Source organism: Pinus tabuliformis, chromosome 5_1 (genome assembly GCF_031772625.1).
Source record: "Pinus tabuliformis cultivar Carrire ecotype Pingquan chromosome 5_1, CPIR1, whole genome shotgun sequence".
Classification (NCBI taxonomy): Eukaryota; Viridiplantae; Streptophyta; class Pinopsida; order Pinales; family Pinaceae; genus Pinus; species Pinus tabuliformis.
The window spans coordinates 823,481,476-823,625,654 of NC_142305.1; the positions used below are offsets into that span (position 1 = coordinate 823,481,476).

The 144,179-nt window shown below is 37.5% G+C and overlaps 1 protein-coding gene across 1 annotated transcript; it reads left to right on the top strand.

Moving 5' to 3' along the window:
* Positions 1 to 35,353: 35,353 nt before the first annotated feature.
* On the top strand, positions 35,354 to 110,273 carry REP (Rab escort protein). Its single transcript, XM_089432990.1, has 9 exons — positions 35,354 to 36,230; positions 36,888 to 37,013; positions 61,476 to 61,575; positions 83,203 to 83,241; positions 85,010 to 85,349; positions 96,344 to 96,419; positions 108,997 to 109,198; positions 109,346 to 109,432; positions 109,555 to 110,273. Exons 1-9 carry the CDS (start codon positions 35,530 to 35,532, stop codon positions 109,663 to 109,665), a joined length of 1,782 nt encoding a protein of 593 aa, XP_089289116.1. The 5' UTR covers positions 35,354 to 35,529; the 3' UTR covers positions 109,666 to 110,273.
* Positions 110,274 to 144,179: the final 33,906 nt, after the last annotated feature.

The following is a 144,179-nucleotide window of genomic DNA, read 5'->3' on the forward strand; positions in this document are numbered from 1 at the left end:
GGTCCTTCAAGTTGTCCTAACTGTCAATCTGACGAAGAATCTATACAACATCTTTTTATTGTCTACACTTTTGCTAAAGTCTGCTGGAGAAGTATATCCCATAACAATCACATCCCTTGGAGTGATCAGGACTCCGTAGGAGAGGTTATTCAACAATGGAGGAAAAATTACCCTTGGAAACAAAGAAAACAAAACACAGTAAAAAGGGTCTGGGACACCCTTCCCCTCACTATTTTATGGTCTATTTGGCTCGCCAGAAACCGTAAAGTTTTTAAGGACAAGGACATAATCACTAGGAATCTATGAAACAAAGCAAGGAGTCTTGCTTTGGAAATTATTTCAGTCAAAAACTGCAGAATCATAGACATCACCGATCTTAATGTGGAAGAGCGAATTTTCATTGGCTATATACTGAACAGAAATAATAGTAATCAGGTTGAGGCCACCACCAGTAGCAGGCAAAGTAAAATGTATTACAGTTAGAAAATCCGTCTTAAGGAGGAAGAATTTGCTACATGGCTTAAAAACTACAACACTTATTATCTTTTTTTCGACAGTGCCTCGAAATCAAATTCTAGGATTGCTGGAGCAGGTGGAGTGATTTGAAATTCCAATGGAGATTGTATGGTCTCATATGAATGGGGGCTCGGGCACCTTTCCAACAACAAGGCTGAGGCTTTAGCCCTGTATCAAGGTCTCATTCAGCTCAGCAAGCTCGGTATAGACACAGCTCACATCTTTGGAGATTCAGCAGTTGTTATTGGCCTCATGGCCCAAAACAAAGATTTGCCCAACGTCCTTCTCCATCAGTCCATCAGCAGGTGCAAATATTTGAGCCAGTCCTTCATCACTCTGACCTTCCGTCACATCCTTCATACATTCAACAAGGAGGCCAACCTTCTTGCCAACAGGGCATGCAATAGAGCACTGGGTAGCCTACGTTCCAATAATGAGGAATCTCATCAATATCTACCATGACACCGAACCTCCTCTGTTCTTTCCAAGTCCTCAAATCAGAAATCCCTGACACTTGGAACTGGTTCAAGATCCTCATGATCCATGTCCAAGACTCTATCTGCTCGATGATCCGCCTTCTCTCAGAAAATACATTCCCCTCTTTTGCAAACATGAAACCCGCCGGCTTATCTCATTTCATGACTCCTGTTCCGCACTCGTTGTCTCCCTCCCGTGACTCCTCCTCCCTGCTTAATCCTCTGCGCCTCCCATCTTATTTATTCACACTCCTCTCATCCCCTTCTCATTCTGTCCTCAGGTCTTCTAGAGCTTTCCTCCCGTTGGTTTTTTTATTTTTCTGATCTAAAGGAACAACACCTATGGTTTCTGTTGTTCCCCTTTCCCGAAAGAACGGCAGAAAAGGAATAGCAAAAAAAACAGAATAGCAGAAAAGGAACAGCAGAAATTACAGCAAAAAAAACGGAACAACAAAAAAGAAAAACGCAGCTTCAACAAGTTCGTCAAGCTTGAAGCAAGTTGGCGCCAACGACAAACCTGAAGAGTCCACTGATCGACACATCAGCCACAGTAATATAGATTGATATGCTTTGTAAATGTTGTTATTTGTTACTGCAGTTTGTTAGGATTTACCTTTGGTCTTTGGTTTTTAGAAGCCCAAAAGGCAGGATTAAGGAGGTATTTTGCTTAAGCTGTAACTCCTTCTTCCCTAGCTTTTCTGGCACCTCAGCATGTATTTCAGGAGCTCAGTCTCCCTCTTTTTTTCAGATTTATAATAGCAACCGAATTTGTCAAAAAAAAAAAAAAAACATAGTTAATAATTCTTATTATTAACTTTATAGATTAATAATGATTATAATTAATAAAGTTAATAATATTTATTGCTATAAGAATCAATTATTAATGTTGATAGTAAAGTTTTATTATAAGAATTAATAATGTTAAATTTTGCGTTAATTATTAATTTGCAAGTTGTTATGTTAAAAAGGGTTCTACAATATTGTTGATTAGCAATTAGTTAAGGAGATATAAGGATGGAATGGAAGAAATAAGGTGAGAGCAATTAAAAGAATGTTGGTGGGGCAGAGGAATGAATGTGAGGTAGAGGGCAGGGGGGAGAGGATTTATGGAGTAAAAGGGAAGAGGACGAGGGAAAGCGGTATAGCTAAGGTTGTAAGTTAAGAAGGTCTTGAGTGAGTAAAGGGAACCAACTCTTGCTTACTTCCAAACCCCCATCCCTATTAAGATTGTGTGGGTGCTTTATAATTTCGAGGGCTTCACGTATCTTTCGCTTATACTAATGCTTCTCTTTAGCAATTATCTTAGTGTCTTCAAGGCAAACATGGTGACATGTTTTTGCTGAGTGCTCTGCAAGTGCTGAAGACCGAGTTCTACCATTTTTTATGTTCACGTCATGTTCTTTAAGTCTTATTCTGAAGGATCTTCTTGTCTCTCCAATATAACATTCCCCACATGAATATTTGACTTTATAAACACCCTTGTGTTGGAGGTGACCCGTATTGTCTTTAATTGATCTCATCTTCTACCTTATGGTTGACAAGGGCTTGAAAGAGGTGTCAATATCTTTCTTTCTGAGAACCTTGGCTAGTTTATCTGTGACTCCTTGAATGTATGGTAGATATGCCTTCCTGTTAGTAGTCTGGGAGCTTGATGAAGGGGGTCTTATTCCATTCCAGGTTCTAGCTTTATTGATGGTATTGATGATGTCCTTATTTTTATATCCAATGCTAGTAAAGACTTTTCTCAAATACTCCATTTCCTCTTCAACATGCTTCGAGTCTGATATTCTTAAGGCTCTAGAGAAAAGGGTTTTGAGCACTCCCATATTTTGTGTCGGGTGATTATGTGATTCTGCATGAAGAGATTTATTGTGTGTGCCTTCTTTCTGAACACCTTGTGTCCAAGTGATCCGTCTTCATTCCTAAGGAGGAGAATGTCGAGGAAAGGGAGGTTATTGTTTTCTTCAACCTCCATTGCGAACTGGATGTCCTTAGATAAACTGTTAAGGTGGTCTATAAAGTTTCTTAACTCATTATCCCCATGTGGCCAATTTACACTAGTGTCATCAACGAACTTAATCCATAATTTTGGTTTCAGTGGAAAGGTTTCAAGGGCTTTCTTTTCAAATTTATAGCGTCGATGTTGGCTTCATACGAGCAGTCAATACATTGGTCAATCTTTGCGATTTCTGAGTTACCTACGCCCTCACCTTTCTGACAGCCTCTATTATGAGCTACAATGGAATGCTCTCCTCCTAAGCTAGCTACACTGTTAATGTCGAATGACGTGGAGATACCATACCTCCAGGGTGCCATACTGTTCACATTTACGCAGTGATATGAATCGAACCTGCGTCCATTCTCCGCAGTTTCTGAGATTTATGCGCTCTCTACCTTTCGAGAACCTTTCATATGAGATTCTAGCCTCTCGATTTTCATGTATTATCTATCTCTAACCATACGTCCTTCACTTTCAGCTTTTAGAGTTGTCGCAACATCAATGATTTTCCATAGGTCGTATCTAATTTTCTGTGCAAGTTCCATATGCTTTTTGAATGCCAAAGTTGACAAACAATCTAAGGAGAATATAGTTCTTTAGATTTCATAACGGATTAGGGGTTTTCTTAGTCGGTCGAATGATTTGAAGTTAAATTGGCTAAGTAGTCTATGCTCAATGCAGGCGAAGGGGGGAATTAAATTAAAATCACGACAGTGTTTGAGGAAGTATATATCAACTTCTCTTCTCTGAATTTTTACCCTAATATTTTCGAGAGTATGAACCTCAGTCCATATGTCCCTTTTGTACAAGGTAGTTATGAGAGTTTGAATATTTATGTGGTGAGAATCTTGAGCTTGAAAATATGAAATATAATCCACAGTAGTCATTTTTGAGTCAGCATGTCGAGTCTATAACAAGACTCATCATCAGTACAAATCCACACATAAGAGAAAGGTTTAAGGATATTAAATAGGGGATGGAATGATAAGAAAAGTGAAAGAGTCGACAAGCTAACCCTAAAATTAATAACATGGAGAAAATCACAACAGTGATTTAGGAAGTATAGATCAGTTGTTATTCTCTAAATTTTTACCCTAATCTTTTTGAGAGTACGAACCTCAGTCCATATGTCCCTTTCGTACATGGTACTTATGAGAGTCTGAAATTTTTTATGGTGAGAATCTTAATCTTAGATATCTAGAATATGATTCACAATAGTCATTTTTTTGTCGACGTTTCGAGTCGATAATAAGACTCATGTCAAGACAAATCCACATAGAAGATCAAGGTTTAAGGATAATAAATAGGGGATGGAATGATAGGAAAAGTGAAAGACCCTAAAAGCAAACCCTAAAATTAATAACATGGAGAAAATCATTACAGTGCTTTAGGAAGTATAAATTCAGCTGCTCTTCTCTGAATTTTTACCCTAATATTTTCGAGAGTACTAACCTTGGTCCATATGTCCCTTTCGTATAGGGTACTTATGAGAGTTTAAAGATTTATGTGGTGAGAATCTTGAGCTTGAATATCTAAAATATAATCCACAGTAGTCATTTTTGGGTCGACGTTTCGAGCCTATAACAAGACTCGTCGTTAGGACAAATCCACACAAAATAGCAAGGTTTAATGATAATAAATTGGGGATGGAATGATAAGAAAAGTGAAAGAGACTACAAGCTAACCCTAAAAGTAATAACATGGATAAAATCACGATATTGCTTTAGGAAGTATAGATCAACTGCTCTTCTCTAAATTTTTACCCTAATCTTTTTTAGAGTACGAACCTCTGTCCACATGTCCCTTCCATACATGGTACTTATGAGAGTTTGAAGATTTTTGTGGTAAGAATATTGAGCTTGAATATCCAGACTATAATCCAAAGTATTAATTTTTTAGTCGATGTTTTGATTATATAACAAGACTCGTCATCAGGACAAATCCACACAAAAGAGAAAGGTTTAAGGATAATAAATAGGGGATGGAATGATAAGAAAAGTGAAAGAGCCGACAAGCTAATCCTAAAATTAATAACCTGGAGAAAGTCACAATAATGCTTTAGGAAGTATAGATCAGCTGCTCTTCTTTGAATTTTTACCCTAATCTTTTCGAGAGTAGGAAACTCGATCCATATGTCCTTCCGTACAAGGTACTTATGAGAGTTTGAAGATTTATGTGGTGAGAATCTTAAGCTTGAATATCCATAATATAATCCACAATAGTCATTTTTGAGTTGACGTTTTGAGTCTATAACAAAACTCATCGCTAGGACAAATCCACACATAAGAGAAAGGTTTAAGGATAATAAATAGGGGATGGAATGATAAGAAAAGTAAAAGAGCCAACAAGCTAGCCCTAAAATCAATACATGGAGAAAATCATGATAGTGCTTTAGGAAGTATAGATCAGTTGCTCTTCTCTAAATTTGTACCCTAATCTTTTTTAGAGTACGAACTTTAGTCCATATGTCCCTTTCATATAGGGTACTTATGAGAGTTTGAAGATTTATGTGGTGAGAATCTTGGGCTTGAATATCTGGAATATAATCCACAATAGTCATTTTTGAGTCGACGTTTCAAGTCTATAACAAGACTCATCGTCAAGACAAATCCACATAGAAGAGCAAGGTTTAAGAATAATAAATAGGGGACGGAATGATAAGAAAAATGAAAGATCGGACAAGCTAACCCGAAAATTAATAAGATGGATAAAATCACGACATTGCTTTAGGAAGTATAGATCAGATGCTCTTCTCTTAATTTTTACCCTAATCTTTTCGAGAGTACGAACCTCAGTCCATAAGTCCCTTCCGTACAGGGTACTTATGAGAGTTTGAAGATTTATGTGGTGAGAATCTTGAGCTTGAATATCCAGAATATAATCCATAATACTCATTTTTTAGTCGACGTTTAGAGTCCATAACAAGACTCATCATCAGGACAAATCCACATAGAATATCAAGGTTTAAGGATAATAAATAGGCAATGGAATGATAAGAAGAGTGAAAGAGCTAAAAAGCTAACCCTAAAATTAATACCATGGAGAAAATTACGACAATGCTTTAGGAAATATAGATGAGTAGCTCTTCTCTCAATTTTTACCCTAATATTTTCGAGAGTACGAAGCTCATTCCATATGTCCCTTTCGTACATGGTACTTATGAGAGTTTGAAGATTTTTGTGGTGAGAATCTTGAGCTTGAATATCCATAATATAATCCATAGTAGTTATTTTTGAGTCGACGTTTCGAGTCTATAAGAAGACTCATCGTTAGGACAAATCCACACAGAAGAGCAAGGTTTAAAGATAATAAATTGGGGATGGAATCATAAGAAGAGTGAAAGAGCCGACAAGATAACCCTAAAATTAATAACATGGAGAAAATCATGACAGTGCTTAGGAAGTATAGATCAACTACTCTTCTTTGAATTTTTACACTAATATTTTCGAGAGTACGAACCCAAGTCCATATGCCCTTCTGTACAAGGTACTTATGAGAGTTTGAATATTTTTGTGGTGATAATCTTGAGCTTGAATATCCATAATATAATCCACAGTAGTCATTTTTGAGTCGACATTTCGAGTCTATTACAAGAATCATCGTCAGGACAAATCCACACATAAGAGCAAGGTTTAAGGATAATAAATAGGGGATGGAATGATAAGAAAAGTGAATGACCCGACAATCTAACCCTAAAACTAATAATATGGAGAAAATCACGATAGTGCTTTAGGAAGTATTAATCAAATGCTCTTCAACTAACCTAATTTACAAGCAATTTGGTCATTTAGCTAGCCACAAAGTGGTTTTCAAGCTAACCCATGTCCCTAGCGCTTCAAAGATGTTTTCACTAGGAACATGCCAATGCTATTAAGATATGTACTTCTTAAGTTGGCCACTGTTAACAAATTACTTGAACAAGTTCCCTTGTAATGTCTTCAATTGTACAACTCCCGAAGTGTGTATATATTCGATAGTACAAGGTCCAAGCCATGTAATCTCTATTTTTCTTTTGTTTTCTCTTCATTTGATTGTCATATAATAATACCAAATCCTTGACTTTTAAATTATTTGTTTGTAAGTTCCTATCGTGCCAAACCTTTTGTTGACCTTTGTTGGCTTGCTGATGATGGAGTGCGTGAAGTCAATCTTCTTCTAAATGTTGTAGTTGTTGAAGTCGTTCTTTTTGCATTTTTGTGTTTTCAATACAATTGACACATTTGTTGCATTTGTTGAAAATTGAAGTGGGATAACTGCTTCCTAACCATAGACCAAATTAAAAGGAGTAGATCCAGTCGATTGTTTGTAGGTACTATGATATGCCTAGAGAATGACTGGTACTTTGTCATCCTAGTTATCTCTGTCTAGATTTTAGATTTTTGTTAACCCTTTATGTAATGATTTATTGAATGATTCCATGGTGCCATTTGCTTGTGGATGGTAAGTAATGGTCTTTCTATGCTCAATCATAAAATTCTACATCAATGTTTGAATTGTAGCATTTACAAAATGTGTTCCCCTATCACTGATAACGACCATAGGATAGCCGAATCAAGTTATTATATTTTCATAAACAAATTTTGGTGCAACTTCCTTGGTGCAAGATTTGACTGGTTCTACTTTCACCCACTTTTTCAAATATTCCACTATTGCTATGATATACTTTGCTCATAAATGTTTAAATCGTTTGGAAAAGGGACCGATAAATGTGATTTCTTGAATCTCAAAAGGTAACAACAAAACAATGAAATGTAGTGACATATGGTTTTTTGGTAATGGTCGCTTGGACCTTTGACATATATCACACTTTTGTACTTGTATTTGGAAATCTTGAAATAATGTTGGCCAACATAGTCTAGCTTGTAAAATATTCCTTGTAGTTGTATCACCTTGATAATGTCCTCCAACTCCTCCTTTATAAGCTTCATTAATGATATATTCCCTTTCTTGCTCCAGAAGACATCATCGAAGTACCTTTTGAATGCCAAACTTGTATAATTAACCATTTATCAATGTAAATGGTGTTGCTTTAACAGTGAGAACTTTTTTCAGGCGCCTTTATTGTGTGTAAGAATTATGAAATATCAACGAGCTTTGCGAGAACTGTTCAACACTAAAAAATGGTGCATCTGAAAGTGTTGAAGAATGTAACTAGTGTCGGTCTTCATAATTATACTTAAAATGTATTTGTCAAAAGAAAGAAAAAGGAATTTTATTATTAAATAAATTGTCTTATTAAAGCATGGGTTTCATCCTTGGGTCAATTATTTTTAGGTTAAAGCCTCCATTGTAGGATTCTAGAGTTTATGTCAAGTGTATTTGTCCTTGTCATAATGTAAAGAACCCTTCTTGGGATTTATTTGTCAAAGAAGAAAATTATTTTATTCTAAAATAGGTCAATTATGCCTCCTCCATCAAGTCGGTCTCAAAACAGGACAAGTTGTCCTAAACTGGGCAGTAAAACCACTATATAAAGGCAAAAACTCAACCTCATTTATCACTCACACACAACAAGTTCAATTAGCACTTTCCGGGCTAAGAAAAAGTGTGAATTTCAAGGAAGAAGAGGAAAAAGGATAACAAAGAAGAAGGAGGTCTCTCACAAGCATAAGAAGTCGAAATTTTCTCTATTTCTCTCACACGTGTGAAGTTGTGAATCTGCTAGAAGGGACGAAATTCTGCAGTTGTTGGGAAGGCCAAAATTCTGAAGTTGTTGGTGAAGTCGGGGCTGAAATATTTGGGTTGATGTTGGGCTATAGTTGCTGGACAAGAAGAGACTATTGAAGGTTGCAATATCCCATTGGAAGCTTGACTTGGTGGACGAGGAAGGTCTGTTGGTCTAGGGTCTTGGTCCATCTCAATTTGAATCACTGAAGAAAGAGTTTTTGACTAGGTTTTTCCCTACATAGGGGTTTTATCCCAAGTTGTCTGCCTACATCTAGTATCCCTAATCTTCATGTTTTTGTTTTGATAGTTGCTTGATGAAACAAAGATAAAAAGAAGAACATAAGAAAGTTAATAAGAATATAAGAGCATCATAAGTAATTATCAACATAAGGAAATCTTTATGCCTTTCTGATTTTCTAACAAGAAGGTCGTCTTCAATGTTTATCGATTCTTCTCTTATTTATAGTCGGGATAAGTGGTCAGGTCTGACATTATTTTTAATAGGTGAAATAATCACTTCAAATTCAAACTCTTGGAATAGTAGCAACCATCAATAGATGCATCCTTGATGTACTGGTTTATTAACAAGTTACTTCAACGCTTGATGATCTGTATAAAATATGAATGGATTCACAAGGAGGTAGTGTCAGAATTTCTGCAATGCAAATACCATGACTAAAGCTTCCCTCTTAGTCATCAAATAGTTTCTTTCAGCTTTGTTAAGTTTTGGACTGGCATACGCATTGGGATGGTCTATCGACTAATCATTTGAATGTTTAAGGACTGCACCAACTGCCATGTTTGATGCATTGATATGCATAGGGCATTGCTTCAACCAGTTGAGGAACTTAAGTATAGGTGACTTGACTAGTTTCTTTTTTAATAGCTAGAATGACTCATCACACTCCTTTGAAAAGTTGAATGGAACATCCTTTTTCAAAAGTTCATCTATAGGAAATGTTATATCAAAGTAATGCCTTATGAATCTTTTTGTAGTAACCTGTATGCCCCAAAAATATTTTAATCTACTTCTAGTTCAATAAGGGTTTTAAATCTAAGATTATTTTGATCTTTGCCATGTCGATTTTTATTCCTTATTTTGATACTACTTGTCCCAACAATATTCCTATAGGTATTGCAAAGATACATTTTTTAATACTGAATGATAAATAAGTTTGTTTGCATCTCTCTAACATCAGCCTAAGCCATTGTATATAATCCTTAAGCAACATATAGTCTGTCCAATCATCAAAGTAGACTACCATTGTTTTGTAGATGTATTCCTAAAAATATTTTATGACAATCCTTGAGAAGAATGTTGGTGCATTTTTTAATCCAAAAGGCATTACTCGATATGCAAAAGATCCAAATTCAGTGACAAACGTGGTTTTATCCCAATCTTCTTCTACAATTGATACTTGATTGTATCCTGAGAAGTCACCTGTAAAAGTATAACATTCATGACCTATAACTTTATTTATAATTTTGTCTGCAAATGGAGTGGGAAATGGATTAATTACTATTAAATTATTCAATCCGTGATAATCTACACATATGCGCAATTTGGTCAGGTTGTGTTTTTTTGGGTTGCACGATCATAGGACTTGCCCATTTTGATGTTTCAATTGGGTAGATGATGCCAGCGATGAACATCCCCTCTATTTCTTTTTGGACAATGGGTTTATATTTATGAGCAAGCATATGATGTCTCTTTTTTATTAGTTTGCACCTAGAATGACGTTTATCTTCATCTCCCCCATTTCTTTTTACAAGTCATTCCAAATATTTGTAGTCATAGGTGAACACATCTTGATATTCTGTTATGAAACCAACTCACAAAAAGATAGAAAATATAGATCAACGCCTTAGAAATAAGCCTCTTCGGGGGGCAACCTCCTTTACATTACACAAATGAACAATTATTGGATGATACAAATGAAAAGACCTCCTTTCCATATATAGGAGTCTAAGGGGTCATAATCTAATGAGAGCCGACATAACAATAATAATCTAAGGGCACACTAATAACAATAGTGGGCTTCTATGGGGCACAATAATAACAATATGGGGACTGCATGGGCACAACAATATAATAAGGGGGTTGTACTTGTAGAAATTTTGAATAATATGACACTTATTCACAGAGATTATCCTGATTATACACTATTGCGGAATACATGCATAATACATAACCTCCTCTACGTTGATCATCAATTTTGCGGAATTAAAAACAATGAAACATCAATCGCATGCGCACATTAACACAGTATGTAACCCGGGGAAAGCATACAGCTGAAAACCCCACACTATCTGTATATTATAATGATTGAGAACATGTAACAATACATAGTACAATACTCCTCACAAGTACTCAGTACTATCTCCACCTGTTACACACAAAACTAGCTCAGATCTGAATCAATCACAGGTTCAAATCTCCTCCACTGTCTACCTGCCTCCACTACGCAATCCTGCACGAGAATAGATGAGAATGGCTGATCCAAACTCCTATTTCCTTGGCTAAACCACGCAATCCTCATTGGCATTACTCAATCCATTGATTGTGCAAGATCTCATGCACAACTATAGTCACAACTAATAGCAATCTCAACCTCTAACACCTGTCTCCACTGAACTGTCCATGCACTGAGTTAACTAATGTATTATTTAGTTGATTTATGAGTTAATAATTAGTGAATTAATTAACAATTAATTCACATCACTCATCACTAGTGTATTTGCAGTTAAACTAAATACAACTAGTTCAACCAAGTCAAACTGAACACAACTCCATCAACTCCTCAATCAACTCCACCAAACTCAACCACTTGAGTTCTAACTGAAGTTCATCATGCAATAGCTCAACTGACCCACAAGAAAAGTGTATTTCCTTCTGACGGCTACATGTGCCACATCTGTAGCTCAAACTGAAGTGCTCCAAGAGGATAAGATAATGTTTATAGTCCAAATATTATTATGAGCCAATAATATTCGACTGTTCTATTTTTAGCCTAGCAGTCTAAAAATAGAAACCGCCCATATGTCTAAAAATAGAAGTCCATCTATTTTTACCAACATGACCAATCATCCACAAATAGCATCCTGCAACTCATAGACCATGATCCATACGTCTAAAAATAGACTTTGCGCCAAAAATAGCCTGCGGGCCCGCTTAGTGAAGGCAACTCCTTTCCACTAAGCTCCATCATCTTGTTGCACTTTCAACACTCCCTCTCAAAAAGATATGGATTATCTGCAACCCCTATCCTGCAACTCTGGATTGTTCTGCATGCAACACATTTGCCCGATCCACTTGCTCCATCAACACTTGGAACAAAAACACTCCCAACTGACCACTCTGTTGGGCTAGGAACATACTCTGATGTTGAAGCTCTACCTGCTACTGACAAGTGCTCCCTCTCTGACATCTGCGCTACTGCAACATCTCCATGCATCTCGCACCACTGCACACTTCTCTATGCCACCTAGCAGTGTGCAAAACAATTGTGCCTCTCGCATTGCTGCAGCCTGCTAGCTATGCGCTGTCCTGGGATTCCCTACATTGTCGCTCTCTCTGCCACTCCATCTGCATCTGTCTCTTCCCAATCATTCAATTCCTGCTACTCCACATCGGGGCTCCCGTAGCAAGGTCTCATCCAAGAGGTTGGGTACCTCAAGGATCCTGCCCCTCCTCCTTGGGACGATCACTCTATATCGCCCCACCTCCTACTTGGAGGTATGGCTGCATGTGATCCCTCAGCCCACCTGACTCGAAGTTTCCCCCTACTGGAGGTCTCTGCATGAGTAGATGTCTCTACTCTATCTCCTCTCAGCTTTCCTTGTTGTGGTTGCTCCACAACCTCCTGAAGCTGCTGCACCAATCGTGGCTCCTCCACAATCGTCTGAGACTTCTTCTGGCTCTGCATGTTGAGAGGTAATATACGCTCCCTCTCAACCACCAAGTCTCCATCAGTTGCCTCACTGCTCAAGGCTTTACATGCATCTTGAACCTCAAGAGCATACAGGTTCTTGACCCGTGAACCAATCTGCTTCACTTGTCTAGTGATGATGTGTCTAAGGAAAACCTTTCCCTTACTGAAGACTACATCACAGCCTCTGTCTTCCAGCATCGCGATCGACACCAAGTTTCTCTTCAGTCCTGGTACATACTTGACATCGGTCAAAGTAAGGCGAGCTCCATGCTCCCTCTGAAAAATAACCGTGCCTACACCTCAGACACTATACTTCTCATCATTACCCATCGCTATGAGTATCTGGAGATCTTTCTCCTCCAAAGTACTGAACAAACCCTTGTCACCGGTCATGTGGAAAGAAGCTCCACTGTCAAGAAACCAACCACTTCCCACCATGGATGAAACCATGCATGCGAAGAGTGTGATGTCCAAATCAAACTGTGAAGCAAGTGTCTCACCTTCAAATCCTTCCCCGGATCCCTTCTTGGACTTCTTCTTTGGGCAATTAGTAGCATAATGGCCCAACTCATGACAATGAAAGCATCTCACTTTCGATTTGTCAACCTTCTTCCCATCATTGGAAGAACTGGATTCGGAAAGAGAACCCTTCTCCTTCCCATTCTTTTCTTTGGCAGCCAAAGCACAATCTTCTTCATCAGATGCCTTTGATGAAGATCCGTCCCTGGTATTCTGCCTGATCTCCTCTTGCACAAGATCCGACCAAAGTCTCTCCCATCCTGGCTATTTCTCCCAACCATTGACAGGGTCCTGATAGGAATGCCAACTCTTTGGAAGACCAAGAAGAGCCAAGCTCACCAAGTCCTCATCATCGACAGTCACCCCCACACTTCCCAACTCATCCCGGCACTGGGTGAACTTCGTGAGATACCTGGGCATACTATCTCCATTCTCACACTTAATGTTTTTGAGTTTATCCTTGAGCGCCAACTTCCTCTGGTCGCTCTTGCTTTGGAATAGATCTGTCAACGCTTTCCACATCAAGTATGGAGAAGCCTTTCCATTTAGGTTGGACACAATGTGATCCTTCACGCCCTCCAACAGAATCCTTCGACACTTTGCTGTCTTCTTTTGCCAAGCCTCAACTTGAGCAGTATCAATAGGCTTTGGGACCTCAGCCTCTATGAACTCCTTCAACCCATTATCATCTAACATCGCCTCCATCCTGTCTTTCCATGCAATATAATTCGAGCTGCCCTCAAGAGCATACTCCAATCGCAATCCGTTGAAAGACATTTCAACTTTGACACCAAGAAAACACTCCTGCAAATTCGAATTCCACCAGCTCAAAACTCAACCGCTTCTGATCTAAAATTCGTGAGAACAAAGTATTTCTCATACAGAGATTGATTGTATGGGCTTTTACCGGATATCTCACCTTCCAAAGGAAGGATGAATCCAGAGACTACCTGACCCGATTACAGACTCTGCCTGAAGAAATAAAATGTAAACACTTTCTGAATAATAGATCTGATGATCAACTATGCTCTGATACCATGTAGAAACTTTGAATAATATGACACTTATTCACAGAGATTACCCCGATTATACACTCTTGCGGAATACATGCATAATACATAACCTCCTCTACGTTGATCATCAATTTTGCGGAATTAAAAACATGAAACATCAATTGCATGAGCACATTAACACAGTATGTAACCTGGGGAAAGCATACAGCTGAAAACCCCACACTATCTGTATATTATAATGATTGAGAACATGTAACAATACATAGTACAATACTTCTCACAAGTACTCAGTACTATCTCCACCTGTTACACACAAAACTAGCTCAGATCTGAATCAATCACAGGTTCAAATCTCCTCCACTGTCTGCCTGCCTCCATTGTGCAATCCTGCATGAGAATAGATGAGAATGGTTGATCCAAACTCGTATTTCCTTGGCTGAAGCACACAATCCTCATTGGCATTACTCAATCCATTGATTGTGCAAGATCTCATGCACAACTATAGTCACAACTGATAGCAATCTCAACCTCTAACACCTGTCTCCACTAAATTGTACATGCACCGAGTTAACTGATGTATTCTTTAGTTGCTTTATGAGTTAATAATTAGTGAATTAATTAACAATTAATTCACATCATTCATCACTAGTGTATTTGCAGTTAAACTAAATACAACTAGTTCAACCAAGTCAAACTAAACACAACTCCATCAACTCCTTAATCAACTCCACCAAACTCAACCACTTGAGTTCTAACTGAAGTCCATCATGCAATAGCTCAACTGACCCACAAGAAAAGCGTATTTCCTTCTGACAGCTGCATGTGCCACATCTGTAGCTCAAATTGAAGTGCTCCAAGAGGATAAGATAATGTTTATAGTCCAAATATTATTATGAGCTAATAATATTCGTCTGTTCTATTTTTAGCCTGGTAGTCTAAAAATAGAAACCGCCCATATGTCTAAAAATAGAAGTCCATCTATTTTTACCAACATGACCAATCATCCACAAATAGCATCCTGCAACTCATAGACCATGATCCATATGTCTAAAAATAGACATAGTCTAAAAATAGACTTTGCGCCAAAAATATCCTGCGGGCCCACTTAGTGAAGGTGACTCCTTTCCACTAAGCTCCATTATCTTGTTGCACTTTCAACAGTACTAATAATAATAAGGGGTTACACTAGTAGTATAGGGACCTAACATGCCCCTCTCCTTCAACAAGTGTTGTCCTCAACTCTTGAGTAGTTCTTGATGCTTTTGTATAAAATTCTTGTCCTCCCATGTGGAATCTTCAACGAGTAATTTCTTCCACTTGCTGAGATACTCTGAAATTGATCAATTTCGTAGCTGTTGGGTTATTGTTTCTGTGACTGCTCCAGGTTCCAATATGATTTTTCCTTCCTCATCAAGTTCTGGCAATATTGTTTGAACTGGGATCTTTTGCAACTTTTGAATGAGTGGCGACACTTCTTCATCCTTCTTCCATTTAGCCCTTGCTTCGTTTATCCAACCTGGTTGGATAATAGAAATAACACAAAACAATGCTTCCACATCCTCATCCCTTCTTGAGAGTGCATTTGCAACAACATTTGGCTTCCCGTTTTTGTAGATGATTTCAAAATCATAACCCAACATATTTGTGACCCATTTTTTCTTTCCTTCTAAAGATAATCTTTGTTCTAAAAAGTATTTCAAACTATCATGATCCAGTTTTACCTTGAAGTGTCTTCCCATTAGGTAAGGTCGCCATTTCTTAAGTGCATGTAGTATTGCCAACGTTTTCTTCTCATCAATATCTTGCTTGAGATGTAGCCATAAAAATACCCAATCACCTACATCAAAACTTCTTTCACTGCGATGTTGATCTCTCTCTTGTTTCATTTGATTCTGCACCAAAGTGGCGTTATCCTTTAAAAGTTGGAGAACTTGTTGTTGATGCTTGATTTGATCTTTCACTGCTTGAACCTTTTCTTCTTGATATGTCCTTCTATCTTGAGAGTTTGAGTGGTAATTTCTTCCAATGCATTACAAGATATGGTCAGATTCATTTCTTGATGCTCGATGTGATCTTTCACTTCTTGAACATTTTTCTTCTTGATATGTCCTTCTATCTTGATAGTTTGAGGAGTGGTAATTCCAACCAATGCATTACAAGATATGCTAGGATTCATTTCTTCTTTCTTGATGTGATATTCCACTTCTTGAACCTTTTTCTTCTTGATATGTCCTTCTATCTTGAGAGTTTAAGGAGTGGTAATTATTTCCAATTCTTTACAAGATATGGTCGGATTCATTTCTTCTTTCTCTGGGGTTGGTTCCTGGTGTATATCCTCTTCTTTTGATGTTTCTTGATCATTTTCTTCCTCCTCTTCATAATCTATGTAAAATAATTTCTTCTCAGCACACTTATGACCTTTAGTGTATTTTCTATCACAATTGTAACAAAGCCCTTTTTCTCTTTTTTCTTCCAATTGTTGCAGTGTAAACCTTGTAGGTTGTGGAAGGCTAGGAGAAAAAACACTTCCATAATTATAGTCATGAGTGGTGGGATTCCTTGTTTCCATAATTTCGCTTTCAATTTTTCTTGCCAACCTGAATGCCTTCTCCAATGAATCAGGTTCCCAAAGACGAACCTCATGTTGAATGTTATCCTTTAAAGTCCCTATGAAGACATCAATCCTTTTCTTCTCTGGAATATCATTTACCCTTATATTCAATTTTTTGAAATCCTCAATGTGCTCTGCCATTGAACCCTTTTGTTTGAGATTTATCAATTGTCTAAAGAAGGTGTTACTCTTTGTATCCTCATAATGTGCTATCATTTCTTCCGTGAAAATTGACCAAGTGACAAGTACTCTACAAGAACACAACCCTTTATACCATAAAAATTGATCCGGTTCTAAATATGAAGATGCAATACATACCTTTTGTAACAGTTTCACCTCATGTAGATCAAAATATTGCTCCATCTGTAGTATCTAATTTATTGGATCCTTGCAATCAAACTTCCTCATGTCTCCTTTTCTTGATTTTAGGAGCTTGATATTGAAACAACTGTAACTCTGTAATTTTAGATCTTTAAGTTCTGAAATTTCAGCCTGTAATATCACTCTGAGTCCTCTTTCTAACTCCACAATTCTGATCGCAATTTGATTCTCCAAGAAAGAGTTATGCCCAATCTCCTAAGATGACCTGATTATATAATGTCTCAATAGAGCGAACTTGTACGATGTGCCACATGTCACCATTTCAACCTTCGGATCTGAAAAATATACACACCAAACTACAGTCTGTCCTCTTTTTGTAACTTCTGACGAAATTTCAATTTCTTTCTCAGAGAGAAAGTTATGACAATTTTCCAAAGGTCACATGTTTAGAATGTAATTCGGGAGTATGCAAAAACCATAACTTCCTTAGATCATATATCCGAAAATATAGCGAGCCAGAATCTGAAATTTGGACCCAAGGTTTAGACCGATTTCTTCTCAAATGGGTTTTGTTTTTAGCTTCTGTCACGTCGTAGAAAAAATGTTATAGCGAGCATTCCACGATGACTTGTTTTAGATGAAATTCTAGAGCTTGCAAAAATCGTAACTTTCTCAGTTCATATCTCCAAAAATATAGCGAGACAAGATCTGAAATTTGGACCCGAGGTTCAAACCAATTCCTTCTCAAATGAATTTTGTTTTTAGCTTTTGAAACTTTGTAGCGAAAATTCCACAATGACCTCTTCGGAGCAATGAAACCCTAGAATCCAAAGCTATGATTGCCCCCGAGCTTCTTCTAATTTGTACCACTTGTTAGGCAAGTCATCTAAAATATTTGGAAACATATGGGGCCAAACCCTTTCACCTTTGTATCAAAGTATGTGCCAGTCTGATTCACAATTGTGTATGTGAAGGGTCGGGTATTGTCTAGGACTAAAAATTGGCATGTTTACTTGCGCTAAATGTTTGTGACCTCCAAACCATTCAATAAAGTATGTCGTTGTTATTGTCCAAGTTTTGAGTCAAGATGAGTGGGTATCCCACGATCTCTGCTGGTCCTATAAAAAATTGTAGCAGACTTTGCATCCTTCCCTGTTCTCCAATGGATATAGTTACTTGTTTAACATGGTTAACAACAGAACCTCTTTCCTTGAATTTAACCATACTGCTAGAATCTTGTTTTAAGTCAGTCAGTAGCAGTGATGGCGTTTATCTACAATTTATTTCTCTAAGTATAGTCACTTCTTTAATAGAGTAGTAAGATCATACTTTTGTTGTTGATATTGCTTCAATTGTCCGACAATCGTTTGCCTTTGACTCGTAATTTTTTAATTTCCATTCACAAAGCTCTGTATCATAATTATGACCAATGGAAAGAGGGGAACCTGTTAAAAATTCTTTGAATGCAATAGGTTCCACATTGTCCCTATCTTCATGTAATACTTGATACAACCTTCTTGTTTCTAACTCTTCTTCAGATGGTTTGACCCATGGTTTTCCTTCTTGGGGGTCAAAATGAATGATGATATTCTCATCGTTTCCTTTTAATTCGATACGATCTTTTTCTAGTGAAATAGTCACTTTCGTTCTTCGACCCCAGGGTTCGCCAACTACTGCTGGATATGCTGATACCTCAAAATCAACTGTTGACAAAATTCTCGTGATTGTTGTTTTTACTTGTCTTAATGTGCCAATGGGTTCAATGAATCTTTGGCCAACATGATTGAGATAGTTGGTCATTATGTGTAGATTCGACCTTCCCATACTAATCCATGTTTCACAAAGGAGGATATTAAATTTTGACATAAAGTCGGCGACAACTTGTCTTACCATATACTAATTTATCTTCAGACCGACTTATGGATCATGATCTTCCATTTGTTTCCCTTGTGAAAGATGACAAATTTTTTCATTTCTCCTTACTTTCGTTGCAGTCTTTTAACATGTTTAAAAGCTCCAACATATGACCAATCTAGTGTTCTTATTTTAACAACTCCAAAAATTCTTCTAGAATAATATCCTTTGACAGTCTCTGTTTATCAACTTCCTTCGTAAAGAATTCGGCCGCTCTGGCCATTGTGTCATTTTGCACCTACATATCTAGATGTTTAGTCGTGTTCCTTGTTAGTCAGATGATTTCTTGATTATGAACAATGGTATCTCATCCTGCCCCCGACCTTGTGACAACATGAATGTTTTTTGAATTTAGAATATCTTGCTTGGGGACAGTTTGAAGTAAATTTACAGTTCTTTTGTTTAATACTTTTTCAATGATTTTGGGGCTATCCTCTAAAGAGTGCTGCCCCATTCCACACAAATTACAAAAGCAAAAGTCGGTTTTATCTTTTAAAGGGAAATTAGGGGCTATATGACCCTCCTGCCAACAAGTGAAGCAGTAAAATCTTCCTTGACCCCAACCTCATCCTTGACCTCTGTCGTTGTATCCTCTTCTTCGGCCACCATATCCTCCTCGACCATTTCCTCTTCCACCGTGCATTGGTGGATCATTATATTGATCTGTTGCTTGCGTATGATAGACAACGTGATAGTTGGTTTATTTTTCCCATTGAGCTGATGGTGGGCCCCAGTATTGTAGCAATAATGCTACAACTCCTGGAACTCCCTTCTTTAATTTTATCAACCCGGTAGTTCGTAACAAACTTGGAAGCGACGGTGTTGTATGCACAAGTACTAGCTCTTGCCGCATCTGTCACTTGGTCAGTTGGCACAAGTCCGCCAGGGGCTCAAGCCAACTTCTATGAGCTCTTAGAAGAAGCTTTTTAACTGATGGACGAAAGCTAACTCAAAGGAAGTTAATCTACTTGCGGAAAGAAACTGAAAGCCAAAAAGAAATACAAACCCTAGCAAACCCTAGCAAACCCTAATTCTACCAACTAGTCCTACTGATGCAAAAATGAGAATGCAAACTACGAGAAGAGATGCCATTACTTCTAGGAAGGTAAAATGCATGTGTCTAAGTTATCACTATCTGAAGAAAACATCTTTTTGTATTTTTGATTAAGTTATTAGAATTATCATGCATGTGCTTTTAACTGGCTTTTCACTGTGCAGGGATGGATCAAGGAGGAGAAATGCTTGGAAAAGGTTGGGAAGACTCGGAGAGGGTCTAAGGGATCCCTATCATCCTTTCAGAGAGTTTCACAAAGTTGGGATGCCATGCAACCGTGTTTATGAACTTCTACAGGAAGTCTGCAGGGGTTTCTACAGGAAGTTCAGTAATTCTTCTACAGGATGTTTCGTGATTGGGTTTTTGACTGATAGGTGAGTGGGAGAGAATGCATGAATGGGTAGGGAGGTAGGGTAGGGGCCTGGAATGACCCAATGACTGAGGGATGAGGTGATGAGAGGGTGTGGAAGTCTAGCTTGCATCAAAGAAGGTTTAGGCAATGGAAAGGCAAGAAGGTAGGGTTACGTGGCAAAAGAGCAGATGGGAGATGAGGAAACAGACTTGGTGATGGAGGAGCTGATCTGGATGAGGCTCAGATGAACGAGGAGGTGATGAAGGTGCCCTGCATAGTGTTTACCTGATCAAACCAACTACGTCTTGCATACAATCAAAATAGTAGATGATCTATCTAACAGTTTAATGAGATCAGTGAACAGCAACCTTATTCATGACAAGAATCACGTACAACATGTGAACAAAACATTATCAAAGAGATATAAACGCATGACTAACTCCTACCAATCCATCCTAAACATAAAAAGCTACTTCAACCATCAAAAGCAACCTAAGTAACAAAGCACGAATTAAATCTAAAGAGCAGACTTTATTTTAAGAATGCAGCGAACACACATAAAGATAAACAAGGGATGTACTGGGCGCTTGAGATGGGCCCAACCCCAAGAGCTACAGCCTCCCAAGAGAGATTTAGAGCTGGTGCAAAGCTGGATTCATCTTTATTAATCAAGAATGAAGAGTTACATCAAAACTGTCCACAAGGAGAGCTTGAGAATGAGCTGAAAGCAAAGCTAATCTATTGCCTACAAATCGAATTACAAAATGACTACCACAAGGCTATGAAATGACTAACTACTAGCTACTATCTACTGGCTAACTAGCTAACATCCATTGGCTACCCAAAATGAGGCCCTAAGCCTTCTTATTTATACAAATTGAGGACCCAACAGTCCTCCTAAACTTTAGGGACTCGGCTGCCCAAAACTTGGAGTTAATAGCAGTCCTACTTGACTTGCTTGGTTGCCCTTGTGCTGATTGATTCGGTGGCCCTTGAACTCCGAGCTGATGGTGGAGAATTCGAGGTAAGGGCCCATAAATGAAGGGGACACCTTCCTACAAATCCTCTCCCTTGTCTTCCCACGAATTTGGCTGCCAAGTGCTCATTAAGACCTTCAATTTTGTCTCCAAATTGACCAAAAAGGCTACACAAAGCACCCATTAGACTTGTTGGCATAATGACTAACCAAATTCACTCTATTAACATAAATATAATCAAAAACATGTAATAAACTAATGAGAATGGTGGATTAAGTCAAATTAGGAGGTTGAATGAGCCCAAATAATTGCCCATTTTTGGGGCTCATCAGCTAACATTATTAGGTTGAATGGTTGTTATCTTCACAGATGGCACACCATTTTCGTTTAAAGATATGAATATTATATTGATAATACTTAGTAGTGTGGTTCTATGTTATTTGGTATATGTCATATTATATATCAGATTCTACTCGTCGAATATCTTGATCAAAGTAATCGACAAATTTGCAATTATCCTTTACGTTCCCCACAGTTCGAAAATTAGTGCACCATAGATTATTCCTCTAAAATTTTAATGCCACTAATGCATCTTGTAAGTACTCAATTTTGTGTTCAATCTTATTATCAGTTGATGAGTTAGTCAACTAACCTTCGTCGTCAATTTCAATTGGTTGGGCCAATTTAAGGGCTTCTTCACAGGTCTTAACTTCATGCATCCTCGAAGGCCCACAAATCTTTTGGAGCAGTCCAACCACATAGCACTGGAATAGTAGATTTTCGTCGATAATATATGGGATTTGACTTAATAAATCTTTAAATCTTTTATCATATTCATGTACTATTTCATTGGGTCGCTGCTTAATTTTTTATAATTTTTGGGCTGCCAAATGTTTTACATCTTGTGCCTTGAAGAAAGTATAGAAATTGGTTTTGATTTCATTTTTTGATTTTGTTTGATTTTCAATAGGATTCATAAACTAGGTGAGTGCATGTTTCCTTAAAGACCCTGCAAATTGTGCCATATGTTTATCTTCATCGGTGATATTGTTCATAGACCAAAACTTCTCGCAGATGAACCAATGCTTCTTAGGGTATTCGTCTCTCTCATAGAGGGGTATGTTATTTAATCCCAATTTATTTTTGGAGGCTTAGCTATTCTAGATATTCCAAGATTACTTGACTAGTCGATGTCTACAGGATTGAAAATCGTTCAATTGCTTGAAGGCGTGCTACTTCCTTGTTTGTCGATGTTATCTTCAAGAAATGACTCGTTGGTTTAGCACGCTCTATTTATATACTTGGTAAACTGACTTACTCCAGGTCGCGACTCTTCGTCGATGAAGTTTGTATTTTAAACTTCCTCGACAAATACTAAATGCGGTAGGGGGTACGATCGTGATATTTCTAAGCTAGAGAAGCATTTATTCATCTTCTCTATTCTCGACGTTTTTTTGGTTCACAACAGAACTTTAAGTTTCTGGCTAATTTATTCATTCATCCTCCTTGTGCCAAAAAATGGGTGTTCCTAAATAAATATGTGATCTTGTTGAAGGAATTATTTAATGGTGGGACTTGATATTGATACAACTGGTATTCATGGTATTGCAAGATGACAATCATCAATTTCCATTTCAACTACTTGCTTTCTAGGACTTATTTGTAGACCATTGCTCTTTGTCGAAAAGGATGGTACTACACCTCTCAATTCATTCATGGATTCACGTGCATCTTCACTCTCATGCTCCCAAGATTGCATTTTCTTCCTCTAGTACTCATCTGCACGTCGTTTTCTGTCTTTTGTCCCATGCTATTTTTTGAATATTGGTCAACTGCTTATATTGTAAAATATTGTCTATATTCTTCCATCAACTACTTTCTCCTTGTTATTTCTTTGCAGACGACCTCCTCCCTTCCATTTTCACTGTTTATAATTTATTTTATACTTCTCCAATTTTACTTCTTCTCTGTTTCTTTCTCTTCTTTATTTCTCATGAATTACTACCCCCCCATGACGTCCCAACCTATTGTTGGGTGAGGAGGGAATACCCAACAACCATATTTATTTACTTAGAAAGTAGTCCCACACTTCTTTCGTACCCTTACACTGTGCATCAAGAAAGTTTTTCTAGTTAGTTTGCCTTTGTTGGCAGTCGATGTTTATTGGATTTTGCAAGGGTGGTTGGTATTTAACGATATGTCCAGCACCCTTGTCGAGGAGGAACTTATGCGATAGGGTAGGGATCATACAAAAAAAATGTCGTGAAGGTCGTCAAAGAAATTTGCTTTAATATGCTTAATGGAGGTTCTTTCTTCAATTGTTCATTCCTCGCAGAAGTCATTCATAATCGTCTCGATCCACTCGTGCAAATTTGTTCAACTACCATTTCACAATTTTAGTATTAGTCGGACATCGGTTTCTAGTTTTCTCATGAGCAATCTAGTCGAGGAATTTTTTGATATTTGGTGGAGCTCCTCTAATTTAATGTTCATGTGCTTCTGTAAAAAAAGTTAGCCCTCGCTTCCTCTAATGACAATCTGTTTCTTCTTGCATAGTTCTTCAAGTAATTGTTAATTTTTATCTCCCACCACTGTTGTATCTCTTCCAACGTTAACATTTATGCTTGCATATTCTTTGAGACTCGAGTCCAATACTACTGACAATGGAACCAATGTGTTAATTTAGGGAAATGTATGCATAGTTACCGGTAGTAAGGATATCAAGCAATTACATAACAGAACACATAAGTAAATAGAGAAGAGAAGAGACACAAAGAGTGAAGAACCAACGAAAGCACACTTCTATTCTATATCTCTTAAAGTCGAATGGAATTGATACATTGATACATTGATACACACACACACACACACACACACACACACACCCACACACATACACACACCCACACACACACACACACACACACATATAATTACAACAATTTAACTATCTAACCTCACTTAGCTTAGATCTCTCTTTGTCGTCGAGTTGACACAACTGTTGACCGACTTACATTTTTCTTTTCCAAATCGACTAGGCTAGTTGACTAAGTCGACTAACCCCTCCAACAAAAATCATCTAAGTAATTTGTGAAATCCCTGGTCTATGGGTAAAGAGTCATTACCATTTTCACTTTGTGAAGGAGAGTGACTTTCATAGTTGAAAAATCCCCATTGAGAACCTAAGTTAATTTCTCCAGTGGTATCATGGCTTAGCTCAAGGGTGGCTACCTATAAAAAAGAGTGCAATGTAGTTAAGCCTAAGTTTGGGTGGAGAGTAGCTCACCCTTCTTCAATTTCCAACAAATTAAGTATATGAGATAAGTGTATATACCTCTTATGAATAAAATGACACTATTGTTCAAGGCCCATGAATATTATTGTGTTGGTTGTTATGCTTGTTAGTGAAAATGGATTGACATGTACGTTGTGAACATTTGATAAGTGTGTATGAATTAAATTATGTTTAATACTCCATGATCATGACATTCTAGTTTCTTGTGTATGATGTAACAATGAGATGAGCAAAGATGTACCATGCTTGGTCTCTAGTTGTTATTTCCTTTTATCAATAAATTATGTGCATGAAAGTATGCCTTTGGGGCATGCTGTCCATAAAGAATATAAAATGTATGATTGGAAATAATAATGCAAAGATAGTGGCAAATGATGATCATCATGAAAAATGAGCCCTGCCAATATGAGGCGCAAACCCTAGGGTTCGAAAACCTGCAAGAAACCTGACATTACAGAGGAACGACCACATTGTCGACAACCAACTGAAGGCAAGGACATGCAAACATCAGAAGGGGGGGGGGGAGATCCCCTCCTACCAGAATGTAGCAGCTGGTGATTCAAGTGGGAAATCCAGCAAGCAACCGAGTTCCCAGGAAGAGGTAGCCCCCAATAATGGCCCTGTCCTAGAAGCTAGATGGCAGGCCCGAAGCAGAGGACAGTGCTTGCCGTGTGCAATAGAGAAACCCAGATTTATAATACCCATTAACAAACTGGAGAGATATCACAACTACATGAAGGACCACGCGATGATTTGCAAATTCATTGGTGTTTGGCCAATAGAGAAGGACTTGATCAAATGGATCCAACATAAATGACAACCAAAAGGACATGTAGAACTCAAGCTGGGAGCCAAAGGGTTTTTTACGGTAATCTTCTCAAACCTGCAAGATAAGGAAAGAGTCTTCGAAAATGGTCCATATTTTCATTATAATGCAGGATTGTTTATGAGGTACTGGGAGGAATGCTATAATCCTGATAAAGAGAAATTCCTAGCAGCCCCTATCTGGGTGAGACTCTTTGGCCTCCCAATGGATTTTTGGGATCCAGAAATACTGGAAGGAATCGAAAACTCAATAGGACGATTTGTTAAAATCACAAAAACCACGCGAAGGGGCCACTACACTTCCTATGCTAGGATCTACATGTACATGAATATCTCAGAGCCTATCCCTGAATCAATAGAACTGGAATATCATGAAGAAATCTGGCAACAGACCTTGGACTATGAGCATATACCGTTCTGATGCCGCTGATGCCATGAATATGGACACTTATTCAAAGAATGTTTGTTGAACCAAGAAGTCAGACCAGATTTAAAAGAAAAACAAATGAAACCCCCACAGGAGATAGATGAGGGATTCAAAGAAGTCAAGCACAAAAGGAAGGCCCTGAAAGAACAACAAAACCCATGAAACAATCAAACACAAATGAATAACAAGAACATATATGAGGTATTATAGGAAGAAGAGGAAGGAATGGAAAACGAGACATAAACAATGGACTACCAGGACAGAGAGAAGTAGTCAGAGTAAAATAAAAATAACCCCAAAGAGGAAAGCCCAAATGGATCCAACAGAAAAAGAAGAACATGAACAAACAGATCTCACCATAATGGAAGTGGATGCAGTGAGGGGAGAGGAGTTAAGCACAAAAGAGGAAGTTTTGAAAAGACTGTTAAATGAATGGAGGCATCTGGATGAAAGATTCATCCCAGAGGACCAAAAGAAATTATACAAGGAAACCTTCCAGCAATATAAGGCTAACCAAGGACAAAGACAAGTAGAGATAGCAGAGCAACTAGGCATGCAACAAGAAGAAAACTCACAAGAACAACAAAACAAAAGTAAAGGAGGCAAGAAAAGAGGGAGAAGAAATTTGCAAGAGTCAATCCAAATAATGGGAGAGATGCTGGTAAAACAGGAAGGGTAGTACCGCTCTCAGCGGTATTCCAACAACTAAACAAAGTTAACCAATGATAGTACTATCATGGAATATAAGGGGCCTTAACAATCGGGGAAAACAGAGATATCTATAGGAGAGACTAAGAAAGGAAAAGCCTCAAATAGTTCTTCTCTAAGAAACAAAGATAATAGGTGAAAAACTAGAGGAGATTCTACAGAAAATGAAACCAAGATATGAAGCAGTTGCACTGGATGCAAAAGGGAGTGCAGGAGGAATAACTATGCTCTGGAACCCAGCAGAGGTTATGGTAGACTACTGGATAGGAATGCCACGAATTCTTACTGGCCATTTCCGGAACATAGGAACTAAAGAATGGATTATAATCTCAGCAGTGTATGGACCGCACATCCCTGCAGAGAAAGAAAACTTTATACAATTCATTAGGAAATTAAGCCACCTGCATGCAGACAAGCTCTGGTTAGTAGCAGGGGATTTCAATTTAATAACTTCTTTGGAGGAAAGAAAAGGAGGGATCAGAAGAGAAGAACCTAAAATGGAGCAGTTTAGGGATATGCAAGAAGAGCTCCACCTAGTAGATATCCCCACCAATAATGGAACATATACCTGGAATAACTGAAGAGGAGGAAACTGTCAAATTGCATCAAGGCTAGACATATTCCTGGCAACTAAAAATTTAATAAGTAGAGATGTTTATTATGAAGCATCAATCCTGCCATGCATGGGATTTGACCAATCGCCAATAAGGCTGGAAGTAGATATGAAACAAGGGAAAAATAAGCGACTATTCCGGTTTGAAGCCTTCTGGCTGCAGGATCCAACTTTCTTAGAAAAAATAAAGGAATGGTGGAGATCAAGCACAAAACAAGGGGGGAACAAAATACATACATTCTAGTTACGCCTCAAAGAGCTCAAAAAAAAATGGAACAAAGAAGAATTTGGGAATATTCATCAAGATCAGGAATTACTTCAGTCAAGGATGAATAGGAGGCAACAACAAATAATAACAAATGGTCGATCAGAAACCCTAGTGGAGGAAGAAGGACAATTGTTGACGAGGATGGAGGAAAGGAGGCAACAAGAAGAAATCTTGTGGAAACAAAAATTAAGAGTCCAGTGGCTAAGCGAGGGAGAAAATAACATAAGATTCTTCCATAAAGCAATGATACAACACCGACAATATAACATAATATTTTCTTTATTAGATCAGGGAGGAAACCTACTAATACAAATTGAAGAGATGGAGAACTTGCCAGTTCATCATTTCCAAGAAATAATGACAGAACCAACCAAAATAGAACATAGGAGATAGGTAAGATAACTAGGCATATCCCACAACTGGTCAGCAGGGATCAAAACCTAGCTCTAATGAGAATAATAACCATGGAAGAAGTGGAATAGGTAGTCAAAGGATTACCAAATAATAAAGCTCTAAGACCAAATGGATTTACTGCAGAATTCTTCCAAGCAACATGGCCTATTCTAGGAGAGGATATCCTAGAAGTAGTGGAGGAGTCCAGACGAACAAAAAAGGTACACCCGGCTCTTAACTCAACCTTTTTAGCTCTTATTCCAAAATCTGACCACTCCGAAGAGCTGCAGGGGTTTAGACCCATAGCTTTATGCAATGTAATTTATAAAATCCTTTCAACCATCATGGTCAATCGTCTCAAACTAATTCTCCCAGCCCTAATTTCCCAAGAGCAAACTGGCTTCGTTAAAGGAAGGCAAATAGTGGACGAGATAGTAACAACTCAAGAAGCAATACATTCCCTTAAGCACCTCAAAGCCAAAGGAATGATGATCAAATTAGATCTATCGAAATCTTATGATCGGTTAAGCTAGACTTACCTCCAAGGAATCCTGAAAGCCTTCGACTTTGACCCCTGATGGATAAATTGGATTTATTCTTTGATATCGACTCCTGTATTTTCAATCCTCCTGAATGGAGCTCCATCAGAGATATTCAACGCAACAAGGGGACTTAGACAAGGAGATCCAATTTCCCCTTTCCTATTCATATTAGCAGCTGAAGGTCTTGGGAGACATGTGAAAACAAAGGAGAAAGCAGGACAATTTAAAGGCCTACGCATGTGGGGAAATGATCTAGCCTTAACACATCAACAATTTGTTGATGACAACAACCCTTAAGGAAGCCGGAAGCCATAACCCTCCTCGCCATTTTGCAAGACTTCATGGATGCCTCAGGAACACAAATCAACAAAGAGAAGTCGAATATCTTCTTCTTCAATACAACAACTCAATCCCAAACTTTCCTGGCAAGAAAAATGGGAATAGGAACCTTTCCATCCAAATATCTGGGGATTCTGTTAAGCCTTCATCCGATTAGAGTGGAAAATTGGAAGGTACTACTTGCAAAGATCCAAGGTCACCTACAAAACTCGACTTTCCGAACTTTAAACATGGCGAGTAGAGTTATATTGCTTAAGGCAGTGTTGCAATCGATACCTATATACCAGCTCTCAAGCCTAGCAGTCCCTAAAACTGTGTGCAATGAAAGGACAAATATATTCAAGAAATTCCTTTGGCAAGGGCCACAAACAGTAAAGAAATGGGCTTTATTATTTGGAACTGGCTAATTAAACCAACCAAAGTAGGGGGTTGGCCTCTGGGACCCGTACACTCTGAACCAAGTCATGGGGCTAAGCTACGGCGGTGATGGATATAAGGAGGAACAAATCTATGGAAAGAGATATGGGGTAGAAAATATGGGATGCCCAGGTCGACAGAAGGAAGACTGAGAATTCAAGAGAATATAAAAGGGTCGGCAATCTGGAACCTTGCAGCAAAAAATAAGGAACTGATAAGAACCCATAGTTTCTGGGAAATTAGAGGAGGAGATAAAGCAAGGTTCTGGCAAGAGGCTTGGCAGCAGAGAGAAAAATTATTCAGTAAGCCAGACCTAGTGGAAATATTCCTAAACACGAACAACCCAACAAACCAGACGGTGAGAAACTTCTAGGAAACGGAAACAGAAGCACAATGGAGAAAATGGAAGAGCAGACAACACTGGCCAGAAGCACCTAATTCTATACAGTGGGAAAATTATGACAAAGAAATGGAAACCAGAAGAATAGCGATTGCAGAAGGATCAGATATTATAAGATGGGGATACATAACAAAAGGGATGTTCACCATCAAAGAAGGATATTATCTACAAGCAGAACACCAACAACAACAAGGGAAACCCATATGGGAACACATATGGAAGGATAAATGGTGGCCGAAAGTAGCCTTCTTCCTGTGGGTGGTACACCATGGCTGGACCTTAACATGGGATCAATTACAACTAAGTGGGACATAGGGGCCATCGATTTGTTTCACATGTGAAGGACAAAATAAAACGATGGAACACCTAACAAATGATTGCAGTTATAGCAGAGTCTTATGGAAAAATCATGAATTACTCTTTGTCCACACGAACATGGATCAATCAAGCACCAAAGAAACAATGGAAAAATGGAGAAAGGAAATATACTAGAGCCCTATCTTGAACCGAGCCTAGAATATCTCCTTAGGATTCCTTTTGTGGGCAGTTTGGAAAGAGAGGAACCAGAGAATCTTCAAAGGGGAAAAAAAGCAATGGAATTGTGGGGAATGACAGTTCGAAACATCCGAGAGATGATTCTAGCAGAGAAATGGTACCTAGATGACTGGGAAACCACACCATAGGAGAGACGAGTAATGGATAGGCTAAATCTGAAACTCAAGAATGTTGATGCCGAACTCCTGGAAACAACAACCTATACGCCATGACTCCTTAGCCCACTTCAAGTTTCCCCCAGAGAACTTTCTCAAACTAAACTTCGATGGTGCAGCGAAAGGGAATTCGGGAATAGCCTGCTCAGGGGGAGTGTTTAGAGAACACCAAGGCAAAACAATCAGGGCGTTTACAATGGATTGTGGAACAACCAACAATAATGAAGCGGAATTCTACGTGCTGAAAAAAGGGTTAGAAATCATTCAAAGAGAAAACTTCCATAAGATGGCAGTGGAAGGAGATTCAACACTAGTGATATATACAATGAGAAAACTTCAACAAGGAACTCCATGCGAAAAAATAATCCAAAGTTGGAGAACAACAAGACTAGTACAGGAAATAGGAAGCTTGATAAAAGGAGTAGCCTACATCATCTCGACACATGTACGTCGTTGGGAAACATGGCAGGAGATTTCTTAGAAAATTGGGGATGTGGTAGACCTAGGAGAAGCTTGGATATACCAGGAGAAGCTATAAATCAAACAAAAGGGTTGAATAGCCTCACAAAAATCCTGAGAAACGAGAAAGAGAAAGCATAGGATCTCGATCGGGGTGTGTAGGGACATGGGAGCCAATAGGTGAAGGAAGTCTGGGACAAATGGAAGGAGGACGGATAGGTGGAAAAAGGAACGGGGAAAAGAAGGCGGCTGGAGCAGCCATAGGAATGAAGGAAATGACAGAGGGAAATCAATGGATGAGAGGTGGGCGCCTCAATCGAGGACCTCACATGGAGGAAGAGGAGGCATAAATTAAAAAAGGGAAAGGGGCAGGTACCTCGGTAATGAGGACAGGTAAGTGGGGGAGTAGGTTAAAGGAAAAGGTGGCAAGGTAGCAAGGCATTTGCATGTAGGGTGATCGCATGGACGAAGAAGGTGGTCAACACTGGGCAAAGGAAGGTGACGAACAACATCTGGAATTCGTTGACAGAAATAGGTATGTAGTAACAACCCCCTCCTATGGTGATAGAGTAGTAATGCCCTATAATTGAGAGCATGCAAAATCTAATGCATGCCTACCGTGTAGGAACCCCAACAGAGGTTAAGGCGGTGATAACTTCATGGGAAGCGGAGCTCAATGCCAACGTGGTAAATGAAGAAATCCCAAAATCTGACTGGGAGCACATAGTTCAGGATCTGAGACACACCTGCGGGCGCCAAACATTATTTTGATAGACCATTAAGTTATATTGGGTCATGAAAAATATTATGGCAAAGGTAATGACAACGTATAAAGACATAAAGGAGTAAGAAGAGGACAAACATGAAGAGCTCGTCTTAAAAGACATATAGAAGGAGATCCAATCAGTATAGATGCAACAATTCCACCATAACTAAAACTTAAAGAGAATGGAAAAACAGATTTAGACACTGCTGCAAAGTGAAGTGCCTGGGTCTAGTGCGAAAGATCCGGTTCCAATAGATTCTTTAGATGAATGAAACAGTGATATTGTTAGTTAAATTTTGTTATGATGTCGAATAACATTTACTTTTCAAGAATTAAGCATATAATAGACATAGCAACAAATGTAGCCTGGATGATAAGAATTAAACTGTTTAAATTTTGGACAGCTTTTGATGCTGATCGGTGGCCAACAGACCTGGTTTCCTGCAGGCAGGTTGAGGCCACCAGGTATATTTTGAAAGACATATATTACTACCTGTTTATGGAAAATTAATAGAAAAGAGAAGAACTACCAAGCTTACACAAAATAAAATAATGCAAAGATAAGTTGGGGCCTAATCTCTTCTTCTAATATGTTAGAGTGGTCCATCTTTGCCCATACCATGTATGGGATGGAACACCAAAAACTGCATCCCTATTGAGTGTGAGGGGGCTTGAAGGCACTCCTTTGTTTGAAGGGAATTTGGTTTCCTCTAAATAAAATCCAGAATATTGGTTACCTATATATGAGAAAGGTAGAAGTTTGAGGTGGTGAGTTTCAGTCTTAAGTGAGTAAGGAGAAATTCTTTAGTTGAGTGAAGTTGAGTATTTGGCCATAGGCCATCTCTTTGTCTTCTATTAGGAGATGATTAACTAGAAGTAATGTCCTTGAGAGGGCATTACATGATGGAGCAAACTTTTCAGTTGTTAGGATGTTTGGGGATAGTATTAACCCTCTTGAAAGCAATTTTCATACCTCGTAAAGGGCTTCAAAACTCTATCACAAATTTTAGAAATTTAGGGATTAACCTTAAGAATTTTGGGGGTGGAGGCTTTTGGCTTGGCCCTGGTCACATGGTCATTGATAGGCCATGGCCAAGAGCTACATGAGAAAGGGGTTGTGGGTCCATATCGAAACCTCTATGCTGATAGTTCCTAACAAGTCCATCAGTTGGTGGAGATGTTTTTGTCCCATGCCATCCCTCATCAATTGATAGATATTTTATCATGTAACTTAGAGTTTTGAGTCATCGGGGCCAGTCCTTATCCTTATCCTCTAGTCATATGCGCAGTGGGAGTTGTAACTGGGAGCCTAGACCAAATGGGTCCACGAGTTGTCAGATGTTAGACATTAACCTTTTCCCCCGATGCTAACAAAACCCACATTTCTGTTGAGTAATAAAATATCTGGGAGTCATCATTTGATGGATTGGGGATTGGAGTATTGGGCTATCAAGCACCTGCAAAGGTTGAACCCTTGTGAACTCCTGATTCTAATAGGTGTCGACGACTCTGTCAGTTGATGGGAACTTTGCTATCAATATGAGTCTTTTGTCAAGCGTCAACCTTCAGTTTTCAATGGCCATGGAGTTATTGGGTTGATCCCTTGATTCCAACAAAACCCACATTTCTCTTGAGTAATGAGACAATTGGGAGTTGTCATTTGACGGGTCAACGATCGAAGTAATAGATGTTCGAGCACTTGTCGACGTCGAGCCGTTGTGAACTCCCGATACTAATGGGCATTAATGAGTCCTTTAGTTGATATGAACTTTCTTGTTAGTAGGAGTCCATTGTCAGGTGTCAAGCATCAAGTTGACAAGAGGTTGGGCCTTTTGTATTGGATGGATTCCATAATATTAAAGAGAGCGAAAACCCCATCTATTGTCACGAGAGGCACTTGTCATTACCAAAAGGTGTTGTACCATAGGGTTTCAGAGTTCAGGTGCTGGAGAGAGTAAGGTAAGGATTTTGGGGATTCCTCCAGAAATTGTGAAGCCTAATGAGGAGTAAGACATGGTGCTCTAGTTGACATGGCGAAGGCCGCCACATGCCCATAACATATCATTGCACAACAATGACATGTGGGTAGGGGAGGTAACATGTATCTGCCACATGGAAGCGTTAGGGAGGCCACATGGCGTTAAGAGGTCAATTCTTTAAGTGGACATAATTTTGTGTTGGAGCTCGAATTCATACAAAACTTATACCATCAGAAATATTTTAATAGAAGGTGATGGTGATGTCAGAGATGAACTTTGAGGAAGTTGGAGAAGAGAAAAATCTTATAGCCCCATCTAAATAATTTAGCTATGGAGGTCAAGTCTGAAACCCTAATTAGGCATTAGGGGGCTCGATATGTTACAATTCGAACTTTTGGAATTGTTCTCATGGGCATTTATTATGTACCCATTATTTGGGCATTCATGGAAGTTTTGAGTCACAAATTATAATGAAATTGTAATATCCCTCTCTAAATGATCACTTAAGGAGAATGACTTAGTAGCCTACTTGATTCCCAAAGGCTATAGTTGGTCAAAAAGGGGATCAATTAATTTAATTATTTAAATGTCATTTGTAAGAAAAAGAAACATGTGACATGACAATGATCTAGTAAAAAAGGTAAAAGAAAAAAAAAGGTTATAAACGAGAGATTGGTCATGTCGATCTATCAGAATACTTCTTCAATAATGCATCCATGTGGCATCTTAGATAGATCAAAATGCATGACACGCGTGTTGTTGTGCCAATGACACTCCATATTTGTTGGTACCATCAACACAATCTCATAATTCACAAGACCAACATGCCCACCAAGCTTAGGGATCAAGTTGATCATGTCAACTAATCAATCAAAATTAAGAAACATCCAAACAACTAAAATAGAGATGGCATCTAAAAGATTAGGGAAGACTCAATCTCAACTACAACATCTTCCTAATTATAGCTTTAAAGTAAATCCTTGTTTTCTATTTGGTTATTAGTAAATAAAATATTGATTTTCAAATATGATATTTTTTTTCTTTAAAAAAGAAGAAGAAAAAAACACATAATTATATTATGAATAACAAGATTACATTTCAAAAACACCCTAAGGAGAGAATATATATATATATATATAAAATAAAAATGACCCAAAATGTGTAACAATTGATTTGAGTGAGCTTTTTCCTAAGTCCCAAAGTTCAAATCTCATAGGAGAAGTTGAAGATAAAAACCATCTCATAGAAGAAATTAAAGATAAAAACCACTTTTGAGAAAATTAAACTATCCCAAAAGACATCTAAACTTCACGCACACAATCATAATAACAACAATATAATTAATTTCATCATTCTTTTAATCCAAACTTAAACTCAATCTAATTACTTAAAAATAATAATAAGAAAATTCCATAAACAAAACACCAATTTTTACATAATAATCTAGCTTTAACTTTATCACTTTTAGGACTTACACTTTACCTTACCGGCTTAAAAAGAAAAACAAGAAGGATGTTACCTCCCTTAGAAGCTTAAAAAGAAAAGAAAACAAGCATATTAGTGATAAACTTGAGACTTATTAAAAAGTTTAATTATATTTTAATTTAATTGATCTAACCATAATTTTTATATTGAATGGGTAATTTTTAATATTGTTTTTTAAATAAAAAGGTTAAGTGAAGATTTAATTGTATAAGGTTTGGTCCCTTGAACGCTCCTTGAGATAATTTATCCTTTAAAAGTGGCCCCACCTCAAATTCTTAAAATTTAAATCTTAAATTTAATAATTAAACCTCTCTGCACCTTACCGATTTATAAGTTAAATAATCCTAAAAAAGCTCGAAATATATTCCAAACTTGCGAGAGATTCAAATGAAATAACAGATAAATATATTGTTGCTCTCTCAAAAGAAAAAGGTTCTAAGCATTAAATTCATTAAAACTGGTCTCTTGTTAAAGTTGAAGTGTATGTTGTGGAAAATTTAATCAGTCTTTTGGACAAGCAAGGTTCGAACACCATACTGTAACTGATCAGCAATGGCGGACGATTTCCCGGGGATCGAACCTACGACATTCGACACGATCGTCATAGGCACAGGGCTGCAGGAGTCAATCCTGGCTGCCGCAGCGGCATCGGCAGGGCACAGCGTCCTTCATTTAGATCCATGCCCCTTCTATGGCCTCCACTGGACTTCTCTATCTCTCGACGACTTCACGGCATGGGCTGCCGCAGGAGGGCGTTTACCATTCACGCCTCCCAGTTTTACGCAAATCAATGGCTCGGCTAAACCTATCAAAGCACCCGACGGCGAGGACCTAGAAATCGAACCCGTAACCAATCGAGTTCTGTACTCAGACTTTGAGATCTCAAGCCTGGGCTCGGAACCTTTAGGTCCTTCCAGAGACTTCAATTTGGACATAGCGGGGCCGAAGCTTGCGTTCTGCGGAGGTCCCTTGGTGGACTTGTTAATGAAGGCCGGTGCGAGTAACTATCTCGAATTTAAAAGTGTGGAGGCCAGCTACATTTGGTCGGGCGGCCAAGGGTTAATGCCGGTGCCGGATTCCCGTGCGAGTATTTTCCAGGACAGGACGCTGAGTTTAGTGGAAAAGCGGCATCTGATGAGGTTCTTTAAGCTGGTGCAAAACTATGGTGACGCAGAGGAGCTGAACTCGGAGGTTCTGGAAAGTCGGTTCGTGGATTTCCTGGACCAGCAACGGCTGCCTTCATCTATCAAATCGTACAGCTTATAACACCTCTCTATTCAACTTTCAGTGAGAGTCCTCTCTTTGAAATTTTAGCGCTTTGTCTCCTTGATTTAATTGTGGTCAAATAGTTAATTATTCTTTTGTAAGTCAAAAAGAATGTTTGCCATGTTGGTTGTAATGCCAATCATTCTCTGTGCCAATAAATTCCAGTAATTCTCACTAAAGTGAATAATTTTGGGCTGTTTTGAGCCTGGTTTAGAGTGTTTTAACGGCATTGAATGCCTTGAACGATCAGGTTCGTTGTTTGGCACGTTTGCATATTTCCTGTGAAAGCTATGTTTGGCTTTTTGTCTACTTGAAAATTTTTCTGTGTTTCCGGTATTTTGGAGTCGCGATATTTTTTACATGTATGCTAAGTATGCTAAGCCTCCATATTTTTTACATGTATGCTAAGTATGCTAAGCCCTTGTATCTCTTCACAGGCACATTCAAAGGCCGTGGCAGATGAAATGATTTTAAAAGATGTTTTGGAGCTGTTATATTTACCTTTTATTTGTTCTGTAGCTTTGATCCAGAATCCAGATGCCTTTAATAGGAATTTTCACATTGTCTTCAAATATATCGATTCGTCTGTTTTTCTTTGCTATTATTACTGTGAATTTACTTTTCATTTTTCAATCTTTTTGCAGCATTATTTTATATGCTATAGCTCTAGCAGATCACGACCAAGAACATGGATCCCAGGAACCAAGCACAGTTCTGAAGACAAAGGATGGGATTGATAGCTTAGCTCTCTATCTTTCTTCTATTGGCAGGTTAGTTCTGTTTTATAAAATCCTATTAGTTAGTTAATAAATGTGGTTACTAAAATGCACAGCTGCTTCCTTACCGTGGGTTGATGTAAGTTGTTTTTAACATACTTAACATCTTAACAAGAACCTGCCTTAACATTGTTAGTTCGTATAAGTTTTTGTCAATGCCCATTATATTCGAACTCTGTCAATAACTAGACCTTAAAAGCCAATTCTAATTTATTTTGTTTCCTGACCATATTATTGTTAATGGAGCTTCTTACGCCTATCCTTGTTACACATCTCTTACTTTGGATTTGTTTCTTCTTCCCTTGGAATTTTGTTTTGTTGAACAACTTTTCTATTTGGTATTCCGCACAATGAAATGACAGTCTTGTCCTTCTTATTGTAAAGGTAAAGTGCTAGATCTTTTTCCTAGTAGGCTTTCACACATTTATGTCGTGTGTTTTTGTGTTGCCTCTCATTGCTCACTTAGATCCAATATATAGTCCTTAAAACATCTTGTTATTTTGTTCTTTTACAAGTGTTGTATTCTTTGTAGCTTCCTAGAGCAAAGGTACTCTGGGGGTAGCACCCATGAAAGAAAGTTGTTGGGTCTGTTTTTAGTCCATTTTGTGGTTTTTCAGCTCATTCTAAGTTTATTCTGGCTAAGGAGTCAGGATTGCAATATAATCCTGGGTAACAAATAAGAGTTTTGTATGCTGTGGAATACCTATATATTGTATTGTGGATAGAGAAGTTAATATAAGGATAAAAGAGAGGTGTGGCTCTCAAGTTTGCTGGTGTTCCTCCTTTGTTAAGTAGGTTCAAAATCTACTATTCTTGGAGTTAAAGAATGTTACCGGTCATGATACCAAGGTAAGTTATGACTGAAATGTGTTGAAAAGGCTTCAATACTATTGCTGATCCCAGAGCGTCCTCAAGAAATTCAGGTTGCTGCTCCATACATGAATTCCCCTCGAAAATGATTGCATATTCAAGCTACTGTGGTGTCCCCATTTTGGGACCCTTCTTGCTGATGTGGTTTGTTTGCTTAATCATTCTAGGTTGCAACATCTTTCATAAATCTGTAAAGTGTCTCCTACCATTTATTGTGGCCAAACAAGGGCGTTCCTCCCAACAAGCAACACTGACCACTTATCCATTCGGACAAGCTGCAACTACTGGTTTCACCATGGTCCGTTGGGAGTTCATTTTGAAGCTAATTTGCCCCCTGTTCTTGATATCTTTCCCTTAGCTGATCAAATTGGATAAACATCTGTACTCTAAACTGCCTCACCACCATATAGATATGGTTCCTCCAAGCTTGTGTCTCATCATGCAATCGCAAGTAACTTTTAAACCAATGTTAACAGATGTAACTTGTCAGCAATTAACTGCATGTGTGCCCATGCTTCCACATGTATGCAGATTCTTTGGCTGTAACACTTTTCAGCAGTTTTTAGAATTAGGTTCTTGAGTTTGTGTTTCAATGCGGGTTGTGGGCAAATACAATCCTTTTTCTCCTATAGTTGTTCTTTTTAACAGAAACGGTTAGAGAGATGTATTACTTTCTGGCCAAAATGCCATAATTCTGATTACAATGTGCAGAGCAATATTCAGAGAGCTCTTTGTTCAGGTCCGAGATCTCTTTTTCTATGCTACGCCAGAAATTTATACAAGTTGATTTCCGGGCAACCGCCTCTATTTTTCCAAAAATAAAGATGCAAACAAACTGCTTCAGCAAGAGACAGTAAAACATAATCACCAGGAGTTTAAGGAATGGGGTCCCAGCTTTCTTCTCCTTCTCTAAGGATGACTCCGAGGGGAAGAAGGGCTGCTTTATTAGCTTCAGCGTCAGCCTCTTTGTTATTTTCTCTCTTGACATGATAGAACTTCAAACTCTGAAAGGAGTTTGATAGGATTCTTGTTCTGGTGATCAATCTGGACAGTCTTAGATCTGATGGGGTAGAGCTGTCTATGAAAATTTTTATGATAGTCTGCGAGTCTCCCATCACTATTGCATCATTGATTCCAAGGGATATAAGTTGTTTCAGTCCTTGGTAAAGGGCCAGAGCTTCAGCTTGCATGCTGGTGTTTAAGCCCACTCCCCAGGCAAATCTGAGAGCAATTTTGCCATCCGCTCTCTTAACAACTCTACCTGCACCGGATCTGCCCAGGTTGCCTTTGGCAGCCCCATCAAAGAAGAGGGAAATGTGAACCTGCTTTGAACAAAAAGCCAAGAAATCTGAGGCATTGAGACGAATTTGCCAGTCTTTAGGGAGAACGGGGGGCTTGACAATTTCATTGAAGCGGAGGTCCAGGGAGTCACTCCAAACTGTATCGAGGTCGCTTAGTCCTGCCCCATCCAACTGATCCCCAACGCATTCCTTTAACTGAGATTTTATTTTAATCCAGATAGTTTTATAATCTCTCTTCCTATCCCTGAAGATCCTTTGATTTCTTTCCAACCAGGTGAACCAACAGATTAATTTGGGGAGGATACACCAGGTGGTTTTGAGGTGACCATTTTGGAGAGAGCCTCCAGGGTACGACGTCCTCCAGTTCGAAAACAGCTCAGGAATATTGTTGGGAAGAATGATGTCCGCCTGCCAAGAGCCTAAAGCCGCGTTCCAGAGATTGCCCACGAAATTGCAGTGCAGCATCAAATGCGCAGCGGATTCTGACTGTTTGCCACACAAGGAGCAGCGAGAAGGGCCATGATAACCTCTTTTGTGGAGTCTATCATCTGTCAATATGCGCTGGTGACAGAGAAGCCAACAAAAATAGTCAATTTTTGGTAGTGAATTTGATGCCAGACTCCTTTCCAAGGTTTCGGGTCTGAGGGAACATGAGGATGCGCTAACAGCTGCCTGTATCCCTGAGCCACAGAGTAGCGCCTAGTCGACGAGCCCCAACCACGAATGTCTTGCTTTCTGCTTCTCGTAGGGGCCTTACCATTGAGGAAGTCTAAGAAAATAGCCAGATCTTTGGTTAGGGACTGGGGAGTCACAAAATTTATCCAGCTGAGCCAGTATCCATTCTCCCATTTAGATATGTCCCACAGAGTATTGAATCCCGAGTTATGCATCCAATCCTTCAGCGCTGTCAGGGATCTATCATCAGACAGAGGGTCGCAGCCCATAATACGATCCTCCCAAATTCTGATTTGCTTACCATTTCCAGGGATCCAATGAGCGTGATCATTGATAAGGGAGAAGGATTTTGCACAGAGCTTTTGAATAGGCGAGCCAGTGTTTGCTCTGGGATGGTCAAGACACCTTTTCCTCTGCCCACGGAAGAACTTTTTCCACAAGGCGATCTGAGCCCACCCCGGCTTTGGGGCTATAATCCTCCAGATCAATTTTGCACCCAACGCCAAGTTTTGCATGCTGATGTTCTTGAAGTTCAGTCCGCCTTCCAATCTGGGCATGGAGATTTTATTCCAGCTTAATAGAGGGATTTTCTTTTCGTTGGCTTTCCCGCCTTTCCAAAAGAATTTTCTGATATGATCCTCCATTTTCTTCATAATACCTGCAGGGGCTAGCATCACTGCAAATTGATAAATGGGGAGGCTGTTAAGGATAGCTTTTATTAGAACTGACTTACCTGCCAGATTAAGCCAGTTAAAGCCCCAGGAATGTATCTTAGACTCGAACTTTTCTAGCAGGGGCAACCAATCTCTGTTGACAGCGCGATGTAAAAAGATAGGGAGACCTAGATACTTGAAGGAGGACCAAGACGAGGAAGCCGCGAAACCAAAGCAACTGGAAATGGCCTGCAATGTGGAGGCAGGGGTATTCCAGCAGTAGATATGGCATTTGCCTTTGTTCAGCTTACTTCCTGATTCTTCACAGTAATCTTCAACCACTTCTTTGAAGCTTTTAGCTGAGGACACAGAAGCAACGCCCAGCAAGAGGGAGTCGTCCGCGAATAACGCGTGATTTATGTTGTTAACACCTCTCGCAATGTTCAGACCCAATAGATCTTGTTCCTGTTGCTTTTTGATCAGAAGAAAGCTGAGGACGGAAGCTTGAAGGACAAAGAGCAGGGGGGATAATGGACACCCTTGCCTCAAACCACGAGAGGCTTTGAAGAAATCTGAGGCCCTCCCATTCACCAGAGGGGCTATCCAGGGCTCACTGATACAGGCCTTAACCCAATTGACAAATTTGGAACCAAACCTGAATTTGTGCAGGACCTCAAATAGTTTCTCCTATAGTTGTTAGTAGCAATGCCTTGATTGATTTTCTGACTTGAAAACTTACTTTGACTATTAATAAAAACCAATGTTGCACTTATCACTTATCTATCACCATTATCACAATAATATCGCCAAATCAAAAGTTGGTGATAATATCAGCTTTAATTATCGAGATAATTTGCCCTTTTGAGCTTATCACGATAAAAAATTATTGCGAGACAAACCAAATTATTGTGTTGCTGTTTTAATTTATGGTGTAAGTCACTGGTTTTGGGTTTTCAATCTCATTTTGCAAATATTGCTAAGGGGGGTTGAGCTTTGAGGCTAGTGTGGCCATTCTTCATCAAGCAAACAGGGGGAAATATATAGTTATCATTGCCATAAATTAAGCATTTGTGGAGTGGGGATTGTTATAAACATAACAAATGATAATTAATTAATTAGTGAATAGATATGTCTTTTTGTAAAGACACATCCATTAATTAGTGAATATATATATATATATATATATATAGATACACCTAGCCTTTTATAACGGGAGCTATTGTAATATTCATCATTCAAATATTTGAAGGATGAATATTACAATAGCCCCTGTTATAGAAGGCTCGGTGTATGTATATATATATATATATATATACATACATTTGTGCGCTTCTTCTGGTATCAAAGTTCGTGGTTTCAAAACCCATGGTATTGGAAATATAGGATTAAAAAGGAAATAATAAGAAAAAGGAAGGAAGAGTAATTTTGATTTTACTGTTGGTGGTTTACAGGGCCATGGTATATTCTATCATATAGGAAAAAAAGAATTTACAGAGATAATTTCTTTTTTATAGTGGTAACTTTTTCAAAATAAAATAAAATTTTTAAAAAACAAGTTAATTTAGTAAGATAAAATTAATTAAAAGTTAGCATAGTTAGTACGGTAATTAAAAGTTAGTATATAGTATAGTTTTTTTGTTTGTTTGTATCTAGAGGAATCAACAACTAAGCTGGTCTCATTTTCACGAGCATTGCCAATTGAGCTGCTCCCCCTGGGGGATTTAGTATAAAGTATAGTTAATAACTAAAGTTAGTGTAGTAATAATTAATAATTAATAGTTAGTATATATTATTAATTAGTAGTTAACAATTAATATGCTTAATTAATATATTCAATTAATCTAATATGTTATAATAATATTAATATATAAATTAAGGCTTAAAAATATATATTAAAAAAATTAAAATAAAATTAAGTTAGTACTTAAATAAAGTCAATAGATTGAAAAATGCCGCCAACCACCAGGAGAATGACGATGAGCGAGCTTGGTAAGAAGTTGGCCCAGATGGATGAACGACATGATGCACTTGAGAAGGAATTAAGGGTCATAGTTAGAAGCATAGATCAATGAAAATCGCAATTTTATACAACATGATCAAGGAGAGCTGACAACATTGGTTGGAAAAAATCATGTTGAATTACAACAAAAATGCGCCTCACTAGAAAAGCTCCTACTTAGTTTTTCTTTGTCGCAAAAGACATCCAGTTTAGAACAAAATATTTTTGAAACCTCCAATTCACCTAACTTGCTTCACATACCGAACCCCCAACTGAATGTACCTCAGACTTTGCCTAATACTCCAATGCCTAACTTGCCTCACATACCTAACCCCTAACTAAATGTACCTCAGACTCTGCCTAATATTCCAAACCCATAGTTAAATATACCTTCTCATGGCATGATGATTTAGAGCCAATACCAACTATATTGCCAACCAATTTTTGCATATCCTCGAGCAAAACTGGAATTGTCAAAATTCAATAGGAACGAAAAACAAGGTGTGGCCTAGTTCATCAAAGTTGAATAATACTTCGATATCTATGGCATTTATATTGATGATGAAAAGATCGTATATGCATCCATGCAACTGGAAGGAGAACATGCAGTGGATAAATTTAGATATGCAATAAGTTGGAACAAATTTAAGGATGAATTCTTTAAATGATTTCATGGCATAAAAAAAGAGGACTTTTTTCACAGAACTCACCAGGTTGCAACAACAAGGAAATGTGGATGAATTCACATGTGAATGGGAAGCACTGCCTACGAGAGTACTTGGATTATTGATAGAACATTTGGTTTGATCTTATATTATTGAACTAAAACCACACATCCAGAACGAGTTGAAGCTACATGATATTACGATTTACAACTATGGAAGATGTATTTCATAAGGCACAAGCTGCAGAGAAGAAATCTTAAAGATCATTTACTGATATTTGATAAGACCTATTCATGATGATAGTTGGTTTTGTGGAGACAAATGAACATTGGGATAGAAATGCATGGCCCAAAAATCTTATAGATATGAAGCCGAAAAAGACTGACTCTTGTAGTAGCAACTTTGAGGGGGAAATGAAAAATAAGGAAAACAATTGCTGTAAATGTGGAAAAGGATGGGCGGAGTGCCATAAATGTGCAACTGACCACACATATATCACTGTAAAATTATAGATGGGAAGGAAGTTCACGTTGCCGTTGAAGAAGACTTGATAGACACTGATGAAGATGAAAAATCACCAAAAATGTCATTGGCATCTATCACTTGCATGACACAAACTCCTAAGGAAGATAACTCAAAGGAATTATTACAAGAAGTCACCTAACCCACTATAGTTCGATATACTTCACCTCATTTAAGAAGAGTATTATCCACAACAATTTGGGAATTACAGAAAAAAAGAAACTAAATATGCTAAAGCTCAAAGGAAGCCTAAAAGGAAAAGAAATCACAATATTAGTAGATTTTGGGAGCAGTCACAATTCCATGGATATTACTCTTGCAAGACAACTTAATCTCTTTGTGTACCTAGCCAAGGACCTCACTGTTAAGGTCGCTAATGGAAAAAAAATCAAGGAAGTAGGAAAATGTCACAAGGTTTCAATTCAAATACAAGAACTGGAGCTACTAACAACTCTCCACGCTCTACCACTTAAAGAAATGGATATCGTGTTAGGCGCAGAGTGGTTGATATAATTGGGAAGTTATACTACAAACCTTAAAGAACAATTCATGGAATTTAATTGGCAAGGTTGACACTATAAATTATATGATGTTGAAGCTTCCAGTCTCAGAAGAAGATGCAACAATATACAGGAACCTCATCAAAAACTCAAAGCGTGAACAATGTCAAAACCACATAAAAGCCATCCATAGAAACGTCCTCAACTAGAAAGAATACTATTTATTATGCTTTCAGGATAAACCATTTCTTAAGGAGGGTCACAATGTTATAAACATAACGAATGATAATTAATTAATCAATGAATAGACATGTCTTTTTGTAAAGATACATCCATTAGTGGAAAGGCACCCCTCGCCTTGGTGTTTATAATGGGGGTCTTGTTGTAATGTTCATCATTCAACTTTTTAATTCATGATATATATATATATATATATATATATATGTATATGTTTATTTCATATACATTTTTGTGCTTCAGGGATCTAGTCTAATCTACCATATCCATATTCCTAGGTATGTAAAAAAATTATGTCTTCATTGTATTAGTTTTCAAGATTTAATATAGGGTTTGCAATGTCCATTAGATATACCTCTTGCCCTTTTGAATGGGTGATTTAACATTTGTGTAGCTAGGGTATTTTAGTTGTAGCATTGCTTAAGTTTTTTGTGGGTTTGGATTCCAAATTTGCCCATTTTTTTGTCCCATAGGTTTATAAATTTAATTAGTGCTTTACACATTTCAAAATGCCAAAGCCATTGGATGAAATGTGGGAGTATGGTCTACCTTATGATGGTCATAATAGAATAAGGTTGAATTGCAAGTTATTTGGTAGGGAAATGTTTGGTAGAATCAACCATTTGATATACCACACCTTGCCAAAATCCTAGGGAATAAAGTGTAGATTTGTCCAACATCCACCCCATAAATTATTCACATTGCAAATCAATCCATTTTTGAAATGCGTAAGAAGAGAGATTAGTGGGAAGAAATGAGGCATGAGCTTGCAAATAGATCTGCAAGCATCTTAGGAGTTGGTGAAAGCCAATCCTTGTTCACATTCCACAATGCATGACTCCTCAACATCCTCACCTTTCTTTGTGCAAGCCTTCTCTTTGGTTGATGGAGAAAACAAAGGAGGAGGAGGTTGACAAGATTGTGGAAAGATGTTTTCTATGGGGTCACACACCATTCAACATTACTACGAATAACCGTTCCACCATTCCATGTTTGTAGTTGCTGCCTTTGTTGGTTTAGGGTACAAGGGCTCTTCTTATAATGACTGGAGAGGGCTGGGAAGACACTGGTTGCACAAAGAGATTGGCCAAGTTGAGGGAATCACGGGAAATCACAAGATGCATCATTAAGTCAAACAGTTGGACAAATGGGAAGGGTAGGTCCATTCTCAATTGTTGGTTAATTTTCCTAGGGAGACAATGTTTATCAAATCTATTGATCCATCTGCATATGTTAAAGAAGCATAGTTATTATGTGAGTTGTTGGATTACTTCATCTAAGAGATAGGTCTGTAGTATGTTGTCCAAGTCATTATAGACAATGCTGCTAATTATGTTGCTGCTACCAAGTTACTCATGGAGAGGTATCAAAGCTTATATTGGAGTCCTTGTCCCATCCATTGCATTGATTTGATGCCAAAAGACATGGGCAAAATTCCTTGGATCAAGGAAATTGTTGACTTAGCTAGAGCCTAGGAGTGTTCACAATTATATACATGTTTATGTTCATACTATCACGAGACAATTCATAGGGGGCAAGGAGTTGGTTCGTCTTGCTTTCATGTGTTTCACAACTAGCTTCAATTCTCTTCAATCTGTCCACAATTCCATGTTGGAGTTGCATAGATGTTTCTTTTAGAGGAGTGGAATGCTTGTGTCTAGAGCACTAAAATGAATGGGCAAGCCCTAACCCAACTTGTGGGACACAATCATATTTAGTGGATGGGTGTGGAGGAATTGTGTGCTATTAGTGAACGTTTGGTAAAGGTTCTTCACTTGGTAAGTTGGATGTGGATTTGTTGATGGATATGCAAGGAAGGCTTTTGCAAAAAAGGGTATCCCTTGCACCAATAAAAGCATAACCAAAACCCAAGGATTTCAACATTGTAATGATGAAGGGTGACTCAATTTGATTATAAGCCTTCTCAAAACCATTTTTGATGAAAATGGCATCTAAACCATAGGTTTGAGTCCACTCCAAACTTTCCCACATAGTTATGAGATTATCGAAAATATATTGGCCATATATGAAGTATGTCAACTTCGACTAATTAATCTTAGGGAGAATATGGTTGAGGCAAAGCGCTAGGGCTTTGGCTATAGTCTTATAACAAGTTCTCCCTTTGTAATTAATAAATCCTTGCGTAATGGTTGCACCCAAGATGCACTTCATAATTGCCTCTCTATAAACTTGTACTAATTAAGGTCTAACAAACTCCCATGCAACCTTGAGAACTCATATCCAAAGGCATCAAGTGTCTCATACAAAGAAACTTTTAAATCATCTAGGGAAAGGACTTGATCACATACCTGCTTTTGTTTGTTTGTAAGTTTAATTGGGACAATACCAATGCAACATTGCACGGTTGCCTCTTGTTCTATTGTCATACCTTGGGATTGAAACACCATTTTATAATGGGCTATAAACTCTTGCCGAATTAGCTCATGATGAGTTACCTAGCCATTTGTTGTCTTAAGAGCATCCATTTTTTCACTGGGTTCCTCTATTGCCAAAGCTTTAGTAGGCCTATCTCTTGTCGAAGCTAGTGCAACTGAGCACCTTTAATTTGATGAGTCTTGTCCATTCCCAAAATATTGCAAAGATTTGTTGATTGCACATGTTTCTCCTCATTCAAATGGTTAGGTTAAAGAGCTTTCCAAACTTCCTTAGATTCTTAGGTGGCTTGGTTTTGATTCTGTCAAATAACCACAATTTGCCACCTAGAGCCTAACTAAAAGGAAGCATTATGAGTAATAACATCTTCCCACCAAGTAATCCACCCATCATCCATGTGGGTAATAGGTAGAAGATTCTGGACAACTATGATATATGCAAAACAACCATGGCTTTGAAGATGAGAAACATTCATAATATAGCAAGTCCAACTCATGCACATTTTTTGGGCACCCTAAGAGTGACAATTGAGATAGGTTGGTGATTAGAGAGAGTAGTTGTGTCATTAAATCTCATTAGTTGACCCTTAGAAGAAACAAAATAAAATGAATTTTCACGAGCCCCTAGAAGAAACAATGGCAATGGAGAGTGCACCCTGTGAGTTCCCCCACCTTGTTGAGACAATTCAAAACTACTAAATCATTGGCTTGTTTGTGAAGCAACTTGAGTCTTCCCTCTGTGTCATGGTTAGCTTAGGGGACCATTTGGTGCTTGTGGGGATTGTGTAGGTGGGGCCACTTTTGGTTTGTGATCTCGTTTCTTAATGGGCAGTGCTAAATTCAATGGCTTGAACTTTGGTAGTGTAAACAAGGGTTTGGGAGATTGATATATTGGACAAGTTGATGAATCATCTTATTGCCAACCTAATTACACTAGTTAACACATTAAATGCCTCATTATTACACAACTTTCTAATGAGACTTTATTAGGTGCAAGTCCTCATTGACATGTCTAGGTGCTAATATGACCATTATTTGTAACACCCTCCTATAATGTTCATTTTTCATGCTTGTTCAAAATACAAAAGACAAAAGCTTTGGAAAAACAATATGTTTGCAATCCACAAGGTAATATCTTCAAAATAGTGACTAAAAGTGAACTATATTTGACAAGGTTGATGAAGTACAATTTACAACACCATCCTTTTGTTTGACCATTGACTCACTAGTTGGATGAGAGATAATGTTGGCTGAGTAGTCAATGTTTTCACCATTGACATAGAACTTGGTTTTAACACTGAAAGCACCTTCTCCACATCTTGGTGGTCAAATACTTCGAAATGTTATGTTTGCTTCTTTAAGGAAGCACCATCATTGTGCCAATAGGCGCGTTGTTGCCCACTGTGAGGGAGATGTCACGTAGCATGATATGATGTTATATTAGAACATAATTAAATAAATTTGGATTTATGTTTTTGAGTTAGAACTAGAAATATAAAAGATGGTTAATTTTGCTAAATGACAATAATAATACTCTTTGCTTAATTAGTTTGTAATAAGAAAAGCAATGAAAACTTAAATATGCTCACAAGTTACAAATGAAATTAGAAAAATGATTGTTTTTTATTAGTTGAGAATGAATAAAAAGATTGGACTCTATTCATAGTTGATTTCACTGAGTAGCGAGGTGCCTAGTATGAGGAAGATGTTGTCACATAACATTACGTGACAACAAAAAAATAAATAACTATGTGCATATGTCCATGACAACAAAAAAATAAAATAACTATGTATGTATGTACATATGTACATATGTACATACAACATTTAAAAAAATATACTAGCATAGATCCATATTAAACCTGAATCTATGAAGCATCAAGAGGGATCAAATTTCTCGAGGTGTAATATTTTTATTATTTAATATGAAGGAATTAATACATGCCATAGATTTAAATGAATAAAAATTTAGTCCTTAAGAAATTTGATCCCTCCGAGAGCTTGATAGATTTGGGTTTAAGATGGATCTATGCTGGTATTTTCTTTCCTTGAGAGTCTTCGACTTTACCACTTCATCTCTACCCTTTCTGAGGGTTGTATTCTTATCAATTGCAATAGATAATTCTTAATATACCCATTGTTTTCCTTCTCTTATTTGTCGATTTTGATGGTATATGATGATGGTATGCCATCATCTAGGACTTCATAGCTTGAGCTTTGTTTCACCTATCACTACTCTTCACTTAGGCATTATGGTTGAGTTTTTAGTGACGTTACAATCATCTTTTTGTTGAACCAAGCTGCATTTTCAACTTCTATCAACTGAAATAAACTCTATTCTTTCACGCCCATAATAACCATCTTTTTGCTATTCTTATCAATAAAAATCATAGTATTCACTGTAATTTTTCTTTATTTGGGGAGTATGCTTTATTATAATACTTATTGATATTATATTTTTCTTCAAACAAGGAACATACTATACATTTTTTAATCATTACATTCTTATTGCTCAGCTAAAGTAGGACGTTTCCTTTCCTATTGTTGAATTTCGCTATTTTGGTCAGTCTTCAAAATTTATATTTTAGCCCTTGTAATGTATAAAGAATTTGTACGACATGTTCATGTCATTTTGATTATTTAACCCTTGAAAGAATTATTGTAAGACATGTTCTTCATGTTGGATTTAAAAGAAAAAAATTGAAATTTGAATTTTGAAATTTTGGCTCCAAAATAGTCAAGTCGGCCCCAGTGAATAGACACACCCGAAGGCAGAACACTACATAAAGGCATTCAACCTCTTCCACAAAGGCACCATTCAATCTCACACAAGCAAAACAGTTCCTGGCATCTCGACGAATCTGAAGTGCAGGTCAAATCAGTGGTGCAAAACAAATCGATAGTGCAGGACGAATTGATAGTGAAGGACAAATTGGTAGTGCATGATGGATCTGTAGCGCAAGGCCAAAGTTGCATGGCTGAATTGTAGGGTCGAAGTTGCAAGGCCGAGTTGCGGGGCAACTTAAGGGCTTGACTTGAGGGATGTGGACCAGGTTTGACCATAAGTTTTGTTGGTCAGTTTGACCTCATAGTTGATTAGCTGCATTAGATGTATCTCTTATTGGACTGAAGAATTTCTCTAGGAAAAAGGTTGCTGGGGTTTTCCCCCAAGTGGGTTTTCCCAGGGTAAATCTTGTGTTCTCTTTGTGCATTGTGATCTCTACTGTCTTTGTGGTTTAGGGTTGAATTTCTAAAGTGTAATTGCTTAATGATAAACTGGAATTGTTAAAGGAGACATATATCATTAGAAGTAATTACCAATATTTCAGAAATATTGTGCTTGTATCTATTGCACTTGAAAACTCAACATGGTATTAGAGTTTTGGTGACGAAAAGGACATTGAGATCACTCTTGAGAAAAACCCTATATCTACAATCTATTTGCTTGTCTATGACTATGGGTTCCCATATGAAGGAAAAAAACAAATTAGAAGGAGCTACAAACTTTAGGGTTTGGAAAACAAAGATTGATCTTCTTCTTGAAAAGGAAGATCTATTGGGTGTTGTGAAAGGCAAGTTCGCTAAACCAAAAAAAATGAAGAGAAATTAAAATTTGAGAAAGATGATATTACAGCTAGAAGTATCATTGTAGATTTTGTTAGAAATCATTTGATCCCATATATTTCAAATCTCGACTTTTCAAAGAAAATGTATGATGCCCTAATTGGTTTGTATGCTATCAACAATATTGGTCAAGCAATGAATTTAAAGAATGAACTTCACGATCTTAGAATGACAAGGAATGATACTATAGCCTCAATTTCACAAGGATTTCTCAATTGAGAGATCAACTTCAAGCAATGGATGAAATCGTTCTCGAAAAAGAACTAGTAACTACAACACTCAATGGTTTACCTGAATCATGAGATTCATTTGCAGCAGGAATACGTGCCAGAAAAGATGTGCCAATGTTTGATGAACTATGGACTGTGTTTACTCAAGAAGACTCGAGACTCATATCAAGAGGAAAGATTCAAAGATATGAAAAAGGTAACTCTTAGGCATATGCAACATGTTTTAAGAAGGGTGGAGGAAGAAAGAAGTTTGGATTTCAAAGAAGAAATGAAGGAAGAAGAAATGAAGGAAGAAGACCTAAAGAAAGAAGACTTGCCCCTCAAGGAAAGAGAGATATGTCAAAAGTACAGTGCTATCAATGTTACAAACTTGGTCACTTTAGACGTGATTGTCCTGAAAAATCAAAAGATAAAAAGGGAAAAGGAAAACAACATGCCTCCGCAACAAAGTTTGAAGAACTTCAGAAAAGACCCAAGAATGAAGATCCAGGTAATAAATAATTCTTTTATTTCTTTGCTCTTATTGGTTCTGTTGCAAATAGTGAAGAATTGTGGCTAGTAGATAGTGGAGCCTCAAGGCACATGACGGGAGATAGAGACAACCTCACTATTTTGATGGAAAGAAGATTATCACAAAAGGTGGAACTTGGAGAGAACAACAATTATGCAGTCAAAGGCATTGGGAAGACATCCATTGAGCTGGAATCAGGTGATAATGTTCATCTTAGCAACATATTATATGTGCCAGGTTTGAAGAAGAATTTGGTCTCTATTTCATGCTTGGAAGATAAAGGAGATAGAGTAACATTTGTTGATGACAAAGTTCTTGTTTGGTCTAGAGACTCTAGTATATATTTTGCCAGAGTAATTGGAGTTCATGAAGGAAGGTTGTATAGACTTTTGAAACAACTTACTCAAGCACTTGTACATAATGATATTAATCCATGTGAGCTTTGGCATAGAAGATATGCTCACCTTCACTATAAAGCTTTGCCAGCCTTAAAGCAGATGGTTGCAGGTGTTCCAGATTTGCAGGAAGAACATGGAGTATGTAAAGGATGTGCGCTTGGAAAGAATGTTAAGAAGCCTTTTCCAAGCAATGAAGTAGATCCAAGGAAATTTTGGACCTAGTCCATTATGATGTATGTGGTCCAATGCCAGTGAAGTCTCTTGGAGGCTCTTTGTACTATGTAACCTTTATTGATGATTTCTCTCGCAAGACGTGGATCTACTTCATGAAGATAAAAGATGAAGTCTTTGACAAGTTCCAGGAATTCAAGGCTGAAGTCGAAAACTTGAAGGGAAAGAAGATCAAGATCTTGAGATCTGATAATGGAGGAGAATATACCTCCAAGGAGCTCATTGCCTTTTGTAAAGAAGCTAGGATTAAGAGGGAGTTGATAGTCCCTTACAATCCACAACAAAATGGAGTTGCTGAAAGAAAGAACAGAACTATTGAAGAATTTGTGAAGGCAATGATGCATTATCAAGACCTGCCTATGTTTCTATGGAGTGAATTAATGAGTGTGCCCAAGTCTAAACCTAAGAAATTAAAATAATTAAAGGGTATTAATCTAGCTGTTTGTGAAACTTCTAGAAGAAGACGGAGATTGAGTCCAAATGCTTTGAGCCATTGATTAGAATCTAATTTGGGCCATTGGTTCTCAAATGGAGGATTATAAGGACATCGATGGGCACTTTGAGAACACACCAAGTGGAGATCAGAAGATCGAATTTTTGAAGCACAACAATTGCCGGGGGAAGAAATTCGAAGTGATCTTTTGTAGTGAGGGGCAGGGATAGTTCTGGTCGGAGATTTCTCCTGATCCGGGAATACTCAACAAAGAAGGCAAAGAGAGATCCAACAGAGGCAACGCAGAGTCAGAGAAGTTGACGCAGGGCCATGCAGAGGTAGCGCAGAAGCCTAGAGGGTATCCGTAAATTTGCTGGAGATTCGATTTCCAGAGCTAGAAGCTGAGGTGTGAGACCGTGCGGGCAAAAGTCGAAGTCTCAGAAGCAAATCGATTGGCCGGGAGGAGTGACGCAGACCCTAATAATTGTGACGCAGGGCCTACGCAGTGATTGCGTAGAGATTGCGCAGAGGCAACCAAGGGCTGGCCATTCAGTGGCGGGATCAGCTAAGATCTCTAGTGATAGTGTGAGGTAATCTCATTTATCTCTCTGTCAGTGATATTCTCTATACTGGATAGCCTGGAAGGCATCTAGAGATTGTATTCAGAAATTATTACTGCATAACAATAAAAACCCTTAGTTGTTGCATTGGTTTTCCCGCATTGGGTTTTTTCGGGGACATTTGTCCAGAAATACCTGTGTAGATGTGTTGTATTTCTTTCTTGCTCAGTTTTAAATGTTGAAGGTTGTAGTAACTAGTTTCAGTGTTTACTGTAAAAAACAATACATAATTTTGTTCAGTAATTTAAACAAATAGAAGAAACTTAACCAGTTGCTGCAGTAGAAATTTGGGTTCTCCAAATTTTCACATGGTATCAGAGTTGCAGGTGAAACAAGAGAGCAGTGCCGGAAGAGCCTAGCGTTGAAGGAAGAAGGGAAGTCGATGTGCTGCATAAGCAACAAATCGAATCCCTAGAAGGAGTGCGCATTTTAGGCCAGGAGGGAAAATTTTAGTGGTAAATCTCTCTTTGAGTGAGTCGACAGAGAGGTAGGATTTCCAAATCGAAATTTTTCAGCGACAGAGGGAGCAACACAACAAAAGCTTCAGCGAAGAGGGGTTCCTGTTGTGATGCAGTTTTTTGCAGGCAATTGTTGGGTAGAAAGACGTCATAAGAAAGAAGAGACACTTGAGGGAATTTCTTCCTTAGAGAATTCCTAGCCAGGGAATTCGAATTCTCATTTGATGTGCAATAGCAGGAGAGAGGAGGTCTTTTGACTTTTTCGAGTGGCAGAAATGGCAGCCAGTGGGTTGAGAGATCAAGATGGTTGGATGGTGCATCCAACTATGTGATCTGGAAGGCAAGGATGTCATGCCTTCTGGATGAACATTTTCTCAAGACCTACATCGATAGTGTGGTAGTTGTGCCTGCGGATCCAGATCCGCTCAAAAAGTACAAGGGAGAGATGGAAAAGACAAAGAGAATGATCCTCGACATGAGTGAAGGATCATGTGGTCTGTCACATCGCTGGCAGAGGGACTGCCAAGGAGATGTGGGATGCATTGTTGACGCTGTATCAAGGATCTTTCGAGCAGTGGAAGATGTACTTAGAGCAGAAGATGAGGTCCACGCAGATGCAGAAGGGGGAACACATTGATCTGTTCCTTGCAAAGCTTCAGGAAACTCGAGATGAGCTAGCAACTGTGGGGCCTACACCTCAGTGTTCCGAGATGGTAAGATTGGCCCTCAAATTAGTTTCAAAGGAGTGGCAAGTATTTGTCTAGAGCATCTGGACTGGGAGGGAATGTAGGCAACTCTTAAGCAAGAGGAGTTGAGGAGAGACTTGCTCAAGTGTAAACTTGATGGAAGCAACAACAGTGGGTCGAATCCCAAGGAGGAGAAAGAGAATGCAACCCTCACATCCAAGGGACAACAGGAGCAACGTAGTCGGAAGGAGGACACCTTGAAGATTAAATGCTTCAAGTGTGGTGAATTCGGTCACTCGGCAACACAATGTCCTCTCAGGAAGAAGGACAAAGATGAGAAGCATGATCTGAAGGCTGCACTTGCGAAGATTGAGGAGGAGTTTGCCATGAACCAGATACCTCTAGGAAGGAGGTGGGGTGATCTAGAGTTGTAGTTTGGAAGGACTGTAGATTGGCAGGGTCATTGAGGAGCCCACCTCTTGGATCAATTCCTTGCTACGGGAGCCTAGATCAGAAGTAGCAGGATGGACTAGTGTCAGTTGGTGCAGAGGAGTGCCAGAGTGATAGTTGCAGTGGCTAAGAGCACCAGAGACTGAGCAACGTTAATCGAATTGGCAGCAGTGCAGTTGGCACAGAGCAGAGGTTAGTAGCATCGCAGAGGCTTCAGAGGATCAACGTAGAGACTAGCAACAGTCAAACTCCAACAATGAGATGCATCATACTGAACACTTATTCAGTAATTTGGGATGCTTTTTCGTTGTTGATGCAGTAGCAACAACAGTTGGAGAAGGCTGCAGTGCAGATGCAGTGTTGGCAGTGGCAGTGCTAGCAGCAGCACGAATGCAAAATTTGAGAGGCAGTTGCAGTACAGGTGCAATGTTGATAGTGGCAGTGACAACAACAGTACAGATGCAACATTTGCGCAGTAGTTGGTGGGCAGCAATATCGGACATCAACAACGCAGAGGGAGATGTTACAGAGAAGGGTGATGCTTCAACAAGTTGCATTACTAGAGCACATACCTCGCTAAGAGGGAGTGTTGATTTTTGGTAGCATTGGATGTGCTCTAAGCGTCAAAATTTGCAGGGAGGCTAGGACACATGCATTCTCCAATACTGATAAATCATTTTGGGAAATTCCACTCGGAGAAGGTTTTATTAAAATAATTAATTATTTTTAATGAGTGCCCAAGTCTAAACTTAGGAACTTAAAATAATTAAAGGGTATTAATCTAACTGTGGGTGAAACTTCTAGAAGAAGATGAAGATCGAGTCCAAATTATCTGAGCCACTGATTAGAATCTAATTTGGGCCGTTGTTTCTCAAATGGAGGATTATAAGGACATCAATGGGCACTTGGAGAACACATCGAGTGGAGATCAGAAGATCGAATTTCTGAAGCACAACAGTTGTTGGGGGAAGAAATTCGAAGTGATCTTTTGCAGTGAGGGGCAGAGATAGTTCCGATTGGAGATTTTTCCTAATCTGGAATACTCAACAGAGAAGGCAGAGAGAGATCCAACAGAGGCAACACAGAGTCAGAGAGGTTGACGCAGGGCCACGCAGAAGCCCATAGAGGATCCGTAAATTTGTTGGAGAATCGATTTCCAGAGCCAAAAGCCGGGGTGTGAGACCGGGAGGGCAGAAGTCGAAGTCTCAGAAGCAAATCGATCAGTCGGGAGGAGTGATGCAAACCCCAGTCTCTGTGACGCAAGGCTTACGTAGTGATTGTGTAGAGACTGCTAGGGGCTGGCCATTCAGTGGCTGGATCAGCTAGGATCTCCAGTGATCGTGTGAGGTAATCTCAGTTATATCTCTGTCAGTGATATTCTCAGTACTGGATAGCCAGGGAGGCATCTAGAGATTGTATTCAGAAATTACTACTGTGTAATAATAAAACCCTCAGCTGCTGCACTGGTTTTCCCACATTAGGTTTTTCCGGGGACATTTGTCCAAAAATACCTGTGTGTAGATGTGTTGTATTTCTTTCTTGCTCAATTTCTTGTTTCCGCATTTTTTTAAATGGTGAAGGTTGCAGTATATTAGTTTCGGTGTTTACTGTAGGAACAATAAATAATTTTGTTAATAATTTAAACAAATAGAAGAAACTTAATCAGTTGTTGCAATGGAAATTTGGGTTCTCCAAATTTTCACAAAGCATTGATTACAATTGTCTACATTCAAAATAGAAGCCCTCATCAAATTTTGGAAGACAAGACACTTGAAGAAGCCTTCACCGGGCAGGAACCTTAGGTTAGTCATATGAGAATATTTGGTTGTCCTATTTATATTCATGTACCAAAAGATAAGAGAAGGAAGTTAGAACCTTCAGGAAAGAAAGGAATATTCGTTGGATATAGTGAGTCATCAAAGGCCTATAGAATATATGTTCCAAGACAAAAACAGGTTGAAGTTAGTAGGGATGTGACCTTTGATGAGAATGTGGCCTATTGGAAATCCAAAGAAGTCCCTATGGACTTTGATGAGGACGAACAACATGAAGCTCCCAAGAAAGAAGAAGATTCTAGTCCATCAAATCCTTCAAAACATCATGTTGATCATAAAGAATATAGCCAGAAGGGCCTAACAATCCAGTGGACTTGATTGTTGTTCCTGAAATCAAGAAAAGGGCAGCATGGCTTAGATCTATCTTGCAGGAAGCAGAAGGACATGCAACACCACATGGCTCCTTCAGGGAAAGCAAGAGGCCAAAGAGGTATTCTGGCTATGCAACTTTGATGACGAATCTCATTTATGCTAAACCTTTCACTTTTGAAGAAGCAACTAGCCAACAAATTTGGAAGGAAGGGATGTTGGAAGAATAGCAATCAATTATGAAGAACGATGTATGGGAGATTGTGCTGACCTAAAGGAAAACCAATGATGTCCTCCAGATGGGTATACAATATCAAGCATGCGGTGGATGGAAGTATTGACAAATACAAGGCGAGATTTGTGGCTAGAGGGTTCTCCCAAAAAGCTGGAGAAGATTATGATAAGACTTTTGCTCTGGTTACCAAGTACACTACCATTAGATTTATTTCTTCTATTGCTTCCTCTATGGATTGGAACTTATATGAAATGAATGTAAGGGCTGCTTTTCGTAATGGCATAATTGAGGAAGAAGTGTATATTGAATAATTGAACGAACAACCATAAGGTTTTGAGGTCTATGGTAGAGAATCTCATGTTTGGAGGTTGAAGAAGGCCTGGTATGGACTTAAACAAGCACCGAGATCTTGGAATGCACGAATTGACAATTATTTGACAAGACCTGGTTTCTCCAAAAGTGATGTTGATCCAAACCTGTACTTCAAGGTTGAGAAGAATGAACCTGTGATCCTATTATTGTACATTGATGACTTATTTTTGACAGGTGTGGAGCATCTCATTATTCGAAGTAAGAGGGAGTTGGCCTTTGAATTTGATATGAAGGATCTTGGGTTGATGCACTATTGTTTGGGGCTAGAAGTTTGGCATAAGCCCATTGAAATCTTTTTTGGTCAAGGAAAATATATCATTAAGATCTTGCAGAAGTTTGGAATGATGGTCTGTAAGTCGATGCCAACTCCCATGGTTACAAATATGAGAAAGTTGAGAGACACCAATTCTAATTTGGTGGATCCATCCATGTACCGAAAGCTGATTTGCTCGCTGATGTATTTGGTTAATACTAGGCCAGGCATTTGCTTTGCAGTGAACACTTTGAGCTAGTTCCAGGTGGAACTGAGAATTGCAACAAAGCATATATTGAGATATTTGCGTGGTACGGTTGACAATGGTTTGAGATATTTCTCAAACAGTGACATACAACTACATGGCTATACAGATGCAGATTGGGCAGGGATTGTTGAAGACAAAAAGAGTACCCTCGGAGGTTGCTTTAGTTTGGGCTTTGCTATGATTTTGTGGATGAGCAGGAAGTAGACATCTGTCGCACTTAGTACTGTTGAGGGAGAATATATTGCAACTAGCTTGGTGAGTTGTGAAGCAATATGGCTTTGGAAGTTACTTGCAGGACTGTTTGATCATGTGGTCGAGCTGGCCGTGATATACTGTGACAATCAAAGCTGTGTGAAGCTAACAGAGAATCCAGTTTTTAGTGACTGGTCGAAGCACATTGAGATCAAGTACCACTTCATCTGTGACATGGTGCAGAAGGGAGCAGTGAAGCTCCAATATGTCTCCATTGATGACCAGATTGTTGATATTCTTACAAAGCCTCTGTCCTGAGCAAAGTTTGTATACTTCAGAGACAAGCTTGGACTTGTGGAGAATGCCTCTCTCATTGAGAGGGAGTATTGATGAGATAACATCGTGGACTGACATTCTCCCTGTGTCAAGTACTGTGACCTGCATTAGGGAGATTATCCCTGTGTCAAGTACATTGACCTGAATTAGGGAGAATGGTCCGATAGAGGACTGACATTCTTCCTATGTCATATATGACCCAAATTAGGAAGAATGGTCCTAGAGCATCATATTCATTTAGCTTTGAATCTGTTTGACCAGCGTTGACTTGGAGTTTTCTGGGATGCTTTGACCGAATTTTGACTGGCTGTTTGGATTCAATCTGAAGGAATCTTTGACTGATGCTTGACCAAATTTCTGGGTGGAAATTCTTCCATTGATTGAACTGTTTTGACCAGTGTTGACCGCAGGTCAACTGAGGCAGATTGACTGAAGTTGCAGGGCCGAAATTCGGCCTCTTTGACTGCAGTTGACCAGGAGCATCAGAGGCCGAAATTCAGCATGTTGGCCAGATTTGACTTGATGAACTGAAGTTTGACTCTCACCATTGACCAGATTTGACTTGGAAAAGTGGTATGGTTATTTTGACTTGATTGACTGGAAATTTAAATGTTCAAATTGATTGAATTGGAAAATTTCTTCTAAGAAAAGGTTGCTGGGTTTTTCCCAGGGTTGATTTTGTCTCTTGTGCATCTTTAATTTACTGTGATCTCTACTGCTCTATTATATTTATGGTTGAAATTTTCTGAAGTTGTATCATTGGAAGTAATTATCTGGCAGAAAATTGTGCTTGTCTTAATTGCACTCGAAAATAAACACTCTTCATTGCAACTTCATAAAATAATCCCTATATGCACTGCCATACACCTGTGCACACACACAAAGATCAAATCATTCGGTGGCTCTGGTCACGGTTCCAAATTTCAATCAACAGAGTGTAGTGGCTATTGTTATTCAATGTCTTGGCTGCTCCTATTTGTTTTTCTTCGTTTGACACTTCACTCTTCACTTGGTGGATATACTGTAGAGTGAATGACAGGGTCATGGTGGTTCGCTTCAAATTCTATATTACCATTCAAAACAGCATTGACTCCTTATCCCCAATGTCCATGTTAGCCCATACTGCTCTTTGCTTTATTAGTGCCTTTATTAAGTCCCTTTTCAATGGCTGGTGCATCCATTTTTTTTAATCTTTTGCCCATTGTGTGTGAGGAGTCCCTTGACACCTTATCTAGTCACAACTGCTCCTCAACTCCTTTACCTGCTTCCTCTCAACGTGGCTTCTTCTCTTAACTGTGGCTTTGATACCATGTGACTCGTGAGATTCACACACACAAGCGTGGACAGAAATACACACAATAACGAGAAAGAGTTGATTCATTTGTTTGTTAGATGATGCTTTGTCTTATGACATGGTAGGAGACAGGAGGAATATGCTATTCAACTAGAAAATACCGAACTACACTAATTAATACATTATAAATGCCTCATTATTACATAACTTTATTAATGAGATTTTATTAGACTTTATTATATGTAAGTCATACTTAACATCAGTATGTGCTAAATATGAAAAGACTGGAGATTGCAATTTTTACACGATAACCAACCCTAGCAGTGCTCCTCAACCATAGTTTTTTTTTTGGTAGGTAAGCACCCATGGGGGATTTGAACCATTGACCTATCGCAAGGAGTGCCTTAACAGTGCACCCATTCACCGTCAATCCAAAGCCCCATGGGCAAAAGGTGAGCGGGCTTGGCCCAGGAAACGAGTAACACCCATGACTAGTCAACGCCCTCTCTCAGGTTTGAGCACAAGACCTGACCGTCTTTACGAGTCCAACTTTACCAACCAGCTGCCTCCGCCAACCTTATTCCTCAACCATAGTTGTAATTACACTTTTCTTTATTGTGTCAATAAATTGAATGTCTCTCAATTTATTATCTCATTTTTGCAAGTTTTCTGGGCGTCATCTAGAGCTTAACATGATTAGCTTTCATGAGAAACTGAGTGCATGCATGTCTTTGTAAATATCTAACAACTTGCAGTTTTGTATCATACAGACAACTCTACAACACGTTTTTGATGGTGGATTTCAATGTAGTAAGTTTTGCCTTTCTACACATTTTCAAGTCATCTGAATCCTCAAGGGCAGTTATGAGTAGTTGGCTGAGGCCATGGTGGTCTGCACATAAGATCATCCACTTGGGCCAGAATAATTCCCAAAATGAAATCTGGGAACACATTACAGTGCATTTATATTTCTCTCTTGTTTAAATGCAGCTTTAACTCAATCTGTTCATCAGTACACTCATCATTTATGTATTTGTATGTGTCTCATTTATCCCCTAAGCTTCAACTCCCAGACTAATCACTAGATTCAATAGATAAGCAACTTTCTGCTGTATGTTCTTTTTTCTGCATGCCAATTCAGTATTCATTATCTGCTTTTGCATATATAGTGTATAACAAGTGGTCCATGGATCTGTATGCACCTTTACTTAGATGTTCAATTGGAGTTCTGAGACCATCTCTGTTTTCTTTATGTTTTGAGGTTTAAACCTCATATGGTTGGCATGTGCTGGCAGATACTCACAGTGAAGACTTTTCTTCTGCTTAATGATGTGCAATTGGTATTCTAGTAGCTCCAACCTCTGCCTATATTTAAAAGACTAATAGTATTCTATTCAGATGGTCTATTTTTCTTATTGAAAATAGAGACAATTGAATGTACTTTTGCAGGTACAGATTCTCAAAGTGACACACACCATTCTTGTATATAAAATCATTGAGGTATCTGTGATAATATTTAGCACAATCATATTTGGATTATACTCTGTTTTTTGTACATTTTGATTTGTAAATGTTAGCATGTTTAATCTTTATATTATTTATTAACCCTGGGTATCAAAGTAAGTTTTGTTTCAACTGCACCCAATTAATTTAAGTTTGCTATGTGTTGTTTGAAAATGCAAACATCTCGTTCTGATAAAATTTTAGGTTTAAGGAAGTTTGTTGTGCTGCACTTGGTATGGATTTATGGATTGCTTTGTTTGCTAGGCCTAACTTTTATATATTAATGTTCTTACATAGATAATTCAGAGATATATAAATGAGTCAGTGAGGTGTTGTATAGGTTGTGCCTTTGTTTTTAGTTAACACATTTCACTGATGCATGTTTGAAGTTTTTTTGTTGTAGATTTGTTAATGCATCTGGAGCATTTTTGTTCCCTGTTTATGGCCAAGCAGAGCTGCCTCAAGCCTTTAGCCGTGCTGCTGCTGTTAAAGGAACTATTTATGTAAGTATCAAGATGAATTACAAGATTCAAAATTATATTTGACTGAAGATACTTTTTATTTTAGGATAGGCCATGTTGATGTAATAATAGCACGATCTACTGTTTTTTCTTCTGTCCAGTTACATATCAATGCATATCGTTTTGTATTGTCATGTGGGTTTTTGTAGTAAATGGAAGTATGGCTTCAGGATCTGGTATGTTTGGACTAGTGTATTTGATGTTTGTTCTATGCGAAGATTTAAAGTGCTTATTTGAAGTTAGGAGCCCTCAGAGACTAGTAGACTTATAAATTTAATTGTCCATCCAATTACAGGGAACTCTAGTTTAAAGTGCTCTGTAGTGGTAGGTCTTGAGCACATGAGTTTTATATTGAGAAATACAGTAGTCTAAACATTTTACATTTTGAACCTTTTCTAGGCACATTTTTCCAACTAGTTTTGCGCAAAACCTGGCCAAAAAGTTAAAAGAATCCTTGGAATTGCAGATGTCAGTTGTTGTGATTGCACAATCTAGGTGCAATAGGCGTTTTCCAGTGCCCTGAATTCATATATTTATTAAAAAATGCAATTTAGGCATTGAAAAATCACAATTTCACCAACAATTACATAGCCCCAAAACAACCAAAACACTTAACCTTACTTAGGTCTTTCTTCTTATCTCCTTTTGAGTCAGATCCCTTGCTGGACCCTGCTCCTTTTCCACCTTTGGTGCTTTGCCATTGCTAGTGGTGCCATTGACCAAGCTGAGCCTAAGCTCCTCCCGATTGATTCACTCCATAGGCAATCCCATCCTGGAAGTGTGTCTTGCCCAGAAATCACTTGGATGAACATACTCCATTCCTTGGAAAACCCATTCGGTGCTATGCGCACTAGCTCGTCATCATTTGCTTGTCTCGTACTGCAGCCAACTCATCTCTGGCAAGTCAAACTTTGGTGAGATAGGAAGTCACATCTTCACCCTTATGTTGTTTGATGGTCCTCAACTTCTCTTTGAGAATCATCTTCTTGTTCTCTAAAGGATTCTGGTATAGTTTTACTGTGGTGCCTCACATTTGCTTCATTGTGTCTTTCTATGTGGTATGCAGAACAATATGGTGCTTGACTCCATCAAGGATAATCCTCTTTAATTTGGCATTTTCTTTCCTGTAGGTTGCCAACTGTTGTGGATCCATAGATACGAAAATAACATTCTCCGCACACTCCAACATTCACTCTACGAACTAGTTGTTTCAAACTACGATTTTCAAATGCCACTTCGTTTACCCTACATTTGTTAATTTTAGGTTATGTTCTATGCTTAGAGCAATTTATTTCAATTTTCACAGTTAGCTCCATATCTTTTCCAGATTAGCAATCACATCAGCATTAAAGTACATTCCTGATAGAACATAAACATAAATTGCAGAAGACAAGCCAAGACAAGAGGACACAAGATGTGGCGCTAGCCAGGGACAAACCCCAATGTGGGGAAACCCTTGATCAATTCTTCTTATATGTTCTTCAATAGTTCAGTAGAGAGAGAGAGAGATAGTACGTTTACAACAGAAGTCAATACTTTGACTTATCTAGATAAGAGCATAGATCATCTCTAAGAAGATGATACATGAGATCAGTTGAAGACATGCTGCTTCAACTAATTCTCCAAGTGAATCCTTCACCTATCGTTGTGCTGCATTTCGTCATCATGCTGCACCTCATCGCGCTGCACCATGCTGCACACATCATCACTATGCTGCATCTCATCACGCTTCATTAATCATGACTGTACCCATCATTGTACTGCATTATGTGCCATTGCTGCACTATGTTGCCATCCTGACCTATGTGTTGGCTGCACCTTGCTTGCTTGTTGTCCCTTGCTTGTTTGTTGTCCTTAGCATGCTTGTTGCATGCTAGTTGTCCCTTGCATGTTAGCTGTAACATTGCATGCTTGGTGTGTTTGTTGCTAAGTACCATACAATTGTCTCAATGTTAGTTAGCTGTGCCTTGCATGCTGCTCTCCTTCGGAGATAGATGCTCCGACAGTTCTGGCTATTCCCAGCAGTTCCGGCTGTTCCTGGCAGTTTCGGCTGTTCCCGGCAGTTTCCGCAGTTCCGACAGTCCCAGCAGTCCCGACAGTTCTGGCTTTCCGGCAGTTCCGACTTTTCAGACTTTTTCGACATTTTCGATTTTCCGGCAGTTCCAGCTTTTTCAGCTTTTCTGGCCTTTCCGGCATTTTCGCCTTTTTGGCTTTTCCAGCAGTTCCGGCTTTTCTAGATTTTCTAGCTTTTCTGGAAGTTACATCTTTTTCGGCTTTTTCGGCTTTTCTGGTAGTTTCGGCTTTTTCGGCATTTTCGGCTTTTCTGGTTTTCAGGCAGTTCTGACTTTCTGCCCTCTGGATCAGGGCAACATTATTCCTTAGGATCTCTCCTCCTACTAAAACCCAAAGACAAGTAGTGAGAGGAAGAGATCCCAAGTGTGTTGAAATGACTTGAAGGTCACCTCTATTTATACTAAAATGTTGAGCACATGTGGGGTTTATTTGGTTGTTGGTCGACTTTGACGAATTGTCTTATAACTCAAATAAATTCATAACTCCATGAATACTTATCGGAATCGGATGACCTTTAGATCAATCCTACACCTCTCGATGAGAGGGATCCAAGAAAAATATCAGTTGCCATAAATCAATGTTTTAAAACTCCGACTCCGACTCCGACTCCGACTCAGCTGAGGGTCGACTCCTACTCGGTATCGACTCGGCTGGCTCTATTTCAATGACTCGGTTGTTGTAAAAAATACGTTAAATATTTATTTTTTATAAAAACACATAATTTTAAAGATTTTCATTCATGTTTCCAAACACACAGCATTAGAAGATAGATAGAAGACAACATATGATCAAAGTAGGCTCATGAATATATCCATTATATCAAAATGGCACCCAATGCACTGTCTAATACATACACGATGATGATATAGAGATCAAAACAAAAACACATAACCAAGGAGGCTATAAATGGCCTCTACAACAAAAGTCTGTGACTAGTACTACTGGCTACTGCTAGAGTTGCCAACATCATCTGGCTCAGTGTTACTTGGGAGTGGGAGCGAAAACGGGAGCAGGAGCAACATTTTCAGAAGCTCCCGGTTTGGGAGCGAATCACGGAGGAGTTTGACAACCAATGTCACTAACATCAAGGTACATAGAGGGATTGGTGCCCTTGATTAAATACGAGTTCCATACCCTAATACATGACAAAATTCAATGGAAACATTGCAATACCCCAATCCTGAAATCCTGAAAAACTGATAAGTCTACTGGATTTTGAATGAAATCTAAAATTCTACTTTCTCCATATGAAATCCAATGAGGCCGGAACCACTCTCAAACATCCCGAGTCATTTCATGGTAATGTTAAAAATTTAAGTAAAAGGATGAAAATGAAGATTAAGGAGAATGTCACTTTTACTATAAGAATTTAACATTACCATGAAATTTGAATAGCATATCAATACTAAGAGAGGGGAATGGACCCCAAAGACCAAAAAACCAATTAATAAAACCATTTGGAGTCCCCCACACTCAGAAAAAACATAAAAAAAATAAAAAAATTGCGTTTTTGGTGTTTACTGGCTGTATGAAGTGACCCGGTCGAGTTGATACGGACTCGGCCGACCGAACTGGTTCGATGGCCGAGTCGCAAATTTTTTTACCGGCTCGGACCAACTCGACCGAGTCGGTTCTGCGCCGGCCGGCTTTTAAAACACTGCCATAAATAAGATGACCCACATGGAGTTTGACCTAGTTGCCAATTTTAACACTCCCTCTCAACTAGGGAGAACTCCATCCGTTGATACATATGTTCGACTGTACCATCTCTGCCATCAGTGCCCTGCACTGCTGATCTACTGAGCTTTGCTCTGCTTTGATCTGTTCTGTTGAACCATGAAGAAGAAGAATTGATCGAGAATGTCTCATACCATTCTCTATTGATGCAAAGTCAGTTTCATCTGAAGAGAGTGTGTCACATCACTCTCACTGACTCGAAGTCAGTTTTATTGATCCCAGATCAATATCACAAGAGAGTGTCTCAAACCACTCATACTTATCCTAGATTAGTTTCATTGATCCCAAATCAATGTCACAAGAGAGTGTCTCAAACCACTCATACTGATCCCAGATCAATGTCACAAGAGAGTCTCAAACCACTCATACTGATCCCAGATTAGTTTCATTGATCCCAGATCAATGGAGGTCATCTTAGCATAGGGAGTATGGTAGATACAGCGATGCGTCCATCGATAGTACTACTATGGTCCCTATCCTCATTTCCCTGGTCATTGATTAGATGAGAGGTACTCCCCATGAGTCCTAGATTGCATGGGTAGGATGCCTTGACAGGAGAACTAATCATCTTGTCCATAGGAGAACGAGTCATCCTGCCAGTGGATGCCATGGAGAACTAATCATCTAGCCCACAGGAGAACTAATCATCCTGTTCCACAGTTGCCATGGGAGAACTAATCATCCCGGCCCACAGAAGAACTAATCATCCTGTTTATAGCGCACCACCAGGGGAGGGTGAGTCGCCCTGTGGTCATATGTTGCTCCAGTAAGTACCCCAAGCCCCCCAGAGCTCCCAGAGCTCAATGCATGCCACATGCAGGACCCTTATAAGAAGGTCTCTCAACGACTCCAAGTCGTTCGGGAAAGTCACAGATTTGACCTTTTCCAGGGCTTTGACAAAATGTCTGCGACCTGTACATCAGTCTCAATGCGATGGAGCCTCCTCGTTCATCAACTTACCATATCACAGATAAGGCAGTGTCTGATGTCTATTTGTTGGAGCAATCATCGAATACGGGATTCCTCAATAATCGAATCCCCCCTGTGGTTGTTACAGAGAATCACAGTGGTATTCATCATGTGTACAAATAGCTCACTTAAGAGCTTTTGCAACCATGCAACTTCACACGAGATCATACTCGTAGCTATGTATTCGGTCTCGGTGGTGCTTATAGCAACCGACTTCTGCTTCCTGCTCATTAATGATATCAAAGCAGAATCCAAACAGAACCAACACTGAGAAGTGCTCTAGTGATCCTCCACATTGCCTGCCTAGTCAGCATTCGAATAATCATGCAGTTTCGTATTTCCGACACTGTATCTCAATCCATGAGAGATTGTGCCCCGAAGATATCTCAGAAGATTCTTGGCACCAATCCAATGAGGCTCAACCAAATATGAGCTCACCATGCTAACTGCAAAACATATGTCCAGACGGAAGTTCACCAAGAACATCAACGCGAATGAGTTTATGAAACTCAGAGGCATTTCCCAAATCTGGTTCGACATCACTACCATATAACTTCTAAAAGTTAAGATCCTCGAGGTAGTCACAGGGTTGCAGTTTATCATTCCACATCCGGAATCCAACTCCCTCTTACTTCTGCAAATGAGAGGGTCTGCACCTGTCAGAAATAGGTCGTCCTCATAAGGTGCCGGTATGAGAGGTTTATCATCCACAACTTTCGGGTAATGGTGTGGATCGGTTTCACTCCTAGTGAATCTCAGTTTCATCAGACAGCTATCAATCCTCTCATACTACGCCCGGGGTGTTTTGCTTCAAGCCATAGAGGGCTTTCTTCCACCTGTATACATGAGATTTCTGATCATGAGTCTCAAACTCCTCGGGTTGTTCCAAACCTGTGGGCTTGTTGCATGAGGGGAATGGTCCCCTTATAAGATTTTCCTTCGGTACATCTCAGACATGTACCTTCATGCTCTACTTGAATTCAGACATTCCTATCACCATTTGACTCACATTAGGTAGGGCCCCATAGGTTGACCTCCGGTGTTATAGATGCGATATGTCAATTGACATGATCCCCAATGGACCATCTTGCAACTTGATACAAATTGCCAGCCCTGAACCCATGAGAAAAAGCATCTTTGAAAATTATATTTTTTAACACGTACCTTTCCATCGATGAATGCCACCTTGAAACCTTTGACTTCCATTTCCGAGATGGACACTAGGTTCTTCTTGCGATCAGGTACATAAAGGAGATTCTATAAATGAATCGAGTTACCCTTATTCAATTGAGAGTTAACATTCCCTACACCTTTTCGAGATAGGTGGCATTGGCTCCAAGTATAATCCCATGATTGTTTCCATCTCTACCAAATTAGAGAGTGCACCCATGTATTCGATGAAGTGCCTTGAAGCACTACTATCTATAAGCCAGATTCCCAAAGAATCTGAAGGAGAGGGCCAATACAAGATAACGCTTCTTTATCTTATCAGAAACAACATTTGATTCTTCATACTTGGGGTTCCTTGCTTTCTATGAAGAGTGGCCATTTCCTTAATGACCTGCATTACCTGTCATTCCTTTGATCATTGAAGATGTCCCTGGAATGATTGTTATCATCATCAAGTGATGTGTCCCTGCCATTCGGACACTCCTTCGCATAATGGCCGAATTAGTTATCTGCCTTTCCTTCCACCCTGAAATCCGGTCTTCCAATGAAGTGATCTTTAGGTAGGCCATATTCCGCTGCGCCATTCTAATAATATTCCTTGCTTCAACTTCACCCTTGGTGAATTTGAAGAGCGATGAGGAATCCACTGATCCTTTTGTCCTTTCCCAAATGTCTTCGGTGATTGCTCTTTCACTCTTGCTTGGGCATTGTCTTCACCTCAGCTTTGATACCATGTTAATTTTAGGTATGTTTTATGCTTAGAGCAATTTATTTCAATTTTCATAGTTAGCTCCATATGTTTTCCAGATTAGCAATCACATCGGCACAAAAGTAAACTGCAGATAGAACATAAACATAAATCGCAGAAGACAAGCCAAGACAAGAGGACACAAGATGTAGCGCTAGCTAAGGACAAACCCCAATGTGGGGAAACCCTTGATCAATTCTTCTTGTATGTTCTTCAATAGTTCAGTAGAGAGAGAGAGAGATAGTATGTTTACAACAGAAGTCAACACTTTGACTTATCTAGATAAGAGCATAGATCATCTCTAAGAAGATGATACATGAGATCAGTTGAAGACATGCTGCTTCAACTAATTCAACAAAGTGAATCCTTCACCTATCGTTGTGCTGCATTTCGTCATCATGCTGCACCTCACCGCGCTGCACCATGCTGCACCCATCATCACTACGTTGCATCTCATCGCGCTTCATTAATCATGACTGTACCCATCACTGTACTGCATTATGTGCCATCCTGACCTATGTGTTGGCTGCACCTTGCTTGCTTGTTGTTGCATGCTAGTTGTCCCTTGCATGCTCGCTGTAACATTGCATGCTTGGTGTATTTGCTGCTGAGTACCATACAACTGTCCCAATGTTAGTTAGCTGTCCCTTGCATGCTGCTTTCCTTCGGAGACAGATGCTCTGAATGTTTCGGGAGTTCCTGGCAATGCTGGCAGTTCCGACAATTCGGAAGTCCTAGCAGTTCTGGCTTTTTCGGTAGTTTCGGCTTTTCCGACAGTTTCGACATTTCCAGCAGTTCCGGTTTTTCTAGCTTTTCTGGCTTTTCCGACAGTTTCGGCAGTTCTGGCTTTCTGCCCTCTGGATCAAGGCAACGTTATTCTTTAGGATCTCTCCTCCTACTAAAACCCAAAGACAAGTAGAGAGAGGAAGAGATCCCAAGTGTGTTGAAATGACTTGAAGGCCACCTCTATTTATACTAAAACGTTGAGCACATGTGGGGTTTATTTGGTTGCTGGCCGACCTTGATGAATTGTCTTATAACGCAAATAAATTCATAACTCCATGAATACTTATCAGACTTGGATGATCTTTAGATCAATCCTACACCTCTCGATGAGAGGGATCCAAGAAAAATATCAGCTGCCATAAATAAGACGACCCACATGGAGTTTGGCCTTAGTTGCCAATTTTAACAATATTGGAGGTTTGCAATTGCAATGTGATATTCTCATAGTCTACCTTCTCCATTTTTCCTAAAACTGATTTAATCAATGTGGCTCAAATAATTATTTCAGGTGAGGATGGTTTTTTCTTCAAGAGATGTGGATGTTGCACTATATTTTCCTATGTTGTTTGAGGAAATGGTATCGTCTTTGTTATCCCTACTCTCTCTAAGTTCGCCAACTTGAGCTTTGGATAATGTTCCTGTAGGAGAATAATCCAGCATGAAATTTTGCTTGCAACTTAGACTAATTTATTCTTGTATTAGTGTAGGAGCTTGAGGATTGGTAGATTTAGAAGTAGAATTGTGGGCATGTGGGGTTGGGGTTGGCGTTGAAAGAATGTTCAACCATGGGTCGGTAGCCATGGGAAAGTGAGATTGGGTTGACCTTTACACTCAACCATGCGTAGGATGGTTCGACCAATGTGTAGGAGTGGGTAGTGCTGACCACACACAGGGCGATAAGGTCAAGAAAGGTCAAGCCTACCATGTGTGGGAAAGTTGGCCATGTGTAGAGGAGAGAAGGAGATTGATCATTTATAGGGCGACAGGTTGGGAAAGGAAGGGATGACCACGTACATGGATGATCAACCACGTAGGATTGGTTGACTACATCCAAGTAGTGCTATCAGAATTGGATTGGAACCAGTTGAATCGGCTGGTTTGATCGTTTTGGGGCCCTAACTAGTCTAAACGGTGGCATAGAATAAAAAAGGTTGGTTCAATATGGAGTTGGCTGGTTCAGTATGAAACTACCCAGTTCAATATTGAACCAACCTTTTTTCACTCAACCAATTGATTTCGTACAATGCGACTATGGAACCTTGAAATGCAAATAAAAAAAAACCAACAATTTAAGAGTGGTGTGTAAACTAATATTCAACCCTAGGGCGCTATCAATGCTATGTAATTAATGGTAATGTTAAATTCTTAAAGTAAATGGTAATGTTAATTGTTTTAGGATGTTTGAGAGTGGTTCCACCCTGAATGGATTTCATATGGAGAAAGTAGAATATTAGGTCCCACTCAAAATCCATCAGACTATCAAGATAATGGGTGGGATTGCAACATTTCCATTGGATTTTGTCATGTATGAGGGTTTGAAACTAGCATTTAATTAAGAGCACCATGCCCTCTGTGTACCTCGATGTTGGTGTTATTGAATGTTGAAATCCTCTGACCCTAATAAAAATGTACCCATCACTCAAACAAAATCTCAATTTGACATGTTGAACTTTTTCTATCTTATTTTAATGCTTATAGGTTGATTTTGATGATGAATCCCAATCTAGGAAATGATTTTGATGATATATAGGTATATATTGTAGCATCATTTTATTGGGACTTTAGAGGCCAACTAGAGCCTCCTTGCCTCTTTGTTGATTTTTTTGGTTCAAAGACGGATTGCACTTGGATTTATTTTGATTATATGCACCAATGTTGAGATAATCACGATCGAGATTAAATCAGTGAAGATCCAAATTCAGAATAAATCATAAAAATTGCGTAAAAATTGACAAAAAATCGACAAATATGAAAAAAACAATTTTTTTAATATCTAAAGCATCCACACCATAAAATAAATGCATTAACACATCAATATGAAAAGAGAACTAATATATAAGATGTGTAATATGTCTAGTGCTACATCACACATAACAGTGAATCATGTCTTGAATATTGAGTCCTAAGTCCCAACTCAACCTCAAAATATCAACAAAAAATATAATAATGTATCTCATATCATGAGGCATAATATCATATACAATGAAATGAACCAAGTAACTAGTACTACTGATTTCCTTTGCCCCTCTTGCAAGAAAATATAACAACTTTCCCTCTAGATGAAGAAGGCCCTGGGGCTAGCAGTGGACTCTGTTGTGCTCTAGAAGCTGAAGAACTAGGAGCTATAGGAGGTAGACCACGTCCTCTACTGGTGACCATGGTAGGTGGTGTCACCTCCTCCTCTTCTGCAGTTGCTACCCCCTCCACTACCTTCTGTAACCAATTAGGGGCCGACTCCATGATAGGCCTCTTAGCCGCAACCCTCCATGCAACAGTGGTGTCAATCCCATCCAATGAGATGGTGGTAGCCTAAGTGCAGGCGTAAGAGACAATCGTTCAAATCTGGAAACAATTTCTTCAAGTTCAGGCGGAATTTCTTCTTTGGATTTCTTGCGGAGTTTCAGTCATCTACCTCCAAAGTTATCTATTCTGCTAAATTAGCAGAACTGCTTAATTTAGCCGCAATAACAAGTGCTTCTACAAATCCTCTAAACATTGCACATCGCAATCGCAAGCTCACCGGGCAGGGTTCATTTACTCAAGAATGATGCGATGCTCGCGGGACTTCTACTAACACATGGTTTAATAACAGGGCCAACCCCCACTGTTGACTGTGCCGTAACGTGTTGAAAATGAAATCAATGGTTAAGAATGAGTGCGGCACTTCAACCCGATTAAGGAAATCCGTGCGACACTTCAACCCTGATTAAGGAATTCGTACTCTTTCAAACTGCACAGTTGCTAATACACGACGAAAAAAACTTATAAGTGCTCACCCAGAATTCTAATATTTCAAGCCAAACTGGAAATTCAACGATACACAGAGATACTACGGAGGGATGCAACACCTCCGGGATTGACCAATTTTACACAAAAATACATAGAGTTATATTTTCTGCAACTTAATCATATATGGCCAAAACAAGCCGAATCAGTCAAAATCCTTTTACAATCATTCAAAACTTACATAAATACTATTCCATCCTAACTATCAGATCCTTAAAACACTAGATCGAATTTGCCTAATCTTAAACAATATCTAATCTGGTCGATATTCTCCTCGAGAATCTCAACTGAATCAAAACTGCATGAATTAATTACAAAACTACTCAATCCCTAAATCCTATCTAGAAAGCTTGTAAATTGATAGCTAAAGGATCCCACTCCTTTGCTTGTAACTTTTTTTGTATTTTTGGAATAAGTTCGAAGCCTTTTGCCTTCAAGCCTCATGCTCCTGCATCAGACTCCTGAGGACAAAATTCTTCATGGGCTCTTGTCCATGAGCTCTTCTACAGAACTGCCCAACTTCTGTAGCATGGAATCTGTCATCCAAGTAGCTTCAACAATTGGTTGATCCTTCCATTTGACCAAATACTGAAAATACTCTTGTCCTCTTGTCTTCTTCAACAATTTCTTGTCCAAAATCCTCTCTGGCTTCAATTCCTTTGCTATAGGTAACTATTTTACCCAATCAATCTCTTGTTCTTCTTGATCCTTTGCTGTGTCATCTGCTTGTTCCTTTTCATACCTGTATAAGTCAGCAACATTAAAAATTGGAGATATTCCAATATCAAGGGGTAATTCAATTTCATATGCATTTGCAGAAAATATTTTCAAGACTCTGCATGGTCCAATTTTCTTAAACTTTAGTTTATTATACTCCCTTTTTGGAAATCTTTCCTTCCTCAGGTGTGTTAAAACCAAATCTCCAACCTCAAAAATAACTTCTCTTCTCTTAAAATTTGCTCTGCCGTTGTATTTGATGTTGCTGTCTTGTAGTTGCTGTTTTACCTGTTCATGTATTGCTTGAACTTCTGTAGCAAAATCTTCTCCTTTAGCACTTCTCCTTTCAGCTTTTCCCAAGTCTCTCAATTTAGACACTCCTCTTGGGTGCATTCCATAGATCATATGGAATGGACTTTGCCCTGTACTCCTGTTAGGAGAATCATTATATGCATATTCTGCCTGTGCCAATACTTGATCCCACTGTTTTGGATGTTGACCTGCAAGACTTCTCAAAAGATCACCTAAACTTCTATTTACAACTTCAGTCTGTCCATCAGTCTGAGGATGATAAGCAGAACTGAAACTCAATTTAGTTCAAAGCTTCTTCCATAATGTCTTCCAGAAATGTCTAACAAATCTGGTGTCTCTGTTTGAAACAATGCTCTTAGGTAACCCATGTAATCTTACAATCTCCTTAAAAAACAGATTAGCAATATGAGTAGCATCATTGGTTTTATAACATGGAATAAAATGTGCCATTTTTGAAAATCTGTCAACTACTACATAAATTGAATCATTTCCTCTTTGAGTTTTTGGTAAACCCGAAACAAAGTCCATACTTACCATATCCCAAGGCCTATTTGGAATAGGTAATGGAACATACAAACTTGTGTTTTGACTCCTTCCCTTTGCGTACTGACAGACTTTACAATTTTTCACGTACATTTCCACTTCAGACTTCATTTTCGGCCAAAAATAAAACCTGTTCAACTATTCATAAGTCTTGTCTGCACCAAAATGCCCACCAAGTCCTCCACTATGTTTCTCCTTGATCAAATTCTCCCTCATAGAACAACTTGGTATGCACAGTTGATTTCTTTTAAGCAACAGTCCCTCTTGCAGGAAATAATCCAGCGACTTGTTTCTGTCTAACAAAACATGATTTCTACAAGCTTCAAATGCCTCTTTAAAATCTAGATCTTTCTCATATAACTCTTTAAGGAAATCAAAACCCAACACTTGAATTTGACTTTCTTGAACAAAAATGTTTTTTCTACTTAAGGCATCTGCTACTTTGTTTGATTGACCAGTTATATGTTTTAATACAAAATTAAAACTTTGCAGGTATTCTACACATTTTGCATGTTTCTGATTAAGCTTTGGCTGTTGCATGATGTACTATAATGCGTGGTTATCTGAATACAGTATGAACTCCTTGGACATCAAGTAATGTCTCTACTTCTTCAAAGACTGCACCACTGCATAAAACTCTATCATAAGAAGAATATTTCTTCTTTGTCTCTTTCAGCTTTTTACTAAAATAAGCTACAGGTCTGTCCCCCTGACTCAAAATAGCGCCAATGGCTTCTCCACTGGCATCGCACTTCACTTGAAAAGGTTTATTAAAATCAGGTAAAATCAAAATAGGTTTCTCAGTAATCTTTCTCTTCAACAATTGGAAGTTCTTTTCTGCTTCAACAGTCCATTTAAATGGTTTCTGCTTCAGCAGTCCATTTAAATGGTTGTCTTTCCTTCTTTATTGTGTTAATAATTGAAGCATTAATCTTACTAAAATTCCTTATGAATTTCCTGTAAAAACTAGCAAGACTGTGAAAACTTCTTACCTCAAAGACACTTTTTGGTGAAGGCCACTCCATGATAGCCTTGATCTTCTCTGGATCCATCTTTAACCCCTCAACAGAAACAACGAAGCCCAAATACACTAACTCCTCCTTCATGAATGAACATTTCTTTAAATTTAACAGTAATTTTTCCTGTTGTAGCCTTTGTAAGACATAATTCAGATGGCTCACATGTTCCTCCTTAGATTTGCTGTAAACTAATATATCGCCCAGATATACTATTACAAATTTACCAATAAATTCCTTTAGAACTTCATTCATAAGTCTCATGAAGGTACTAGGGGCATTCGACAATCCAAAAGGCATTACCATCCACTCATATAATCCTTCATTGGTTTTAAAAGCAATTTTCCACTCATCTCCCCTTTTAATTTTGATTTGATGATAACCACTTTTTAAATCTTTGTAAAATATCTAGCTCCACTCAAATAATCCATCAAATCTTCGATTCTAGGTAAATGAAATCTGTACTTGATTTTTATCTTATTGATTGCTCGCGAGTCAGTGCACATTCTCCAGCCTCCATCTTTCTTTGGGCTCAACACTGTTGGCACTGCGCAAGGACTCAAACTCTCTCTAATGAGTCCCTTGTCTAACAGTTCCTGACCCTGTTTCCTGATCTCGTCATTCTCTATGGGAGTCATCTTGTAAGTGCTTTATTAGGTAGATTTGCTCTTGGAATCAAATCTATGTGATGACTGATTTTCCTAATGGGTGGTAACTCATCAGGCAAATCATCTACAATGATATCACAATAACTGTCCAACATCTCTTGAATTTCAATTGGTAAATCAGAAACTTTTGTGGAAGTAATTACTACCTTGGGTTTGCAAACCAACGCAAAACTTACCTCATCTTCTTCCATCTGTTGTAAGTACTCCTTTCCACTCAGCAAAAGGGTCTTTGAATCAGGTTTCTTCGATGTATCCTCTTCTTCTAGTGGCAACAATGTATGATTGACACCATCTTTGCTGAATTTGTATGTGTTCTTCTTTCCATCGTGCATAGCTCCTTTGTCATACTGCCATGGTCTACCCAACAATATATGACACACATCCATAGGCATCACATCGCACAGAATTTTGTCTCTGTATTTTCCCAACTGCATCTCCACTTCACATTGCTCATTCACTACCAATTGATATCCCTTATGAAGCCATGACACCTTATAAGGTGTTGGATGTTTCTTTGTTTTCAACTTCTCCACCACTTCTGTGGAGACCAAATTATCTGTACTACCACTGTCTATTATCATCTGACAACACTTACCTTGAACCTTGCACACAGTCCTGAACAAGGTTTTCCTTTGTGCTGGTTCAACAATTTCCTTAGCTGGTTTTAACAAAATTTTGTTGACCACCAAAGATTCCCTTCTCTGGTACATTCTCTTCGTCTATTACCTTTGTTGCTTCCTCTTCAGTTTTGCAACAATTGCATTCCTCTGATTCGTTCCTATTTTTTCTGGGCACTCATAAGCTTTGTGTCCTAGCTTGTTACATCTAACTTCTCTTCCTCTACCTCTCCCTCCTCTTCCTCTGGAAAAACTTCCTCTGCCACTTGCGTCACCTCCTGTGGGTGCATGTTGACTTGAGCTGCTGCTAGCTCCATCTCCAGGTGCTGTAGATATTCCTCTATCACCTTGTCTTCCCCTTCCTCGGAAAGTACCTCTATTTCTGGCAGACTGCTTCCTCATGAGTTTTTCTTCAACCTTCAGTACCATCTGATAAGCCTCTTCTATTGTTTTAGGAGACAATACACTTATCTCATCTTGAATGTCCATTCTAAGACCATTCACATATCTGGCAACCTTCTCATCTGTATCTTGGATTTGTCCTGCTCTTATACTCACTTTGTAGAATTCCTCTGTGTATTCCTTTACTGTCATAGACCTCTGTCTAAGATTTTGCATCTGTCTAAATAATGTTTGCTGATAGTCACTTGGCAGAAACTTACTTTTCAGTTTTGCCACCATCCTGTTCCAATTCTTAATTGGTTGTTTGCCAAGTCTTCTTCTTTCTGCCTGCACTCCATCCCACCAAAGTGTTGCATGTCCTTTCAGTTTCATGACAACAAACTTCACCTTCTTTCCTTCATCTGTTTCTTCATAATCGAAGAATTTCTCCATGTCATTTATCCAGTCTATCAATTCCTCAGGGCTTAAACTTCCTGTGTAGATTGAGACTTCAAGTCTAGGCTTGGATGTGGATCTCATTTCAGGAGTTACATCTGCAGGTTCTTCATCTTCTGCAGCTCCAGCTTCAGGTTCACTAACATCTCCAGCATCTGCATCTCTTCCCATTTCCACTGCTTCCAATCTAGCTTGCATTTGTTGCATAGCTTCCAACACTTCAGCATTTGCAACTGGTCGTCCTCTTCTTCGACCACCACCTCTTCCTCCAACTCTAAAAGCCATGTTGGATTTCTTTTTCTGATCCTTGAGATCCTGTTCAGTGTCAGTAGGCTGCTCTGATACCACAAATGGTGGCCTGGGTGCAGGCGTAAGAGACAATCGTTCAAATCCGGAAACAATTTCTTCAAGTTCAGGGAAATTTCTTCTTGGATTTCCTGCGGAGTCTCAGTCATCTACCTCCAAAGTTATCTATTCTGCTAAATTAGCAGAACTTCTTAATTTAGCCGCAATGACAAGTGCTTCTACAAATCCTCTAAACATCGCACATCACAATCGCAAGCTCACTGGCCAGGGTTCATTTACTCAAGAATGATGCGATGCGATATTATCGGCGATCCTCGTATCGCACATCGCATTTCGCAATTCCTCCAGGCCAGGGTCCTTTCACTTATGACCGATGCGATGCGAGATTCATCCAACGGTCAGCAGTCTTCAGTGATCCAACGGTCACTATGATATCGCACGGGAATCTGCGCGACAATTATCCGCCCTCATGGAGCCGATGAGGTTTATAAGTCCTCAATTTATAAAAGTTCGGGTCCGGTACTTAGATTAACGTCCGCTCATTTTAAAGCCCGATATCCATCGGATAACAGTGGCCATTAGATCCTACGGCTTGCAGGACTTCTACTAACACATGGTTTAATAATAGGGCCAACCCCCACTGTTGACTATGCCGTAAGGTGTTGAAAATGAAATCAACGGTTAAGAATGAGTGCGACACTTCAACCCCGATTAAGGAATCCGTACTCTTTCAAACCCTGCAGTTGCTAATACACGATGAAAGAACTTAAAAGCAATCACCCAGAATTCTAATATTTCAAGCCAAATTGGAAATTCAACGATACACAGAGATACTATGGAGGGATGCAACACCTATGGGATTGACCAATTTTACACAAAAATACACGGAGTTATATTTTTTGCAACATCATCATATATGGCCAAAACAAGCCGAATCAGTCAAAATCCTTTTACAATCATTCAGAGCTTACATAAATACTATTCCATCCTAACTATCAGATCCTTAAAACACTGGATCAAATTTTCCTAATCTTAAACAATATCTAATCTGGTTGATATTCTCCTCGAGAATCTCAACTGAATCAAAACTACATGAATCAATTACAAAACTACTCAATCCCTAAATCCTAGCTTAAATCCTATCTAGAAAGCTTGTAAATTGACAGCTAAAGGATCCCACTCCTTTGCTTGTAATTTTTTTTGTATTTTTGGAATAAGTTCGAAGCCTTTTGCCTTTCAAGCCTCATGCTCCTGCATCAGATGGCCTCCACATTAGGGGTCCTCTCAAGTTGCCTTACCCACAATCGGAGATTGTAGTAGACGTAGACCATGTCATTAAGGCATTGGGACTCCAACTTATACAAGGGTGATAAATTAATAAATTATAAATAATAAATTAATAATTATAAAAAATTTAAAATAATAAATTATATTGTTTATTATTTAATGAATTCAAAAGATTAATTGAATTTTTTTTTAACGTGTTGCGCTTCTTGGTGTGTATTTTTTCAAATACACTCAAGTTGTGCTCACATCTGGAGGAGCTACATGTTTGGCCGAGCACTTGAATGGAAAGCCTTTGGAGATTGGGTACTCTGCCACCATGGCTTCTCCACCATGCATCTACAACAAATAAGATAAACATAAGAAAAAAATTGAAATTTGAAAATTGAAGCAAAGTATGAAGAGACATTGAAATTTGAAACACACTAAAGCTTACTTGGAATTTTAGTCTTCCTATCCACAATAGCCATGTCAAAGCTAAATGTGCCACTTGCCATCTTGTATATCTCCATTTTTTTGGATATTTCTGCATGTTTTGTTGGAGATGGCACCATCTTCTGAACACAAGTGAAGAATCCATCCATGATCTCAACATCAAATAAGAAACCACATGAGTAAGAAAATGCGGGGTTCAAGTAGATCCCTACAACATGAATGGAATGATGGAGTGTATTGTTCCATTGCTCATCAATCACTTCCCGTATCAGTTGTTGTTTTTCAAACCTCACACCCCCTTTATCATTGTAATAGTTACAAATGGATTATTTGGCCCTATCCATGGCCTCATACAAGTAGCTCATTGTAGGCTTGTCTCCATCAACTATTCGAAGAACCTTTACCAAAGATTCAATAATGCTACACACCTCCTGCACTCCCGCCCAAAATCTTTCCTAGTATGAAACTAGCCTGGATATGGCCTCGCTCTCTCGTTTGCGTCTATATGAAAAAGCATGCCACTCCCTTGAAAGAAACATTCTCGTCACATCTCAGATAGAATTCAAGAGGATTAAAGAGATATGAAGCTAGTGGCAAACTGTGTAATGGCAGGGCACACCAACTCCTTGATGTTGGTGAATGTTCTCATCAAATAAAGCACAAATGCATGATTATATATAAATTTTGTAATGCTTTTTGATGATTCAACAATAACCTTGACAAAAGGAATTTTTCCTATGTCCTTCAACATCAAGTCAATGCAGTGTGCAACACAAGGTGTCCAAGGCTCCAAAATAAGTTAGGATGCCTCTCCATAAACATCCTGCTAGCAACAACATAATTTGCAGCATTGTCTGTTATGGCTTGGACAACATGTTGTGGACCCACATCCTAAATGAACACGTCCAACAAATCACATAGTAATCGTGCATCTTTGATATTTGCAGATGCATCAACAAATTTCATAAACATTGTCTCCTTGGGACAATTAACCAAGAAGTTAATAAGGGTTCTACCCTTTTGATTGGTCCAACCATCTGAGATCACAATGCATTTTGTATGTGCCCATGAGCCCCTAAACTCCTCCAATCTCTTAGTGCATCCAACCTTTTCATTATGAAGAATACTCCCTCTAAAGTGATCATAGGAAGAGGCTTTGTAATCTGAGCCAATAATAGCAATAACATCAATCGCGGGTTGAAAAAATGGATTGTTCCTGGCAATGCTAAAATGAACATCACATCAAAGAAGACACCTGCCCAACAACTTGTCAACTTCTGCCTTCTCCCTTTTTTTAAGAGTTGATGTGATAGATGGTTGTGCACCAGGTGTGGTTCTAGGAACGAAAAATGATGAGTTAGCTGTGGGGTTGACTGCAGACAGTGATGTTGAAGAAGAACTAGTACCACTCTCATGGTCACATCCCAATCCCACCATTCCACCCCCTGCCATTTGACTCTTCAAATCTGCCTTGGTCACTTTGGTTGTCTCTATTTCTTCCAATGATTTGGGGGCTTTACGGATGATTTCTAGATTTGTTTTTGTGCAAAGCCCTACTTCATGTCCAAGAATTTGTGCAAGGTGGTGTTTCAGTCGGTATACTCCCCCTTGTCATATGGTGCCCACATAACTTGCAAGTCAAATTTGATTTGTCAAACTCCCATCAGGGTCACCAAATTCCCACATAAGGTCCAATTTCCTTGGCATGTTTGTAACTTTGTTGAATCCTTGAGTTTTAATGTAAGATTGAAGTTTGAACCTAGGGCACAAGAAAAGTCGCAAGTTAAACAAATGAAATAAAAATTTAACATACAACATATTGAATTTTTGACAAAAAAACCCTCAACTCAATGCAACAATAATGGCTAAAAAAACACATTCAAACCCAAGCAAAAATCAAGGAAAAAAACTAGGGCACAAGAAGAATTTAAACAAATAAAACTAACAATCAATATTTTGCATTTTTGACAAAAAAAACCCTCTCCACTAAATGCAACAAAAATGAAAAAAAAATACGCTCAAATCCAAGCAAAAATCATGGAAAATATATGGGTGATTGGAACTCAAGGAAAAACAAGTAAAGCAAGTAAAAACAAAAAAGTAGGGCCAAATTTGATGCCCATACCTGAAAACCATGGCCTGCTGAAGAAACTTGGTCCAAACTTGAAATTATTTTGTTTGGGATGCTAAATTCCTTCACTTTTCTCCTTTCTTGCCCTTGTAGATGACTTCTCCTCCTCCTTAGTTCTCACCCTTGCCCTCTGTTTGCAAAATGAATAAAAAACCCAAAAAAGCCTTTAAAAACTTGCTGTTTCGTGGCCTGGAGATTTTTTTAGTTCAGATCACGATTTTTTCAACGCGAAAAAATCGCCAATTTAATAGCCATCACGAAAAAATCGTGATTTTATCACGATGTTCGCAACACTGATATGCACCCTTGCCTTATATATGAGAAACTTTGCATATTTGCGTATAATGGTGTATTCATATAGATACACATGAATATAAATGTTTTTTTTTTCAAAATTTGTATATTTATATATTTTTTCATCAACCTTTTTTGTTTTCAGTTCTGGTCTGGTTTCGGCTCTGTTCCCAGTTTTGGGGTTGACTAGTTCGATTCCAAGTTGACTAGTATCCAAGATAGGGTTGCGGTTAGGGCGATGTGGTCATGGGTAAGGGGTTAGGATTGATGGGGATAGACAAGGAATGTAGCTCACAACAACAGAGCCATGACCACACATGGGACCTTTCTTAATCATTATAAATAGAAGAGGCAGATGTGCATAAGGAATAGGTTCCAAGGTATGCGGAGGGCAACTTTCCCACTATAGAATAGTTGCAGGTTGGTAGGGATATGAGATTAGGAAACAATCAGCTCACTATTATAGACACTGATAATGTTAGTTTTATTGTATGAATGTCAGATATAGGGTTCAAGTGTATCAAAAAGCATGTGGACCTAGATCTGGAGAGAGCAAAAGCAGGTAGTGACTACCTTTTTGGATTAAAAGGAATCCACTCCCTCGGAATCTTGTTTGTAGAAATAGGTTTGTACCCACTTGAATTGGAAACAACAAGGAGGCTGATTTTGTGTAGAAAGAGTAGCTGAAATGGACAGCAAAAGCATACATGGTCAAATTAGCGAAGGAGTCTTTTAGATGAAGAAAAACACATGAGAGATATTGTGCAAAAATGTTTAGAAGGCTGTGACATAAGGGAGGAAGAATGCCCACTAGATAAAAAGGGGATGAAACATCACATACTGGCCTGCTACATGATGGACAAATGGAGGAAAAAGATGCACCGAGAACAAGAATTTATGATGGTAAAGTTGCCCATGTTGGATTCATAGTGAAGTGCAAAATGTGAGGACACTAGAGGAAAGTCACCGACTGCAATGTAGACATCTTGAATTCTTGAGAGAGGAGGAACAACTACAGACATGGACCTCATGAACTTAGCACGCTTGTCCAAAACGATCACAGAGACTGTCTGGGAGGAAGTCTTGGATGAGGCATTCAACCCCTGCTGGAACTCTGGACACTGCTGGTCTAGTGTGCTTCCTGTTTGCAGGCCAGAGGTCAATGTTTGCCTCCAGTGGTGGGTGGTGTTCACTTAGGGCTTGAGTGGGTCTCTCTTAGAAAGGGGAGGCCCTGGGTTCCAATCACGGGTGGTGTTCACTTAGTGCTCAAGTGGGTCTCTATGAGAAAAACTGGGTTCCAGGTTCCAGTCATATCATGAAGCATCCCTGGAGAGTTATAGAAAAGATGATAGTTGTGATTAGTAGTCATGATTGGTTTGGTCCTGGAAGACACTTTTGCATTATGCATTATTTAACAGGAAAGATATAAGAGACTGAGGTATGAGTTTCTGAAGGGTGCACGGCGATACTCACAATCTAGATGACAAGGGCTTATTGCTGTGCATTAATTTTCCCTCTGGTTTCTCATCAAATGCGTTATTTCAGGTTTATCTAGAGTATCAATGTTGACACCTAGTGTCACTATTGATAGTTATAGATTTATGTCTATGATAATGCAAGTTGGCTACATAATTTATTTATATTCCAAATACAAGCCATTGAAAGATAGAATGTCTGTTGGCTCTTTTTAGCTTGAGGATTATTTTGTTACAATTTCTTTTGCTACAGCTAGAAAATTAATTGAGGATGCCTTGGGCTCACCTCATGCATATTGGTGTATTAGCTTTCTTCTTAGTTGTTTTGGCCATATGCTGATAGTTAAGCTAAAATAATATTTCATATGCTTATACTAGCTTTTATATTTTATGCAATTTGTTTCTGAAAATATAACAGACCATCTTTTGTTTCATCCATTTTAAAAGTTGAAAAATCAACTTCTTACGGGACTTTCTGTTCACAGGTGCTTCGAATGCCATTGACTGCTTTGCTTATTGGTAAGGTATGACCATGGTTTCATGAAAATAGCTGTCACACTTATTTTCTCGTCTTTAATTTCCAAGTAGGCTAGTGTTTGATTCAAGCAGTTAGTTTTGCTCAAGTTTGAACGGTAAGGTTGAACTAGTGGTGTCAGATTTTTCTACTGCTCAGATAGCTTGAGAACATCGATAAATTTTTGCCTTCCAAGTCTACTTGAGTCTATATTTTCCTTCGTCACTGCATTATGCCATTTGAACATATGCCCTGATGTGGTTCTGCTTTAGAAAGATAGCTGTGGTGTTTATTCCATTAGAATTAACACGAAGTATGTCATTTTAGAAAATGATTTGAAAAGACATGAATTTAGGAGCAACCAGTTATATCATATTTCTATTCTACTCTTGAGAAACTTAAATTTGAGGTAGAAATGGGTGAAAGAATAAAACTTCAAAATACATTTGTTTTGGTTAAGAGTTCCTTCCCATTGTGCTATTTAAATCAGCGTCTCCTCTTACCCAAAGACAACAGAAACTGTTAGATTTCCATGAAGCTCTGCAACTACTTAGATGAATAACTGAAAACTGAAACTAGTTAACTTTCACCAAGATAACAACTTATATGCAGTGGAATAAAAACACAGATAAAAACACATCACACAAATTGACACACTTATTTTTCTCAGGAAACCCAACAGGGAAAACCTGCTTGTTTGATATGTCTATTTTATTGATTGTTCTTGGAGCAATTGAATCTATTACAAAGCAATCTGTCTCTCTTGAGAAAGCGTTCTGCTTCTCACACAAATCTCACCTGATACAATTGATATTGGCCTGCCTTGATCACTACTTGATCTCGGTTCCTGCACACAATTGATCCTATGCTGTCTCCGTTGCTCTGCAAACCCTGCTGTATTGCTTCAATTCTCTTCCTCCTTCCTTGTGCGCTTGAGCCCCTTATTCCTTGCGCTGATCTCATATTTCCTAGCGCACTCCAGGCCCTATTTTCTAGTGCACTTGTGCCCTATTTCATAGTGCACAGCAGCCTCCTATTCTTTAGGATCCCAACTCCTCTCTGCTGCACACATCCAGCTCCTAAATCGTAGCGCACTTGTGGCTCCTGTTTCTTAGGACACAATTCCTGCGCTCCACAAACAAGACTCTTTCACAAACTCGTGAGCTGCTTTGTCTCACAACCTTGAGCACAAAACAATTGTAATTTACTTGTGCCTTCATCCTCTCTTTATAAGTGAACTTTGATCCATGCAAGGAGGCCCAACTTAATTTAAAACTCGAGCTTCAATAGCGAGTTAACTGAGAGTGTTACTCGCTCTCCTTTCAATCATCCCTGAGCTGTTAACTCGTGCTCTCTCCAATCAACACTGGAGATCTAACTCGCTCTTCCTTGAATCAAGACTGAAGACTAACTCGCTCTAACTTAACTGCTAACTGCCACCTCGTTTTGTAGTCAAACTGGTGAAGACTCCACTTAACTGAAGCTCCAACCCTACACACGCTAACATGATGATTATTCTAGTAACCGGGAAATAACTTAACTGAAGTCTAACTGATCAGGACAACTCGAGGTCTTTACTGGCTAAGGCACAAGCCAAAAGACCTTGCTCATTACATTTTCAACAAAAACTAATTCAGCAGCTATAAATGTGCTACTATGAGATTTTAGAACTTGTTGACCTAAAGTCTATATTTTGCTCTGCAGATTGTTACAGTTCGTTATGTCTGTCATTATTATTTGTTCTTAATCAGAATTCACTCTTGTACTGTGCTGTGTAGGAAAATGGAACGTATAAGGGGATACAGATAGCATCTGGTCAATATTTGTTCAGTGATAAGCTGGTTGTCAATGCTTCCGTTGCTCTTCCAGCTGCATTGTCTTCTTCATTGGCTGAATTAAGGATTGGAGAAACTGAGTCAAGAGATGTGCAAGAATCAGAGTCATCAAGTGCATCTGTGGCAGTTGCTCCCAATAGTTCTTTAAGAATACAAGAAATGCCATGTCCCATCACACGGGATCCTTTCAAGATATCTTGCAAAGTAGCCAGAACTGTATGCATCACAAATCAGTCTCTAAAGGCAGAGTTTTCAACTCTAATGGTGATCTTCCCACCTAGATGTAAGAATTGTATATCTCACTCATGTGCCATTTTCCCCTGTAGGTCCTTTTGTATCCCAAATGCATTTCTCATATTTGATTGTGTTCTTTGAGTCAGTTACTTCTGTTTTCGTTTTTCCCCAAGTGTTATGTTCACACATAATTACTTTTTTAATGAGATTGATTGAAAAGATTGATGAAATTATGCCTGAGGTACCATATTCTTTGTTTGATACATCAAAAACAAGAGAGAGTATATAGCCCTCAAATGGAATTATTTTAAATTCTCAAAGACAGACACCACCTAAAACCTGTGCCCTATTTTTTAAGTCTCATAATGATTCATTTTTTCAACAAAAAGTGAAAATTTTCAAATCTATTCTGTCACACTTATCAGGTCTGAAACCTGAGAATTCTGATTGTCAGATTGGCAGATGTCAACCCCAAAACTAGGCATTCTTCCCCCAAAACTGCTACCATGAAACCTACCTGGGATACCAAAAAGCGATCTGGTAACATCCGACTATCAACCCAATCCTAATTACCAAAAGGATCTAAAAATTCAAATGCTTGATAGATCATGGGCCGACTAGGCCATTTTACTTATGTTATCTTTCCCCCATTGGTTGGCCCCATTACTAACATCACAAAGACACTTCTGATGTTCTTCTTCTGGTATTGGACGACCCTTGTCCTTTGCATGGTGCCAATAATTTTGAATTGCATCTCATTTACATTCACAATAAGCCTCTGCAAGTAACCACCCACCTTCTCCATCTCCACCAGCTGGCTTAAAATTCTCATCTGCTCCTTGTTCATTGTCAATTCATGCAAGTCCCACTTGGTTTGAATCAACTTGTGATTCATATCACCAATTGCTTCACACATGATCATGTTCTCAGACAATGGCAATCAAAATTCTCTTGCCACTGTGCCTCATGTTTCTGCCACTATAAACACATTCCTCCTATTTCTTAAGATGCCTACACCCTCCCTTGCTAACTTTGCCTTCAGTCACCTGATTGGCACCTGTTTTTGATCTCCTCCTATGACTTGAAAACATTTCCATGCCCATCCTCCTACCCATGTAAAGTCATTGATTTCCATTATTGTAGAAATGCTCTCTATCTTAACTCTCAATCTTGTCTTTGCAACTTGTTTATACTTTCAGTCTTACTAGTAATTGCCAACTGCAACCTTTCAGGCCATTTTATCCACCACCCTATTAAGGGCTCTCCTTGGTCTTCAAACGTGGCTTCTATGAAAAATGAATTGAGGTCTGCCCCCTTTTCACATAAATTATGCAGGGTTAAGGTTGATGGGCAACAATGAACCTTCTACATTTAGAAGCATGGTGATTTTCAAAATTTTCTAAGGTGGAGCCCCTGTACTAAGGATATGATATTGGATTTGATTCGGTGGCATGATCTGGAATGTGTTTGAGGTTTGGAGACAACAAGTATTCCTTGTAAGAATCAAGCTATAGCACTGGATGTGTTTGTCTTGTTTTTGTAGCTATAAAGGTGCTAATACATATGCAAGCATAGACATGAGAAACAATAGAGAGTGAAGACGTTGACCTAAATTACAGGATATGTTCCCCCCCCCCCCCCCCCCCCAAAGTGTCACATATTTAACGTGTCAGACACGACATGAGCATGAGAAGTGTCAGACATGTGTTTGGCACATGTTGGACACATGCCCTAGTTGTGTCCTGAAATTCAGACATATCAGGTGAAAAGCGGCTTGTGGCTTCTTAAAATCGATTTTTTCCCTCAGTCTCCTGCATTTCAGTTACAGGTTTGGAGCTCTCAGAGGTTTTGGAGTACAACTAATGGCGATTAAGCAGTGTTAGAAGGGATTCGAAGGGCTGGAAAGTGGATTTGTCCAGGCCCTACCAATGCTATGTAATTAATGGAATTAACATTCTCCTTTATCTTTTGTTTTCATCCTTTTCTCCTTTGTCTTTCATTTTCAACGTTCTCCTCTATCTTTCATTTTCATCCATTTCTCCTTTATCATTCATTTTAGACATTCTCCTTTATCTTTCATTTGCTTCCAAGCTCATTGAATTTCATATGGAGAAAGAAGAACTTTATATCCCGCTCAAAATTCAGCTGACTCAACTTTTTTCAGGATTTTAGGATTTGAGGAATTGCAATGTTTTTATTTGATTGTCATGTATGAGGGCATGGAACTAGCATTTAAGCAAGAGCACCAAGCCCTCTATATACCTCGATGTTGGTGCCAGTGATTGTTGATCTATTCTGTCATGACCCTAGTAAAAATGTACCCATCACCATAGTTTTAAAAACTGGAATTGGGTTTTGAACCAGCCCACCTATCTAACCGGGATTTGAATCGTAAATGAATCAGATTTGAAAAAAATACATAAAATAATTATTTTTTAATGAAAATATAATTTTTGAGTTTCCAAACCATTGTTATAAACCATTAGAGACAAAATATGCGAAGTTTGTTCTTCTATATACCATGTAATGGTGAATATATCAAAATGTCACCAAACACAATACATATCAACAACAAAATACATAATTAATGAGGCTCTAAATGGCCTCTAGAGTCCAAAAAACAATGCTACAAACTACTATACCATTGGCCTCCTACAAATCACTAATCGACATGATCACTCATCAAAGTCATCACTAATTCACCATTGCTAGAAATGGGTGTTGGAAAATATGGAGACTTGTAGATTAGAACTTATTTTCCTCATCATGATAATTTTAAATTATTTGTGATGTTAGTTGATTCTTTATTACTTCATTAGTTCTGTTCGTCAAGCAATTATAAAAAGATCACAAAGAGACAAAGTACACGAGATATAGGCTCCAAGCCAAGGCAAAACCCCTCCAAGGGGAAAACCCAAAAAAATGTCTCTCTTCTTCTTTATAATCTTCTTACAAAAGAGACTTCCAAGACCCAAAGACCAAAGCTAACAAACCCTTTAAGCCCCAAGCTAGCCCCTAGCAAGATCTTCCTTGAGGCAACTTCCAGATCTTTGATAGTGCTTCCTTGATGCTGCAACTTTGGCCCTTGCAACAGAATTTCAGCCTCCTGCAACTGCTTTAGAATTTTGGCCTCCTGCAATTGGTAGCTTCACAAACCCTAGTGAGATCAGAAAAAAGATTCCTTGGCAAACTTCAAGTTCTTCTCCTCCTCTTCATCCTCCCAACTACTCTTCTTATTCACCATTGCAGATCGAACTTGCTTGAGATGAGTGTCCAAATGAGGTTGAGCTCCTTTGTATTTATAGCTTCCTTGAGGGGTCAAATAGTCCTTCTTTAGGCCAACTTGATCTTGCTCTTGGGCTTATCCATCGTTTTTTCTTGACAAAATAAATATTTCTCTTCATTACAATGAGTCCAAATGGGACTATGACACATGACCAATATTATTCTTTATCCTAAAAAGACCTAGAAAACTATGTTGCATGAAACTTCTAGGAACCCGACGTTTCGGGTCGTAGCCGTACCCGATACTCTGAAACATTGCTGAAACTCAACCATCATGTAATCATCTATGAGAGTTAATATAGACTTGGTTTTCCTTCTAAAGTTATTCCCTTTTTACTTGTAAGATAATGTGTTATTCACTTGCAACATTGACGTTTCATTTGGCGTTTTCACTGACGTTTCCATTTTTGGGAGGTGATGTGTCTAAACCTACTCATTTCGGAAACTCTGAAACGTTTCGGTGTTTCGTGCAACTTAGCTAGAAGACCTAAAAGCACGAAGAACATGTTTTTGACTCAAGCTTGAGTATGAAATCCATATTCCAAAAATATAAATATATTTTCTTTTTCTTTCTTTCTTTGTAAAGAATATACAATGTCATGATTAGAATTACATCATAATGAAGACCGAACCTAGTTACAATTTTCAACAATGGGATCATCAATAAGAGCTAAATAAATCTCATATGGCTCAAAGTATTTAGACTCCGGTTCCTCAAACTTATAATATGGTAGAAATTGAATAAGCTTAAAATGCCTAACCAATGATTTTGGTTTGAGTGAAGGGTTCATCTCCTCAACCTTATAATATGGTAGGAAAAACTTAACATGCCTAACCAATTATTTTGGTTTGAGTGAAGGGTACATTTTTGTTAAGGCCATGGCAGAGGAGTTCAACAATCAATACCACCAAGGTCAAGGTACATAAAGGGCTTCATGCTCTTGAATCTTGATTAAATGCCAATCCCATACCATCATACGTGACAAAATTCAATGAAAATGTTGCAATCCTACCAATCCTAAAATCCTAGTAACTGTTAAAGTCCACTAAATTTTGAGTGGGATACGGAATTTTGAAGTTCCACGGTTGGAACCACTCTCAAACATCTTGGCCAAGGGGAGCTGTTTTGGAAAGGAAACATCCCCTAGTTTCCACCAAAACCACCTGAAAAGTGCCATTGTGGGTCCCAGACTCCCCTCCACATGTGAGATCTGACCAGTCTGGTTTGGTCAGGTCAGTACCAGTTAGGTACCAACTGGTCCCCAACCCGATTTTTCTACTGGGTCATTAGCTGAAGGTTGGTGAGTGGTCGGTTCGACTGGTTAACTATTCAAAGGTTACTTGTTCAAACCGGCTGGTTATTAAAAATATGCCCATCACTCAAACGAAAACTCGATTTGACATGTCAAGCATTTTATCTTATTTTATTGGTAATATTGATGATGAGGATCCCAATATAGTCAATGATTTTAATGATATGTAGTTATTTGTTGTAGCATGATTTTTTTTGGACTCTAAAGGCCATATAGAGCCTCTTTGTTGATGTATTTTTGGTTCAGAGATGGATTTTTAATCGGTGCTATTTTGGTTATATGCACTATTTGTATGATTGAATTTGTATCATAATCATGTAAAAATGTAAATGTTTTAGTGTCTAAATTCTAAAGAGATTTGAATCTTTGTCTATAGTTCATTTTTCTGTTTAATAATTCACTAATTTGTTATATATTTATAAAACAAGTCCTCAGTTCTGACTGGCTGGTCTGAATGGTTTTGGGGCCATATCGTTCTCACCTGTTTTGTGGCTGTACTAGTCTGGTTCAGGGTTTCAAACTGGAAATGGCTGGTTACGTATTGGAACGCTGGTTTTGTATGGAACTAGCCTTAATGTATCAAATCAGCTGGTTCTGTATGTGTGGCTAGGGACCCTCAAAACTCAATTTAAAAAAAAAGCAATAAAATAGTTAAAATGAAGCACAAAACGAGCCATTTCTGTCACGAGTCTTCACTTCCACAACTTGTACTTGCATGCTTGTCTCAGCACTTATATAAGTGGATGACTATCTCTAATTCCAACTTATATGAGCACACAGTGGAATTATGAGGGAGATAATCAAGAGAATATTGTTCTTTCAAACTGTAGGAAAATAAAAACAAATTGTCAGTTGATTAAAGAATTAGCCTAGGATTAACTCTTTACAGATGTGGATGAGTAAATAGCTGATCTCTATAGTAGATGATCATTGATGTCCAAAGATTGACTAAACCCTATCTATGTCTCATCAATTCGTCTCTGCTTAGAGGAAGTTGTCCCTAATTTGTACTTTTTCCAGATATATTTCCTGTCCAATGAAGTATATAACAGTTCATTGGCTTATATAGCAGCGGGTCTTCTGACAGTGTAATCAGAAAATTTATGAAAGTGGATTTCTTGATGCAGACGTGGAGAACGTTGTTGTGAAGAAGAGGTCTGGAATGGAAATTGATTTGATATCCTACAGAACAAGACCTACTGGCTCTTGCATTTGAGGGTGTGCGAGTTTTGGTGTAGCAAATATTTCTTTATTAGGCTGTGTTACTATAGTAAGACTCCTTTGTTGTGCATATTGACCTGTATGGTATTTGTTGTAGCTGCATGAGCTGACTGAAAATGCAAATTTATATATCTAGTAATCGTTTTTCAGCCAATATATCTTGTTGTACCTGTCATTGAGATCTTATTGATATGGAAGGCATTGTGATCTTATTGAGATGGAGTCTCAAGAAGCAAGTCACAACTGTCCATTGGAGTGGCAGTGCATTCTATTGCGTTGATGAAAAGCTTGATGGCAAATGTAACAGAACACATTCTGTTAATAACTGTTGTTTTTTAGGTGCGTTGTTGAGCTAGCTAAGGTTGTTTCTATGTCGATGTGGCATAGGCAATTGTAGAGTATCAACTAATAGTTGATATACCAAATCCTTTTACTGCCATTATCTATGGTAGGTTGAGTGGATTTGTCTTTTACCTGGCACAGTTGTGTGTAAAAAGAGTCTCCTTGTAGTTGGAATATTGCATAGCAAATACCAAGCGAGGATCATATGTGATGGGATTTAAAAGTACAATTTCATCCTTTCCCTCCATCTCTAGCTACTCCTCTGTGACTCAAGTCTTTGGTTGAATGGAATGTTGCTTGATGCATTCTTTGTTTGAGTGACCATGTATCCTATAACATAGAAAAATTACTTTTACGGTTTACCCTGGGGCGAAGCTTCTTGTACTTGCTTTGCTAGTTTTCCTTCCATTCTCTGTAGAAGTGGCATAAGTAGAACATGAAGACTTGGACAAAGACATTCTTTTGTTGGAGTTGCTAACCTGAAGCCACCTTTTGGATCTTGGTCTCCATTTGAATACAATTTGAATGCTTGCTCCAATATTGTTATGTTAAGAAGGTCCATTTCCTTTCTAAATCTATCTGCCAAGAAACTTAACTGAAGAGTCACATCTGAATCTGAAATTTGTAACTTGATGGACAACTTCATAAATCGATTGATATACTGTTGAATTATTTGTCCATTGAATAATCTGAGGTGCAACCACCTTGTCATTCTTCTTTTTCTATTGTAGAGATAAAATAACCCATGGATAAAATAATTAATGCATTGGTAGTTGGAAAGTGCTGAATATGGGATTCACTGGCTGTGTGCTTGATCTTGCGTTTGAGCTGTAGCAACCATTACTTTTTGCTTATCTGTCATTCTGTTGTGTCTAGAATGAAGACTTGTGGCTTTGAAGCCGTACACTGAACTTTTCTCCATTTAGTATGTCGTTGAAATGAGTGAGGCTTATTGTGGTATCCAATTTGAATGTTGCCTGTTTGAATAGAATTGCTGTTGGAATATTTTTCAGTTCTTGGAGCCATTTGTTGAAGTTGTTGCCCTAGGAATTCCTGTTGTTGCCCCATTAATTGCTGGAATATTATCATCACCACACATTAGCTTGGCCTGGAACTCATGTGCTATCTGATATCAGAACATGGTTTTCCATGCCGTGCATTAGCTTGGACTGGAATTCTTATACTTGTTGATGCTGGTTCATTGTATCCTGCATCAAACTGGCTTGGAAGTCTTGTGATTGTTGACACAACTCTTGGGCCAGAAGTGTGATTAGACTGGGAGTTTTCTGAACGTCTGGATATTGATTCTGAGAGACTTGCACCAGAGAAAATTAAATTGCTCTTTGAAAATCTTTCCTCCCTTTTTGTTTTCATTTTTGTTACATGAATAAATAGCTCCCTTCTACAAAGGAAAATCACTTTATAGGTGGCCCTTGCCCTGCTAATTATTGTTTGTGTTCTGTCCTGCCATCGAATGCAGTGATCCATGGGGATGTGTCCCCTAGGATGGGGGATGCACCCCCATGTTTCCCACACTCCGGGGATGGGGGGAATGCCTGGGGAAACATTTCCCCACATCTGCCTCTAGGGGAAACTCCAAGAAATGTTTCAGCAGTGTGGGGGACGTGTTCCCCAAAACAGGGATGTTTGAGTGTACCCACTCCCCTAGAAGCGAGATGCCTAAGCGCATCCCCCAGGTTTTGTTGTCTAACAACCCATGAAGATAGCAAAAAAAGGGATAATGCTTTGAGGAGTCCAGGACTTTGGTAATTAATGATAATATTAAAATCATAACATTACCAATAATTGTTTTGGGACGTCTGAGAGTGGTTCCAAGCTCATCAGACTTCATATGGAGAAAGTAGAATTCAATATCCCATTTAGGATTCAGCAGACTTAACAGTTTTCAGGATTTCGGGATTGGCAAGATTGTAGCATTCCCACTGGATTACACAGTGATGAATTTGCATGGGATGAATTGTTATTGCTGGGATTTTATTATTATTATTTTTATATTCTATAATTTTATAGGGACCCTGATATTCCCGTGCCCCCCTGAATTTTCCTAAAATTTGGGAGTGCTCCCCCACGAACCCCATGTGCATCTCCCCACTCCTGTTCCCCTGTCCCAGGAACTTAGTGGAACCTAGGTTGAATGTCACTGCACATTGGATTGGCAGGTCATTTAGAGGTCAAAGAAGTAGGGTGACCGGCAGCCCAAAGAGGCAGTGAATGGGATTAATTTATTAAGCTAGATAGTGGGACATTGGTGTTGTGGCTGCATAATGAGTTTGAAAATGATGCGGAAAATGCTGAGAGGGATCCACAAATGAAAACATCGAAGGCAGCATGCTTGAGAGTGCCACGGTAATTGAAATGGAGTGACAATGTTCCAAAGATGCAAGGATGTCAAATGACCTTGTATTGTTGCACATGAAGGGAACCAAGAAAACAATGAAGCGAAGGTTTGTGCTGAAGGTTGTAGCAAAGAACCAGAGAGGCAGTTAGAATACAATGCACAGTGGAAGATGTTAACCAGTGAATGGATCTGCTGCATGCAAGAAAGAGATGACATAGGAGGGATAGACTTCATTATAAAATATGCAACTGTGTATGGAGTCCACGGGGAATGGAAAAAGATCATTGAATGTAGGAGCGAAAGAGAGGCTGTTGGAGCCATTGGAGGTGTTCTTATAGTTAAAACAAATTTGAAAGAATGGCCCTTGACAACCTGTGATAATTTTGAACAGGGCAAATGAACAGACTCCAGAGTATCAATTGACTCTGTGCAGAGATATTTTCTAAAGATAATCCAACCGGTGGTAAGGATTTGGTCGCAGAGATGGACTCTGAAAAGGTGCAGGGTGAGAAGAGAAACAAGACTCTGATACCAAACCATTACAAGTGGGTAGCTGGCTTTGATACCAATTGATATGATATCATAGAAGAAGCATGAAAAAGTGAGTAGACTCTATAGTGTATGTTTCTTCAAAACTGTCACTTTTTCTTATTTTACCGAGAGGACATATTTGTAGAACTAGCCTAGGATTAACTTCTCTCGCATGAGGAGGGCCAAAAATAGCTTCTGTCAACAATAGATAGTAATTAATGTCCAAAGATAGACTAAACCCTATTTATGTCTCAAGCAGTTGTGTTTTGGGCCTTTTGAATCCCATATTCTGCTATTGTGATACTATTAATTCAGCACTAATCCTGCAACGTGATCATGGCAAGACAATTTTTTATGGATAAGATAAAGCTGGACCTTGCCGATGATCTTCCCTATCCCCTTCTCCAGCTTTATCTGGATTTCTGTGTGCAGCCCCATCAAATTTCAGTGCCACCATCATTCTGTGGTCAAGTAGCATGTGAGAACCTTAGTAGGGCAATCATTCATTAACTTCTTTTTAACAAGACTCATCTTTTTGCCCCCGATTTTATCATCTTCTCATACGTTTGGTTTTTGTTTATAAATTTTGTAATGCATTTCTTTATATGAGTATTTTGTTTTTCGAAGTTTATGTGTATTCATTTTCTAATGTTCAATTTTATGCCTGGTTTCTAGTGGCATGAATATTAATTAATTTGTTTTATTATTTTAAATAAAGATTATAATATAGAAGTCATTATTTTTGTCTGTAATTTAATTGTACGACATTTCAACACTGCCATTTTCCTCTATATGCTTGTCTTATAGCTATGCAATTTACTTCTGAAGTTTTCATTTATGAACTGTTAATATCACACATCATAATTTTATAAAATTCCTTTCCAGAATTTTCTCAAAATTTCACAGTATTTTCTGAGTTAGAGGTCTTTTCTTGGCTCATAGTTTTATCAAACATTTCATATGCAAGCTGCTGTAGGTGTAAGTTCGTTTGTCTAGTTTGAATTTACAAGTACAGTGGCACAATTGGAATACCAGGGCTTGAACCCAAACTCAATCAACAGCTGGAATATCACATACCATTGTGCATAACAAAAAAATCACTGATATCTATTAATGCAGCCCATTATCAATACATTCCAGTACTGACATATAACTCAGAAATATTGTCGAACACATATATATTTTCCTTGGCTGAGGTAGAGGCTCCTTAATCATTGGTTCAGTTCTCTTTTTCTGAGCAAGACTTGGCCAGATTTGATCTTGGGAACTTGGCTCTTCATAGTTTTCTCTTCAACATGAAAAGTTGAGATAGAAAATACCAAATAAGACAATAAAATCAACTGATAACACTTCTCTACCTCAATGTCTCTTGCAAACCATCTTCTCCCTTGAATCCCAATGGTGAAGTCTGTGTGATTCCACTCGTTGAACCAGTGAAGGTGTATACTTTCAGCACCAAAACTAGTGATGGTGGCTAAGGTTTCCCAAACCCTAACCTTCTTCTCCCAAACTATAAAATAGCTCTTTTTCTTAAGATGCAAGTGAAAGAATGAGGAAAGCCTTTTCACTTTTTCTCTTTTATAAACCTGTGGCCTTTTTTGTCTCCGTTTTACTTTTTTAACTTTTATAGTCACTTTATAATATTTTCACTTTATAAAATTAAAGTGACTTTTCACTTGCCTAGAAGTGTCATTCTTTTCATCCCTTAGAATTTTATAATCTGTTCCTAAGTGAATCAAGTCCCCTTACTAAATTTTCCCCGCCTTAGGCTATGGGAACCATGCTAGGCTAGCAGACTCCGTCATACGCTTCCTAAGTGGTCGGGTACATTACATCAGTGCAATGACTGAATCACAATCTCATAGAATTGTGTATGGAAAAGGTAAGTTGATTAATTATGCAATAGAATTGGAGCTGTGGCATATGTCCATGTTGGAATGCCTGGAGTCTAAGTCACCTATGTCCTGATTTCTCAAGTTTTTTGCTTTGCAGCTATACTTAGCAAACAACAAACAGCTATCCGAGCTCTTCAACTGGGCAGTAATACATCAGCATGCCCACGAGCAATGTAAGTCATTTTGTTAATTAATTTATTGGTGTTAGCCATACTCTGCAATAAAATTCAATATAGGATACTGCCTCCTGGTAGTTTATGTTATTACAAAGATCAGCAGTTCACATTCCAACAAGTCAGCAAATGTGAAATGGATGAAAATAAAGTAATATTTATGAATGAATTAATACATTTACCATGAACCCAGATGATTTGGAAGTATTTGTGCCCTTCTGGTGGAATTTATATATCCAGCTGGATCAGGTGGTCCCATATAATGTGTAATATAAATCTTTTTATTTTGTTTTGGGTCCATTTCCTTGTCTTCTGTCTTGAGCAATGCTGTCTGAACTCTATGCTTCTATTCTCATTTTGATATCCAATTATTGCACATTTTTCTCCTTGTTTGTTTGCGTTTTCACGTTTTCAACTTATTTGTACTTCTAAGCATTTTTGACAGACAAGCTTGTGATGCACAAATATTACTACCTCTGTATCTTTGTTTCATTTTTTAGCATTACTCCATTTTAGTTGGATTTTCTAGTGTTTAGCAACCTGCAACCTCCCGTATGTTCTTCTTATTGGCAAATTCTAAATTAAATTTACACCTATAAGATGAATGCATTTCCTTTTCACATTTTTTTGGCAGGAAAACTTGATTTCCTTAAACAAGCCTTATCAGGAGGCAGATATGAAGTAACACAAAATATTATTTTTGGAGAACAGGCTTCTATGCGAAGTTTTCATACTGAAATGACCGTTCTTTATCTTGACCCGTATTAATCAGGATATAGCTTCCTTGCTTGTTATTGGTAATAATAAATATATAACAATTTCTCTGATTGAGTTTATTTGGTATATCCTTGTTTAATGTTCCCCTTACATAAAAAAGGTAAGTTAAGATTTGTGACTTCTAGTAATGACTATTTAAAGAATACAGATCCTCTGAATAAATAAATCTGAGTAACAGAAACAGTGAAGCACAAAAGAAAAATCCAGATTGCCAGGTCATGTTATTCAAGCCTAAGAGCTTAGAAGATTGAAGATCTCTTCCTCATCATTAATGCATATCACTGCTGATTTCACCTAAAGTGTTCATAGGATTTCATTGAGCATATCCTGTATGAAAGTATGAATTTTTTTCTTCTTGAGGCAGGATGCTTTTAACATCTTACAATTTGGTGCAGACCATTCGGCAAACTGGCCTTGTTCTCTGCCATCTTGCACAGTGCTTCGTTCATTTAGTCTTCTGATTCATTCGAGCTTAGCTTGACTCCATGATTTTCTAGCTCCAGCCTCCAAGATGGTCTTCCAATCTTTCTTGCCTTTCCTTGAATCATATATTCTGTTCTTTGTGCCCTCCGAACAGCCTTGTTCTTGCTATCTTTGTAGTGACTTTAAATCTTGGTGTTCTTCTCCAAATCTGTGAACAGGTATTTCACATCCTGACACCGTTCAGACATTACGGCCCTGAATAAGATTATCGGTAGGGACAGAAGTTGCATTATGCATCTTAAAACACTTTCATTCTTAACTAATAAATTAAAAATTCCTGCATACTGGACTCATTATTTAATCAACTAAAATCTTAATCTTTAAACTTTTAAAGTTTATATGATATATTTTGTTATAATATAATAATATAACTATGCTATATAAATTATTATAATAGAATCTATTTTCATAGTTGTAAATGAGCACGTAGTCAAATAAGAAATCCTTTGCAAAATCACTGAATTCGAGGAATTTAAAAATTTAAATATAATTAATATTGCGATATTTATCAATAGTAACTTTTTTCAAATGCTAGTGTGTTGCAACCAACTTGTCACACTTGGATTCAATGAGCCATTTGGCATAGAGTCAACTCTGACTGTACCCCGATTCGACGTAGGGTGTCTCAGAAAATTTAAAATACATATACAAAATTTAATTTAAAATTTATATATATCCATGCAGAACACTGGAAACATGAACAACTAGACACTAGATATGCAAGTTTGCTGATAACTGTTCCATGTAATGATGCAAATAGGTGAAATCACTCTAGAGTCTAGAGTCTTTCTGATAGACTGGGACATAATGGGCGACTCCAATCTGAATGGGTACAAAAATCTGCAAATGCCTCTTCAATCTGCTTGCCAATGCATAGACAACTAGGTTGCATGAAACTCGGAAACAGGTGTGGGTTTCAGAAATGGGAAGGCCGTGAAAACATATCTCCAAACTGGATGTTGGGGGAAACACAGTAATTAAAAATACGCTACATATATATTAATTTTATTTTCTCTTCCATCAAATATTACGTTATCTTGCAAGAAATTAAGAATGTACATATAACACTTTATAAGGAAACCCACAGATGAACATTAACCATTAGGCAAATCCAAAGCCAGCCATTATAGATGAGGCTGCACATGCAAAGCCAGGTGCCGAAGCCTAGTAAGTACCCATCTCATGATCATCTTCCCCTTCATCATCAAAAATCTCACAAGATGTCCATTTGGAATTTAGATCATGGATTGGCAGAGGAGGTTCATGAAACATGGAAACATGTATGGGTTTCAGAAATGGGAATGCTATGGGAACATGATCCCCAAACAGGTGTGTAAAAAATACACATATATTAAATTTTTTTAGGTAAAATAATACGTTATCTTGCAAGAAATTAAGAATGATACACAATAATTAATAAGGAAACCCATAGATGAGCATTAATCATTCAGCAAATCCAAAGCCAGCCATTATAGATGAGGCTGCCCATCCAAAACCATGTGCCAAAGCCTAATAAATATCCATCTCATGATCATCTTCCCCTTCGTCATAAAAAATATCACAAGATGTCCATTCGGAATTTAAATCATGGATTGGTACAGGAGGTTCCAATTCCAGATCCGCCTTCATCACCATCAAGATTAAGAGTAGGAAGAGAGGGTTTCAAGTCCAAGGATTCACTGTCCACATCCTAGTTTTCATAGTTTTAAAAAACGGCCGTTTCGAAACGGAAACGGCTGAGTTGGTCCGTTCCATTGCCCTCCAGAGTGACTCGGTACAAAAAACGGCTCGGTTGGCTGACTCGGCCAACTCGGTCGTTTCCTATACTGACTCGGCCGAGTCACAAACAGTGGCCTGTAACCCACTAAAACAGCGATTTAACATTATTTTAATGAAATTTTAAGGGGTTTGCTGATTGGTTTGGACTTCAAGGTGTTTTATGAGTTAGTTAAATGTTATTTGGGGTCCATTTCCCCCTCCCAAACCCATTTAACACACTCAAATGCTCTCTACTATTGATATGTTATTCAAATTTCATGGTAATGTTAAATTCTTAAAGTAAAAGTGACATTCTCCTTAATCTTCATTTTCATCCTTTTAAATTTTTAACATTACCATGAAATGACTTAGGGTGTTTGAGAGTGGTTTCGGCCTCATTGGATTTCATATGGAGAAAGTAGAATTTTAGATTTCATTCAAAATCCAGCAGACTTATCAGTTTTTTAGGATTTCAGGATTGGAGGATTGCAATGTTTCCATTGAATTTTGTCATGTATTAGGGTATGGAACTTGTATTTAATCAAGAGCACCAATCCCTCTATGTACCTTGATGTTAGTGACATTGGTTGTCGAACTCCTCTGGGATTCTCTCCCAAACCAGGTGCTTCTGAAAATGTCGCTCTCGCTCCTGTTTTCGCTCCTGCTCCCAAGTAACACAAAGAAGAGAAACCGTTTGGATAAAAAACGGTTAAATGATCTAGTTTATGTCCAATACAACCTCCGGCTCAGACAAAACCATTTGCTGAACAAAAGACCTGATTCAGATCCCATTGTGTTGGAAGACATTGATCCCATAGTTTTTAAAACCGTTTTGAAAAACCGGTAACTGGTCAAACCGGCCGGTTAGATAGCTGGCCGGTCCGAACCGGCCAAAAAACCCGGTCCAACCTTGCATTTCGCCATATTTGAGGCACGCCCAGTGAAACATGCAAAAAGGTGGATTTTGACTGTGGTTTAGGGGTTTTGGGGCGGGAAGTAAAGGTGTTTTCCCTCCAAAAGGCTATATAAATGAATGTAAGGGTATATAAATGAATGTAGGCTGTTTGAAAATAGAACCAGCCCAAAACACCATAGAACCAAGAAATTTTAGCTGTGATTGTTGGCTTAAACAGAAAGAAAGATATGGTGCACCTTAGAAGAGCAGCAAAAGAATACTTGTAGATTCCACCAGTACCCATAACTGTATAGACATCAACTAAGCTAAGCAACTGAACCTAATTGTGTACCCCACTCCATAGTTAAAATCATTGATCGATAAAAGGTCAAGACAGTAAAAAGATTCCATAAAGTCATGGTTCAAATACAAGAATTGGAACATTTAACACAACTCTATGCTCTTCAGCTCAATGAGATGGGTAGGGTACTAGGTGTTGAATAGTTGATGCAGTGGGGTGCTTATAACATTAACCTTGAAGAATAGTTCAAGTAATTTAACTGGAAAAGACAACATTATGAACTATATGGGTTGAAAGTTCCCATCACAAATGATCTACAACTAATAGAAAGGGGGCAAGAAACACAGACAAACATATAACCACAAAGAAAGTATGTTACCATGGATTATCAAGGTTTCACATTGAATAACTAGGCCAAAAGACTTTAGAATATGATGTGCACACTGCAAAGGAACCTCACCATCACTCAAATCAAGAACTGAGTCAAACTCCCACAACCAAATAAAGATGATGCTACCAAGAAAGCATGCTCAGCAAGAGAAAATCTCATTTACTATGCTTTGAGAACAAAACATTCTTAAGAGGGTGGCAATGTAGTAGGAACAGTACTAATTATGCCAATGAAAGGTCAAAGGCCACACACCTCGTGACCAATCACTGTATATCTATACACAGTCAAGAGGCCCAATGTTGATATCATTCTTAATAAATTCTTATCAATCAATCATTATCTAGTATTTTAATTTACAATTGCAGATATACTCTATCAATCTTAGTAATAAACATGGACTATTTATTCCAGTCTCCATCCATGAGGTGGTTATGGGACCCCACATCAGTGCTTACAGCAACCTTAGTCACCTAAACTAATTTAAAATAATGGTCAGCTCTTAAACCATAGCAATACAAGTAATGACGGTGCAAAAAGGCGGATTTTGACTGTGGTTTAGGGGTTTTGGGGGGGAAGTAAAGGTGTTTTGATATATTCACCTTTACATGGTATATAAATGAGCAAACTTTGCATATTTTGTCTCTATTGGCTTGGAATCATGGTTTTACATCTTAAAAATAGTTTTGTTTCATTAAAAATTAATTATTTAATGTATTTTTTTAAAACCGGTTCGTTTAGACCAAACCAGTCCCGGTTAGACCGGTTCCGGTCGGTAAACCGGTTCATTAGGTGGACCGGTCCGGTCACCGGTTCCGGTTTTAAAAACATTGATTGATCCAACATCAGATTAGGTAGTGGAGAGTCGTCCAACAGAGTTTGATCCTGATGAGGATCTTGATTTAGATTTAGATATCGAGACATCAGTTGAACTTGAACATGCTGTTCAGTTGAATGCAGATCCTAATCCACCAGCCTCAGTCTCACAACCAACAAGGACTCTAGTTGTAGGTGCTTCCTCTGCTCAGCCATGACAGAAGCGCAGCCGCATATCTACTCTATCTCAGCGTGCATCTGCTGTAGTTGCACAACCTACTAGTGGTACCACTTCTACAGCTGCAGTTGGAGATGATGATGATGAGGAGGAGCCATGGGGCCCCCTGTCTGACTCTGATGATGATCCAGAGATTGATCGACATGATCTTGGCTCCTCTGGCAGTAGCTACTAGCCAGTAGCTGTAGTACTAGTACTGGAGTCTGGTCACAGTTTACTTTTGTTGTAGAGGCCATTTCTAGCCTTCTTGGTTATGTGTTTTTTGTTTTGAGTCTTTAATCATGTATGACAGTTGACTATGTATTGCCATTGGGTACCATTTTGATATAATGGATTGGTTCATGAGCCTACTTTGATCATATGTTGTCTTCCATCTATATTATAATGCTGTGTGTTTGGAAACATGAATGAAAATCTTTAAAATTATGTTTAAAATCTTTAAAATTATGTTTTTTTAAAAAAAAATAAATATTTAATGTATTTTTTACAACGACCGAGTCATTGAAATCGAGCCGGCCGAGTCATTACCGTTTCGGAGTCAGAGTCGGAGTCGATCCTCGGCCGAGTTGGATTCGGAGTCGGAGTTTTAAAACTATGGTCTTTATGAGGCCCACTTGTATATTTTTTTAGAACCCTATGAGATAGTAGTGGTAGGTTCGAATGCACATAGACAAGATCCTTGGCCTTTTGTGATCCCAACTTGTTGCATTTTACAGAATGAATGAAACCACAAGAGGCAAAGGTTTGCAAATGTACAGTGTCTTCCTCATGACAAGTTCACCTTTTAGTTGTTTTGCTGGTTCTTCTCTCCTCTTAACTTGATATATCTGCAAAATCACCCAATCCAGTAACAAAAGTAGCAAATTCTTCCCTTGCCTTGGTTTTCTTAGAAATTACAATCAACCTTTGTAAGGAATTCTTCACTCCATTGGCCATATCCCTATCTTTATGTGGGGCCTTCCTCTTCCCATTGCTTTCAACAATGAGATTATCATCATAAAGTGTCAGATTCAAGGCATCTGCCAACGTGTGCAGTGGAGTGTTTAAAATGTTCCACGTCTGAACAATGCTGGGCCTAGCAACCTATACAAAATCATAATCAATGAAATAAAGAGAGGAACCCTCTGAAATAATTCCCACTGTTTTCTTAACTATGGTATCCATGGCATCATAAGCCTTTCCAACGAAAGGTTTCTCTATGTCTGTGTGTCAAAGAAACTCAACCAAATGATGTGAAGTTGAGTAATCAACCAACACTCTACACACCATACTTCCCTGTTCAAAATTTGACTGTCTCCACTGAGCATAAAGATTATTCACTGCTATAGTCACTGATGAAGATTTAACCTCAACAAGGAGGCACAACATGATGAAGTTTGAGGCATATCTTGTCTGAACAACTCAACAATTCCAATTTGGAGTATTCTCAAAACATTGCTTGAGATTGGTGGTGGTTAGTGATGAATTTTATGATTTCCCTAGCCTGTCATGTGAGTTCCTTATTTTTTGGAAGTTTAAAACTCTCCTCGAAAATCAGATTTAAATTATGGACAATGCAAGAAGTTCAAACGGAGTGATTATATTTACCTTCAACTTTGCAAACCAGTGCATCTGTGACAACTTGCACCACATTGTTTGGGCATATTTGAGCATTGAATACCATTTTTTTTATCTCACTTGAACAATCTTCTGATTTCGAAAAATTTGCTCTTTTTGGTGATGAAGTAATGACATTTATCAATGGCGCATGTCTTGTATCTATCCATCCATGTCCATCCATTTGAGATAATAGAAACCCTCCAGCTAATTTATGAGCTACGAATTGGTCTTAATACATCTTCAAAAAGCTGCCTCTCTCTCTTGAGCAAAAATATTTGGAACTTTTCAGTGGCCTCGTTACAAAAAAATCTAGTGGCCTCGTATAATGTAGAGTTCTGACCATCAAGGGGCTAGTTTTTTGCTCTGAAGAAAGCTACCTACTGTAGCCACAATAGTTCCTGGTTGGCTCTTCTCCAATCCGAGGGGGGTTCTGTAAAAATTATAATTGCTAAGGCTATAAAGTGGAGGGACAAGGTGATTTAGTGAAGAGTGAATCTAAGCAAAACATATGGTAGTAGTATAATGGATAATGAAGTGTTGTGAGAAAGGAGTATGCAAGTATAAACCCCAAGACCAAGTGCCAATCCATATATGGGCTAAATGGAGTCAAAGTGGTATGAATCCATGAGTGCGAGTGCTTGAATATGTAAGATTAGTAAGGGCTGCTATGCATGTCACAAATCAGCTTTTACTACTTGATATTATGCAGAAAATTAACCTTTGGGAGCTAAGATTGCTACTCTAAAACAATGTTATGAAGGTGGTGCTATGTTATTCCTACCAATAATCTAGTTGTTAGATCCAAATTTAATATAACAGCAATGGATATAAGTCTATAAGAGAGATGAAGGCCTCACTCTACATTATCCAAATGACACATGGTTCATTACAAGGCCTTCATAAAAATGCTTCAAGGATCTACTACAAAAAATGAACATATGAGGAAGATTGCACACATAGAAGTATTCAGAATAGATAGATGCAATACTTACAATCTTGCATTAAGCTTACCAAAAAGTACATTGTAGTGCAAATGGAGAATTCCTAATCCTGAAAATCTCAACAATCATATGAGGGAGAGAGAAAACCCTTATATAGGTTTGAGCTCAACTACTTTTACAATAAAAAACAATTGCTTTCCTAGATCCATTAGTTCTCCAAGGAATACAATAAAATATTACATTTCTATCTTCCTCAACAAACTGATCAAAATTAAAATTGAGTTGTTGGTATCCACTTTCTTCTCCTAGGAGAAACAATAAAATAATCATTCTCTTCTCTAAGGGAAATGGTATCATAAATCCAACTCTAACTAATTCTGACATGTTAAACAATAAAAAAAAAAGAGGTGTTTTGGTAACTAACTCAAAGTATTTGACCATGTCCACGAACCAAGCTTCAAGGAGATCGATCCACCCATGCTCAAGCTACCGCAATGACCCACTAGACAATCTTCTCCATGAAACAGTTAGGTGACAAAAAGGTGTCACAGAGTCACACTATCTTGCTGATTAATGACCCACGACTTCATAAAACTGGCTGCATCTTTTCCATACATCGTGGGATGTCTACATCATCAAATGGAAGATGGAGCAATAAAGAGGGACAAATATCTTTAAGTTCCACTTCCATGATGGCCTTAATTCACAAATAGGTGAACGCAGCTGAAGTCATGTGCACAGTCAACGTGGTTCTAGAATGGGATCTCATAATTTATGTGTATCGTGCCCCCTCAATACAAGCTTATTAATCAGATGTAAGCTTGGCTCAAAAAGCGGTTACTTATAAAAGTACGAATACATATTATACTTGGCTAAATCAACTGTCCATATGGGTTCCAGTTTTATTAAGTTTATGTCATCTCCTTTCCAAGAGAACCCACGATTTTATACGAAATGTGACGGAGGAGGTGAACCCAGAATAAAATATATTATCCTTGCCTCTACGTATGTGCCATTATCGAAGCACATGGGTAAAACATTATGTATGGTTGAGCATTACATGAAGGGACGACTTGCACCAACGAAAATGTGGTTTGAATTGTCAAAAGGGGGTTGCCTTCATTGAAATGATAATAGACAACCTCGACATATGTACTCACCATGGTCTAAAGTAATAGTTCATAAGGAAGTTGGTACATGAGGTAGAAGGGGATGGCCCCATCAGATAATAAAACACTATAAAATGTCTCCACACGTGTCATTAACGCAGTCTTGGTCCAATCAAGATATGGTCTATAAGTTGCAGAAGGGGGTGGTTCCATTAAAATAATAATATATTTTCCACATGTGCTAATCAGTATACCTCAAAGGTTTTGTACCATAAAAATGGATGCGGTATTTCCTAGTAAAGCCAATGTCATAATAAAATGGGCGCATGTGTTACACCTTTCCTGGTGACAAACACGGTCATACAACATTATCATATAAAGGTCACTAGGAAACCCCAACAATCATAAAACATATATCTCCTAACACCACTACCATCTAACCCTTGGTGGGGCTAGAAGTATCTATATCCAAGATAAGCATACCATAATGAGATAGCTTGCTGCACAACCATCAACTATGCAATCAAGAGGTGAACAACAAGGCAAGCGCATGCGAGAAGACCTCCAGGGAACAAACACAATCTCCATCCAACCAAAGAGAAGTGAGACGGCCCCAACCAAAGATCTTTATCAAATGATATAATGCTATGCAAAGAAGTGTCTCCATGAAGATGAATCCCCCTAAGTTGATCCGAAAGCTCTAGGGAACCAGCGTTAAATCTCTATACAATGTGTTGAAATACCATGTGGAACCTCATAGAATAGGAGGTGTAACAGGCCCTTGAAACTTTGATGGGCTTCATTGATTGTCCTCACCAATCTTGCCAATAGGGAGACTAAACCATATCAAAAACGTATCTCACAAGCATAGATAGCTCTCCCCACTTTTGTCTTAATCTTTTCTCTCCCATTGAGCATTTTTACCAATCTGGATCCTTGAGCTGTGAATGGAACCTTTGATGACTCTTCTTGAAATAGTGCTGCTGTCCTCTTGCTTGCTTAGTTCATAGTTCTTGGCTCCTTGCGAACAGACAGGTTGCTACCACCAGCAAGTCTCTTCATTCTTTCAACTTTTGGGCATTCATTAGTCTCTTTTTCATTTCTAGCCCTCACCACAAGGTCGGATGTATGTTTACAAAACTCAACACCTTGAGCTCTTGAAGGTCTTGTCTATTTTGCATAGACTATACCTTCATTCACATGAACCACCCGACGGGACTTTTTGAGTCTAAGTACGTACTACTGAAGAGGATAGTATTCATCATGCTTGCTTGTTCTAGGGGGTCTGTGGATGAGAACAGTATCTTGAGAAGCCATGGATGCTGCACCAGAAAAGGAAAAGAAATCCCCGTAAGGTACATGAAAAACACCAATTTATGAAGGCATGTAAAGAAAGCAGCTTACCAAAGAAATCACTGACCACACCCGCTGCCTTGCTGTCTTCATTTGTCCTCTTGTTGGACATTAACTAAAGCTTGCTCCCAACACTCCAAAACATAACTGAAATGCTGTCTGGTGCTGTAGGAAACTCTTGATGTAAAGAAAGTGTGAGGAATGAGTGAAAGAAAGGGGTTTCTTATAGGGAAACAGATGGACTGTTAGGATTTCTCTCTCTTCCAAATCCATGTAGAAATAAAATAAATATGGTTAAAAACTAGTTAGATTGGTAGATTAACAGTTACTGAGTTTTAACTTTCCTTGGGCTCCCTGCAGTTCCCACAGTCCATGTGGGCACCCAGAAGAATAAAAAAAATTGCAAATGCCGGCCGTACACCCCGAAATATGTTTGGTATGCATTTCTAGATTTCCATATCCATTTATGCATAGTGTTATGGCCCTGAAATGTCTAAAAGCAGCTGCAACAAGTGGTAGGGTTTACTCATCAAATCATCTCCAAACTTGCTGTATGCAAGCGGTGATTTGCTAGTTTTTTTTGGGGGTTAATCTTAAGCTTTTTCTTTTGAGATATTTTCGTTTTTAAATTGGGGCTCAAATCAGGGACTTAAGTGCTCAACAGCAACTTGGTTGAGTCAGCAAGTTAGGGTCTGACTTGGCCAAGCCAGACTGCGGCAGATGATGATTTGGCCTTTCCTAGAGCCAATTCGGTTTGCTTTCTAAGTGAGCCAAGTCAGAGTTAGTCAATTTCTAGTGACTTGTCTGCTTCTGACTACCTGGGTCAGAACTGTCTAACTACAAGAAGCTGGATGTGCTATTGTCTTTTAATTAGTGAATAGTATGATAAGATATGTAATCTGACATAATATATATGCTGTTCAGTTAGTTTCACTAACTGTAACTACTGGGATGTTACTCATACATTGACAGAACAATAAATTTGTCGAAATATAATGTCAAGGTTTTCAATGATAAAAGATGTATTACTTATTACTAATTAGTCAATTTAGTGATTATACTACCATTAGTTTTTCTAAAATATAATTTAAAATCAAATTAGCAAAATGTTGCTTAAAATGAAAAGCCCTGGCTAAACTGGTTCATCGTGGCTCTATAAGGGGTGATCAAGCAGTCTCAATCTCCACTCAAAAAGAATAAAGTATACTCTTGCATCTGTTGGAAGTAACAAATGACATTAATTTACATTTATAAAGTAATAGTTTGAAAATTAAGATTTAATAATTAATGAAAATTAACTTTCAGGCTATAAGTTGTCAGATTTATGATCAAGGAAAGATTTTGAAGGATCAAGTTGCAGACATTAATCACATCATTCATGGCTGCAACTCTTATGTCGACCTTTACTCTTTATATCGACATTCAAACAAAATCATACCTCTGCATTGAATTATTTATAAAATTGGAAAACTTCAATGATTAGACCGCATCGTAGAGAGCTATTATGTTTCTACGAAATAGTGAAATCTGCACCATGCGTGTGTATTATATTGATTCCATCTTTTATATGTTTTATAAACTTAGGCTTCAGCTGCATCAATAGTTGTTAATAGTTTCTTCTGCGAGCTCTTCGGTAGAGTAATCATAGTTGGGTTGTTAACCAGTAGAATTCTCCAATAATGCATGTTATCCTGATGTTGTATGATTGCCCCTCGACAAGATCTTCTTATCATGTTTGGTGAACCAATACCTTTCATGTTAACAGTGAATATTTTCAGATGGTCCATGTACCGGCACTCATCAATGGTTTCTTCTGGCACACTATGTTTGATGTACTAATACATTTGCAAGTAAACAGTGAATCTTAGGTGGTCCATGTCAGAATTTTTTTGAAATATCTGCCTGTATGTCTTTGTCAGGTTTGTTGTATATTTCTCAACACCATGTTCGAATATAGAACTGGGAAAGGAAATACTTACTGCAGCCATAAACTCTCTATTCATACATCCCAATGAAACAGCTTCTGAACATGATACCGAACCATCGGACAATGCTAATGCACTAGAGGGGAGAAAACCAACCTTACTCTGGTCCACGTTCTTTGTTCAGCATTCAACAGAGGTAATAAATTTTCAAAATTTCCCAAAATTTATTTCAAATATTTAATGGAGGTAGGATTTGTGATGATTTTTTTAAAGTATAAGCTGAATTGCAGTGTTTTTGTCACCTATAATTGTTTTTCACTAATCAAGTCTGAAATATCTTCAGTGTTCAGAGAAGTCAAATCCAATTGCAGAGTGTTGCATGCCTGATGAGACTCTTGACTACCGTCGTCTTGTAATGTCTACAACCAAGGTAATTGGTGTATCTAAACTGCATTCTTGTTCTTCTTGCCACCTCTGCTTTTATACAAATGTTGAAAATGCAGGGCCGGTTTATGCTAATAAATTTCTGCTGTTTGTTGCTCTAATGTGCAGATTTTTCAAGATTTGTTCCCTGGAGAAGAGTTGTTTCCTCGAGCAGCACAGTCTGTAGACATCACGGAAAACGTAGATGATGTTGATGATGAAAGTAACCTGTTGAACTGATATAGGATAAGAAAAAATTCTTGATGTAAGCTCAATTTATGTTGGATAGACTGTTCGTTAAGGGTCTACAGAGATATTTTCTTCTCCACTACTGCCTGGATGTTTGGCATGTCGATGTTCGGAAAAGTGGAGGAAAATAAATATAAGATCATTGATTTTAATTATTGATTTCTGGCTTATAAAGAATATGGATAACGTGGAATTTTGCAAAGATATGTGGGAGCTTCGACTGGTATGATTTAAGCTTCAGGCATGGAGAAACAATCAAAGAGGTGCTCCAGAAGGCTTGATGGAATATGCACAAATCATTCCAATCAAAGAACGATCCGAGGGAAGGGGATGTTGCACGCGTTTTTTCAAATGGAAGCTTTCTTTGACTATTGAAAAAATAATATATACATGGACCATTGTTATATAAAAGAAAGCAGGTCAGCAGTGGCCACAAATTACCCCGCAATTATATTCAGAAAACTACATAAATTGTAAACATGTTATTGGAGCATTCAATAACTAATTGGTATCAAGATGAACTTCCATGGTCTTTGTTAGAAACTTTTGGAGTAAATTGGACATTTAATTCCATTCATTCAGAGGTTTGCTTGTTTTTAGTGTTTCTCTTCCAAGTTAACTTCTGCTTTTTATGTTTCTCTCAGTTAGCTTAAACCTGACAAAGATGTTTCTCTTCGCAGTTAATCTTTGTCAGGTACTTGTGTTCATTAACAAGTTTTCTTGGAAAAGCCAAATCCAAGTATCATATTGAATTCCAAGGCAGCTTTGGACATTATGTGCATCGAAGTCCTATACATATTAGACAATGAACATAAATTGATGTTGAAACTCGAGTGTTTTTTAAATGGAGAAAACTAATTGCAAATAATTCGTTAATATCTCATAAATCCTGACTGATTGCACTATCTTCTTCTCGGGTTCTCTCCCTTGAAAGGGCATTCGCTTAATTAAGTATATCAAAGATAAATATAACAGTAACACCACTTATATGAAGTGCACGAAAGTGGTCATAACTTAATTAATGGGTACTGATGCGTAACTGATCTTTAGTTAAAAGGCAATTTAAACTCATAAACATAATTAAAGGCTACAACAACTAATGAAATGAAATCTTTGTTCAGAGTAATTGTCATATTAATATTTTTACATAATTATGTACATTTTCCATTTCTTATGATACAATTATCCTGATCAACTTAATATAATCCATTCTGATTTTTTCCTCTGAAAAAAAAAATGATACAATTATCCTTAATTACATTTGACATTATTTATTTTAAAATTATTTATTAAAAAATATCATTTAAACCCTTTTAGAATGAACTCTATGACCTATGTTATTCCCCATAAAATAATTTTCCATCTCTTATGATATAATTATCCTTTTCTATCTTTTATGATACAATTATCCTTTTCCATCTCTTATGATACAATTATCCTTAATTACATTTAACATTATTTATTTTAAAATTATTTATTAAAAAAATAACATTTAAACCTTTTTAGAATGAATCCTATGACTTATGTTATTCACCATAAAATATATTAAATGATGCTTCTTCAAAATGTTGTTTATTTAATTATGTCCTTAATAGGATTCAACCATTCAACCATGTCTTATATTTTAGTAATCCAAGGACCATGGCTAGGTACATGAAGGACATGAAGGGTGTAGGCTCTACCTTTGTTCAACATCAATTGGTTGTCCTATTCATTTCTCTTTGTAATTATTATAATTGATCTTCTATCAGGTCTCTATCCCCTTTTATATATTAACCCATTTTTTTCTTCTAAAAAATGCTTATATATATATATATTCAAAATATTTTCCCATTTGTAATGGTACCCAACTCATACATTAATATTTATTTACATCTTTTTCTTCTTGTATTTTTAGTAATTTTGTATTTTAATTTCTTTTTCGTCATACATTTGAATAATATACAAACAAAAATCGTGTCGTTAATGATATCTAGGACTATTTTGCATAAACCAAGTATAATTGAGATGAAAGCTTCTCAAATTACGTCTCTTTTCTTTTGCATGCGATCAAAGTTTGCTTATTATACTTATTTCACTTCATTTTCTCGTTGTATTTCATCAAAAATATATTATAATTAATACAACAATTATATCTTTGATTGACTTCATTTTCTTATTGATTCTTTGATCCCCCTGCCCCTCACTCCCCACTCTACACATAACTTTATTGTCAAAACATGACCCATTTACATATGCTCGAGGATAAGGCCTAATTTTGTTTTGGAGGAATTTGGATTTGAATCTCGATGTAAAATAATCTTTCATATGATTAGTAACTAGGATGGATGATGTTGTTGGTGTATCATTCACATGGTCGGTAACACAAATTATGATGATAAAGGTGGCTAATGGTTGATCCATAATGAAGGTAGAAGAAAAGTTAGTTGATTTTTTGTAGAACCCTATGGAATTTTTTGGCATAAATGTCCTCTTCTAATCTAAGAGGAAGTGATTGGTCATGGAGGGGAAGGAATCATGATAGAAGCAATATGGGTATGTGTTTTCTTGAAATCAAGGGAAAAACAATTAATATTTCCCTAAGGTCATGACAATAGTTGAGTTTTGTGGTGCATTTCAAAAAGCTCTAGATCATGACCATGAAGGTGACCTTTTACCTTCAATGCATGATAAATTTTATTATAGAATCTACATTCAAATCTATATGTGGGAAGGGAAACAATATTTAGCGATGTAATAGGAGGGATCCCAATAGTGTTGCCATTCATTGGTAAAAAACCTAAACCCCTGAGCTCTGATTTTTAGGATGCCACTCTTGAGCTTTGATTTCTAGTGCTTTAGAGTGATCATGGTTGGAATTATTTGTTCAAATATTGCCATTGACATGATTGAGTTCAATCAAATCATGATAGAATTTTGTTGGAGCTATGACACATCACGGTAGGATCCTCGTGTAGAAATGAGGGTGAATCTAATGATTTCCCCCATCTCAAAGGGAGTGGAACTCTATCACAACAATCCCATATATCAGAGAATTCTTTCATCAAATGATGACAAGAGATGGACCATAGTACACAAGAATTCGAACTTTCCTTCATCTTGTCCAGTAAAAAGTGTGGGAGCTTTGACAACCTTCATAAAGCCGGAAAAAGATTTTTCATCATCCAAATGAGGCGGCTTTCTCTCATAGAGGCGAGCAGGTAGCTAATGATCTTTTGACTTTGAATCCATCCTTAGCTAAGTTGTTCCCTTTCTCCCTTCATTTCCTTGGTAACTTATGCAGTTAAAAAAAAACTTGTCCATTTTCAATGCATATGAAAGGGTTTTCTAAAATCTAATCCCTCCTTCAAAGCTTTGGAAGCTTATAGATTCTAGAGCAACCTTAAAGGAGAAAGAAACTACATTTAGGAAGGTCAATTCTATACCAGACAAAGTCATGAAAAGTGGTATAAAAAAGAGAGCTATGCTAATAAACTAAAATAGGAGAAGATTAAGAGAGAGATAGATTCATAAGGTATCAATGAAGAAACTCTATTGTATGTGTTAACAACCTTGATAGGGAACTTTTTTGCCAAGAAAATGGGGAAATCCCTAAAACAATGGATGGACAAACACTTGGAAAAAAATAATGTTCCAAAGTTTTATGTGATTGCAAGGGGATACATTACATTTGTTTTTCGAACAAGGTTGGATAGGGATTGGATTGTGGTGACATCTAGTATTGGGAAAATTCCTTAATGTCTCTAAACTTTTGGGAACCTAGACTTAATTCCCCAAAAGTTAAATCTATTATGATTATAGTTTGGGTAACATTGACTTATCTTCTTTGAAGTTGTGGAATGAAGTTGTCAAGGTCATTTAAAATAGGTTAAGGAAATGGATAATAAAATTAAAAAAATAAAACGCTTACAAAGAAATAATTGTGACAAAAATGTGTAACTAGACTTAGAAGATCATATTCTTCTAGATGACATTGTTATTTTGGAGGGTGGTATGGTGTATGAACTTCTCCTTAATTATATAAACAATACCTTTTGGCACAATGGTCTCAAAACCTATGGCCATTTGAAAAATGCTTGTCGAAAGAAGGGAGAGAATGTCATGATTGATGATATGTCGTTCATGCTAATCCACTCTAGGTATGTTAGGAAATCCTTAGGAAGTTTTAAAGCTTAGTTACTTCAATGATGGAACCATGATCCTTCCATTATGGGAGAGCCTTTAACATTACACCAAATATATAAGAAAGGAAAGAATAGAGTGGTAAAAAATTTAAGAGTTATATAGTGGAATATACATTGCTAAAAATGAAAGACAACCATTGTCAAGCAATGAAAGTAGCAACCTTCAACTTGAATTGGATATGGCTTAGGTCACAATCAGAGGGGGAAGCATTGGAAAATCCTCACCCTGCCCCATCACTTTTTCACACTGGATCATCTAAGATAGTAGAAACTCTTGGAGAAGAGGTAGTTCATACAAATCCTTCTTAGGGTAACAAAAAAGTAGGGCACATTCTCATCGATTTCATATATGGGTTCTTTGCATAAAAAGGAAACCCTATTGTAGCAAGAAGATTAAAAAATCATAAGAATATAGAAGAAAGTCTTTCGGATTAATCACATTGATAGGATTTGGTCGATGTTTCAAACCAACTAATGTGGTTCATCCTCAGGACTAGGTGAGAAATCCATCGATTAGAAGGAATAAATAGTAAGGATGCAACATTGCCCAGAAATAGCCGTTAAAAACTAGCTGTTGGTGAATTAGTTAATCGAGAGACTTTCTTCTACATTATGGATCACAAAGGTCTTAGATCTAACATCATAAGAATAGTTAGGAAAGGAATTGCCAAAGCATCCACTCAATTGAGATCACAAAGAGCACTTCATCATCATATAAGGAGCACTATTCTATAAGGATAAAAGCGAGATCTTTTTAAGATTGGGCAAAATGAATAAGGTAAGTTAACTAGATTTAGTGGGAACATCCAGCACAGTTATCATTACCTAAAATGCAGGGAACATTGCAATCAATCAATGTTGATATTTGTGCAATGTTATCAATGACTCATTGACACCCCTTATCGTATGTTCTTAGCATTTATATTCTTGAACCCTCTTTCTCAATTCACAATGGAGTGCACAAAAAATATTTCTCTATCCACAATTGCTAATGTCAATCTTCATAGGTTTCCATATAGCTAATAACAATGCACGAGTCATCGAACATACAATTAGTAACATAACATTAAACCACTTAGGTTTCACATCATATTCTTGAGTAGGTTTTTCTCGGCAGTTACAAAGGTTGCTTAACATTTGGACATCAAAGCTTTGCCATTGTATGGATGAAAACATGAAATGGATAACACTTTATGTAGTGAGGCATGAAGGAGGATTGTAAAATGTTTTGCTTCTATTTGTTTTGTTTTGTTTGTGTTTTTTGTTTTTGTTTTATTTTTGTACATTTTCCTTTGCTAAGAAGGAAGCTAATAAAAATTTCTTGGCCAAAAATGTTGAATTTTCTCAACCTGAGAGTTTATAAATACCTTGATTGGGAGTTTGTATGAGTTTTCCCCAAGTTAATAATTTCTTTGTCAAGAGTTTTGGTCTAGATAGAATTTCTGGGCTGTGAGATTGCCTTTTGTATTAGAAATTAAAACCTAAAAATTCTCAGAGACATCTCTAAGTCAAGAGTTTAGATTCTTCACCCACCTTCTCAATAGAGAGTTTAAATTCTCTACCCACGTTCTTGGTTGAGTATATATTTCCCATCCAATTTCTCAATCAAGAAATTTTCAATCTCTTGATCAAGAGGTTTTATGTTTAAAAAATATTTTGTTTGAGGTTTCTTTTCATTCTCTCGAATGAAAAATAGGCTACAATGACCTCCATGAGAAGAAACTATAGTAAAAGATCCCCTTGACATTGACTCCATGTTTCTCCATGGCATTGTTATTAAAATAAGTTTTTTTGGTCATTACATTGAGTAAAGGTTAGGAATAGTGAACAACTAGGGTTTTAATGGAAATTCATCCTCGACTGCTTCATTTTCCCCCTACAACCCATTACATTTGTATTATGGTCAAGGACAATTCCAAGTGAGGTCACAAGTAACTCTCACTAACAATATTAACTAGAGTTTCCCAATTGTGTTGTTATCTCCCATTGATATATTTGATATTCCTATTTTCTGTTTTCTAATCCCACTCTAAAATATTGGGATAGCTTTACCCTCATCGGAGGAAATTCATTTGAACAATGGGAGTCCTTGGAAATTATAAGAAGAATAAGGAAATATTAGATTCCAAATTGGGGATCCTTTTGAGAGACCACATACGTATGTTTACCAAAAATTGACAATTCTTGTTACTAGAATCTTGATGATCTTTGCTTGATTTACTCTTTTTACTATACTTTTGAGGAATATGCGATCACTATTGGATTAACATCCATTTAGATTATCCATTCATGATGGTGATAATGGTATTTGAGTCAGCTTTAGTTTCCATAGATTGAAATTTTTGATATTGTCAATTTTATTAAGTCAATTAACATTGTTATTTGTATCTTTTCCCTAATATTTTTAAGGTATATGAGTTTCAAGAGGCCTTCTTGTTTTTTAATTTCCATGTCATTGCTATCCTTTCTATGGTATCACTTGGAATTACCACCAACTTTTAGCGTATGTTCCAAAGAATGTAATAGGGGTTACACACTTCCAATGTAGGTTTACTACCTATGAACAACTACAATAACACACATAGGATTTTTTTGGCAACAATTACTAATGCACAAATTCAATACCTATAAATACATAGCTTACCTTATCTATCTTGGGATTTGGCTGTCTATTGTAATGCTAGATCATATTTAAACACAATGGCTTCTCCCAAATGAAACATGTATTCCCTCCTTTGAATATGGACCAATGCAAAAATTTAATGTAATTCTGCTGGTCATGTCAGAACCATCTTTACATGGGATGCATTTTTTCTGACATCATTTCATGGAATTATATTAATCATTATGGCCAATGATTTGCCTTTGTGCCTTTCTTGTAGAATTATGTAGCCTACATGCAAGTGATACTTACATTTGGTTCTAATCTTCGTTCATTTTCCTATTTTCTTTGCGATGGGGTTCTCAGTGGTCAAAAAACTAGTATATCCTAAAGGTTTATCTATGCACATGAAGGAAAAATAATCAAAATTGTAGATTTCATTTCCACCTAAATGATTTAAATATCTTAAAAAAAGAAGAACAAAATTCTTAGAGACAAAGAAAGGTAGTAAAAAGAAAAATTGATAACATATAAGTTCATAGAAACATTGAATCAAATGAATCCGGAGTAGTCTAAACTATACAAGAAAAATAATATCAACATAGAATAAAAGATGACCCTTGGGCCCATATGGTAACACATTTACTAAGGGGGGTTGTTGGTATTCTCCTATTAGAAGTGATTTCATTCATATAGAAAAAACCTGACTAGTTGAGCATAATTAAGTGCATAGGAAAAAACATCTAAGGTTTGCCAAGAGTATCCATACTACTTGACACTTGCATCATAGTTTTAATATGTTGATTTTAAAATGCATTCTGAGTAACCATAATAAACTTTGAAAAGGTCCATCATAGTTTTAATTTAACGATGCTCATCAATATAGTAAATTAGTGCTTATACTATATATAGACACCCTGAATTATGTTCATTTTTGAGGATGGTACTCAGGGTAAACCATAGATTCTTCAAGATGCAAGACCATGTCAAAAACTTTGAATAGATCATATATAACTCATTAGCAATCAACTTTCTAAGAACAAACATGCCATAAAATGGGTTTTGAACATGGGTGCAGAGGGAATTTTTTTTTCTTATTACCACTTGAGCTTCACCTAACTGACATAATGACAAACATTTATTTTTTTTACCATTTCAATACCAAGGATTAAAAAAGCTACTTATTGTTTTTGGGAGGTTTTTAAAAAAAACCAACATTGTAGAAAATGATTTATATTTTGAAGTTAAATTTGATGTTGAAGGCAAACAAACAAAATTGGTAAGTTTTTTCTTGGTAAGATTCCTTCTGGTGCTACCTCCATTTATTTGTACTCGATTTGATTTAGAAATGTTTTCAAATGAATGCCCCAACCAACCTTTTATTTGAATTGATATTCTGGTCCAATTTGAATGATATTTATTTATTTTAATAATAAAGTTTGCAAACAATTGATATTGTTACCAAATTCTTGGTAGACATTCTTCTTGTATGGTAGAACAATTGATCTAATTAGGAAGATGCTTGCTTTACCCATTTTTCATGCTTTGAACAACCTGTGATCATTAATAGATTGATATCCATTCATGATGGCGATAATGGTATTTGAGTCATCTTCATTTTCAACAAGTTGAAGGTTCTAAGTTTGTCAACTTTATTCAATCATTTAAAGTTGTTATATGTAGCCTTTTAATGTATAGTATTATAGTAACTATTTTCGTTGAAAAAATCACACATATAGAAATTAGGTGAATATTCAATAAAAAACATGTAATTTACAATTAAACTAATAACTTTTTGGCCGATATCACCAATTTAATCATACATATATATATAATAAATAGGTGAATTTTTTTATCAAATGGGAGAGATTCTTTCTTAATGTAGATAAAAAATTCTGGTAAACTATGTGTTGTCATTGATATGCCCACACATAGTTTACCAAAAGTTTTGATCTACATCATGTTATTGACTATGGAAATATTCATACTAAAGTTTCTTTCTTTTTTTTTTCTCCCCTAAAAAGTCCAAAAATAGGCAATTGGTGAAATTTTGCCCCTAGAATATTCCCTATCACCACCAACCTCTCTAAGATTTCACTTGGAAGTACCGTCAAATTTTAACTAGAACTTATTTGATCTTAGTGGATATCATTTGAGTATTTGAATTGAATTCCTCCTATCTAATTTGAGTTTGTTAATGGAAAAATGTTTCAAACTTTCTTTGGGATCAAATAATAAGATGCTAAATTCTAATAGGAGTGAGACTCAATTTTCTATGGATATGGTCATTCTTAGAGTTTCATAAGTTTAAATTAATTACCTTGGTTAAGTTTTTATTTACATTTATGATTCTATGATGAAAAATTCTCTTGTTCATTGCATAGATTCCAAAAAATTTAGTAGGGGATACTAACATCCAATGTAGGATTGAAATATATATATATATATATATACACACACACACACACACACACACACACACACACACACACACACACACACACACACACACACACACACACACACACACACACACACACACACATTTCATTAGCACCCATGATAATGCTTTTTTTAGCGATGATAAGACAATGCAGAATTTCAATATATGTCAATACATATATTTCCTTCTCTACCCTAGTCTCTAGTTACGAATTGCAATGCTAGATTACATTTGAATAGAGTGGGTTCTCCCAAATGAAATAATGCATTCACTCATTTGAATGTGGTATGACACTAAAATATTATGTAATTATATTGTTCCCGTCATAACCATCTTTGCATGGGATGCAAATTTTCTTTTTCAATTAACTATATGTAATTTTTATGGCATCATTTCATCACATATGAATATTTAAGGTCAATAATTTACCTTTGCACCTTTATTGTAGAAATATGTAGCTTGCATGCAAGTGGGAATACCATTTGGTCCTAATATTTGTTCCTTTGCCTATTTTCTTTAGGAACTATGGTTCTCACTTCTCAAAAATGTAGTATATCCGGAAGGTATAACTATGGAAATGAAGGAAAAATAGTAATACTTGCAGTTTTGTTTTGTAAGGCTCATCTCTTTGTCACTTAAATAGAGATTTACATGAGATAATTCTATGTATTATTGGTCTACCCATGGGGAAACCAGACCAATAACATAAAATGAGAGTTTTGAGATTGCATATATCCCTTTTTAATAGTTTGGTAGACAAAAAAAACATTGCCAATATACACATAAAGTTGCAAAAGAGCAAAATTATAGGAGCACTGCTTTGCAAAGTCTTTTTGACAGAGTCATTTTGACTGAACCATAACAAAGTTGAGCTTCTTATTGACAATTAAAATGTAAACTAAGATTGTGCAGTAACTTGGAGGAGCCATGATGAAAGCCACGGGTGTAGAGGCATTCACAAACGTTCCACCCACGGGCCACAAGCTGACCAAAAACCTTGGCAACAATGGTGAGCCCCCATAGAGATGGAGGAGCCATGATGAAAGCTGTGGGTGCAGAGCCACACACAGACGTTCCACCCATGAGCCAATAGCTGACCAGGAACCTCGACAACAATGGTGAGCCACCACAGAGCTGGCACAACAAACTAGTGAAACTCGGAAAACTCGACGACACCTTCCAAATGACAGCGGGAATTGAGTAGGCTCAAAAAACATGAATTGAAAGTAACCACCAACTGAAGCCATGAAATACTTGAAACTTAAATGGGAGGCTTTCAGGCCCCACGACATACAAAACCAAGTCGGAAAAGCTAAGTCCCAAGATGAGAGCAAGAGACCACTAAAGTTCAGGAGGAGATCTACCATTGAATTGAGTGATTATTACAACTGTCTACTTATCGAGAGGAAGCAGAGCACCATCCTTGAGAGGCATACCATCACAGGGAACAGTGAAGGCTAGGTGAAACCCCATATTCCCTATGTTCATGTGGGAAGATGAAAGTTTCCAAACTAGAGGAGGATGGTAATACTGACATTCCAATTTTGTGAAGACCAATGCAAGCAAATGTAGGGGCCAACCAAAAAATGTGTGGATATGATCAGGAAGGCGGGTATGGCGGCCATGGACCAGCAGAGGGGAGGCACAAGACATAACTGGAGAGAATAATGACAATGCAAAGCGACACACCTGATCTAGAGATAAACTTAAGGATGCTTTTAGGTTGGCCATGACACCACCCTCATACAATCCCAATTGAAGCCTTTCCTCATAATAATGAGGCATCAAGATTAAACTGTGAGCTACAAGAGAGATCTCGTATAATAACCTAAAGTATAAGAGTACATCCATCACATTGGAATACATTCAAGCGTGCCAACTTGCAAAGGAGTTTATGGGATGGGCCAAATGGCCATCTAATCCATATGCCTTCTACATGGTTATGATAGTTGGCTGGAGTTCAGACCTGCAGTGGGGAGTCATACTTACAAATTTTACTTCCACCCAATGCTTCAAATATCTAAAAAAGGGAATTTTTTATAGAAAAATAAAAGGAATAGGAAGAAAAAGTGATAACATATAAGTTAATAGAAATTTTGAGTTAAATGAATTTGGCACTAGTATGAGGTTGTATAGGGAATTTGTTTTCAATATATGATAAAATATGACCCTTTGGCCCATATGATGACACATTTACGAAGGGAGTTTTGGTATTCTCCTATCAAGAGTGATTTCATCCATATAAAAAAACAAGGCTAGTTGAACATTATTAAGTGCATAGAAAAAACATCTAACGTTGCCCAATAGTATGAATACTACATTGCAATTGTATGCGAATTCCACCCCTTAATTTATTGATTTATAAATACATTCCGATATAATAATTTTCATGACTAAACATAATGAACCTTGAAAGGTCCATCATAACTATAATTTAATGATTCTCATCAACACACATGGAAAACAATAATAAATGCTTATCAACAATCAACTCAATGTGAGAAAACATGTCAAAAATTGGGATTTGAACTTGGGTGGAGAGGGAAACAAGTTTTCCTCACAACTAGTCGAACTACAACCAACTGATGTAACGAAATAATGGCATTCATTTATTATTTTACCGTTTTAATACCATGGATTACAAAAATCCACTTAATATTGTTGGTAGGCCTTTTCAAAAAAATCAACGCTATAGAACATGATTTATATTTTGAAGTTGAACTATGATATTCAAGTCAAACATGATAAGATAAGTAAGTTTTTTTGTAAGGTTATTTCTAATACTTTATAGGCCACTATATTATAGGATTTCATGGTATTCTCCCCCCCCAATGGAATCGACATCATGGGGAAAACCTCTGGCTAGTTCCCCTTATTTTGAGGATTGTACTTGGGGTAAACCAACTATTTGTAGTTTTGACAACCAAACTCGATGATGACATGGAATGAGGCCCAATAATATCCATAGAGGAAACCTACTTGGGACTTGATTCCATGATCTCCTGCTTGTAATTCACACTTCTCAATCACTCGAGCTAACCCAGTGGGCTATTTCAAGGCCAATCTTACAACTTGTGTGATTTATTTTGTGCCCCAAGAGATTAAATCCTATAGAAATCTCTAATGAATATGATAAATATAATAAATTTAGGTTATGTAGATTTGAATTTTATGAATGCTTGACTTCTTAGACTTTATATGATATGCTTTAGCCTAATTATGACTTTTTGAATGAGATTATGAAATTTTGAGACTACGAACTAATGTTGAAATATGTAGATCAAATATTTGGTTAAATTGTGGGCTAATATCCATCAATGAGCACCTAACACCACATGAGAGAAAAGAGGGACCATATTCCCTCTTAAACCTTTAAGGGAGTCAAGAACTCAAAATAACCAAACAACCAAGATCCTCATTTGATTTGCTATCAGAGACATTCAAATTGTATGAGGGAGAAAGAAAGTCCCTTGAAACAACTTGCTTAATTTTACGAATCAAAGAGACAATCATCCTTCAATCAAGGATTAAATGAAGGGTTTTCATTATAAGTAAAGGATAGGTGTAGAAATTTCTCTATAGATCAACTAGCTCTGATACCATGTAGAACTTCAACAAATTCTCTACAAATCTACCTCTGAGACCACTGTAGAAAATTTGACTATAGATTAACTCGATAACGCAATATACAAAAGAAAAATACTATAATCTACTTCTACTATCAATTTGCGGAAGCTTAAATATTGAGCAAGATCGAGCTGAACACATATAACCAGAAGAAGAAGAATCAATGCACATGAAACACAGAAAATACTTTGGGAAAGCCTCAACTAAAAAACCCCACTATCTGTATTATCATACAAGGTGGAAATACATCAAAATGATACAAAGCCTTAGCTCTCATAGCTAGCCAACTCCCAGTACAATCCTCTTGGATGCTCACAGGCAATCAAAGCTTCTCACAAGCCTTCTCCTCTGCCCTCCAAGCTCCTATTTCCTTGTGCAGTTACCTCTGGGATGATCTCCTTCACCCAGTGTAACACTGCTCTCACACATTGCTCTAACACATTGTCAGAACTGCGCAATCCTCCAAGGAACCTTCCCTTGATTGCATGCATGAGTTTCCTTTATAGGAGAAAAACATGCAACTAATAGTACACTGTCCTTGACATTTAGCTCAACTGGGTCTTTCTCAGAATAGACATGCATGAGCTTCTGATGAGGGAATCTTCAATTATTTGGAGTACGTTGGTTGAGTGCATGCATGCATCAACTGACTGATAACTCACAATTAGTTCCTCAAACAGTTTGGAACTAATTTAACTAGACTTAAATCAGTAAACTGAGCTAACTAATTACAACTCAAATATAACTCAATCTTATCTCCTTAATTAAGGGATAATCTCCTTAATTTAAGGGATAACTGTTGCATGACTTCAGAAAGACTTCTAACTTGAATTTCTCCAACTAATTAATCCATAATGAATTAATTAATTATTTCCAAGTCGGTGGTGAGACTAAATTCGAATTTAATTCACAATTTTAATTCAAGGACAAATTAAAATTGGAATTTCTGGATTCTATTTTTATCATTTCTTATTTCTATTTTCAACACTCTCTTTCAACAAGAAAGGAATTCAACTCGATCCCAATCCTGAACCTTTGGAATGTTTTGCATGCAACACTTCTCTCTAGTTTTGTTGCTCCAACAACTTCAGAAACAAAAAAAAATCCGACCTGAATTAGTATGATGCATCTGTCATCAAAATCTCTGACTGCTATTGCCTCTGTCAAATGAAAACTTTGTGCTTCGGCTGACTCTGCCTTTCTCCACTTTTGTCAATCCTTCTCTGCGCTCTTCAGTATCTGACTGCTCTAGCCTCTATAACTTTGATCTCTAAGTGCATCAATCCCACTGATTCCTCCCGCTACTATGTACTTTGGGCTCCCGTAGCAAGGTACGATCCATGAGATAAAACCTCTCAATGGACCCTGCCCAATTTCAGCCTTCTTGAGACTATCACTTCACATCACCCCACCTCACACCTGGAGGTATGGTTGCATGTGATCCCTCTGCCCACTTCTCCAATTGTGGCTCCTCCACAATTGTTTGAGACTTCTTCTAGGGCTGCATATTGAGAGGTAATTTACTCTCCCTCTCAACCACCAAGTCTCTAACATTTTCCTTGCTCCTCAAGGCTTTGCATGCATCTTGAACCTCAAGAGCATACATGTTCTTGACTCGTGAACCGATCCGTTTCACCTGTCTCATGGTATTAGAGCCTGGTATATGTGAACCAATCATTCAATATACCAAAACAAAATACTATAATATACTTCTACTATCAATTTACGGAAGCTTAAAGATTGAGCAAGATTGAGCTGAACACATATAACCAAAAGAAGAAGAATCAATGCACATGAAACACAAAAAATACTTTGGGGAAAGCCTCAGCTAAAAAACCCCACTATCTGTATTATCATACAAGGTGGAAATACATCAAAATTATACGAAGCCTTAGCTCTCACAGCTAGCCAGCTCTCAGTACAATCCTCCTGGATGCTCACATGCAATCAAAGCTTCTCACAAGCCTTCTCCTCTGCCCTCCAAGCTCCTATTTCCTTGCGTAGTTACCTCTGGGATGATCTCCTTCACCCAGTGTAACACTGCTCTCACACACTACTCTAACGCACTGTCAAAACTGCACAATCCTCAAGGGAACCTTATTCCTTCTGCATGCATGCGTTTCCTTTATAGGAAAACACATGCAATTGATATTACACTATCCTTTACATTTAGTTCAACTGGGTCTTTCTCATAATAGACATGCATGAGTTACTGATGAGGAAATATTCAGTTATATGGAGTACACTAGTTGAGTGCATGCATGCATCAACTAGTGTACTCCAGATAACTGAAGATTCCCTCATTAGAAAATCATGCATGTCTATTCTGAGAAAGACCTAGTTGAGCTAAATGTCAAGGACAGTGTACTATTAGTTGCATGTTTTCTCCTATAAAGGAAACTCATGCATGCAGTCAAGGGAAGGTTCCTTGGAGGATTGCGCAGTTTTGACAGTGTGTTAGAGTAGTTCGTGAGAGGAGTGTTTCACTGGGTGAAGGAGATCATCCTAGAGGAACTGCACAAGGAAATAGGAGCTTGGAGGGTAGAGGAGAAGGCTTGTGAGAAGCTTTGATTACCTGTGAGCATCCAGGAGGATTGTACTTAGAGTTGGCTAGCTGTGAGAGCTAAAGCTTTGTATAATTCTGATGTATTTCCACCTTGTATGATAATACAAATAGTGGGGTTTTTAGCTGAGGCTTTCCCCTGAGTATTTTTTGTGTTTCATGTGCATTGATTCTTCTTCTTCTGGTTATATTATTCAGTTCTGATTCAGCTCGATCTTTAAGCTTCCGCAAATTGATAGTAGGAGTAGATTATAGTATTTTGCTTTGGTTATATTGCATTATCGGGTTAATCTACAGTCATATTTTTTACATGGTCTTAGAGTGATATTTGTAGAGAATTTGCAGAATTTATACATGGTATCAGAGCTATCTGATCTATAGAGAAATTTCTACATGGTATCAGAGCCAAGTTTATCAGAGCTGTGAACAATATACAAAGAAGAGAATTCGAAGTTTGAAGTTCGAGGTTGCAGGTGCAAATTGAATTCTTATCATACTTCAAGGTTGGCTAATGGCGTTCTATGGCTTGAGACTCGAGTATGCCTTTGAAGGTAGCTCGAATTACATAGCATGGAAAGATCGCATGGAGGCTGTATTAGAAGACAATAGCTTGAAGGATTTCATTGATCAAGAAATCCCAAAGCCAGGTTCAACTAATGCACAAGAGTTGGCTGAGTGGAAGAAGTGTGTGGCGAGGGCGAGACAGATCATCCTTGAGGGAGTTCGAGACCATATTGTCTCGAGTCTCCATGGGAAGGATACTCCATATTCAATGTGGAAGACATTGAAGGATCTCTACTAGAACAGTAGCGACTAGAGGAAATTGGCACTTAAGGATAAGCTTCGAAGAATCAAGATGGAGAACGGCGATACTATTTCCACATATCTGAACAAGCTCACCACTTGTAGAGATGAGATTAGTAGTGTGGTAATAACTACTACCGATGATGATATGGTGAGCCTTGCTCTCCTTGGCCTTCCAAAGAGCTAGAATAGCTACCAGGACTCTGTGAATGGAAGGGAGAAACTGCCGGATTGGGAATGACTGTGGTCGGATCTCATGCAGGAGGAGATCAGGAGGAGCACTCGAGATGGTTCTTCATCCAAGGATGATGATGAAGAAAATATTACCTTAGCGAGTAAGGCAAGGAAAGGGAAGGGGAAGGATTCCCATTTCAAATCGAATTCTTCTCATGGAGGGAAGAATGGTGACATGTCTAAAGTAAGATGGTTTAATTGTCACAAGATGGGACATTATGTGACTAATTGCCCATCAAAGAAGTCCAAGAAGGGATCCTCGGAAGGATCGAAAGGTGAAGCATTAGCCTCTCAGTTTGAAATGGACTTTACCCTCATCACATGCATGGTGTCATCGATGATGGGTTGTGTTTGGTATCTTGACAGTGGAGCCTCGTTCCACATGACCGGCGATAAAAGTTTATTCAATACCTTGGAGGAGAAAGACCTCAAGATGCGCATAGAGATGGGTGATGACGAAAGGTACAACGTTTCAAGAGTGGGGATGGTTGCTTTTCAGAGGAAGCATGGAGCTCCTATCACCTTGATAGATGTGAAATATGTGCTTGGACTGAAGAAGAACTTGGTATCAGTCGCGATGTTGGAGGACAAAGGCTACGATGTTGTCTTTAGTAAAGGAAAGGCGTTCCTTAGACACATCACGACGAGGTAGGTGAAACAAATCAGTTCACAAGTCAAGAACCTATATGCTCTTGAGGTTCAAGATGCATGCAAAGCCTTGAGGAGCAAGGAAAATGTTAGAGACTTGGTGGTTGAGAGGGAGAGTAAATTACCTCTCAACATGCAACCCCAAAAGAAGTCTTAGACAATTGTGGAGGAGCCACAATTGGAGAAGTGGGCAGAGGGATCACATGCAGCCATACCTCCAGGTGTGAGGTGGGGCAATGTGAATTGATAGCCTCAAGAAGGCTGAAATTGGGCAGGGTCCATTGAGAGGTTTTATCTCATGGATCGTACCTTGCTGGGGGAGCCCAAAGTACATACTAGCGAGAGGAATCAGTGGGATTGATGCAGTCAAAGATCAAAGTTATAGAGGCTGGAGCAGTCAGATATTGAAGAGCATAGAGAAGGATTGACAGTAGTGCAGAAAGGCAGAGTCAGCTGAAGCGCAAAGTTTTCAGTTGATAGAGGCAATAACAGTCAGAGACTTTGATGAAAGATGCATCATACTGATTCAGGTTGGATGTTTTTTTGTTTCTGAAGTTGCTGGAGCAACAACACTAGAGAGAAGTGTTGCATACAGAACATTCCAAAGGTTCAGGATCTGGATCGAGTTGAGTTCCTTTCTTGTTGAGAGGGAGTGTTGAAAAGAGAAATAAGAAATGATAAAAATAGAATCCAAAAATTCCAATTTTAATTTGTCCTTGAATTAAAATTGTGAATTAAATTCGAATTTAGTCTCACCATCTACTTGGAAATAATTAATTAATTCATTATGGATTAATTAGTTGGAGAAATTCAAGTTAGAAGTCTTTCTAAAGTCATGCAATAGTTATCCCTTAAATTAAGGATATTATCCCTTAATTCAAGAGATAAGATTGAGTTATATTTGAGTTGTAATAAGTTAGATCAGTTTACTGAGTTAAGTCCAGTTAAATTAGTTCCAAACTATTTGAGGAACTAATTGTGAGTTATCAGTCAGTTGATGCATGCATGCACTCAACTAGTGTACTCCAGATAACTGAAGATTCCCTCATCAGAAACTCATGCATGTCTATTCTGAGAAAGACCTAGTTGAGCTAAATGTCAAGCACAATGTACTATCAGTTGCATGTTTTCTCCTATAAAGGAAGCTCATGCATGCAGTCAAGGGAAGGTTCCTTGGAGGATTGTGCAGTTCTGGCAGTGTGTGAGAGGAGTGTTCCATTGGGTGAAGGAGATCATCCCAGAGGAACTGCACAAGGAAATAGGAGCTTGGAGGGCAGAGGAGAAGGCTTATGAGAAGCTTTGATTGCCTGTGAGCATCCACGAGGATTGTACTGAGAGCTGGCTAGCTGTGAGAGCTAAAGCTTTGTATAATTCTAATGTATTTCCACCTTGTATGATAATATAGATAGTGGGGTTTTTAGCTGAGGTTTTCACCTGAGTATTTTCTGTGTTTCATGTGCATTGATTCTTCTTCTTCTGGTTATATTGTTCAGTTGTAATTCAACTCGATCTTTAAGCTTTCGCAAAGCAAATTGATAGTAGAAGTAGATTATAGTATTTCGCTTTGGCTATATTGCATTATCGGGTTAATCTACAGTCAGATTTTCTACATGGTCTTAGAGTGAGATTTGTAGAGAATTTGCAGAATTTCTACATGGTATCGGAGCTAGCTGATCTATAGAGAAATTTCTACAATAGGATGAAGAATTAGATTAGTTCTTCTTGGTGTAAACAACTTCCTTATAGTGCATTTGAATTTTAGAGATGCTCTTGTGTTTAGGATGTTTTATATTTTGAATAAAAAGACTATTTTCCTATATTTGAGTATTTGTTGATTTCCTTAAGGCTTCCCATGATAACCTTGATTAGGGCCTGCATTTTTTATTTTTATTTATTTATTATTATTATTATTATTTTTTTAATTTTATCTTTTTATTTTTATTTTTTATTTTTTATTTTTTGTATCTAGTACTTCCAATTCCTCACTAGATTATAGTTTCTATAGCTGTGCTATAAAAAGTACTTCAACAATATTTATTTAGTTTTATATTTTTTCCTTCTTGTTGTTTAAATTCTATAATTTCCCTTTTAGAATGTGAAGGTATATCTTTTATTTTATATATGATTAACATACTCATTTTATTATCAACTAGGGTTTGTTAACTTGTGAGGACTCTGTGTTGTATGCATAAGTACCAAAGTTCCTACCAAGTCTTATGCCTATGCATGAAACCTACTGGTGGTGGAAGTAGAGATCTAGACAAGTTAAATTACTCGAATTGGTGTGACCATAAGTTTACCCGAATACTGGAGTTCAAATCTTAAGAGCGATACCCAATTGAAACAAGGCTTCATATCAAGGTATGATTCTATAGAAGTTCGCTGATTTCACAACAACAACTGCAGATTATGAAACAACAATGCAACCACTTCTATAAAAAAAAATTGATGCAAAGAACATGGCCCAAGAAAATAAATAAATGAATTTAACACCAATCACACTTACACATGCCACACAAATCAATTCAGTCGATCGTAACTACTGAATAGTAATCAAATCAAATGTTGCAAGAAAGAAACACATACAGATATAAATAAATAACTAGAATGAAGAATGTGCGTAGGGTCTTACCTCGAGCAGGCCCAACTTGGGGTTCAACCTGCACCCAATGCTCAAATTACAAATATAAGCTCTACAAATCAAAACGTGCATCCATGAGCAATCATATTATCAAACAAAAATATAACACAATCTTAACAACGAATGTCCCATCATAGGTTTATACATTCATATTTATAGATATCAGAGGAATCTCTGTCCTAACAACTAATTAAAAACAGAGGATACACTATCCAAATAATTCACCTTGGTTTCCAAAATAGGACTAGACACACTTGACATAAGTTACATATGAAGTACTAATTAAAGAATTGACGATGCAACAATTGTTTCACACTGAGGCCTCTTGATTGCTAAATCATTAATCTCCAGGACATAAAATACCCCTTTCAGACTGGAAAGAGATATGCAGACCAACTAAACATCTGATTGGCTCATGGAAAATCAACTGAAAATATGCCAACATCCTCACATTGATTTATAACTGAGATGCAAACTTCTAAGGAAAGTTTCTCATTGTTGTTCCTCGCTTATAGCGTCCTGTCGGTTTGAATATGCCAACTGTCCCTGAATAGTAGGTGTCTGATCAATTATCCATCTTAGCAACCCGTGTTAAGCATAGGATTACAAATATTTGATAAAGGGAAGGAGAAGAATTAGTCAAAATAAGAGAAATGATTCTATAGAAAAAATCATCCATCTCACAACTCATCACCTTTTTTAATTATGAAACTTGAAACTTAACAATTATGGTGTTTATCATCTTGGTATAAATCCTTAGGATATGAAATTAATCACGATTGAGTTATTATCTATTTATTAAATGATCTAGTTGCACCATTTATTTTATCTAAAATAACAATGACAACTGCCTCATTTATCCCATGTTTCTTGAATTGGGATTTAAGAGTTCACATCACAAACCTAGTGGATGGATAGATAGAACATAAGGGATTAGAATTGGGCATCTCATTTATTTATAAATTCTATACCTCCATTCAAAAGAATTAGTTTTTCCATATTTTATTACCAAGTTCCTTAAATAATTTAAATATGCATCACTTGAACGTGTTCCTATATTTAGCTTATGTATGATGATAAGAGGTTATTAAACCTATGGCACATCACCTCATTAACTACCAATCTCTGTTTTTCGATAGTCCTATAGCAACCAACCAATAAATCTCCAATTTAGTTTTCTTGTCACATAAGAGGGAGTCAAGGTTACGAATTACTTGCCTAAAGAAAGAAGCCAACATTGCATTCAAGAAAAGCATTAGATTGCCTTTACTTCATCAATTCATAATTTAGAATACACCCATGTAGTTTCTTAGTTGACAATACCTCATAAAGAAGCACTTTCTTGGATTGATTAACTAAAGTTAAGTTGATGAGTTCAACAATATTCTTGTAATTCATTAGCCCATCACCTTTTGGCACTATTATTGAGGAAGTGATAAAAACTACACTTAGGTTAATCTAAACTTAATTTACCTCAATAAGTATCATTGATTTTAATAAATCCTTTCATGGATCATTCAATTGGACATGATGAAGAATATTTTTCTTGTAATACCATGGTTGAAGAAGGAGAACAATCACATGATATATTTGAGTTCCCAACTTGGGAAACTAAGGAAGAAACAATGTGAAAATATTAATCCTATTCTTTTCCCTCATTTTCATGGTCTTACTATAGAGGAACTTGATACTTTCCTCTTTATATTTGAGGTCTTTTGTAGAATTTATGGCCATGTAGTATATGCTCAAAAATATATTTTCCCCTCTATAATGAAGAGTCAACCTTGAGATTGTTTATAAGCTTAGAGGGGAATAACTTTTAAAACCCTCAGATGGAGAATTATGTTAGGATATTCCGACACATAGGAAATAGTTAAGTACAACTTGGTCTAGTATAGAGTTAAGTCCATCAGATGGATGTTAAATCTGCCTTCTTGCATGGGGACTTGCATGAAGAAATCTACATGGAACAACCCATTGGCTTCATAAAAATAGACTCCAGCCTTGTATGTCGGCTTAAGAAATCCCTTTATAGTCTCAAGCAAGCTCCTCGAGCTTGGTATGCCAAAATGGATAACTTTCTTTTAGAATCTGGCTTTTCTAGGTGTCATTCTGACAATACTGTCTACACCAAGAAAGTGGGCAAGTCTCTTATCATTCTTGTTCTTTATGTTGATGATCTTATCCTTACCGGTAGTGATCCCAACCTTATAAACCATGTGAAGTCCAACCTTAAAAAGAAATTTGAAATGACAGACTTAGGACACTTACATTATTTTCTCGGTCTTCAAGTCTTGCAATCCAAGGAGGGTATTTCCCTTTCCCAGTCCAAGTATGCCTGTGATATTCTACGCCATTTTCACATGGAAGACTGTAAGCCATTCCCTTCTCCCTTCCAGTCTGGAGTCAAACTTTCAGTCACTTGTATTTCTCCTGAAGTTGATGCTACCTTATACCGTCAACTTGTAGGAAAACTTCTGTATCTAACCCATACTCGACCTGACCTTTCCTTTGTCGTTGGCCTTGTTGCTCGGTTTATGCAAAACCCACGTGAAATTCATTGGAAAGAAGCTAAAAGAATACTTCGTTATGTTCGAGGTACAGTTCAGTTTGGGATTCATTACAGTGCCGAAGCATCTCCTCTATTGGTTGGTTTCACTGATTCTGATTGGGCTGGTGACCCTGATGATCGAAAGTCTACTGCCGGTTATGTGTTCACTCTTGGTTCAGGACCTATTACATGGGCTTGCAAGAAACAAGGTGCCATTTCTCTTTAATCAGCAGAAGCAGAGTATCGTGGTGCTATAGAAGCTAGTAAGGAAGCCTTGTGGCTTCGTCAGATCCTGTCAGAGTTTGGCTTTCAGCAGCAGCATCCGACTACACTTTGGTGTGATAATCAAAGTGCCATTCAATTATGGAAAGATCCAGTGCAACATCAGCGCAACAAACACATTGAACTGCACATGCACTTCATCAGAAAGCTCATACACGACCATGTTCTTGAAGTGCAATATTGTTCAATAGATGATCAAGTTGTAGACATTTTCACAAAGGCTCTCACAGAGGCGAAGTTCACCAAACTTCAATTTATGGTTGGAGTTCAGGAAGTTGTCACTAAGGGGGGATAGGCTCTAGTGCCTCCTTCCTTCTCCTATTGTGTCATATTTGTAAGTCCTTCAATCCTATCCCAAGTTGTTCTTAAGGGGGGATGTTAGGATATTCCGACACATAGGAAATAGTTAAGTACAACTTGGTCTAGTATAGAGTTAGGTAAAGTGTGTTTCTTTACCTTGTACATTTTGTAACTTACAATCCAACGGTCACGATATATAGTGATCCGACGGTTCATTCTCTCCTCGGTATTACCGACACTTGATCCGTGGCTTGACACCCGATTGGTCCATGATTTCTATTTAAAGCGCATGGAGGGTCATTTGTAGGGTAATCCGTCTATGAGAGAAGCTTATGTAAATTTTCATTCTTTTATTAATAAATTGCCTGAAGTGGCCGCGTTGGCTCAGGCCGTGGACTGTTTCCCTCTTTGAGGGTTTTAACCACGTCAAAAATACTGGTGTATTGATCTGTGATCTGGTTGTGAGCGGTGTCCTTTGGTGTTTTGTCTGAGGAACTTACCCTGTAAATTCCTACAAATTATTGCATGAACAAGGAAATGAATGGTAGGTACTAGTGAAGGGATTAACTAGTTTCATTTTGAATAAGAATTGAAAAACCTATAAAAAAAGTTATATATCATGAAAATGCAACATATGGATATAAAGAGATAAATGGGGGAAAATATTGAAAATTAAGGTAGAAAGGTGTAAAGAAGAATTGACTAGAAGAAGTGAAATGACTGAAATCGTGGAAGCATCCATTTCCAATATTGTATAGCTATCTAAATAGATGTTGAATTCTAGGCCTCTGGCATAGGTGTATACTCTTTTCCATAAAAGATCATGGCACAAATTCCAATTGGCAAGAATCATAAACTACCTTACCAAGTTGATACACTCAAAGAGTTAATTGAAACATGTCGATACGATGGTGAAGGAGAAAAATATGAGCTAAGTAACTTCTATATTTAAAATTATGTACTATCTCACCTCTATAGGTGGTCACTAAAACCCTAATTAGAAGAGGTATAAATGAAAGCATTATATTCTTGGATTATCCATGAGAAGTTGAGTTGTTGAATGAAAAAAAGTATGAAGAGGAGGAACATGTGGTCATCTACGAGCTAGGGTTGAAATAATAATTCTTGATGTAGTGATCATAAGCCACATGACCTTGACACTAGATACATAATTAATACTTATTTTAGAAGAAAAGAAAAGGGAAACAATTTCCCATTATGAGGGATAGATAAAATATTCTAGAGAAAAGGCGCTCCACGCTTGCCAAAGTAGATGGGATGAGCTTCCCACTAACTCCCAAGTAATGGAGATTCATTTTCCTTAAAACCTTTATGCTACTTTATTTAGGGCATATTTGTGCATGGAAAGGATAAGAAAGATGAAGGAAAAATGGATTGGAATTAATCTCAATCCTCCTCTTCTTTTACACCCTACATGTACAAGCGAATTAGAACAAGAGAACGAAAGAAAGAGATGGAGAGAAGAGGAGCATATAATATGATATCATTACAAGGATTCCATCACACAATTTCTAGCATATGATTTAGAAAAATATGCATAGACCAACATAACAAAGGAGGAAGAGTAAAAGGAAAACTATGGGGGCATTTCTAATTGCAAAAGAATAAGAAAAGCCTCCAAGTTAGGGGGCGATAATGGGCCACTAGATAGTCAGATTTTAAGGCCCATGTTATAACTTATGTGATTTATTTTTTGCCTTAAGAGTTGCCTAACTACTGTATTACTATCACAGGGCCCCAATATTACAACTTATGTGATTTATTTTGTGTCCTAAGAGTTACCTAGCTAATAATATATTTCTAGTATAGGCACCCCATCTTACATATTATGTGATTTGTTTCATGCCCATCTTACAACTTAATGCCATGCGAGATGTTACTAGATTTAGGGTTCTAACCCTCAAGTATTGCCTAAATCCCCTAGATTGGTTTCACTTTCAAGAGATTATACATCACATCCTAGTTGACATATTCATCAAGGGATTATATTAGGGAGAGTGTTGGAATTGCTTTGGTAGGGGTAGAAATTGACTTGAGGAGGAGGCTACAATGACCTTGTGCATAGTTTGATGTGTTTGTTAGAATTCTAGATGATAAGTTGAAAGATATGGAACAATCAACCTTGAGTAGTGATATGGATCTACTTGTGGATTTATGTGTGAGGAACTCATTTCTCAACAAATGAGGTGCATCAACGAGGTATGTAAACATGTGCATATTTAATGTTATTTCATTGATTTTAAATTATGACATCAAAGTCTATATATTTAGTCTTGAAATCTCATTTATGTAATGTTTATTTAAGATTATTTGCAATATACCTTATTTCTACTAATAAGTTTTAATACTAAGAAACAACCTATTTACCATGAGGTCGTTAATGCACATGTATAAATACTATTTGTAATGCGAAGTTTTAAAATTCAAATTTATATCTCTCCAGATTGAACATTTAACATTTATTGAGTCTATGAAATTTGCATGTATACACAACATAAACTTGCCCCAAATATGTTAACTATGTCTTCATTTCATGCGATGGGAATTGATGCTGCTACAAATTGGGTACACATTTTTTTAAGGGAAAAGAGTCACTTTTTTTTTTTTTCCACAATAGAATTAAAAATATATTTTGATATTTATATGATTAATTCAATGTTTTTTGATTTGGTTTCACAAATATGTTTTGATATTTATTTTTATTAATGTGTTAAGGAGTGTGGTTAATATTGTCATGTCATAATTAGTGGGTAGCCATAGTAACTTTAAGATTGAGGTTTTGGATTGAAACTCACTTATTGTGCCACAATTTTGTCCCATATTTTAGAAAATCTAATGACTTGTATTAAATTCTTGAATATGGGTCCAAAATATTCTTATCCAAGACATGTTTCTGTAAAGGAAAATGTAGCAATTTGTCATTAGCTACTTAGCACATAAAATGAGTTAAAGAGGTAGATGAATTGAATCACCATTACATGCTTAGGTGACATTTGTGTAGTTGGCTAATAGTCATATTTATAGCTTGGAATTGTAACCTTTGTATAACTTATAAATAAGGTTGTTAATGTACATGTATAAATACTATCTGTAATGTGAAGTTTTAAATTTCAAATTTATATCGCTCTAGATTAAATATCTAACATTTCTTTAGTGCATGTAATTTGCATGTGTACACAACATAACCTTGCCCCAAATATGTTAGCTATGTCCTCATTTCATGTGATGTGCATTGATGTTGCTACAAATTGGTACACATTTTTTAAAGGGAAAATAATGACATTTTGTTTTTCAATAGTAGAATTAAAAACACTTTTTAATATTTATATGATTAGTTCAATTCCTTTTCGTTTTGGTTTCAAAAATATGAGTCATTTATTAGTTTTCTTAATATGTAATGGAGTGTGCTTGATATTGTCATGGTGTAATTAGTCTGTAGCAAGATGAGATTTTATGCCTATTTTATTGAGCTTTTGGATTGAAACTCAGTAAGTGTGCCATGGTTTTGTCCCATATTTTAGAAAATCTAGTGACTTATTACTAAATGATTGAATATGAGTCCAAGATATTCTTATCCATGTCATATTTTGGCAAAGGAAAATCTATTGTCTTGTTGTTGTCATTTTATGGTTTTTAACTTTTAAGATTTTGACTTCTATCCATCAAAACAATTGTATTGGCCCGGACCATAATTAATTCCACAATTGCAAGTAGGATCCTTAATCAAATCTTATTGAATTGTATTTATAATTTGTATAAAGGTTAGGTGACACTCATGTAGTTGGCTAATAGTCATATTTGTAAATAGCTTGCTATTAATCAATATTAATTAAGATAAGTCAATTTATCTATAGCGAATTCAAGAAAAGTGATTTGAAGGGTTCAAGATGATCTTATCCATAATTTGGAATTAGATTATGACCATTGATTCAAGAACGAGAGATTATAAGAGGAAATCGATGGGGCTATTGGAGATACAATTTGAGTAAGAAATGACACATTGTTAGCATGGAAGACACCAAAAATAGGGTTCAAAAATGATTGAGATTGATTTTCCAGAGATAATTTCTTCACAATGATTTCCAGTTTCATAGTGACAAAGGGAGATCGAATTATTCTACAAAATTCAAGTTTCTCTCAGTGGTGTGAATTGATAGAGAGAGAGGCAAATTTTCTAGAGAGAGGTCGAGTTGCTGGAGGAAGAGTGGATTTTACAGAGTGATCGATTTGCAGAGGAGAAGTTGAGTTTTCTAGAGAGATCAATTTTCTAGTGAAGGTCGAATTATTCTTCAGGGAGTGTGAGTTACCAGTGGATTCCCTAAGACACACATGCGGGTTGATTCCAGGCCATACAAGAGGGTTGAATTGATTCAAAGGGGCCAAATAACTTCCAGGAAGTTGAAGTTGCTTGCAGAAGTGAAGAAAATAATTTCTGGTGCTTGGCTAATTTATGAGAAGCAATTTATGTATTATTTCAATTACAAATTTGCTAAATATTAATAAAACCTAATTTACAGAATTGGTTTCCCCACCATGGGGTTTTTCGAGGGACAATGTCTAAAAATATTGGTGTTGATTTTATGTGTATTGTTGTCTCAGTTCCTATGGTTTTTTTAATTTAGTGAAATTTGCAGTTGTGTTTTATTTAGTATTTGAAGTAAATTAATTTGCGAGGAAAAATAATCTAAAATATATGAGAATAATAACTAGATTATCTGCAATAAATTTTTCACATAAATGTCGTGTGAAATCCATAAATATAACATTGTTATACTCCTTAGAAACAAAAAAATTCTAACAACTCAGTTCCATTTATTAGGATCCTCAAAAGATGAATGTGTATGGCCCAATTCCTCTAATGGAAAATAAAAAAAATTCATCCTGAATCTTGAAATTCTTGCCAAGATTATAGGAAATAATTATTGGATTATTGGAGGAGACTTTAACATGATTAGATCCATCTAGTCATAAAGGGGAGGAATCAGAAGACTAGACGAGGTTTCTCAACTCTTCATATAATTCTTGCAATACTCAAAACATGTGGACAAAGAAGCCATCATTGGTATCTTCACTTGGAACAATAAAAGAGGAGGTTCCTCCTAGTTAGCATCTTGTATTGATATATTTCTTCTCTCTAAATCCCCACTCATCTCAAGGCTTAATTTTGAATCCTCCATATTTCCCTGTCATGGATCTAATCACTGGCCAATACAATTTTCATAGACTAGAATGGAATTCCAAGGAAAAAACCCTTTTCTCTTTAAATATTTTTGGCTGAGGAGCCCCTCTTTTAGGAACAAAATTGAACATTGGTGGAATGAAGCAAGTGATATCGGAGGAAATAGAGAGTATCAATTTCAATAGAAATTAAAATTTATTAAGTAGAAACTAAAGGAATGAAACCTAGTATAATTTGGAAACATTCATGAAGAGAAATAGAATTGGGAAAAAGAAATGGAGAATATTCAACAAGAAATCATGTTGCACATTGTGTTATCATTGATGAAAACAAGATGAAATTGATGTCAAAGGAGATTTTTGAGAAAGAAAAAATATCATTCATGATGACTAAGGAAGGAACGATACTCTCTATGAAGCAATAACTAGGATTCTTATAGGATCTAATGAAGTAAAGTAAAAAATGTTTGAAGTTATTTGAGTTTTTGATGGAGTTATGGTGTCCTAATGATTCTATAAATAGTATGGTCACATATGCATCATTGATTCCTTTATAACGATATATCTTCTCTAAAAAAAAATCCTCCTAGATGATATGGCCATTTGAAGATCATTACTAAGAAGAGGACCTAAACTATAATGAAAAAACCCCTAACACCATTTTTTTAAAAAATTGCACATCTTTTGAGTGGATCCACGGTTTAGTATTTTGGTCAACAATGAATTTTTGGCAAATATGAATGACATTTAACACTATTAAATGCAGAGAAGATTTTTCACATCGAATGAATTCGATAGCTAGGTGAAATAATTGAATGATAGATGTTGTCTAGAGTTGCATGATGTTTAACCTAATATATCATCCCAACCAAAGAATGACACATGGCAACATTTCATAGGACATAATATGACCCCTCTAGAATGATACTTGGAAAGATCAAATTGGCCCGATGTGGTGACTTGGCATCCTAAAAACGTGGCATAAAATCATAGGCTTCTTGTACACGTGGCATGACACATCACTTGCTGATGTCAGTAAGGTGACATGGCATCACTAGGGCGTGACACATGGCATGGACAATTATCACATTTTAGTGGGCAAAAATTCTAAATTAGGGTGAAATATGGCACCCATCACATGTTTCCATGTGGAATTCCTCACCAGTTTCCATGTGGTATCCCTCACAAGTGTCCATGTGGCTTGATGATGTATATTGGCAACAATGGATAAGTGTTGAACAAACAGGGGAAGTGAGAGACTTTAAAGCTAGCCTAGAATCACAAGAAAGACATCGGTTAAATATTACTAGACTCAAATGCAAAAGCAATAACAATGGAGACATTGGGAAGAAAGCACACATTGGCCAACAAATATTAACAACGAATCTAAGAAGAATTTAAAGAAAGATTTAGAGACTAGAAAAATCAAAATACAACGTGGGAACGATATTCTTTGGTGGGGGCACAAACCTAAAGGAGCTTTAAATTTAAAGGAGGCATATAATATCGTTACAAAAACTATGGAGTAGGTTGGAGAAAGAAATGGGAGAAATTTATGGAAAGCTAAACTTTGACCCAAAATAACTTAGTTTATTTGGTTACTCTTGCAAAATAAAATACTAGCTTGGGATAAATTACAAAGGAGAGGGTTTCAAGGACCATCTAGGTGTCACCTATGCATGGAAAATATATAAACAATTGAACACTTTTTAAAGTATTGCAATTTTGCTTTTGAAATATGGGAAAAATTAGCAATAATATTGATAAAAACAAATAGAAGAAGGGATAACATATACTCTACAATTGAATATTTGATATCAACACCATTCACGAATGTTGTCCTAAATAGAGTCTGGAAAACTCTTTCTAGGATTTATCGTATGGGAAGTTAGGAAGGAATGCAATAGAAGAATATTTAAAGAAAAAAATATGGATCTAAGCACAATATGGTACTCAATCAAAGGGAAAATAAGAGAAAATTTCCTAATAAATCCATGTAAAAATCAAGATTGGGAATGCTTCTGAAAAGAGTCCAACATCCTCACACTCTTAGAACTTCTTCAATATGCTATTGTTTCTCAACCTTCCACCCCTCATATTGATCCTTCAAGCCAAAAAAAAATGGTTCCCCCATCACGAGGGATTCCTAATGTAGAAATTCCTTGTAGATTCAAACTGCTTAAGTAATATGCTAAAACAAAAGACTTGAATCTACTCTACTCATCAACGAAAACAATTAATCGATCGAGAAATAATGAAGCATACAAGAGAAATAATTCAATCAACACATTAAACAATGATTTCCCGGGGAAATCCATAGCTAAAAACCCCTGCTACCTGTATATTGCATTAGTGAGAAAATACGAGAAGATTACAATGCTTTGCTCAAGCCCCAACAACCTCTACACTATCTCTATCTGTCTCACTTCTTCCTAGATAGACCTTGGCCAATACTTAGCCAATTTCCTAGCCTTCCAAGCTCGTACTTCCTTGTATTTTTCAATGAGGAATTAGGAGCCTATTTAATAGGAATTTCCCTCCATTGGATTGTGCAGTTACTTTAGGCTCTTCCTTTTACTGCATGCACCATATGTATAATTAAGATAATTATACCACTAATAATACACTTCCCTTGAACTCCAAGCTCAACTAGGTAACTCTCATATTTGACATGCATGAGTTATTTATGGCTGAATTATCAGTTAACTAGTTGAACACATGAAGAAACACCCCACTATTAGACCTCCTACTAGTTCCTCCATCAGTTGGAACTAGTTTAACTGAATTTAACTCAGTTAAAATGAATTAATTAATTACAACCCAAAATAAACTTAACCAGGGCTGCTATAAAGTATGATATCATATATTCTGTCGGAACTACATTGACCAAAATATGTAACCAACACAAAGAAGGAGGAAAGAATCTTCATGCAAGGTCATACAAAATAAAATAAAATACAACACACAGAAGGAAACAAAACTAGAAGACAAACGAAAGGAGGCTAACCGAAAAGATTATCAAAAACCAAAATGAGAAAACACAAGACAAACTATAGAAAATGAATGCATAATGAATGTGCAGGTAAACTAAAATTAAACTAGACCTACTCCTAACCTAATCATCTAGAAGGTCGAAGTCACGTATAATGAAATTTCCAATGAAGCCATTGCAGTTGCTTCCGACATGTAGTCACAAAGATATAAGAAATTAAAACTAATATAAAATAATGTGAAACAAAACAGATAATAACTTGAATAACTTGCACAAGAATTTGAAGGTATTTCCTGTCAGAAAAAACATAGGCCATAACCACTACTTCTGACCAGTTCACATTCTTACCTTTTTGATGAAAACCATCATTCAACAAACCTGGAAAGATTATTGCGAATGTATCTTCAACTACACCAAAATCCTTAGCAAGCACATGGAAATATCGAAACTTGTTACTTGCGATGAAGATTTCCAATTAAGATTTCCCCAACCACTAAGCGATTGGATCGTAAAATTCTTGACAATCCTCTTGAAAACCCCAAAATATTTGAAATGATGAATTTTCAATTAGAGGCATGGGATTATGGTGATAATCTTGCGAGGGAAAATATATTTGATCATATTCAGCAAGCATGTCAAGACAATGAGGATTTGACATAACCATCAGCGAGTGTGTAAGTGCCTCAACTGCTTGAAAAGTACTTGGATAGTGAGATGTTAAACTAAAAAGATCAAAGGGTGTAAAACAATTGTCATTGGATGTGTTTATGGGAAAACAGTAAGTTGAACGATAGTCATCAAAGACAAAATCATGATCAGATGGGATGATTAAAGCATCAGATTCCCATTTTGTAATTACCAAATATAAATCAACTTGAACAATTTCGAAAATGCTCTACATAATAGAATCATCTTCCTCACATGATGAGTGTAACAAACCATTTTCTTGTAACTGGTTACACACTACACTAGCATCATAATTGTCGAAAGAAGTAAAAAAGAATGATGGAAAAAGAGTTATAGCGAAAATTCCACAAATGGGTTTTTTTGTTTGCTTTTGAAACATCGTGGAAAAAGAGTTATAGCGAAAATTCCACAATGACCTATTTGGAGCAGTGAAACCCTAGAATCCAAAGCTCTGATACCAATTGTTATGAAACCAGCTCACAAAAATATAGAAAAGATAGATCAACGCCTTATAATTTAGGCTCTTCGAGGGGGCAACCTATTTTACATTACACAAATGAACAATTCTTGGATGATACAAATGACAAGACCTCCTTTCTATATATAGGAGTCTAAGGGCTCATAATATAATCAGAGTTGACATAACAATAATAATGTAAGGGCATAATAATAGCAATAGTGGGCTTCTATGGGGCACACTAAAAAAAATAGGGGGCTTCTATACGGACTACATGGGTACAACAATATAATAAGGGGGTTGTACTAATAACAATAAGGGGTTACACTAGTAGTATAGGGGCCTAATATTATAGGAGTCAGGGAAGAAGAGACATCAGGTGGTTTGGATTCACCGTGCAAAGAGATATGAACCAAATGCTCAAACTTTTGTTTCAAGAAATCGAAATCCATATCTTCTTCAGGAAATTCATAACAAAGGTGAAGGAATCAAATAGATAAATCCTCAACTGATTCATCAGGCTCCATTCTAATTTGATTGGTTCTTTTATAAACATCTCGGCAATCATACTTATCAAATGCTAAATGAAGCTCCTCGATGAGATGGTTAAGAGAATGAATGGAAGCAGGTGGTAGAGTGTGACACCATCGACTAACCCGACCTTAAAGGGTCAGGTAAAAAACAATACAAGCCACATATTCACAATAAATTTCGTAATGTTCACAAAACTTAAGAAAAAGAGATGCATGCTAAGAATAGGACATATCAACCTCACCATCAAACTTGAGTTGAGACAAGTCATGAAGAGACTCATCGAGGATTGAAATTTCACCAGGGGATAGGTTAGAAAAACACCCTGGGATAATGATTTGAGGATGAACTATTTTACGATAAGAGATTCAAAATAGACTCACAAGGCTAAGCTTATCACCTGGGCTTGCTTCTAGAACCATTTTGTTGATGGTGCACTAGAAATACGTCAACCAAGGGGGTCTCCTTGATGTGAAGTCCCAATTAGACCTCACATTGTTTGGAATAGGAGACCCATCCGGGATATCGACTCGACTACCATGTATTCTTATAGGTTTTCCTTGGCTACAAAGTTCATCACAAGAGAGTTATGCACATGTAATCTCGGATCAATAAGTGAGTATGCATGGTGAGTGTTCGGTTGTATGTGTGTCAAGATTCTTCTACTGTGGAGGGAAAGGAAAGTGAGCCTATAGGAAAGAAGTAATAGTACCACCCTAGTAGAGACACACACACACAAAAGAAATATCCATCTAACATCCAACGTAATAGTTCGTAAAGATGCAATGATCATTGCAACCATTATAAGCAAGAAATATTTGTTTAAAATCTAGCGGAATAATCGACAAGGATACGAAAATTATAACAACCATTACAACACATTCTCAATATGGTAATTACTAAAATAACCGAAATAATTCAACTACTTTAGCATAGATGAAAGCAAACATGAATTACAAACATCCACAAAATAGTCTTACAAATATTTATAATCCATGCGGGAAGAATGTGCTAGCCATGAGGCTTCTAATATTAAGTAAAAGTCACAGGAAACATGTATAAAATGAAAACCACTAGCTCTAATAGTGGAGAATTGGAGCCACTCCTTTCTCCCCAAAAGAACTAGCTTGTCTCTTTAATGCCTTGCAAGAGGAGCCAAAGTGAAAAGTCCTTTGCTCACACAATGAGGGTGTATATATAACCAATGGGGTGATGTTTCACCTCCTTGTGACTCTTTGACTACCCTCATGACTATTTTACTTCCTATGGCTTTTCAAATTTACGTGACTCTTCATATTCTGTATGTGCCATTTGGATTTTCACTTTACAATAAATTTTGAATAGATAATTACATAATCCACAATAATGATGTGGAATATGATGACTCATGACTTGACATGACATGACACTGCAAACATGGACTACATGATGACATGGAAATGTCAAGCCATTCTTTCTGCTCTTATGTGTCTTTTTTAGTATGCTCTTCTATCCTCCTCCATATGGATTAGAGGTAAGAAGTCTTCAATGCTATCAAATCTTAAGCTGTGGTCGCGAACTGATGTCCCTTCGTTTTCTCTTGATTGATTAGCTTGCATAATTAGCTACAAGGATGTATTTCAACATGTTTCCATTCTCCATATCCTTCTTCCCATCATGTCATGGTATGATAGAGTACCTGCATATACAATTCACTCATGACGAGACAACATCAGTGCGATAAACACCTAGTCTAAGATGGTGCATGTTGATCCACTGAC

What these genes read in the sequence shown, in the direction of transcription:
- REP (XM_089432990.1), top strand. Translation starts at nt 35,530, where the DNA reads ATGGCGGACGATTTCCCGGGGATCGAACCTACGACATTCGACACGATC. An exon ending in TATCTTTCTTCTATTGGCAG is followed by an intron (nt 37,014 to 61,475) that starts GTTAGTTCTGTT and finishes TTTTTGTTGTAG; the next exon opens with ATTTGTTAATGCATCTGGAG. An exon ending in GGTGATCTTCCCACCTAGAT is followed by an intron (nt 85,350 to 96,343) that starts GTAAGAATTGTA and finishes TTTGCTTTGCAG; the next exon opens with CTATACTTAGCAAACAACAA.